The 107,931-nt window shown below is 44.3% G+C and overlaps 2 protein-coding genes, 1 non-coding gene and 1 pseudogene across 3 annotated transcripts; 1 reads left to right on the forward strand and 3 right to left on the reverse strand.

Annotated features, from left to right (window-relative positions):
* The first annotated feature begins 7,892 nt into the window (after positions 1–7,892).
* Positions 7,893–55,176, forward strand: LOC131261469 (cardioacceleratory peptide receptor-like; annotated as a pseudogene).
* On the reverse strand, positions 10,497–14,135 carry LOC131271611 (procathepsin L-like). The gene is made up of 5 exons (XM_058273103.1): positions 13,725–14,135; positions 13,413–13,565; positions 11,786–12,076; positions 11,624–11,716; positions 10,497–10,511 (listed from the first exon to the last, which is right to left on the reverse strand). Exons 1-5 carry the CDS (start codon positions 14,133–14,135, stop codon positions 10,497–10,499), a joined length of 963 nt encoding a protein of 320 aa, XP_058129086.1.
* Positions 55,177–59,110: 3,934 nt separating the features above from the next.
* Positions 59,111–95,020, reverse strand: LOC131271619 (cardioacceleratory peptide receptor-like). Its single transcript, XM_058273116.1, has 8 exons — positions 94,433–95,020; positions 94,216–94,335; positions 65,044–65,179; positions 61,066–61,263; positions 60,864–60,959; positions 60,604–60,768; positions 60,249–60,540; positions 59,111–59,363 (listed from the first exon to the last, which is right to left on the reverse strand). Exons 1-8 carry the CDS (start codon positions 95,018–95,020, stop codon positions 59,111–59,113), a joined length of 1,848 nt encoding a protein of 615 aa, XP_058129099.1.
* Trnan-guu (transfer RNA asparagine (anticodon GUU)) lies at positions 74,648–74,721 on the reverse strand. The gene has a single exon. It is a non-coding gene; the product is annotated as a tRNA-Asn (tRNA).
* Positions 95,021–107,931: the final 12,911 nt, after the last annotated feature.

The following is a 107,931-nucleotide window of genomic DNA, read 5'->3' on the forward strand; positions in this document are numbered from 1 at the left end:
ATTTCGCGTTAGTATCTGCCACTAAGCTGCCTGTTTTCTTCGCCTTTCTAGATCACAAGGCGAGGATCAGATCGGCAGTGGGTTGACTTTTGTTGTCATTTATTTTTTCGACATAAAAAGAGCACAAGGCAGGTGTTGGCAAGGATTTTTGAAGAGTTCTTTTCCTCAATATTGTTTATAACAAAACATTATTGTGTAATAAATTGTAACACATATTCCTTATATTAATATTACGTTATTTAGCAAAACTTTATCAATTGTTGCAACTGACTTTGCCTATGTTGTTTTCCCATTGTCCACGCAAAGAGAGGTAATTTACGATGATCGATAATCTCGTTTGAATGTTTTCGAAGCGTCTCCGTGATCCAGTGATACCTCGTGGTCCGTAAAGTGGTCTTCGCTGTGAGGGCGTAGAGTTACGGATTCACTTTGTACTACTACAAGAAGTAGCTCGATCGGCCAACAGATTTACAGGCGCCTGAAGGTGCGTGAAGCTGCCGAAGATCGCCGATACCGAAATGAGATCACTTCCCCCGGACGTTGCACGCCGTGCCGTGAGGTGTTTCGTTCCGGATACGTAGGACTGGCCGGTTGGTTGTTTGCGCCTGACATAAGTAGAATATATGCAGAACATAAACGATTCAAAGGCACCCACACGCAATCGTGGAGACTGTTTTTGAAACAATCTTTTTTTTTACCTCTTGCGAATCGGATCGAATGGAGTCGAATTCGTCGTGCGGTTTGAGTTGCCTGCGGATCGATCGGAATCGAATGAGATGGACTAATTTTGTAACCCATTTCGAGTGAGAGGTCAAATTTAAAGTAAAATGTTTCCTTTCTCGTTTACTGCTTTACCTTCATGTGGTCAGGCATATTTTTTCGAAGCGAAAGTAGGAAATAATGCAAATGGGTGACATTGAGCTTTATTGAATGAACTCTGCCGTTATCCCTTAAGTATGAAGGGGATTTTAAAAATAGCATGTATGATTATTATTGTTGCAAACAAATCAAGTACGTTCTAAAACATTTTTGACGACTTGTTTAAATTGTCTGTAAAATTTTCAATTTCCATGTAAATGTTTCTAAATTTTCTGGGAACCGTATTTTGCTTGATCGAGAAGAACAGAAAGAACAGAGAAAAACAATGTTGTAGATCTCCGAGAGTCGATCGATTGCTATTAATTCCCTCCACGATCCGCGATGCACCGGTGCGAATGATCCACTCTCGAGGGCACAAATTAATTAACTCTCCTTGCTCGGTGGCCATTTTCTCGTTCGTCATCGGAAAAACTCCAGGGTCTCCAGGGTGCTGTTCGACAGTTGTGTTATGTCAACCCGGTTCGTGTGCGGACCACGCAAGCTGCGTGCACCTTCTTCAAGCAGGACATGACAGCGTGCACGTTTCCATAAATTTTTCGCCTCTTCCTTTCCTGTCCTCCGAAGGCATACTCCATTGCGGTAGTTAGCACCTGCAAATGTATCTTCGAGCGGTACACGGGCTTCAACCTACACTAATAGAAACTAATGCCGCTCAATTTGCTGCATTAAGGGAACAGTTGTTGGGTGCATTTCATACTATGCCCCCTCTCCCTCCCTCATCCCATCCACCTTTCCAGCTCCCTTGTTGATGCTGTGAGCAAACGTCGGCCCTTCTTGAGCACTAGGAAACACCGGCTCCGCACGATCAACTTCCAAATACGTCTCAAACGCGAGCGCACGCACGCACTAACTGGCGTAACGAAGAAGCGTGTCATTTCCCCCACCACCACAGCCCCCTTTACTCTTTCTCCGTTTCCGTGGACGTTCGGGACGAGTTTCCAAATTTGTAGCGCGCTCAGCTGATAATTGCCCGTCGGGGTTCGAGACTCTTGAAGCCGACAGGAATTTAGCACTGATGCGGGCACTCTGGTGGAGGGGGGTTGAGGGAAAACAGCCGGGGAATACTACCCGCTTAAAAAAGGCAAATTAATGAACCCCCATCCAATTGGCGTCCTGCCCGGGAGCCCGTTTGGCGCCCCGTTTTGGGTAAACAATGTCGTGACTATTAATTTGACGCTCAAGTGTTTGTTATGCATATTATGTGCGTTCCGGTCCGATACCTTCGATTTTATTTTTTTTCTACCGTATTTCCTTTCAACCGTACCACACCCAAGTGGGGCGGTTCGAGACGGGGGGTCTCCCGAAGGGAGGCGCGCGAACGAAAATCATAAATCAGCGAGTGGATGACACGTTGTTTTCCGATGCCGGTGGCTTCTTCTTGATACGCGCGCGACCCGTTCGGTTCAGAGGTGTCAAGAAATGCAGCTGATTGGAGCATAACGTCTTGGCCTTGCGGCGGTCACGCTGCATAAAGCATGATTGATAGGCTATATAGCGTCGGTTGATTCTTTCCCCTTCGTGCCTCGAATGTGGAAAAACACTCGAGCGGATTTGTACGCGAGCGTGCAAATGACAAATTTATTCCACATCGATAATTAATGTTAGCTCTATTGAGGCTGGGTTCGATTTAGTGGTTGGGGTTTTCAATTGGATCATTTAAACGCATGTGCGTGTTGGGGAACATGAACGTAAACAACAACATTTAGTATCGCACGTGTTCGTTGGGATTAGGCTTATACTTTGTTAGCATAATCATTAGTAATCTGTTCATTTTAAATAAAGGGAAGCTTAAACGACGTGTAGTTTAATTACAAATATTTTAAATTTAAATTTAATTTTTCCACAATTCAAATAACTACTCACCTTTAGTGCATCTGTTTGCAGTCCACTTTAAAAGACGTTGAACAATGAAGTATTAAAGATCAGATGAACTATTCCGTCCGTCCACGTTGGACTGAGTTGTCTTCCTCGGAAAGTAATTTCATTTGATCTTTTGCTCTGCGTTAAAATCCCTGTTCCCCGCATTTCACAGCGTGAGACAACATCGCTACGGCCGGCTTCGACAAAAAAAAAGGTCCCCAGGTCCGGGTTCTGGCTCTCCAGTTACAGGTTTTACACTAATCAAGTGCCCAGAGCAAGTGCCTCTAATCCGGATTATCTGAAATTTATGTTCCTGTCAGAGCAACCCAGGAGGAGCTTTTTTTCATTCCCTCTTTTGGTTTGCCTCCGTGTTAAGCTTCCGTCCGTTTCGCGGAGTCAAAGTGTCCTCGACGCTATCGGGTGTTTTTTTTCTTCTATCAGAAGACTTGTTTTACCTTCTTCCAGATATTATTTCCGTTCGCACTCTGAGAGTACTGAAAGTGTTTGTACGAATTGTTAGGAGCTTAAAGCAAGGGGGGGAAAGCGTAACACTTGCGCTGGCATCGAATTAAAGAAATAAATATTTCACTCCACAAACGACACCATCTCCAACAGCAGGTGGTAAATCCCGTTTTCAGAGTGGAAAACCAATAGTTGTTGTGATTCTGTTTCGCATAAGCGGCGTTCGAATCTTTTGCCTACACACACGTGGTGTTGTTTATATAAACTTCATCAACAGCAACAACAAGCGTGTCTCATCTGCCGCTTTGGGATGTTCCTTTGGTACTCCAATCGTTCAGATGAAGCACCAATTCACCCTGTTGAAAGAATCCACCCCCTTGCGAGGCATGGGTTACATTGGGAGGGTGCGTTGAAAGAAGCAACAGGTGTGGAACGAAATAATAGGATCGAAAGGCGGAAATAACACTCGGTGCTTCGGAAGCGCCAGAGAATCTCGGCTGACTCGGCGATGTTGCATAGAGATTTACTCTCTCTCGTGTTCGAATTTCTGTGATATTTTTCATCATCGTCACGCAACACGGATCCGAATGTCGCACAGACTGTAGCCGATTGTCACGACGTAAACGAGGAGGTTGAATTCGGCAGAGTTAACCGTTTTAGGACGACGCGGGAGCGGTGTTAAATTGATGACCGGTGGAAATTACTCCACCGGGAAGCGTGTGGGCGAGGGATGAAACAAGTTTTAATTTGAAGACCATATAAGAAAGGTCATATTTTTAGAAACTATTACGAATAAGGCGAGTGAGTCTGTGCGATTGATCCGTGAGTCTATTAGATGCTCGTGATGGCAACGAATCGAATGAGGTCAATACAAATTCAATACTAAACGCTTACAGTAGCAAATAAGATATTGTAAAGTACAATGTTTTGAGAATCTGTTTTGTTTGAATCATTATTTTATTTGGATGTGAAACATTCCCAACAAGTATTAAGTATAGTTTCTTAATAATCTTGAACGGATTTCAAATCCATCGTTTTTTCGAAAACCTAATTCACAATTAACCTTAAACTACTGCTTGTTATTACTAAAATTTCGAACATTATTATTGATTTAAAACTATCTCTGGCATTTAAAAAAATAATAATTAAAAAGAATAATTTCATTAACTGTGGTTTAGAAAACTCCCCAACAATCAACTACATCGTATCTTGTAATGTAAGCTTTACACATTATAAGCTTCAAACAAGATTTTTAAACGCTGCTTAAATTGTTTATGAAAACCAAAACTTCACTTTCATTGTAGCTAACTACGTCGTATCTACAAACTTTACACATTATTCTTTTCAAACATGAATCAACCTCTTCTTTATCTACGTCCCTCCATTTTCTTCTCATCGTGTTGGGAAAACTTTTACCCAAGATAGCAATGGTTGTGAGCCACTCGTAAGTATATTTTTTGTCACCACTGCCGCCCGCACAACACCAAAAGAGTAGTAGAAGCCAGGTCAACGGACCCTGTTTTTAAATCCCGCCAACGTAAACGGAATTCTAACGCTTGAAACGTGGGGAGCCGGTCGCGTCAAAGTGCATCGAAGACGTTGCACCTCGCGAAGTGCATTCAGTGCACGACCTGCTGTAGCAGGTGATGCAACTAACGCCAGATTCAAAACATCCGACGACGTCGAGCGGCTCGCAACAGTTCGCAACTCTCGAGAGCGTGTCGCGTGTTTGGTTTGGAGGAGAAAGCTAACGGTCTAACTCGCGAACTCCTCCGGGAGCGAAACGAGACGCGCGCGTGTGTGTCTCGAGCGGCAATCTCTATCTGATCGTCGGCCGGCCGGCCAGTTTCGTCGGTCTCGCGGCATTCCGGAATCCGCCGGTTCCGCCACAGCACGCGCGCGTCCGTTGCGTCGATTTTCGGTTGCGTATCGCTCGAAACGAAACGCCAGCGCCAACAACGCTCGAGTCAGTTGGAAGCCGCCAGTCGAAGGTGTCGGTTCGCTTGGGCACAAACCGCTTGGGCCAGCGCCAGAGTTATCGTGTGGATGTCGGAGGACCGTCGGAGTCCAAGCATGTCGCGCTCGTCGTAGAACAACGTGTTTCGCGGGTGGCACAGATTTGTCGTAAAGTTGTTTCTTTCGGTCAGTGAAACATAGGCTGGGAGCACTAATTTTTTATTTCTTTGCGAAAATATGCTCAGCTTTGTGGCGGATCATTTTTACGGTCACCCAAAATCCTCCGGTTGGAGGGTTTATCTTTCCCCAAGAGACCATTCCAACGTCGCGACATCCGCCAAAGGATCCCATTCGGGACTCGTGTTACTTTCTGACCAACGACGAAAAACAAAACAAAAAAAAGATGGACAATGTAATTTAATAAGCTGTGCAGAATGCCGTGTGACAAATCAGGAAAAGTACCTCAACTCAAAATGGTGGAGAAAGCAAAAAGAAAAAGAAAAGTGGAGTGTTCCAATGCAAAAGAAAAACTACGCACCGAAACATGAAAACAGTACACCGTGAAAATGTCAACCAACCCGTGGCGTGATTTGTTTTAGTCAAGCTTCGGATAATTTATGTTTTTAAAAAATGATTCTCTTTAAGTTGTCTCGGGCACCTATTTTGGAGTTCAGCTCCGTCCTCGGAAGATTCAAGCGGAAAAACAAATGAATGACAAAAAAGGGGCAGCGGAACGCCAAGTGAAACTCTCGAGAAATGTTACTTAGTGGACAGAAAAACGAAAAAAAGTACAACCCCCAAAAAGACTCCTAATGCGCTAATCCTAATGGTCGAACATTGTGCTCTCTGAGCCGGTCTTTATTTTTCTCCAACTTTTGTTTCCCACTGCCGAGCATCGATGTGTTCGACGGTGGTGGTGTGGTTGGTCGGTGGTTTCTGTTCAATTTTCTCCAATTTTCCACCGACCCATAGTTGATCACTTTTGATTACATCTAGCTGTGTTTTAGGATGTGTTGTTGATGTTTCTGTCATTTTTTCCGATCTGTTTCTTGTTCCCTGTTCGAGTGACGCGTGGGAGTCCGAAAAGGAATCGCTGACGTCCGGATTCGTCTGTTTCGCGATTCGGTCCGCGGTTTCGTGGGAAAATGGTTCGCCCGAGGACCGAAGATGAAAGCGCAAGTGAAATGAAGGCGAACTTTACTTTACTTTATTGGTGCCGCACAGTTTTATTGCATGCTAGTGGCTTTCTTCTTCTGTCCTGGTCTCGCACGGAAAGGTTGAGAGTGAACTGATGTTGGAAGAAGAATTTGGACCGGCTCTCCGTCATTTACGGTGTTTCGTTGCATTACATTGGATATTTGATCCGGACTGTTTCCTTCTCCGCCGTGGGACCGGACAACCGGAGTGTTGCCGATGAGAAAGAATTATTTTTAAAAAGTGAACAACATAAGTTCCGTTTGTTTGTTTCTTTCTCCGAGGCGCCCTGCCACAGTTGGAGGCAGCTTCGTCAGTCGGCTTTTACAGATTGTTTATTTTTATTCCATCCCTCAATCAACACCTTGCGGCGCAGGATGAGAGGGCGGGGGAACGGGGAAAAGTCACATTCTTCGGGGGTCACCCAACATTCCTGTTCGACTGCGCGGCTTCTCTGCCGGATGGTCAAAGTGCAAATACGCCGTTTTCTTACGTGCGAACGAGGGCGACACGTCAGGTTGTGTGTGTGTTTTTTTATTGTTCCCTTTTGACGTGTTCTACATCGGTCAGGAACATTGGGGAAAACTGGGCGAACGCTAACGATAATCGATGATAAATGTGAGATGAGGTGAGCCCTCGCGTGTTTCGAAAGTCCAAACGACATTTTTGTCCGAAGAAAAGTTGAAAAAAAGCAGTAAGTGCTCGAGAAAGGAGTATGAGATTGTCGAATGAAGATGGAAGGTATGAATATTGATATTTTCTGAACCTTTTTACTTTGTGTGGGACTGTGCAAGTCCAAGGAGAATTCTTTTAAGAAAAGGAAAAAAAGGCATGCTGCAAACAGTAAAGCAAGCGTTGATAATGGAGGCGCCCAGTGAAACATAATTTTATTTGACAACCATTGCAGCAAAAAAAAGGGGAAAACGGGTTTTGCATTTTTCATCACCGATTCGCCGATGGTGTCCATTTAATTTACGGCCTTTATAAACGCTTCAACCGAATTTTAAACACATCTTAATTATACCAACACAATCGGGCCAATAACAAATTCATGTCCTGAGCGGGAAAACATCTCCAACGTGCACACATTTTTGTTCCTCCGCTTTATTGTTTTATTCCGCTCGGCCAATCTATTTATAATGTGCTCCATATAGGAGAAAAGGTGCAGTTAATTTGGTGCTTCTTTTCAACGTTTCTCCTTCTTCGACTTCGGGTTCGCTTCCTTCCTTCCTTTGCTCTAAGGTTTTCGTTTGTTTGCAATTCCTATCAGCAACCCGTCAGTGCGGTATACAATGAGGAGAACAGCAGCGCCGAGAATATGATATTTATATTCAAAAGGTCCCCTCAGCCGTGCGTGGAGTGAGTAAACATAGCGAGTGCAGTGCAGATGAGTGCATCTTCAACGCCACGTTGTGGGCGCCTTCGGTCAGTGATTTGCTTTCCCTGTTAGCATTATTTATAAACACATACAAGAGTGGATGCTGGGGGGGGGATGTGAAAAGGAGAACAAGGGTGTGGGAAAGTTCGGATGCTGGACAACGTGAGTAGCAGTTTGCGACGATCTGTGAGCTGTGACTTCCAGAAGTTGCGGCGTAGACTCGGTTTTGTGTGGGAAGAAGGCTGGTAAAAAGGTGAGTTGATAACGACAACGATCGATTGGAAAACAAAATGTGTTCAAACTGAACATTTGATAGTAGATTGTCGCTTCCGACAAGGATGTCCACATGTGCGCCCACTCACGTGTTCAGATTCAAACAATATTGGTCCGAAGTCTTTGACGGATGTTTGCCATAAAGTCGACTGTTTGTTTCGAAACTTTTGTGTGTTTGAGTTTTGCTTCCCTCGCTTCTGGGTAAAACCCTCCTAACGAGTTTCATCATCCTGAGCGACCTTGCGTCGAGGACGATAACGTCCATTTCCAGGAACCTAAGACATCCTCTTACAACGCAAACATCGAAACGGTTTGAAGGTAAACGTAGACTTTTCCTGTTCCGTCTGCCTTTCTGCTGACAATGGAATCGTAGATTCTGTCTTCACTCGAGTGTTGGAATAATAAACGTCCCATTCTTCAAGCCTAAGTTCTTGGTACTGAACATAAAAGCAAGCTTTACGAACAAGGACTGATTGATACATTCAGCATAGACGCTGGTCTTTCATTGATCAACACTCGTTTAAATAGCTTAATAAACGACCTAAGGGAAAACGCTCCCGTAACCTTCTAACAAGGATGCAGAAGGAAAGTTCTTTAAAGGCAGGGGAAAACTTTAACCTGCATCGATCAGATGAATTTCCTTTTACTCTTTCCACAAAATCTCGTTCGAGGGTACTTTGGAGCAAGTTTTAATATCTGTTTCTTGAGCAACGCTGTACTCTTCTCTTGCCGGCGGCAAAACTGCTCAAGGAACGCACGGGAAAGTCGCTGCCGGGCGTGAAATTGAAGTTTTGATCCGTTCTACGTGTACACGCTCTTGCTAACAACCAGTTGATGTTGAAGCACTTTTTGGCACTTTATAGAACTTGATGTCGGAGTGTTAGAAACAAAGCTAGACGATACGCGGGAGTAGATAGAAAATTCGGGAAAGGCTTTAAAAACAATAATGTACATTTAATGTTTGAATTTATTCAAACTGTGAAGTAAATTCCAGTAGACGTGCCTAATGATCGTGGGAAAATTTCTACTGCCTTTAAAATGAGGTAAACATAACGATATAATGATAAGGAAACATTTCCTTTTTATGTTTGCACTAGAATATATTGTGCTTTCCCCTACATAATCAACATTCCAACGTCCTATCGTCACTGGAATGTCGTTGGAAAAACATTGCAAAATAAAAACATCTTGTTTACGATCCATTAGCGGAACAAGCTTTCCATTCTGGTAATTCATTAGCACCCGTAGTGTTTTTCTTTTTGCACTGTTTTGTCCTAAAAATTTCGTAAAAATTCTCTTCATGCCACGTGTTTTTTTCTCGCTTTGATGGTGCGATTGCTTGCTTACATCTACTAACCTCCCAGGGAAATGTTTTCACTCACCGCGTTGACAACGAGTTGGGCTTTATTTCCCTTTTTACATTCCCGTTTGATTGCCTTTCGTATAATAAACCCTGCATCGTCGACATTTCGGGAGATTTGCACTTTTTTCTTTACTTACGAAAAACCTCTTTTCACCGAACCAGGGCTCTAATGTCGCTGATTTTCTGGGCACATTTTATTTAGAGCTTTCTTTGCACCTTCGTTGCTATGCCTCATCATTGATATGCCTACGATCAAGCGGTACGATAAAGGCCGCCTTTTTCCTCCCACCAGTTTGTATGCCATCCTTTGTTGTGGAACCTTTTTTTTCCATTCCAGTTCCGTTCCGTATAACGCAAAGGCGCGCTATATTTTTATTTCATTCACCAGTATGTATTTGTTTGCTTTGCAAAAATATGAATGGATCGGCCCATTGCTGGGAACCTAAACATTTGTTTATCACATCGAGCCCGGGTCACCAAAGCGCGCTTTTCCGGCAATGGCTGTTGATTTCATACTCTATTTACTTTTCATACTCTATTTGCACCCATGATTGGCGGATTACTTGGTCATCAAGGCTTGGAAGCTGCTCAGCATCGGAAGTGGCTAGGATTGGGGTGACACTACGCCGTTCCGATGCTGAGCGGCGTGTAAGAGCATCTGCCACCAAGGATGGGCGGGTTTTCCTTGCTATTAGGCTTCATTGCTAGCAATAAACTATTAATTTGGTTCAAAAGCGAACAGTGGAAAATATAGAGAAAATATTTTCTGCGTTCAGTGGCTTTTCTTGCCGTTGGGAGATTAAAGTGGTTCAGGGATAGGGTAAAATAAAATGATTTTGAAAGGTTAAGAAAAAATGTTTCAAACGCTTTGACATTTTGTTAACTTGTAATCTCCCTTTAAGTTGGCTTGGAAGGATTTATTTGTTGAACAACAAACTTGTTTGTGAAGCTGGGAAGATTATCGACCAAACGAAAGTGAACTCATTAGGCAGAATGGAACCAGGATTTTGTTGACAAGATCCACTGCACCCACGTCACTCCAAACCGAACCACCAGGATCAAATCAAAACCCTAAGCTCATTAGGGCACAAAATTAAACTGATTCCGTTCCCTTCTACACAAACAGAATCTTTATTTCCCCGATGTCTAAAGGTAAAAGGAATGGAAAAAGAACGGATTTAAATCTTTTCCCCCTTCGGTTCTGGCAATGATAGAATTTGCTACTGTTTTCACCCGCTGATAAGGATCAACGTGTGTTGTGATTTACGTCAGCCGCTTCCGGGAAGCTTCTCTCGGGCCAGGAAAGGTTGTCATCCGGCGGTCAGCCGGTTCACCACGGGGTGCACCAATCAGCCAGCCAACACGCGCACCAAACAAGGCCGCTTTTCGTCACAATATTTATAGCCTAGCCACACGAACGGACCTGCTGATAGCAGTGAGTCAGGTGCCCTTTAAATTGCGCGCGACATACGGTCGTCCATCGTTTGTGTGTGTTTATCAAGAGGGGATTTCTGTCTGCGAAAGTGGGTGAAAACATAGGAAATTAATAAATTCATCTAAAATGGCAGGGCGATGCATAAAGAGAGGCCTCTCGTGCAGCTCCGGCGCGTAACCGTTTTCATAACTCTTTCTCGCCCGAAACTGCGCACGAGGAATGTCGAGTTCATAATTTAACCCTCCGACGACGGGTCCCGTCTCTTGTTTCGTCGAACTTTCCTGTCGTTTCTGGTCCATTCCTTTAGCGTTGGAGGGAAGGAGATATATTCAAAATACTTACGAATATCATCAATTACGATAAGCGGCACACACGATGCAATTCGCAGGTCTGCAAAGTCACAGCCATCGGTTAATTTTTTCGTGCTTGTTGGATTTAATTTTTTCTTCCTTACCTTCCTTGTTGACACGCCACAAATTCATCTGTTGTTGCCGATCCTGACTCCTCCACATCGTCGAGTGCAATTAGCACTCGAAAAGTGCAGTAAATAAATGATGCCCATTTATTAGCCACTTGCAGGTTTGATGGATCTTGAAGTCGTGAGGTGAGGTGTAGATGCGGAGGTCCGACACAGGTCCAAATTAGCAGTAATGTGCTAATTTTTTTTCCAGTCCACTCGTCGAGTTGCAACCGGAGACGTCCCACACAATATAGTTTCCGCACAAAAAAATGCCCAATCTTCTGATTCCACCAATGCATTCGAGGCGACTTACCACGCAAGTGTCAAATTTAATGTAATACCTACCGACCTTCAGCTACTTACCGAGGACGTGTACGGATAATCGGACGCTCGCATCACTCCACCGGTTTGCTCCAGGTACTTCAGGGTGTTTCTCAGAGATCCTCCTCCGCAGCCCTAAGAGGGACAAGACGGAGCTGGTTTAGTATCGTAGGAAGGACCTAAGAAGAAGCTGGTGGTACTTACCAAGTTCCCGGTGGCGGTGGAGCAGTCCACCATCTGCTGCTCGCTCACCAGCTCCACCCGCCCGATGTGCTTCATCAGCTGGGCCGACACGGCGTACGCCACGCTGAAGGCGTAGCAGGAACCGCACGACTTCTGGTTTGCCTGCGGCGTCTTGAAGCCCTTCTCTCGCCAATCGAGCGACTCCGGCAGGTCGTTGCTAGAGCTGACGATCTCGTCCGAGATGCTTGGACTCAGCTTACGGTGTGGGTCCATCTTTAGCCGTATCAGTCGCTTCCGGTACTCGCTGTTTTGCTGTGGAGGAGTAGAAGGACTTTAAATCATATTTCCAAATCTATCTGTGTTCTTGCCTTTTAAAAGGACCTACTGTAGTTCAGAAATGAGTGCTACAGTAAAATTAATAGAATTAAATGAATTCGTCTATGCATTTGTTCCAACTGCTAATAGCTCTCCAACAGGCGTAACATCGCGAGCACCATTGCGAAAGTTACTTCCATTCGAATGCAAAGTGTGAAGCCATTACACCGGCGAGAAGTGATACCCAAGCCACGCGATGGGAAAACCCACAGAAACTTAATGAACTGAGGCTCCCGACGAGTGTGAATCAGAACACCTTCATCCTTCCGCAAAATGGTATGCTAACCTACCAAGCTCTAGTCTAGGGTGCATGTGATGGAAGCCCTAAACATTTCCCAGAACACAGAGAATGTGGAATGTGTCTTTTGGCATGCACGGGTAACCATCCCCGTTGCCCTGGTGCGGCAAAACGACCTTTATGTAGATCATTGGAAAAAGCTACCAGTCGTTTCGTGGAACGAAGCTGAATACTGTCGGTTGTTGGGCTGCGAAATGTAGCTGCCAATGGCGTTTGTCCTTACGTGCTATCCAAACGTTTAATAAACTATTTTTCAATATTTGTTTCTTTGTCACTCTTCAAACTAATAACAGGACATAATGTTTAGAAACTCCTAATACTTGCCTTTAACAAATGCAAAACCTCGTTATAACGTAAAATAGAGTAAATCACATTATGGTCTTACTTGTTATCGGCTCATATCATAATCGGCTTAATTGAATTTGTTTGTTTTGCTATCAGCCAAAATCCGCTCTATCCACGGCAGCCGACTGTCTGCTTCCGATAGTCAGTGTTAGAAAGCTGGGTTAGGTGCAGCCGGCGCTTACACAATTTAAATTATCTTCTCCAAATAACCACCAAGCAGCGGGAGATCATTAATATTGATTACCTTTCACGTTTGGTCGCTTTTGTGTACGGATCATGTCGGTAAGCCTGTTGGTTATCCGTTTTTGCCTGCACTCTGCAATGGCAGGATTTTTAGTACCTCCGTCAGCTCTGGAGTTCCGATGGGATAGAGTTCCAATGGTAGCTGTTGAACGAAAGCTTTCCTTTTTTTCCCTACTCGTACGCTCCAGGCACTACCTCAATGTAGTCGGCATCATGAGGCTTAATATTCGCGCGCGTGTGCCACGTGGAGATGTGCGCCCCGAACCGTGCACATAAATTGCCCTGGGTGAATGTTGAAGCCCCACATCAAATCAACCCTTTCCGAAAATTGGGTTCTACGGTAAGCCTCCCGAAGCGAGCGGAATGGAACCCTTCCGATATACTTACCATGTCGGCGAACGCGTTCGGTGCCAGCCGGAATCGGTTCTTGCCCGCCGCAAACTCCTTGTTGTGCTCGTTGATCTCCTCCAGGTTGTCCATGTAGGCGGACCGCCGGCGCTGAGCCCGGTACTGGGCGTAATACTTTTTGCGGTGCGTTTCCTGGATGGGAGCAGAGAGCGGTTTTTGAAGGACTTAAGTGGCTCCCTTTTTAACTTCACAAAATGTTATTTTTGGAGGCAAATTATGTATATTCTCGGAAAATCTGGTCTTGGCAAAAAGCGAAAAGGGCAAGTTCGGTAATGTCTCTCTCGTTCTTACCATGTACGAACGGAAGGAGTCACTTTTCTCGTTAGGAGTTGACGTGGCATTGACGGATGGAACACCCGGTGCTGGAGTTACAGGTGCTTTCTTGCCGACGGCTGCCACCAGCTCCTGAACTTCAGACTCGGCGCCCACGACAGGTTCGAGTTCCTCCGAGAGCGAAATCACTTTCCAGTCTGGGAACGATCTCTTGCCAGCCGATTGAAGGATCGGCGTTTTCGTTCTCGTTAAGTTCATATCCGGATGTGGTAAACCTCGTGCTGGATTGGTTTGCGAAGGCGGAACGGCAGTGGTGCCGTAGTTGTAGTCACCTTTCGGTCGTTGCTTCCGTTGCGCGGTGACGCTTCCAATCAGTGCCAAACTGCCTACGGAAAACCACAAGATTAACCAAACGGTGGCAAGCTTCATGGCGTCTCTATTGAGGACGTTTACGAGCGGCTATTAAACGCGAAACAAGACAAGACTTGGCAAAACGTTGGCGTGTCACTCTTTGGGGCGAGTTAATTATCGACTGACCGGCACGAAGGCGAAGTGCGTCTTCAATTCGAGCGCGCGTGAAGTGCGATCTTTGCAAAAATGAATATTATGTGTTTGGGGAAAATGTTTCCTTTTCTTTTCCATAAACATTCGTATTTGGTGGTCTGTTTTTTTGTCCGATCGATTCTTGAGTGGTGTTTGTCAATGATTTAAATTATTTATTTGTTTTCGTTGACGTCAACATCGACAAGTGGTATTGTCATAAAACCAACCGCAGTTGTTTTTGTTTACTGCACACTCGTTTAATGATTTCATTCGAATTGTTTTTTCTGTGGTCGAGTAAAATATATTTCTAGACAGGTCAAGCGAGACAGTTGAATTTTTACGACAACCGGTCCGTAACGGCCTGCTTTGTCTCTTAACCTACATAGTTCTACTCGTGTTTTTACTTTTTGGTTTTCTTCGGCCGCTTAAGGTTTTTCCAATGGCTTTGCCGTCATGTTCGATGGAAAAGTGTGTTAATCATCAATTTGTCAGGGAAATCAGCTTTCGAACAAAGTAGAGAATTGTTTAACCCCCCAGCTTAACCGGGCAAACGTGATACAAACTGGTCGGTCTGGTAAAATGACGCACTTTGGGGGTTCCTAGAAAATACATTTATCCAAGGTGACAGTTCATGCCATGACGAGGGTTTGAAAAAGAGTTCCGTTCTGGGTTAGAAAAAAATAATACAACATTGAAAAACACGTGTTTCAATCATGAGTGTGCATAGAGAAGGTTCTATAAATAAATTTGAATCTTTTTTCCGGATCTAACCCGAGTCCCTTTTGGATCGCATTTGGAAGTAGAAATGTTTCAACCAGAAACCATGAGTTGGCTCTTCCTAGGAAATAAAAACTAGGAAAGTATGAGATATTATTCATAATGAGAGAATTTTGTAGAATAAAAATGCACCAAACGGTAACATAACAGGCGTGGGAGATGCTTTACGCCCAACAAAACATAAAATTCATCGAGCACCAGCGAAGCATAATTAGACGGCGTCAACGGTGAGTGATGCGTTGGAAGTGGTGCGAGGAAAAATTTTCATCCAATAATAATAACTCTGTTTGACAGTTCCCTTACTTTTTTCCCCTCGTTCATCCTTGTGGTTATTCCCGGATCTGTCCATTCATCTGTCACATAGAGGAAAAAATGCGTGCGGTCACGGGGCGCGTGGGGTTTTCCAAAAAACATTGATGATCTGCAGCTTCCGTGCGTGAAGGTATAAAAGCAAAGCTAAACAAACATAAAAGATGCACAGAGGGTGGAGGGGGAAAAACAACGAAACGATGCTCCCAATAGGATTCCATTCATCTATGTGTGTGCGAGGCGCGCGAGCAAAAATGAAAAACCACCTCCCGGGAAACAATTGGGCGCTGTCGAAACCTCGCGAACGGTTCTGAACGTTTGCGAAAGGAGTAATACGCTCCCAAAAGGGAGCAGAAACGTTATCTAGGTCGATCACGACCTGTGGAGGACGGAAAGGAAAGTGGAATTGGTGCCGAGTTTCCGTGAACCGAAATATGACTGAAGCCTTTTCGAAAACATTAAACATCCTGTTCAGACGAAACCCGTTTGACACGATTCCCTGATGTCGTGGTGCTCCGTGGGCATACTTCATACATTGTTGGGGTGGTTTATGGCCGGGCAAAATGTTCGTTTACTTGATGAACTCGTCAGGTTTCAATCATGCTCCAATTTTGCTCATCGCTTGTACGCGCCAAGCGCTAGAAGAAATAATTTTCACTTTGTCCCTGCACAAGTCCTAACCATTGGGATGTAATATATTTACCCATGGCGCTAGAAAATTAGGGAAAATATTTTGTCGTCAAAAAGCAATCAGTTTGCACATCATAAATATCCATCGATTGCAACACGAGAAGCAATAACGAACGAGCCGAGACGTTGGGCAATATTTTTTCAAATATCCTATTCCACTCACGCCTAGTGTCGGTCGTGAAAAAAAAAATGGGAAGACCGTTTGTGATTTGTGCATCGGTAGCATTATTAAAAGAAGATTTATGAAGTGCTATTTTCACGCTGCGACTATGAAGAGTGTTTCACATTTTATTTACTAAAGGATGAAAAATAGAATCGATGACATTTTTTATGGTTATTATCACAAAATACTTTCTATTTGAATTATTACCGACATAAATTTGTTTTTGATGTACTCCAATAATTGCCTTTATATTTCTATTTGGAAACACCGCAGAAAAGCGTGCCTCGTAAACCAGTTGACAAGAATTTAAATAAAATAAACGCTGTTCCTCGGACCACCACCATTTCTCTGTATGTGTTTGCTCTTTGGTGGGAAAATAAATAATACAATATTTATTTCTTGTGCGATTCCGATCGTTTGCATGCGTGTCGTTGCGGTTTGCACGGTGGTTTCTCACCACCCCATCTGGTTGGGCACGAAATTGCCACCAACGCCAGCCATGGAGGGAGGATAATAAATTCCCTTAATGATCAATCGATCAATCGAAACAAGTGCGCGCGTTCGCATTTCAGCTTTCGGGATTTTCTGCACCCATTTCTGCTCATAGAAAGCTGGCCGGTAGGGAAGGAGAGAGGGGTTGTGCAACCGGGTGGTTGTGCGTTAAAAATTCAATCTTGGTAATTGAAATCACCCGCCACAATTTATTTCGCCTCATCCAATGAATACAAACATGGCCGGCGCAAATGATCGAGCATTTCATTTCAGAGCGACGACAAACAAAACAAACTAAAAAGCAACCACGGTTTATCGAAATGAAGGCCACGAACGGTGGCAAACCGGTGTGCGTGTCGTCACCCCGAAACCGCGGGTGACAAGTTTAAAAGGCATCGTGGTGAGGATAAGTAAACACCGAACAAATTCACTGCACGTCCCGGCGGTCGATCGCTAATTGAGTTTAATTTATGACCACTCGGAGGTACATTTGTACGCAATTTGGGCGCCAGCTGGAATGAGATCAGGCATTTTTTAAAATACCGACCCAACGGCTTTGGGACTCTTGTTCTCGCGAGCGGACGTACTTCCATTTGCATTCGCTTTATGGTGCGTTAACTCTCCGCGGGTTTGTGGGTTATTTATGAAGTCGATATATTTTGGCATGCTTTTCACCGTTTACTAAGAGTTCAAAGAATTTTTCGCAATTTCGCAGCGTGGGTCTTGTCACGTTAATGGAGAAATTATGAACTTTGAATTTTAGAATGGAAACGAAATCAAAAGACAAAACCGGTATTCCACTTCATTATACCACTTAATAGACGGAACCCCCGGCTTCCGGTTTGTAAAGATAAAAGGAATGCGGGACAAATATTTACCTTCTATTTAACGATCAAACATCCTGGGGAAGATCGCTCGATTGGATCAGCAATCGATGAATTGGGTCGTAGATATATTTCATCTCGATGGGAGAACCTGTCAATAGCTGAACGCACATCCATCACGTGTAACGAACAGTTCTGTTTCGAGTTTACAGCTTCCGCTACTTGAAAGCAAAAGTGGAGTGGACTTTGCATTACGTCCGGCACGTTGGCTTACACGCGCGCCCTGTGGAAATGGAAAAGTCCGACGGTCCAAGATGTGTTTCGTTTCCTTTTTTCTATTGGCCTGAAAAGTGTGGAAAGATTATGTCACCAAGCTCGTTTACATCGTACGAGCCACTTCAAATAACCGCAAACACCAACGGGGCTTCCGGTGTGTGGGAAGTTTCCGTAAAGCAAAGTGAGAAGTTGTTGTTCTTTGGGAAGTTTTCTTTCGTCCGCCAAGACGCCCGGATTCGCGGAACTGGGGATCGATCGGGTCGAATGGTAAGGTAAATAAACGTGAAAATTATTCAATGTTGGTGAAATCGCGTCCGTTCGTGGGATGCTGCTTCCGATGAACTTATGTTAACGGTTCAGGTCCGACCGATCCGTTAGCAAGAAACGATACTTATGCTTCACTGAGCCCGAACACCGACTGCCGTTAATTTGGAGAATATTATCAATCTTTTTAGGAGGTACATTAAGCAGAATGGACTAGTCAGCATTCCATTGAAATACTATAGTTTCTTCTAATCAATTAGGAGCTAAGTTTTGTGGGCTTTGTTAGAATTTTTCATAGAATAAATTTCATATTTCTGTGTTAATAAGAAGGAATGATGTCTAGATTGTTTTTTGTTCAATTTTCCCGAACAACTTATTTAATCATCTGCTCATTTCTCTAGAATAGCTTTTCATTAGTTCCAACGCTCCTAAAGTGCAGATATTTACACCGGTATTATAGCGAGAAATTCTATGAATGTTACAAAACTCGAACGAAAAGTTTCTCAAATTTACATGGAATCCAGAGTTCATAAATATGTTTTAATATTCGGTATCTACTTCTCATGATCAAACATACAATTTCTTGCGAAAATTTTTATTTTAATTAGCTAGTTTAAGGTGGCAGTTTCATGAGTGACTGATTTTTGTACCAAATGATATTCTGTGAAATTCGTTATCTCTAAATGTCTAAAATTTGTTTGCCAGGTAATTAAACGGAAGGCACCGGCATTATGGAAAAACATAACGCTTCAGAAAAGAGTGTGACATTTTTCCACTGAACAACTGGTAGAAGAAGAAAGAGCTAGCTTAACATATGAGAGATATAGAGTTATAACTGGTATAACGGGTAGTGTCAGGTGTGACCCGAGTATACGTATGTCATCTACTCTCCGTCAGCACCTGTCACTAGAGATCAGGAAGAACGGTCTCTTCGAACTGAACCGTCTAGGAGAACGGACGAAATATATCGATCGGTCGATCATCGAGTACACGACACATTATTGGCTCAGCCGGTAGGATGTGAGTATAGTGAACAGGTTAAAACAGTGCAAATTAGTGATTCATTTTTTTTGTGATCCTTTGTGTAAGAGTACCCGAAACTCGTTTTTTTATTAAGCGTAGTTTCATCTCCGATCGATCGTCAAAGATCGGGTGATTTGTGGTGCCGCCGTCCTGTAACGTGCTCACATCAATTTTATTTGTCCCATCTTTTGTCTCCTTTGACCCAGTTTTTTTCAAAGAGCATCGAACTTGGCGTTCGAAAGATAGTGCGCACTACAAGATAGACGCGCTATCTAAATACAAAACCGCACTACCAGATAGACGGCTTTTGTGATCTATTGTAGTTTTTTTCTACCTCTTCTGTTTTTTTTTTGCAATTGTATGAGTGACCTGGATAAGCTATTATTTACCAGACGCGAACACGTGAGTGATAGTGAATATAGTGAAAGTGCTGATTCAATAGATTCTGGAAGTTTAGCTCACATTCCAATTGCTAACTTAAACATTGAGCTAGGAGCGATGTCGCTCGAACAATCGCAATCCCAAATGGGAACGACAGAAAATGTGTTAACGCAAGTGATTTCACAGTTAAACATTTTAAATGATAAAATAGAACAAATAACTGCAAAGCAGGAAGCGTATGAAGCCACGGTACAAAGGCCATCGAACTTTGGAAACACGTGTTCATCAAACACGATTGCAGAGCCTGTTTCATTGCCTCTTGTTACTAGTGATGTTTTTCGGATCCCCGATCCAATAAAATCAATACCGCCTTATGATGGAAATCGAAAACAGCTACAGTCTTGGTTAACAGTAGTAGAAAACACTCTGAAAATTTTCAAAGACTTAGTAAGCTCCCAGGTGTACGCTATTTACGTACAATCTATTTTAAATAAAATTTGTGGAAATGCTAAGGACGTGCTGTGTTTAGCTGGTAACCCGATAAATTTTGAAGAAGTAAAAATAGTACTAATAGAAGCTTTTGGTGATCGTCAAGAGCTGGCCACATATAAAGCCCAGCTTTGGTCGAATAAACAAAGTGATGACATGAGTATTTATGCATATTATAAGAAAACAAAAGAATTGATGCTTAACATTAAAACAATTGCTAAGCAGAACAGTGTGTACAGTGAAAGTTGGACAGCCATCTCCAAGTTTATAGAAGACGATGTACTTGCCGCATTCATTGCCGGGCTAAAGCACCCTTATTTCGGTTATGTACAAGCATCTAAGCCTGATAGTATTGAAACTGCTTATGCGTTTCTTTGCAAGTTCACTGCAAATGAAAAAATATCCTCTCAATTGACACAAACAAAATATCAAAAATCCGGTGCAGTTAACAAGACATTTGGTACTAATACAAACGCAAAAACATCTTTTGTGCATACCCAAGGGCCAAGTCAAACATATTCACAGGTCAACCCAGTTCAACAAAACCATTTTAAAACTCATACAGAAAAAATGGAAGTAGATTCCTCCACGAATAGTCGGTTTACAGCCAATAGAAACATTATTAACAATAATGGAATTCCTTCACATAATACTGAAAATTTCGGCGGTGAAGAAGATGAAATTTTGACAAATTTTTGGCAGGTCAAAGAGAAAATAAATTCAAAAATACTTAACTGGCGATTAGAGTCAGAAGATTACGATTACGAAGTGAAGTATAAGCAAGGAAAGACAAACATAGTCGCTGACGCTCTTAGTCAAATACCACCAGAAATTCATGCAAATGAAACAATAACAAAAAACTCTTCGAGTCCTAAGAAACACCTCTTAGATACTACCAACTCCGAAACCTCAAGTTTAGAAACCATTTATTCTGCCGAAAGATCTGGCGATTATAACGGAAAACAAACTGCTATATTTGCAAAAGAAACTGTAATGCAAACCCAACAAGAAACACTATGTAATAACAATTTCACAAAAGAGTGTTATGTTAGTACACTACCAGAAACACATAGCAATAACAATTTCACAAAAGAACGTTATGTTAGTACAACGACAATAGGAGATGATGTGAAACAACCAAACGAACAAAACAACCTTATAATAACAGAACACCCTAGTTGTATCCATAGCTGTGCGATTTGTACATTTTATGCAGAATCAAACGAACAGATTAGAAACACACAATGTGCAATAACGGATATTCTGAATACGAACATGCACAAATACGAATGATCGGATACTAGATTATTACAAAAACAAGCAGTCACGCAATATAACAATACAAATCATCCAACTACAGAATTAGTAAGCAACACCGACTATAGAACACCAGAGATTTTGTTCTTTAAGGCAAACAATAACATGCCAAAGGCAATTAAATCAAATAGACGGATGGGAGAAAATATTGTAAAGCGGGCTTCACCAATATTTAGCGAGTGCCAGAAACTTTTTGGATTACCTGAAATAAGAACAAAATTGCAACCGCGAGCAAAGAAAATTGTGCCAAAGCGCGTAAAAGAAAAACCGTTCGAAAACGGAAAAGGTGTGATAAGACACAAGGCCAAAATCAAAAGACATCGTGCTAGATATTTTTGACCACCTTCTTTTTCATGATATAAGACATCTCGTTTAATTTTTCATTTAATCACTCATTAACTATTACAAATTATGGTATCCATACAAATTTAAAAGTGAACCATCCTATGTAAATAAGATAATTGTGAATGGACCTATAATTTGTTTAGATCAGCTTCATTTAGGGCTAGTATTAAGAAACAAGAACTATTATAACGAATTCTGAAAAAATGTATTACTTCGAACTTCTTCGGACGAGGACGACCGACTTTCACCCCCCGGAGAAGTTATAACTGGTATAACGGGTAGTGTCAGGTGTGACCCGAGTATACGTATGTCATCTACTCTCCGTCAGCACCTGTCACTAGAGATCAGGAAGAACGGTCTCTTCGAACTGAACCGTCTAGGAGAACGGACGAAATATATCGATCGGTCGATCATCGAGTACACGACACATTATTATAGGTTTACCGGAAATTTTTCCCCAGAACGCCAATCAAGAAGCTGTCAGTTTTTATCGCACATAATTTCGTTCGTTCCGGCCTCTAGAGCCCAACCGGAAAACCCGTCCGGAGAGGATGTTCTATGATGTCCAGGCGGAAATTCGCTGCGTTCCACGGTAGCGCACGAAAAGCAATTTGCTTCTTTCCCATCTCCCGCCGCATTTGGAATTGCATTTTCTCACGATGTGATTCAGAAAAATACCGTTATGAGTGAGTGTGATGGAAAATCTGCACACGAAAGTGAGCGCGAAAACTTGTTGCAGATGGGGAAAAAAGTCAATACAGCTCCAAAAACACTCCTCCCAAAAGTTGCGGCCGCAAAGGAGGGAAGGTCGAAGTTGAGGCGCCAGCTGCATTCATCATGGAACGTTGACATTTGAATAGCTGTTAAACGTACACAAACCTACCGCTTGGTGGGGTCGATGCGAGGCGGATTGCAACAAGCGGTCCATCACCACCTCCCCCCCGCCCACACCCACAGCCCAGGGCTGCCCTCGTTTGGAGGCTGAATGGAAAATAAATCACTGTCGACCGACGCGGGTTTCGCTCCGCAAGAGAAGGTGGAATTTGTGTCGCGTTGCTTCCGTCGCGTTTTCCGTTTCCTCCCCCACGCTGGCCGCTGGATCTACCGTGTGCGTTTCCTTTTTTGGGGAGACAGGAGGGGGAGGATGCTCATCGCTCCGATCATCGGACGGAGATTGCCGGAACTGTATGGACAGCTTCATTGACTGCCGGGTGTTGGGGTTTTCCCTCGCCCGTCGTTGCGGTGCAGCAAACGCATCGGTAAATTAAATAAACACGTCGCCGTACATTGTGATGTCATTTGGAGTTTAATTTGTTATCCTTCAACTGCAGAGCGCACCATCATCATTCGCTGAACACGTAGCCGCTTAATTAACACTTCGTTTTGGGGGACCTCGATCCGGATTGTTGTCTACCTTAAGCCCCCTAATGGATTGCAATTGAGAGGTCCGTCTTGTCTTTCGATAAATCATACCGAAAACGGACGGCGATCGGTTTGATTTCTTCATCCCATTGCATTTGCGCTCGGTGGCGAAAGCCGGTACGATGTCATTTCCGACGATATTCCATTTGTCTTGACCCAGTCTGACCATAACCATATTTCACAATCCGCCTCCTCCGCCCGACGAACATCGGGTGCAATATTGCTGGCCACGTATTTTTATTTTCCATGTCATCTATTGGATCGCCACAAACTCCAGCTTCGCAAGGCAGTCAACGTACCAAACTTATTGGGTTTTGTGATTCGATGGCAAATACGGAGTTTTGCAATCTGTGTTCCATCGATCCCCCCCCCCCCGGTCGGAGGCAAACTTGGTCCAATATTTCGTTATGTATTGAATACAATTAAACTAAAAGCACAAACAAATAGTTAAGGAAAAGAAAAACCTTTCTCAATTGATTGGCTCGAATCTCTGTGCTTTTCCTTCGCAATGTGAAATTGAAATATTCGTTTCCTTTTCTATATATTAAGCAACCGCCTTAGCATCCAATTCAACCGCCTTATCCAAGCAGGATAGTTTGTTTGATTTATTCGACTAGAAATGTTTGAATAGTTGTGCAATAGTTGTGAAGGAAGAATTGTCTTTGATTGGATGGAAAGTTCTTCAGCACACTGATAGCTTTGCTGTGCGAACTCTACGGACTGCATAGTGTAAATGGAATAAATCAAGTATTTTTATAACGATTCGTCATCCAGTATCAAAGGTATATTTTGTTGAAATTTCAAGAATTTTCACATTGAAAATACCTATAAAAAGATCTGAGATGTATTAGTATATTGATTCGGTAAGTATATTGATTCATGGCGAAAATGTGTTCGTAGAAAATTGAAGTAATTTTTCCCGATAAACTCCGTCTTTCATAATTATTTTATCTAAGAACAAGGAAGACAATTTTTTGTTAAGACGAAAGCGTAGGTAATGAAAGTTAGTATACCCATCGTTAGAGCGATACTCTGTTGTATGTACAGTTTTAGCAGGCACATAACATCACAGAAATTTCACCCTCGAGCGATCGGTAAACACAAGGCTCTTCGGGAGGCGTTTGATCCTGAGCTACATTTCCCGGTAATCGGGAACACGTTTTCACGCTACCCGAGATCATCTTGGCGAGAGCGAGAGTTTGGACAAAAATCATCGGAATTATTGCGAGTTAAAGACAACAGATTTATACCATGACGTAGTTTCTAGGTAATCACGGGATATTATGTTGGTTTGCTTGCTTTTTACCGTTCACGCGACGTTGTCAAACAATGCACGTGCCGTCAGAGGAAATGAACGGAAAAACAAGGAAACATGTTTCTTCCTAGGGCTTTACTTTTACAAGTTTGGAAAAAATGTGTGAAGGAAAATAGGACGAGGAAAAATCCGCTTCCTATACAAGCCTTTCGTGAATGGCAGCAGGCCATCTTCGTTAATCGTACAACAACAAAGAATAGTACTTAGGAAAAATGTTCACCAACTTCTAGAATAGAAAAAATGAAAGCAGAATAGAAAAATGAAACAAAATGGAGGTCACGTTGCGATGAGTTGGGAAAACGTTTGAATCGCATGAAGAAATATGATTAATGGGAGTCGTTGTAATTGAAGCCATGATCCCGGTACTGGGAAGTAACCGACGTCTGAAAGTCCGATTTCTTCTGGCGATCAAACACACTCCCCTGACCAGCTTCCTTCCCGGGGGATTCCAGAAAACAATGGCCGGCTTTCTGCAGGCGAACTGAAACTAGAGCGACTGCTTTCATCGCGATGCGGTTCGGAGAATCCCTAGAGGTGATGAGGTTCTGGTGATTTCGAGAAATTCTGCCCCATGGGTTTCGTGTGGCGCACACAAGCATGCTGCCAGTGCATGCCGGAAGTGGCGCGGAATTACCTTAATAGGAAAATTGATTGTAAGTATCAATCAATTCTCGTGTTCCACGCCGCGTGCTGACAGCTGCAAGCCCAACTCGTCACGCTTGTCGTGTCGTCGTAGATCGTCCGTTTGGTCTCTTGGTCGTGGTCACGTGTTTTACTGCACTCCGCCAAACCGTGCCACAAAACTGTTGCAGTCCGCGAGCGCGAGGTTTTCTGCCCGAGACGTATGACATATTGCGTATGAATTATTCAATCTCCGAAGCAAATCTGTCACGCGCCCATCGGGTCGGCCCTCGAGGCGCGTCGGCCCCTTACCAGACCGTATAATCTATGTCCGCTGATCAGCATTTTGGGTGTTGAGGTTACAACGCCGACCATGAATTCAACCAAGACGAGACGGGACTGTCCAAAAGGGCCGAGGCCAGTCTGTGGTGTGTCATGATGCGTGGAAAGGGTTGAGAAGGCGTAGAGAAGATACTTTCTTCGCTCGTGTTGTTGTTTCAAGACCTTACTGCCCCGCATTGGGTTATAAGCTTCCATCCGAGGGCAGATGGAACTGCATTAGCATTCCCACACTGTGCATCTCAGATGGGCGTCCGGGGGAAAATGGGGCGGGAAAAAGATGGCGCGCAGGCGACAAATAAAGAAATAGCTGCCCCTACGCTTTGACACGGAGAAAACATGGAAACATCGTTTAAATTGTGCCTCGATTTGGTGCTGAGCGAAGCATCTGGCACTGGTGGTGAGTTATTTGTGCCGCCTGTACTCGCATACAAAGTTACCACCCACCCTTTTCCACTTTTCCACCCCATGCATCCCCGGGCGTGACCGACCTTGAGGTGACCAACAACAAAAGGGTGACGAAGGGATTTTTCTTCTTGCAGTACGTTTTTACTTTTTCTCACACACACGCACACACTGGTCAAATCGATGACCGTGACGACAGCCACAGCTGGTCCGGGCTTGGGAAAGTTCTGCCGAAAGGGCTCGCGGTTCTTTTGTGCTCCTATCGTGATCAATTTATCACGAACAGCGGCCGTGCCGGTCCTTTTTGCCGACAATGGCCACGCAAAGTTTCGGGGTCGGGATTTCAGTACGGAATTGAGGCACTTTCGTTACGATTTTGGTGATTTTCTCTTACTTTGTACTGGTTTGGTTTACTTACGGATCAATCATCTCAACCCCTTCGAGGTGGAGCAATATCCTTTTGCAAGAAAAATATCTTTCTCGTTATGCTCCCATTCAAACGACCCATTCGAAACATCAGTTATATTATTTGCACTTTTAGCAAGTCCCAAGACTGTTATCCTTATACTGTAAGGCTTATACGCTTTGTAAAATTATGAGACTCCTACTTGTATTCAACACTTCATTAATTTTGTTCTCAAACATCATAATTTAAATCGGATCCTCACACATCTTGCTGGATTTTATTTCCTCTCATTTCTCAACGCATTTATTTAGCATTGTTTCACCATAAAATTTGAACTTTATTGTATCGGGTTTTGTTTGCGTTCGAAGCACGTGAGTAACACTGCACTAAGTAGAACAAATTGTCACGTTGACATTTCGTATTGTTTATTTATTCGCTTGTGACATTTCACATGCTGTCCAAGAGGAATGTTAAAAGTGTCTTTTGGTGAATAAAGAATGTAGAAAAGCAATCTTCACGAGGGCATTGCATTGGAATTACCTACCCAAAGGGTTATTGCGGGTAAATTATTTCCTTTATTCGTTACATTCTTGCCAAAAGGCGTGCCAGATGTGTGATGAGGAAAAAAAACCTGTGAGATAAAAAGGCATCTCCAAAAATGCCTTTTCAATGGGAAAAAGTTAAATAACTGGCAACACTTGGCAATTTCCAGTCGGTGGAAGAGATGTGACTGATTTGAACAGCTTTTGTGTCCAGCTGCAGTTTTAATTGATGTTGGTTATTCCTCAAGGCAGCTCCTTCCGTAGATCGGAAGGTATTTGTGGTTTCTCGGCGGTCTTTTTGACTGCAGCAATTTACCAATAAGTAAAAAGCCAGTTCGGAATGTAAAACTAACCGTGACAGGCTTCACCAGATCGCAAACGGCTTCGAGAATTCAGGCAAAGGGATAGTTCAGCGATTCTCAACCTTGCACAAAACGATTGACTAACAAATAAAACAAGTACCGGACGTCTCTAATGCATGAAGAAAATTATATAACTCTGGATTCCATGTTTCGGATTAACCTTTTGTAAAAGAAATATTTTTTCTTGGTTTTGAAATATTATTATTTAGCATTATAACTATAATGTTGAATACACATGAGTACAAAGCCTTAAGATTTTTCAATTATCTAAAACTTGAACAACAACAAACTGAGAATATTTTAAATCATTCTTTATACCATGCAAATAAGATTATCTTGTTAATCAGAAACAGTTAATTCTAATTTTGCTTTGAGTACTACTAATGTTAGTTATTATAGTTTCTTGAAATCAAATAAAAATTCAGCTGCTACGTTTTCCGACCGTGCCTTCAATCTGATTTAGACAAGGTACAGAAAGTTGAGAACCTCTGGATAAGACGGATGCTGGAATGACACAACTTTTCCTACCCTTTTCCTCTCTTTCTCTATAATGTGTGAAAGCTATTCTTCTCCCTCATTCTCTTCCCCACTCTTGGTCATCACCGATAAGTGTCAAGATCGTGAAGGTGACGATAATTGCTTTATTGGCGGAACAAGCCGCCAGTCCGGCTGTGAGGCAAGTCCAACCGGCCTAGGGGAGAGGAAACTGGTTGAGGCCGGCAGGAATGGTTGGAGTTAGTTTGCCGAAAACAGCATAAGATATCGGTTCCGATCGTGGAATTCGGCATTCGCGACTTATTCCGACAGGAATTATGTGCTTGTGTTACGTTTTCGCTTGTTCATGTTCGCGTTCCGCTTTTCCGTTTTCCGCCCCAAGCCAAAGTTTGTCCCAGCCAATGGCCATATGCCATCGTTTCCTCTTCCGCAGCATTCGCTAAGATGCCCCTCACCTACCTTTCCCACCGCACTCATAAACATAACACAACAGTTCACCAAATACGGGTTCGATTCGATTTTGGCCTTTTGCTTCCCCGCATTTCCTGGTGGGTGCCCTTTTTTTATGGTTGATGAATTTGTTTCATTTTTACGATTGCTTTTCCGCCTCCGATCCCGCTTGACTGAAGCGGTCGAGGGGAGGATGCTGGGCGATGTGGCGAGATGTGTGTACCGAAGCCGGAATGCCGTCGTCGAAAGGGCCCGGCATCGTGACACGCCGTTTCTGCGACACGCCGGGAGGACACCGGGGGCATCGTAAATCTTTATTCAGTTAACCCGCCCTCGAAGCCCGGCCCGAAGGCGGCAGAAGGGGGGCAAGAAGCAAGAAATAGCAAGTGGAGAGAAACATTAAATTAATGTACGAATTATGTAAACGGTGTCGATCACCTCCGGCTCGAAACGAAAGAGCATAGTACGATCCAACGCGGTTTCTTCCGGTTTATGTTGTTTGGGGTTTTTTTTTGAGTTGTTTGCATTTTTCCTGGAGCCTTTTTTTATCGCCTCAAACCACCGACACCTCTTGGTGGGTCAAGGGCCAGCGAGGTCAGCAGGCGAAAACCGGCACCCGGCGTCACCATCTCGGGGAAAAGGAGGTGTTTTCCAGCGATCGAAACTTGTCGCGAGCATAAAAGTGGTAGCCCGTTAAAAAGAAAACCCCCACGACAAACAAACAAATGGCATCCAAAAACTCTTCGAAATGCGTTCGATCCTGAGTTCCCACGCTTTATCTCAACTTCTTCCCCGGCGAGCTCCACCCTTTACTTCTGGGAGGGACTTTTCTTCTTTTCCTATATGCCCCACTCGAGGTTTCTACGATGTGTCAAAGTGTTTGCTTAATCCTACCGCCACGATACGGGAACGATTACCTTCCCATTGCCACCGGGTTCGGGCCTGCCCGGTGATTAATCTCGCTGACAGCTGAATGGGGCCCGAGAATGTATTGATTTATGGACGGCGTTAAACAAAATGCCTTCAGGCCGGGGCCCGAGACGACTTCCCCAAGCTGTCCCCGTGACGAGGGATATGGAGGAGTGGATGAAAACTGGATTTGGGAAGATAATATGCATGTCGTTGAGACGGGGGGCGAGTTTATGCTCGCCGTTTGGGGTTGGGATGGGAAATAATCAATCGCACCCATCGATATTTCGACATTAATATCAATTTGTTGCCCGGTGTCGGAACGGGGCGAGGGAAATTCAATTAAAATCGATGTTTAAACTGTCTTTTAATGAAAACTTACGACAAACATTCGAGATGAAAAGAAACAAAATTAATCAATTTCATAATGGGGTCGTAATCAGAAAGAAATTTAATATGGTTATGCTTACCATAAACGTACAAAATGCAGAGGAAGACCGATGGAAAAAGCACTTTACCACTGATGGAGCTTACCAGATTGTTTTGCTTATCAACATTAAATTGGATAGTGAATGAAGAGACTGCAACAATAATGAGACCTTTTTTCAATTAAAATGTACCAAGGAAAAGCTTCCTTGCGACATTTTTCATCGCGATGATCGTTAATATTTGTAAAGCTTTTTATTGAATCATTTGCTGATTACTTTTTCTTTCACTACGTTCAACATCGTGCACCATTTTTCGTTGAGGGAGGTTGTAAAACCATTTTCGATCCATTTTATTAACAACCGCGTAAGAGCGTGCTGCCCGGGCGAGTAATTAAGCACTTACTCTAATGAGCCATAATGCTCGACGTAATTTGTTTATAAAGCCTTCTGTTCCAGACCACCTACCCCCGGCACAAGTACCGTCCACAATTCTCCTCTTCCTGTACCTTTTTCACAATTGCTCCTAGTAGTGACCTTGTTTTTACCGATTAACCACACTCGTCGACGGGGCAGGGTACAACGTTTATGGGCCGTTAAAATTTACAGTCCTCATAAACCGGAAATCTGGATCATCGCTAATCCTGGCGAGGGGCCCGAATTTCCGTGCCACGGTAATTACCACCAACTAAATCCTACCGGCGGTCAACTTCCCAGCTGTGGCGCGCGTATCGGCCATCGTGACGTGGGAGATTGTTTATATTTTTATTTAATTTATTTAATGTTTCACGAGATACGCATCATATTCAGCATTTTCTAGCTCCCGGTTTCATGCTTGTTTTATTTTTTTCTATTACCATTGTTTATACTATCGGTTTCACTCAATCGTGACATACGATCAATCTTTTTCCAGCCATCGAATCGATTGGGCTGTTTACATATTCTCCTCCCCACTTTAATGTTGTCTGCCTCATCGTATGCTTTCTCAAGCGGGGCGTTAGTTTTGGTTTCGGACAATAGTGAAATTAACTTAAAGATTTGCATGAAGATTTGAGAGTGAAAGTGTGCGAGTGAAGCGAAACGGAAGCAAAATGATTGATCACCCCGTTTGGCGGGGATTGATTGTCGGATCAAGCGAATAATTTTCCTGTAGATAACCTTAGCCAAGGTTTATGTTTATGTTTATGATAGAGACGATTGTGGTTCTCTGTGAAAAGAAGGATACAGATTTAGTCGGAAGACTGTGACATGGAGAGTAAGGTTTAGTGGTCAGTTCAAAATGTTTACAATTAATTTATTTTAAATAGAAAATATGAGATTCATGTTAGTTGACTAAAAAGAAAACATGGTTCGTTTTATTCCTTTTATACATAGATCGCCCATTCTCCTTTCATCCACAGAACAACACATCACAACGTCGGGGTTGAGACAAGTTCACGGTGGCAATTTGTGGACACACACACACGCGCTCGGCCACTGATTGCATCTATGTGGTGGATGTGGGAAAAATAGTAATTTTCCTCCCATCGATCTGGTACGCTCGTGGCGTGATCCATTTTCCGGTAGTTCTTTTTTCCAACGCCAAACAGGACACCGACGCGTGTGTGTAAAACGTGCTGTGCAGTGTAGTGAAAGTGCAGTGGCAGAAAATTGCATCGCGGCAGAAAGGACATCGCGATGCAACGATGGCCCCGCCAGCTCGTGCGGCGGCGAACGATGCAAAATGTGCGAACGACGAGACAAAAAGTGCGATTGCCAGCGCAGGCGATGAAGATGATGACGATCCGTTGATTCCGAAGCGTTGAGCGAAACTGCGCGAGCGTTAAATTAAACTGAAGTGTGACCGTCCCAAAGGGGATGATAGTAAAGAGTAAAGAATCAAAGTGGGCAAAGTGAAAAAGGAATAACACATAGGGAGAAAGAGAGAAAAAAGAAGGATAAAAACAAGTGGAAACTAAAAGAACTACAAACCCTACCCAATCTCGATCCGTGGTGCGGATTGCAAATCAAAGCGTGCCATCGCCATGGAGGACAGGCAGGATCCGGAAGGGGACGTTAAGGAAGCGTTGACATCCAGTCACGGGCAGCCCGACTTCCACAGTTCCAGCGACGAGGACATTGGTCTGAAGTGGTTGGCACTCAACGGAAGCGAGCTGGGCGCGGAGTATCAGCAAGTAAGTACGCTGGACAGCACGAATTCGGACGTCGTCGTCCCGCAGTTTGCTGGAAATATCGTGGAAAACTCCAGCAACTCGTTCGAAAACGTTTGAAAACGGAGAACAATTCGATCCGCGTGTGATTGATTGAGTTTCATACGCTCGGTGCGGGTCGAACTGTTTCCGTTTAAACCAGAATAAATATGATTTTAATTCCCATTTCAACCATTTCCGTACCTTCGTAGCACTTGGGCGCCCTCGAGCAAACGGAATTGCTGGCCAACATGTCGAACGGGACGTCCGCTTCGATCGAAGAAATCAACACCTATTACTTCTACGAGGTGAGTGTCCGACGTTCCTTGTTTGTTCCTGCTCCCAAAAGTTCTAGAACTTCGACTGCATTGCAAGGTATGATTAAATTAAAGTCAAATTTTCCTTCGATGCCTTGCGCGGGGAGAAGCAATATGCTTCAGGGGAGACAACCGTTGCCAACAACATATTTCGATCGAAAACAAGTGGAAGCGCAGTGTCGTAAAAATCTCGCGAAAGTTATCGCGAAAACACAGCACGTCCAATACCTGGGTTGGTTTGCATGTGCTTTTGTGTGTGACAGTAATTGGTAGCAGGAAAAGCACCAACCGTGGGGACGTAGGAACGCTTTAGAACCCCTTTACATTACACTTGGCGAAAAACCTGTTGGCCGTTAAACGGGCGGCTGAAATTTATCGCACCAACCGTCTAGACCGGTTGATGTGATTTTTATTGAGCTTTTCCACGCCCCAGCCGTTTCTTTGGGGCCCGACCGAGGGAAAGCGTTTTTGATCAGCATCCGGGCGTGCTTTCACGCGAGCTGCGCCCTCGTTAGTTGCAGCGAAATATTGTCGATTGAAGTCAAGCTCTCAAGAGTATCGGGTAGTGCGTTGCGGGAAAACACTCGGCGGGTTGTAGATTGTGTCGAATGTCAAGAAAAGTTGCCAGAACAGTATGGAGCACCACGTTCGGGTCTTGACAAAGAAACACCTGAGTACCTGCGCTTTATGCTTTATAGCGATCGTTTACTGCGAAGCGTCTAATGAGGGTTGGTAACTGCAATTTTCTAAGTGGTAGCGAAAAAGGGCGATGCAATTAAAGTGAGCTCGCGAAAGATTAATTGCACAAAAGCAATCTTAACAATGTGTGAGCTTCCCTGCGGTAAGAAAACCACAAACAATTAATGTCTAATTCCATTGCCAAAGAACAAGTGGAATTAATATATTTTGAAACTAAATTACAGCTTTGATGACTTGAATTAAGCAACTTGGGAAAGTAGCTGAAGTGAAGAATATTATTTGCAATCAAATGTATTTGTACAGAAATAGTTAAAGTACGGTTTTCTATCTTAAAGAGTGTTTTATGTTATTTCGTTGATGCTTACCGAATTTTTACCTCTACTTCTTACTTCCCTCAGTTTTCTAAAAAGGAATCTCTATTAAAAATGTAATAACTTAATACGCAATGGATTAACAATCCTATTTAGTTAATTTAGAATGTGCAAAATCTAATTTGTTCTTTTAAATTGTTTGCAGCACTTTCGTATCTCGCTAGAACTGCACATAAGTAATATTCAATATCTCTTTACAAATGATTTCTCTTCAAAACATACCCTGGAAAAGACTCTCTCGTCGTTCACATTAAAAAATAAGTTTTAACTGTCCTAAAATTTGAAAACTCGTTCAGAAAATAGCAATAATAAGGTTTATTTCCATGTTCAATACCCTTTCATCACTAATTTAGGAACTTGCCTCATATAAAATGTAACAGTAAACAAATGATGAGACAACACGAACGAAATTATGGAAAAACAATGTTGTTTGCGTTGACAGGTACAATATTACTTGAAAATACAAATTATAGCTGTTCAGAGATCTCAAAACAGAAGTTAGTTTTTAGGTGGATAATTCAAGACATCAACATAAATAGGTTAACAGTAAACATGTAAAAGTAAAAAAGAGTTTTATATTTCCTGGATGAAATCTAACCGTGTATATTGAAATAAAACTCATGTCATCTCAGTAAATAGTAATGTTTCATTAGCTTGCTTTCTCCATTAAGAAGAAACGTTTGGAAGTTTCGGTTTCCATTCCGGCAGCTGTTTTACATTTTCTTTATTTCTGATGATGTTCCCAACGCGTGGGATGGAAAGTGTAATAGAATTCTTCCGTTCTGTTCAGCTCATTACGGTCTTTTCTGTTCATCATTAATGGCTGGATGTTTTCGAGTAACGCAAGAATGGATAACGAGTAGCAGTTAATTTTCCTCGCACAATCCTACCAATGGTTTGACGACGACGATGACGAAGGGATGCATGCAACCATGGCCGTGTTCGAAAACTCTTCAGCGGTGTTAAATTGGCAGCTTGAGAGAAACTTTTACCCCTGTGCAACGTTCTTCCGAGTCCGAGGGCGGAAGCGGAAATGACACGAACATGAGAAAAGGACGTTTTTTCTCGTCGCCATTCCATTGACATTCGTCGCAGGATATTGAATATTTGAGAGGAGCATGTTGGAAAACTTTTCCCTCCTCATCGTTGCAGCTTTCCTCAAACTCAACAAACTCTTCCATATCTTTTTGAAAACAAAAATGCAAAAAGGAGAATAAACCTTGGAAATCAATTCGCCAACATAAAGAAACTGTCGAAAGGCCAAAAGAAAGCGCCAACTGGAGCGCGAAATGAAAATAAAAAGTCGTCAAAACGGGTAGGGTTTGTTGAGGGGCAAGTGCGAGTACCGCTTCCTTTCGTTCCCTTTCTTTGCCTTCGTCCTGGTTTAATGCGAGACACCGTCTGTCGAATTAAAGCGTGGCCGGATCCGGCTTACGAAAGAGTTAGGTGCGTCTGGCGTCGCCTCCGGAAGGGAAGTTAGCACAGCAGTTATCTTATCCGTTTCGATGAGGTCGTGTTTCCTTCTGTCTTTTTTGTTTGTTTTGCTTCTAACATCACAACTGAAAAGGAGCCTAAAATTGAGCTCACGAGTAGCATTGCTAAGAGGTTCTGTTAAAAGAAAAACACCAAGTAAGGAACCGAAAAACCGACGAAGGACAGACAGACTCGTTGGTGAATGAAAACGTTGGCACGTTGGCAGTGTTGAGCAACATTTTTATTCCACATCCGGTTTTTTTCACTTCGCAGTAATCGAATATGGATGAACGGGAAAGGAAATTCGCACGCCGAATACCGGAAGGAAGTTGTGGTGGCCCCAATGATGACGGTTCGTGTCGTGGAAAAATTGGGGTTGGCGAAGTTTTCTTCTTCAAACTTCAACCACCCTTGGCGGTGTGAGAATTGTCCTTCCGGTTCGTGTCCGTGCGTGTGCTTGAACTTATTTCGTTGAGACTTTTGGCTGAGAGCGCTTGCTTCTCCTTTTGTGTGTGTGCTTTGAACCATTCCAAAGAACCATACTGTAAAGGGTGACACGGCCAGTAACGGCGACTAATTTATGAACATCGATTCGATCGCGAAATGGAGAACGCCATCGAATGCAGCCAGCAACGCTGCTAATTTTTCCCCTTTTCATGTCGTTCGGTGTGAAATTGTTTCCTAATTTGTAGCCAACCGTGCGTTCCGTTTGGTGGAAAAGAAAGAAAGCTGCTGTTACTGTGTCTTTTGAGTGGCTTTCGAAAGCGCTTCAAGGATAAAAAATCCATAGTGTTTCACTGGAGCGTTTTCTTAGATTGTAGAAAAGAAAACTAGAACAAAAATTTTCGCCGTCGCCAAAAGCCAAAGATTGTTTCGGTTCGCCGATCGTCAAAAGGGTGCAAATAGTCGATCGCGCCAAAGTGCTAAGAATGGTAATTTGAAATCGTCCGAGCGAAGCGATATGATGCCCGTATCGCAAAGCAAAAGAAAGGAAAAGTCAACGGTCTCATGATGGTCGATTTCGGGGGTTCGGAATCCAGCTCCTCGATATCGTGCAATCGTGCGACACCAGAAACAACCAAGTACTTGAAAAAGCTATCAACTGCTGGCGAACGATGTCACTTTCAGGAGAAGAAAGAACAGGATTCGTAATGCAATCTAATACGGTTGAGGAAACGAATATTTTTGCGTTCTGTCACGGCCTGATGATTTGGGGTCACTTCCTGCTTTACTTGCCTCAATCCGATGAAATCGATCGGACGTGGATGTGAAGTACAATTACCGAAAGCACACGAATCTTCGATTGATGGAGGGGGCGATCGATCACAAATCAATATTTATTCGCCGTGGAATCTATTATTTGATTTTGAACTGCCTTAGTTCTCTAGATTTGTCAAATTTTCCAAAAGAATAAAAATGATCTGTATGAATGAAGAATGACATTGAAGCGATGGGTATGATCGGTGGCCATTTCCACATTAATTGGATTCAAAACAGTCCAACTCCACAATGGAGCTCCATAGTTAGTCTCGCAATAAATCACATGAAATTGATTTACAAACTGAAGCAACCTTGCTAGTCGAATGGTGCAATAGAATGGGAGAAAGTGAATTCATTTTCGTTCCCGACTTAAAGAGGCAGACACACACACCGTGGTCGTGTTGCACCGGCGATAAAGATATAAATTATTTTCTGGGCAAAGTTCCAAACGTTCTCAGCTGGAAACTGTTGGGCGGACTCGAACGTGGTGGTCCAATGACCCAGAGAAAAAGGCACTACGAGACTGTCTATGGCCGGGGCGGTGTTCTGTCCCGTCATTTAAATGTGCATTTGGAGGAGCGGGAGTACATTATTCGTCTGAAACCGTGCAACCCACGCACGCATTGGCTTGGAAGGACACGATAGTGGATGATCGATGTCGATAAAATGGTAGCGATTCCTTTAAGACCGCTTTCTCTTTAAGAAGATACGTCCAACGTATCGTGTTGGTTTTGTGCTGAGTTCGGCGAAAAACAGAACTCTATTTAAAGTGCTGTACTATTGCGCAAAACTTTTGCAATATTGCTACTCCGTTTGTTTTTCCTTCGCTCGCTCTTTTCAATCACGATCACGTATCGCGGTTTGCACATCTTGATTTATGTCCATTTCTTGACCATAAGCAATCGGTTCAAAGCGTCGCAATGTCGTCTGGAAAGTACGCCGGGGAAAAAAAACTCTTCCTCGGCAAACGGGAAATCGAAACGAACCCTCAAGAAGCCATGTGAACCCACACGTTCCGTGCCGAACATGGTTTGAACGTTAAGAGCTTAAAACTATCGCCCGGCGAACGCACGGAATGGTCACTTCCACATGGCGTTTTACGTGGTATAAATCATGAAAATCTTCTAAAAGAAACAAGTTTGAAGGAAGGAAAAAAGAGTAGAAAACACTTCCGATGATACGCGACACACTAGCTGTAAATCATCCACCAACACGTGCACTTAACGGATCTCTGGCAATGTCTGGCCCGAGGGTGTGCGTAAGAAATACTAATTCACGCGTTGCATTCCTCGTAATGCCGGTAGGAGCGACAAGTGTCCAGTCTTGCTGTCTGTCTGCCTTTTTCCTTATCGGTTTGCTTATCTGATGCAGTTGGTATGCCTTCCTACCCCGTTGATTATGTTTGAATCATTGTCTCCAACGGCCGAGACATTTCGGTGAAGCAACAGTTGGATTGCGGTTGCATTCAATCGGGCGACGTCCAACGTCCATTCGGACATAAATGTCGGACAGTGGGAGGAGCAGAGTTTATGTTAATGCTTATGTTAATGCCGCTAATGCTAGCCTATGTAAATTTACATTTCATGCAACCATCGCAGCACTTCTTTTCTCACCGAGCGCAACAGAGAAATGAAAAACCCAGAAAACCTCACTTTGGCCAGTCGCACAACTTAGTATTCCGTCCGTGTTTAATTGACATTAAGAATCGTCGTCGCTTGAAGCGGGTTGCTGGAACCAAATGGTAATTGAATTTGAACACACCAAACGCAACGGAGTCCCGCCAACCCCGAGAGGCCAACGGTTTTAAACGTCGCATAATTAGTATTCGATTCGATTCGATGCAAATTCGGAACGGCACTGGGAGATGTTGCATGTTGTGTCTCGGGGAACTCTACTAAAAACCGGCATCGTCTGCCATTGCACCGGGATGCGGCACGGATCGAACCGAAACGATTCCCAGTAATTGCAGTCTGTAGATAATTGAATTCATTTGCTCGATCGTTGCTTTTCGATTAATCGGCTGTCCGTCGGTGGTTGGTATTTACCCATTTTGCAATGTTTACCAACGGGTTGGGAGAAGAAGACTTCTGGAACCCGAACCAGGTGACCGGAGTTGGGCGTCACGTTCCGTTCTGCAAGCCTTTTACCAAATGGGTTCGTTCCTACGGAGAATAACCATTTGGCGCGATTTCGATAATATTCCAAAAAGTCAGGGACGCTCGTGTTTGTGTCGCTTAATGTGTTGCCAACACGCCAGTCAATGTTGCTGATGGTTGCCATCCTTGTATTTCGTTTTCAGCTGTTCTTGCTTTACTTAATGCTCCTGTCAGGATCATTTTGCGCAGATAAATGGGTACCCGATGCAGGCACTGTTTGTTTGATGGTGGGAAAATTGTGATTTTGTTTTGCTTTTTCCTCCAGGTAATTTCCGTCAGTTGATGGCTTCATTTTGTCCGGCGCAAACCTGCGTGGGGAAAGAAAAATGTGTCACGAAATGACGCGGGACGCGGTGTAAAGTGTTGAACGGAATCGATTGTACCGAACGGTGGCAAAAAAGGACCTAAGGTACCCCATCATTAGCCCGGGCGGGAGTGGAAAGGTCGAAAATTTAATTTTTCTGTCCACATCGCGTTTCGCTTGCAGACGATGATGACGTCCTTGACAGATGTGCCAACGGCCAACCGTCTGTAGTGACTTCATGTCTTCTGGCGCACGTTTTATGGTTCGATCAAAAGCGGGGGATCCATTTCGGAGGATCGATTCGAACGGAACATTTGAGCAAAGGTTGACGAATGGTACGGCATCTGGTCCTGTCTGGACGTTTGCATACTTAAAACTTTGCATGCCACAGATGTTTTAGGTTTTATGGTCCTTCAGATACGTACGTCCTGCAACTTCTGTCTGATTGAAATCCCATTTCTATTGCATAACTACAGGCGCGCCGGCGGTTGTCAAACGGGAATATAATAAATCGGAATGCTCCCTGACGCGCCGATTAACCGAAACATGACACCGATTCGGTGAAACAAATCATTAACAACTTAATATCCCGATAAGACAGTTCAATAACTCCTTTATGGTTGGACAATATTTTACCACCCGCCCCCGGCTCCATCCCGGGCAGCGGAAGATTGATTTCGCCGCTCGATTGTCATATTTTATGGTACGGGAACAATTTATTAGTTTTCCCTACCCCCACGGTCGATGTGGTATCGCTTTCTCTCCGCCGTGGGAGAACCTCCGGGATCACTAAAAATCGCACTCGGAATTGAAATGTGGCGTGCCGCGGTATCATAAATTGGAACCGAAATCTAAATCACAGATCGTGACGCCCAATGTTGTGTTTATTGTGCCACCGAAAATGATGGTAGCTTGTGCCGATGTCCCCAGCGGGGGCTTGCGAAAACATTGCGAAGCATTTGGAAAATTGCTTGGTCGTAAACTTTTATGATGGACTGGCCTACAAAGAGAGATTAATTTTATTTTGTTATTCATTAGCAATCATCAGCGTGCATAATGGCCCTGGAAAAGGTGATTAGATTAGTTTGAATAATTAAATGGATGACCCGAAAGGTTTGCGTGTTAGTATTGTTGAAGTGGTCTAATGGTAGAAAGCAAGTATAGGCCTTAGAAGACCGAATGAATCTAATAATAACACTTGACCGGAATGCATCGAGCAAAAGGGTACAACCGTGTTTTACTCTGTAATTTTCTCCTCTTGCTATCTAATGGAATAACCATCAAGCTCGTCCAGCGTCATCGACGCCTAGATCTAACCCGCTCTTCGGCGATGTGCCCATTTCTTTAACCTAATCGTTCGCTCTATCGCAGAAGAAGATAGCTTAGTCTTAGACGATTGCTGTGTGCATCCCTCGATCGCCGATAAATAATGCTCATAAAACTGCCAGCTTAGAAACGAACCGGCCAACGAACAGAGCCGTGTTGGATCCCGGAGTCGTTCGTGTGTGCGCTTTTTCGCTGTATCGAGAAACAACCGTAGCCCTTTGCAATTAAATCAACCGCCTAACGATGGCCGGGTCTTCAGGCGGCCGGAATTTTTATTCGCAAACGATTCGGCGTCGAACCAGTCGATGGCCAACGCGGATCGATTTCGCGCACTAGTGTTTAAGTATTATTTAGTGGTCGTAAATCGATTTGTTTAGCCGTAAACTCACCACCCTGGGGGCGCAAACAGAAACCCGAGGGAAAATGCCGGCCAGTTTTTGGCCCGGTTGGCACCGCACAGTTTGGTTCGCGCGAAAGCAATGGTAGCGCACGAAAACGAACGCAAATGAAGTGGTTGGTTTTATTCGAAACTCGGTAGGGTCAGTTGGAGGAGATGGTCAGAGGCACGCCAGAGGACTTCGGCAACCCACTTGCCCAACACTTATCTGAAAGGAAACGGTTCGGACACAAAACCGTCTATGAGCGCTCACCGCTCGTCGATTGCGTCAGAGATTGACGATTTATCATCTCGGAGCCGGCGTTAATTAACGCAGAAAACCATAATCATTTCCGTCGATCTTTAACCCGAGCCGTCGACGGTGCGGTGTAAAATGCCCGAACCGGATGGCTTCGAGGCCCACCGAGAGTTGCATTTCGAAGGCTTTACGAGGACTTCTCCGAATGGCCAGCAGAACTTGCTTCCGTTGGCAGCCGTCATAAATATACGATGACAGATGGCGGCAGGCGGCAAGATTAAAGCTAGTAACGTCATAATTATCCACGAGGATTACTGGTTTAGGGCATAAAGCAATTTGGGAGCTTTGAAAGGGGATACTAAGAGTAACTAACCCTTAGTAAGATAGGATCATCTCGTTGAACTTTCTTGATAACTTTCGAACTCCAATTTCTTAGCCTTTTTACAATCGCTTATCGTTCTGAGTAGCTCCTCTGTGCGTTAACGTTTTGCGACAAGCTTTACTTTTGCTGAAACAGATAAAGAACTCCCCTCCCTGCCAGAAGAAGTGGCAAACACATTTGTGTACAACTATCACAGTAACTTCATCGGCGCCGGCTAAAGATCCATCCGTCAGCGCTGGTTCAAAGACCTCGGGAGACAGAATACCGACGCCGTCGCATAATCTAAGCATCCACAACCGCAACCGTTTAACAGAGCATCACCGACTCCCTGAATGTGGTCGATAGAAAATGATAATTATGATCATCATCGTTGCTTATTCTGAGAAGCCGAGAGCCTGAGGAGGGGTTGGTGGAATGTCCAGCGGGGATCTGACCTACTATACACCATCAGTGATCTCACGGAGCGTGGCCATATGTTTGGTGGCCAATGTCTCAACCCATTATTCCGTAAGCACACACTTTTGCTGAGCTTCGCCAAAAACACATACACACACACACGCACCCGCACAACAAGAGCGTACAGTACAGTAACGACCAGTGGAACCAGGAATTATGGACATCGCCAACATCGTCCCGCCGACTCAGCTCCTTTTCCCACCGGTGAATGGCGATAATCGGTCGCGTCGTAACTCGGCACTGGCAATGTGGGCGAGCATGACCTTCGGTGTGGGAAAGTCCGCAAGACCGGGCGGCAAACCGGGGGGGTTGTATGGGATAAAGTTTTGCTTTTCAACTAAAGACGCCAACTGTTACGCGGCTGAAGAGACCGCTGAGGGCCGGTTCACACAGGGAGCTCAACAACTAATTACCGATTTGTTCGACGATGAATGGGTTTCCCTTTCCGGGGAACGGTTATGTCTGCTCTGCAACCCGACATCAATTGAGTTGCCACTCGAAACCCAACCCCGTAATGGAGCAACTTTTCCGAATGTCCAACACTTAGTCTTCGTTGCGTTGCATTTCGTTATGGTTTAATTTGAACGCAACAGCGTGTGTAAAATGTGATTGGAAATGTAAAACATATACCTTCTGGTTGTAGTGGAAGGACTTTCCCGTGGAGAGTTCGTGGAAACTACATGGTCGCGTGCGCGAAAAACCCTTTCCTACCTTCCACAACCACCGAAAGGAATCTCGAGTTCATCTCGCCGGTCGTGGACATTACTTTGTTGCATCCAACAGCACGAGGCAAAAGCCCGAAAGCCCCACGGCGACACGTGCCGTCCATCCTAGGAGCGTGGCCTGTTATCTGCTAAAGTATTCATTTTGCGCTTCAACAAGCACGAAATTAAACGCTGCTCCAACCGCGTTTCCAGGGTCCACCGTCCCTAACACCGTCGGAACGAATTCCAAATCCGATCCGATATGAGCAATGTGTGAGCTTTCTCTTACGGCCATTAGTTTTATCCTTTTAAAGTGCGTCCTGGCTGCGCACGTCCAAGGCTCGCTTCCTACTTCCGATAATTCGTTTAGATAGTGCTTTATTTAGGATGCCATTAAATTAAATGACCTTTTCCGCTTTTATATGTTTCTATCCTTCCTGCCCATCGTTTTCCACGGCGCACTCGCATGCACTACGCTTTTTTTTTAAAAAAAGCTGTTCACTTTCTTGGACAGCTCTTTGTCCACTCGGTTGTACGTTGCCGTACTGATTTTCCACGACGTCTTACTAACATCGAGAAGGAACAATAAAATAGCTAGAGTTTTCTAGTCTTTGCCTCTACTTTGAGTAGAATAGATATTGTTTAAAACGTCTTGCGAGCAGTTTCCTTTCTATCTCCTTCGGTCGAGTACTTTTTCCACGAACCACGAAACTAGATGTTGAACATACATATTTGTATCACTCTCTATCGCACTTACTCGTCGAACTTTTTTTCCATTCCATTTCTATTTTTTTTCATCGAAGAAATTGGATTGCGTTGAAGCGTGCAACAGGTTTTTTCGCCTTTCCTCCCACTTTCCCCAACCCGCCTGTCACTTGCGGATGGTGGTTGTTTCATTATTTATGATAGTTTTTCCCGCCCCATCGTCACCGATGCAATGCAACCGTCGCCAGCAACGTACTTGACATTGGAACGTGCGCGAATTCCACGTGTGTACATGGGTTGTGTCTGTGTGTGCCGGTGGGCCATGCCCGCACGAGACCCGCACGGGGTGCAAGCTGATCGCCACATAATCGCTACATTAAGAGCAACACCCCGTGGATTACAAGTAAATCAAGCTGATTATCGCATAATAACTCAATAAACCCGGCAGCCCCGAGGGCCATGTTTGGGCCACAGCAGCGCGTTTTCCAAATCGAACACACTCCTCGCCATGCCGGACGCGTGCAGTTGCAGTACTGTTGCAATCTCCCCCCCCGAAGGGGAAACCCCAGGGGTTTCGACGGAGAGATCTATGGCCGTTGGTTGGTAAGTTGAAATGACTCAATTATAAGAAAAGCCCAAAGCTCGATTGAATCATCTTTGAACCAAAGTAGGGAGATAACAACATTATAAGATTTATAAATAAAAAAACTAAATAACATTTTAAAAAACACTTAGATAAAAACTTATACAAGAGTAAATATTTGAGTGAGACATAGGAAACTTATCAATGCGTGCTTAGAGCGAAGAACCGTTGATATCGATTTGCTAATGGAAATAACGCTACCATTGCCATTGACCATTGGCCACGTATGGCAAATGGTTCGTAACAAGCCATACTGAAAAGCGTGAGCTCCTCGTGCAGCGTAAGTCAGGCGACGGCAGCACGGAAAAGGCAACGCCAAACCTGTCCTTATCTGATATCTAGTCAATCAATTTGTCATAACGTTGCTGCACACGACGACACTGCACACAACTGGCCACCCTTCTGCCCTGCCGAAGGGGCTCGAGCACGGCTGGTGTGGCAAAAGTCGTGTGCATCATCGATCGGTGTCGTCGTGAAGAAGCGATGGAAAATGCAGACCGGACAACGGGGGGAAGGTATCATGTAGACATCTTTCCCTTTTTGTGTTTTATCGACATGTATGTGCTGAGGAATGAATTCCTTCACCAAGGCCATTTCCACTCCTCTGCGAGGGCTATGGAAAAGCACTCGACGGGCGATGATTGTGCGGTTCGGTTTATTTTCTCACTTCCCACGGAGTCTCGCTTTTCCATCCACAAGGAACATTGCAACAGAAGAAGAGCGGGTTTAAGATATTTCCTCGGAAGCTACTGATAGCCTTCTCCGCGATGCTTCAGACATTGTGCTCGGCTGCAAAGAAAGCCGTGAAGAGGAAAAGTACGGGAAACAGTCGCTTCAGCTAGAAGGATATTGAAGTGGTATAAGAGCATCTACCATTCTTTTATTCGTAGAAAGTTAGGGACGGTATTGGTTCTTAGTATATTTTATTTCATTTTGGGTTGATAGGAGTTTTAAAGATTGTTAAAAACTAAATTTATGTAAGAACATCTTTTGAAGTATATTACAAACAAACAACTCTAGTGTTTGTTATGTTTGTTTTGGAAAGTCCTCCACCGTGACATCGTTGTTCGCTCGAGCGGAAAGTAGTTGGTAATAAAATTTAACGTTTATTATTCAAATACTCTACCATTCCGTTTTCTACGGAAATAGGATAAAAAAGTACCAAAGATGTAAAAAACACGTGGAAACTCCCGAGACAAGATGTAGTTTCTTTCGTTTTCCACAAACAGGAAAAGAGGCCAATGCCTGAACTAATCCAATCAAACGAATAAAGGCTTGACGATCGGGAGGAAGTTTTGTATCGCAACGTCGTTTTCGATGCGTTTGTTTCACGAGCGTGTTGGTTCCGACGCACTTTTAGCCCATCCGAAAGGACCAAGTTCCAATTCGTTTGACCTACATTTCGCTTTTATTTTGTCTAACAGTTTTTATGGGCCAGCGGGTTTTTCTTTTTGTTTTGCTCGTTTTGGTTTTCGTTTGCCATCTTTTTCGTCATCTTCGTGCGTCAGCATCCGTCTATTTGAATTTCGAGAGACGACATTAAATTTATTATTGTATTTACGCAGTTTAGGCTGATGCAAGTCGAACTTCCTTCCGAGGCAGGCTTTTATTTTGCTTTCCCTATCCCTATCTGCCCATCAACCACTCCCTGTTTTTGGGTGTTTGGAAGTGGAGGAGTTGTTGTCATGTGTTGCTGTTTTCTTCCCCTACGTCGTACATCGGTTTCCTTCCCGACTTAGCGGCGTTCCATTTTCCGGGAGTTGACTTCCGGGAAGAGTCTTTTGAGGGTGAGTTTTTGCGAGACGTCATAGGGCTAGGTCTTCCCGCCCCAGCCTAGTTTGTCATCTGGTGCCCATTTCCGGGTGTAGATGCTCTTTTTTTTGCCCTGTCACTTCCCTGTAGGACCTTCATTGCCCAACTTCATGTACGCCTTCTGCACCGGGCAGGAATAGGCAGGACCCGTTCCCGCTCCGGATCCTGATGAATCGTATCAGTACCGGTGACAAATGGGTCGCAGTTAAGGACATCCCGAGTTCCGTACCCCTGTTGATACTCCAGTTTTTTTTTCTTTCACACACACACACAAAATTACTCCGCTTACTGGGAAAGCTCGCTAATGAAGAAGGAAAAAACCAACCCAAAAACGAGACGCATCGGGTGATTGCTGGTGGCGCCGGATGTTATTACCGGATGCGGTTCGCAGGGTGGTGGCGTGGAGGTCTCCCCAAGCTCAATATCGAACCCTATTGGACGCAACAAACCGTAACGTACCCACTCTAGGGCGGACAAGACCCTTCGGCGTTTCGACGAGGAGCTTAAGTTGACGTGAAAAATTAGAGGAAAACGGACGGACACGACCCCCGTTTTCGGAGCACGAGTTGGCAATGAAGTTGAAATAGGCCATTTTGGGGGTGAGTGTAACCGACTCATTTTGACTTTCTTTGAAGGGTAAAAGTACAGTGCTGGTCGTGTGGAAGTGAGCAATCCATTTTCGTTTATATTGATGGAATGGATTTACTTGGGTTCGAAAATTAAAAATGCGTGGTTCCGACTTGAATGATTGGATTATCGTTTCCGTCCTTCGGTCGTTTCTGGTTGCGGGAAATGTAAATATTTCTTTTTCGTCAAAACTTTCGGGTATTATGAAGTAGATTTCCAAAAGGTTGTTTTTTTCAATACCTTTCCTGAATATCCTTTGCTTGTTTTCAATAAATAACAACAGCTTACGGGGTTCTCGGAAAGCTTAAGCTTGTTATTTCCGAATGCCTCTTTTGAACGGCAAACTCGAGGAAAGTCAATAAGAACGGTTCGCCACCAGACCCACCTTTCGGTCCGCACTGTTGGATTGGAATTTCGGGATATTGCCTTACCAGTCAGTCAGGCTGGTATCCAGGTCAGGTCAGGAAAATGATCTTCCACAGAATTCTCTTCCCTTTTTCCCCCAAGGCTCCTCTCGTTGGATTCTCCTTTGTCGAGCCATATACAACGGAAGGGCTATAGTTCATCAAAAGGTTCTTGCCTTCCCGGAGGTGAGGGTGGCAGAATCTTCCAATTTTACTCTCATTACATGCCCAGGATCCAGCATTGGAGTGAACTTTTGGCTTAGGCGTCTACACGAACAGGCACTGCCTTGCTTGGACTGCAAAACGACAGCGAAGCAACAAGCAAACTTCCGGTCTCTGGCTTTTGGGCACTCCCGGGTTCTTCCGAAATTGAGAGTATTCCTGGCCCGCTGCGGAATCTCATCTGGGTCAGCGAGGACAGCGGATGGAGGGATCAAATATTTGTCTTGGCGGTGGTTCGGGAGGAGGGCAGAACGTGAGCTCAATGTTCCTCCAGAGCATCATCATCATGGAGTCTGGAATAGAACGTGGATGCGAGATTGCTTTCACTTACCCTCGCAAAACGGCATCCGAATTTCGGGAAATGCCTATGTTAATGCATGGCGAAAATGACCGGAAGTTGGTAGTTGATGGAATTATCGCTTCCGATTGGAATCGGTTTGATTTATGACCCTGCGATGAAACTGGGTTGAGCGCATAAAAAGTGGAACAAGTGTAAGGAATTGACTTCGTTGGCGCAGCCAAACTCCATTCATTTATTTGCTTATTTATTTTTATCCTTATTGACATATCCATACTGAGGGAATGGAGCGCGAACGAAACAGCCCGTTTTTAGGATGCTATTTTGAGTGCCTGTAATCTTCCGGAAAGCAAAAACATGTTGTCGCTTGATTTTGCTGAACGGAATAAAAGTTGATTGTATACGAGGAGAAAATACAATTACGATTCCCTTTCTTCTCGTTTGACAACGAATATAAGGTTATGTCGCGGGGCCGCTCGTAAATTACCGCAGGCGGAAGGGTAGGCTATCCTGTCCGGAAGTGGTGATTGGATCTAATCGATAACCGATGTACCGGAGAGATTGATGGTAATGGATGGCGTGATTGGTGGTGAAGTGTGTGCTTTTAAAAGGTAAATAAATAAACTCCATCCTCCATCATGTTGCGACTCATGTTGCCAGCTTGTCACCGCATCAATTTGTCCACGGGGGCCAGTACCGCCCGGACATCACCCAACATTGTGGTCTATTAGGGCGTCTAATTGCATCCCTTCTACAGCACGCAGGTGTGTAGCACGCGCACGCGAGCTATGGTTAATATTTTATGGTCAGCAAATCAACCCAGGCAAGGTCCTTCAGACGTCAAATGTCAAAACACTGGATGCGTGCACACGACCACGTAGCGACAAAAATTCGTTTAAAGCGAACTCACCCCAAAACAAGTGCGCGTTGCCCACGGTGACGCCTAACGAGGCCCAACATTCATCGCCGTGGATTACGCAAACCAGTAGTTGTGGTGTAGGGTCCAGTCCCTCTTCGCAGCTCCGCCTGCTTCCCTACAAGTGCACGGAGTGACAGATAAACAACGCTCCGCAGTCGTGTAAATCGTGTCAAACCGACATTTGTAAATTCTGTCGAATCTCCTAATTGGTAGATTGGTTGGTTTTGGGTTGGCTCGAAACGATTGGGACGTTGGAGGTCGCACGTGCCACACAGCCTTGCCCCGCGTTTTCTCTCGCCTCCACAACCGACAGAATGGAAGCTAGTGGTTCGTTTTAAACGCATTATTTCCCCCAGTTATTTGGAGAAGTGGGGAAAGATGCACCGGTATGTTTTCTGATCAATTCTACAATTTTAAAATATATAAACTAGTGAAATAAGTTTATAACTATGTCTTATACATCGCACGGCTCTAAATCTGCAAATAAAGCCAACAATCATTTAAGATCTCTCTGGCAAACAGACCTTCATCGAGTAATTTGTTATTTAACGAATCCTTGCCTTCTGGTCGAGAAAAAAAGTAAACATCTTCCTCCGTAGGATGGTTCATGTGAGCCAGCAAAACACCCAAGCTTTCTATGCTAATTAAATTTATTAGTATCTAAACCACATATACTTCAGGATGTACATATGCTCCATTTACGGATGTACATCTTTCAAATGATTACCTTTAGATAATTTATAGTGAATCATACGGTGCAATGGTATTGGGAACAAATTTAATTAATTTGTCCACTTTAGTTTCAGAAACCATACATACTAAGTATATAAATGTATCATAGCTCTATAATACTACCCATGGTTTAGGCCTTTTTACCTCACAATTTCCTGCCTCAAGTTAGAAGTCAACTTTTGCTATTTTTCATGTAGTTTTGATATTTGCTCCTAAAGCGAAAAACATCAATTTCTTGTAATATATTCTAGAAAAATACTCTAATTAAGTAATCACGGATCAATTTTCTATCCTCTCTTCTACTGTCAAAAATTGATTAAATGGCATTAAAACTCTCAGGTTACGATTAAAACAAAGCGCCATTTTAAATTGTGGGGTTTGGCCCAGATTAGGGGGTAAATAATAAAATAAAATAAAAATATATAACAGGGGGGGCAAATATAAAAGGGTAATACATGTTAAAAAGTCGAATTTATGTTGTTAGCTTTAAGGGTGCATCTTGCCCCATTTCACCTTACTATGCACGTGCTTTATGGCCAGAGCTCGGACCGACAGTTGCAACCGTGGCGGATCGGATCAGCTCTCCGCACAACGCCCCAAACGACGAAAATAAACATGTGCCACAAAACGCTTGGAGTTGGTGGCTGATTCGCTTCGGTTCATGTTTGTCTAACTCGCGTTTGCACCTCAGCGTGTTCGCAACCTTTTCACCGTCCGCCCAGGGTAAATTGTATAATTGTTGCCAATTAATTGATAAACTCTGGGCTCATTAGTGCCCGTTTTGGATGGATTGGAAGGAACCGAGTGCCCGGTTGGGTGGAGCGCGACTCAGCAAGTGGATCAAAAGTGGTCCACCAGTGGTTTGCATCCTTTGGCGGACCGCAGCGGGTGGAATTTCGATTGATCATCATTAATTTGATGCACTTTTGGCCAGCGGCGGCGTCGGCGACGGTGGTCTCACGCACGCCAAGGAAAAGCGATATACTTATCGGTCGGCTAGAAATGGGGAGGTCCAAATGCTGGGGCGAGTGCTCAACCCCGGGCAACCAGCCGGCAACGAGCAGGTATGTTGATTCGATTAATTATTTATGAGAATGCGAAGTCGCCATTTACGGAACTGGGCAGCGACGGTGTCGGCACAGTTGCAGTACAGTTACAGCCACCCATTTGCCCAACTCTGGTCACTCCCGGGTTGGGTCTTCTGCATCATCTCTCGCCGCAAGGCACGCACAAACCGTTTGCCATAACGACCCAGCAGGAGCCGGTAGTCGACGTTCCTTTCCACCCCTCGCGGGGCAACTGGTCCGTGAGCTGGTGATGCTTGGGTGTTGATAAATTCGCGCACTCCGAATGCTGCTTCACCTTCGCCTCACCGGCTTTGATTTGTAATGTATATTTATGCTCGCATAAACCAGTCGACCATAAAGTGTCGAGTGCGGTGACTAATGAAAAGTTGAGCTGTCTTTCGTGTTTGAAATCACTCCGGCCGAGGTGTGAGCCGTTCCGTTTTGGCAGCACGCAACACGCAAAGGTGAGAAAAGTGGACAACATATCGTAAAAACATTGAATTATTAATACAGTTGTGCGGGTAGAGATGTTCACACAATATAAAAGCAAAGTTATTTCAGTATTATCCAATTTGTTTATCCTTACCTTATCGTTTGCTCTTTAAAACAAGGTAATACGAATGGATTATCAACAAGAATAATTAATTATATTATCGATAGAACAAAACATTAGAACATTAGTTTCTCCAATCAACTAAAATTCTATAATATTCATGATTTTATTTTTTTAAGCTGTTGGTAAAAGATTTTCAAACATAATAAATAGAATTAAACCGTAGCAGTCTTCCAAGGAAAGCTAAACATAAAAACATTAAAAGAAAAACATTCAAAACTACCCAAAAAACGTTTCTCTAAAACTGAATTATTGTGTCTGCAAACAGATGCCAACTTCTTTGTTCAATTAATATTCTTTAAACACTATTTAAATATACTTTCTAAAACTGTTTTGCCAGCTTCGTGCGCTGAGATCAATCAAATCAGTATGGCTCATTAAAGCTCACCAGGTTTGATTGTAAATGACTCTTCAATTTTCTGTGCGCGGCAAAGCGATGCTTCACGGAACGATTGTGCCGTCGTGGTGCTAAATGAGATTGACCTTTCGCATTCGCCATTTTAAAAGGCATCACACCGGCCTACCGATGGTTAGCTAAATTTTAGTCCGAGATCTCTAATGAGAAGCGCCTCCCTCTCTCTCGGGGATTATTATAATGATGATTACTTCACCCTTTCCCGAGGGTCCGGGCTAGGAATATCATGCGTATATGTGTATCATGGTATGTATGTGGTATTTGAGTGCATTGGTGGTTTTGTGAGGCAATAATCAACCACGTGTCGGGTGTTTAATGAGGCGTATAATTTCGTTCCATCGAGTTGAGCAGCGTTTATTGCATACACCAAACGATGGTTTCGCGGTTCCCGAACCCGAACAGGAGCCGTATAATCAATCGATTAGAATGCAATTCCCTTCGATTAGTGGAGATTGCAGGCGCTCGCAAACAATTAACGGCGATTGCGAAGGATAGAACAGGATGTGCAGGTTGTGAAGTGCTTCGGAGTGAAATTTAATTACTGCAAAGCTTTTATCGCCAACCCGAACGACACGCCCGGAGAGGGTGTTTGAGCATTAATTGAATCGATTTGATGTACTTCAGCAAATCGATCAACTGTCCATAAATTGCTGCACTCCATTATTGATCTACCTGATGATTGCAGAGGCGTTTTTAAAGACGATTTCAGAATTAAAACGCTCAATAGAAATCCAAAGAGATACCCTTTCCAGTTGCTCTATAAAAAGTACTTTTTTTATATTGTAACCGGTTTTTCTCGCCTCCGTGATTTTCCGAAACAGTTTTCAATCGACCTTCAACAGACTTCGTCGACCATTTCAAGGGTTTTCGTTTTTGTCCCACAAATCTTTCTATTATTTACTCCACTTCAGACAAACTGCCCTTAAGTGCATGCCACCGTCGGATGGATGGAAGACGACCGTTTGTCAGTATGGCCGATACTTGCCACCTTTCAGTCTGCGCTCGTTTCGACCCCTTCCCTTCTCCCCTCTCATCCTACACTTTCGCTACGTGGGTCACATTTGATGTGCTCCGCCGGAATGACGGCGGATTCCAACATTTACACTTAAACACCCAAAAAGTAAAATAGAATCATGGTACGAAAGGAAAAAAAAAAACTCATGTTTCAAGCACGTCAAAATCGTCGAACAGATCGTGCCCCCCCCGCACGTTCTACCGTGGGAAACCTACGAGTTTGGAGAAAGTCTCGATTATCGACTGTCACGAGGGAGTCGGCGACGACGAAATGGGGGCCATTTGGAAGGTTGCTGCCAGCGCCAGAAGTCGTAGTCGTCCGGTATTTTCTCGGCCACCAGCAGCTCCCAGTAGGATCATTAGGTTTCGTTTTCTACCAAGAAAATCGCACCGTCGAAAGCAAGTCCCTCACACACACACACACACACACACACACACACACACATGTGTTTGGAAGGCCAAGACAGTTTTACCGACGTGATCACGTTTGTTCGCATGTTCGACAGGAGCATGCTTTTCATGGTTTTGATGGATGATGTTCGACTGAGTGTGGAATACCTGATGACGAGGGCATTGTACTACCGGTTTGCGTTGGAGAACCACAGAAGAGAATAAACCACAGCGAATATCATTCCTTTATAACCACAAAAATTCCGTCCGTTCTTATCGTTCCGTGTGTTTTTCCTCATTTGTTTTCTTTTCAGACTGAACAATTTGCAGTATTATGGATATTATTTGTAGTGATCGTGCTCGGCAATACGGCCGTACTGGTGACACTGTTTCTCAACAAGAACCGCAAGTCCCGGATGAACTTTTTCATCAAACAGCTTGCCATCGCAGGTAAGTTCGAGGAATGCACTGGGGAATTTGTTAAACCGATGGAAACATGTTAGATCTGAAAAGTTGTTAGAGTCATTGCCAGTGAATTTTGTTTCGAAACCAATTAAATTAATTTCTATAAGGCACCAACAGGTATTTGACCGAGCGTATCAAAATTGTTGGCTTTAATTCTTGAAGCCTCGAAGTCATCAATTATTTTCGTTAGCCGAAAGCAAGATAATGTAAAATGTAATTATAATCATGATTACCAGGCTTTAACAAAGGTAAACGTAGATAAATTTAATCTTCAAAACTAAGTTGTGCCTGTTATCATTTGGTTGTAAACGATTTCTCGAGGACATTTTTGATTACGTATTTCGAAATCAGCGCTGTACTTTGACGTGAGATTCCTTTGAACTTTGTCTCGTATAATGTTAGTGGCAACCCACATCTAAGGAAATATTATTAGCTTAACGCCAGTGGTCCGCTTGTGGGCAGTGTACCTGGAATGCACCGCAAAAGTGGTTTAAATTACCGGATGCTTTCGGAACCAAACCGCAAATAGGGTGGGAAGTTGGGAGGGTGAAAATTGCGACCAAAAACGCCCACTGAATGCCCGCACTTTTGACCGTTTCAGATCTCAGCGTCGGGCTGCTGAGCGTGCTGACGGACATCGTGCAGAAGATAACGATCTCGTGGCTGGCCGGAAACGTCGCCTGCAAACTGATCCGCTTCATCCAGGTGTGGGTGACGTACGCCTCCACCTATGTCCTGGTGGCGCTCAGCATCGACCGCTACGACGCCATCACCCATCCGATGAACTTCTCCGGCTGCTGTAAGTGTCCCGCGAATCGCACCAAATTTAACCGCCCGTTTTGATTAGAGCATCATTTTACCACATTCTTGTCTCGTTCTCTGCTCCCGCGGGGCCGTCAAACCCACGTGCGCGACTGGGCGCCTCCATCGACGGTGCTTTTTGTTCCATTGCTGAACAGGGAAAAGGGCCCGACGGTTGGTGGCGGCCGCGTGGGGCTTCAGCGCTGCTTTCGCGTCTCCGATGCTCTATCTCTACGAGGAACGCGTCATCCAGGGTGAGTGATGAACTAATGCCACCGTGTCCTGGACATGTGTCCCTACTTTTAATTTGTTTTCGCCAACCCCCGCAAACAGACCAACTGCAGTGCTGGATCGAGCTCGGCAGTGCGTTCCGGTGGCAGGTTTACATGTGTCTGGTCGCCGCCTCGCTGTTCGTCATTCCGGCGTTCATCATTTCCGCGTGCTACGTCATCATCATCCGCACCATCTGGAGCAAGGGCTCGATGCTGGGACCGGCGGCCGTCGGCGGCACGGGAGGGGCTGGCGTCAACGGGGGAAAGCGTAAGTACCGGGGCTCGTAGCTGTAGGTGGCATTTTCCTACATCAGAGTAGGGTTAGCGATTAAATTGCAAAAGCGGTCCCGCAAGCCCACGTAAGAACATTGAAAATTGAAATCGACGCTACCCACCATCATATCGGTCGTGTTTCTTTGTTGCTATAAACCTTCATTCAATTTGAGATGCCCCATTGCTATTTTTGTCATAATTTTTACATAAAAATGAATAAAAATTCAGGGATCTCAAGCAGTTCTGTCGCATTTTAAAAATTGTTCAATCTTGGATCGTTTCGCTCGTTGACGTTAATCAAAATCATGTGCTTAATCAAAGGTGGTTAATGCAAAGTAAACAAAATTTCTGATTCATGGAATCTGGGATCTCCGTATTGCCGGCATTTGTTTCCACGCTACAGATCTCTTTTACACTTTCATTCATCAATTTTTCTTCCGAAGAATATTGATCTGATTACGAATAATGTTTTCTTCGAAACGAATCAGATTTGCATGCGTACGTCATTGCCGGGTGACGAAAGTTTTCATTTTCATTTTCATTCATTTTCCCAACTGAAGGGAAGCGTCGGTAGTCTAGGCAATTTTGGAATTAGCATCGACAGACGAGCAGACATGACAAAATAAAAAATAATCTCAGACCTATGCGATTTGATGTTAATTTAATCACATTGATTCGCGAGAACCATGTTTTGGGGAAGAATGAAAAACGACCACGAAATGGCACAAAGTTGCTTATGAAAAGATTATACATTTGATCTTCCACGAACGAAAGGACAGCTTGTTAAATAGATACGACTTATCTAACAAAAAGGTGGTCGTAAAGAAAAAAATTACGTTCATAAAAATACTTGGGGTTATTTTCAAACAGAAGTCCATGTCAAATTGATTAAATTATCAAAAAGATCATTAACCATTATTTGCCATGTGAGCCAGCAATAGAACAAATTTCTTAGAAGGAGGGTTCACTGAGGTTTTTTTCCGTTTTGAATCGCGTGACAATCTTTTTATCTGAATATTAAAAAAGTTGGATATGAAAATTGATCACTTTTCTTTATCCTTCGTTAATAAGATAATTAAATTTTGGCTTTTGATAAAAACAGCAACGAACTTTGAAGTAAAAAAAAAATACAATATAAGTAACAAATCCAAGCTTGTCCCCTCTTTTAAGAGGAGATCAAATGCTGTCTAAAAAGCTTTTGACCTGTCTTCTCATCAGAAGAAACCAATACCAATCGTTTGTTTTTTTATAAACCTCTCAAGTTCTTGCTAAATTTTAGGAAACATTTATTTACAATTTAATCTATATTGTTTTTTTTTTACAGATCGACCGTTGAGAAACGGAGGCTGCGCGGAGCTGGCCAGTAGGAGGGCCAGCTCGCGTGGTATCATTCCCCGTGCCAAGGTGAAGACGGTCAAGATGACGATCGTGATCGTGATCGTGTTCGTGGTGTGCTGGTCACCGTACATCATCTTCGATCTGCTGCAGGTTTTCCAGCAGATTCCGAAGACGCAAACGAACCTGGCGATCGCCACCTTCATCCAGAGTCTGGCCCCGCTCAACTCGGCCGCCAACCCGCTCATCTACTGTCTCTTTTCCACGCACTTTGTGCGCACGCTGAAGTAAGTAACGGCGAGATGCAAGGTCCTTTCCAACCCGCAGGAGCACTCAGTTTAATGCATTGTTTTACCTTCGTCTTTGCAGAAGACTTCCACCATTCCGCTGGCTTCTGTCGTCGCCGCTCTGCTGCCCGAGCGAGGAGGACCGCTCGGAGCGGGCCCGTTGCGGGACGGCCTCGAACGGGACGCGCAATCTGCGCAACCAACACAGCAGCAGCTCGATGCGTACGCTCACCACGTCGCTCACCATCTCCACCCGGCGCTCGACGGCGACGGTTTCGACGCGCGGCACGCCGGGTGGTGCCGGCCGACTGCTGGTGTAGCGAGGGGCGGTGGGTGGTGGGCTGGCGAGCGCCCCACCGCCCGGTGCCACCCAGGTCTATCTCGACACCGAGGGCAAGATATTCCTCGTGCACAAGACCGCCCTCCGAAGTCGGCTTGCGTGAATATAACCAACAAGGGACAAAAGGAAAAATCAAGGAGACGCGCGGGAAAACCAAACCTCCCCAAGGACTTCCATCCCAGCGGTGGGCTAGGATGTTTCCAGCAACGAAAGTTTATCTAGTCAAGAACGGCGCCTGCTTGTACAACGCAAAACGCAACGAACCACCCTGGTTTCTTTTTAGCACCGCAAATGGGAAACGGATTTTCGGCGAAAAATTTCCCGCATCGGATCGCGAACCTTTCGCCACTCATTATCGGTGCCGGAGACGGCGCGTGGGAAGCCCATAGTAAAAGCCAAAGAAAGTCTGAGCGCTAAGAGGATGGAAGGATTTCGTCCTTCGGCGCACCCCCCTAATGGAGGAGTAATGCGGGTTGGCAGCATAATTTGTAATTTGTTCACCCATGCTTATGCAGTCGGGTCGGGTCGTTCATGTTTCCATGCAGCCCCATCAGCAGCAGAAGCAACAACAGTGTTAACCCACGCTCCACCGTAGATCAACAGCTTTGGCGAGTGTTTAGAATCCGCAAACCGTGAGCATAACTCGAACCCTGTAGGCGGCACTAGTTGTTTTATGTAGCTTTGGAGCATCGTTCGTAGAACGTCACAGTCGTTAGCAAATCCCATTCTTTTAAGGCCAGGTCACTGATCGGCCCAGTTTTGGTAAACTTTTATCGAAAAGGAACGGGATCGTTCAGAAACCCAACGCGCACAAAGCAAGAGATTATGCCTGTTAATGGTCTACCACTGCCTTAAGCTCGTTTGTTACCCTCTTCGATATTTATGGTTTTTCCAAACGGCACTCAGTCAATATTAATTATAAAAAAGGTACGGAAATCCTTTGCTTTAGTCACCCCGCTTAAATAATTCAATCCACATCCATTCCGTTCAGTTTGCTCAACCCCACCATCTTGCAAATAAAACCGAACCTTACGTTCAAAAGGCCATGATCCTGCAAATAAAACCAAAAAACCAAACACAAACATGCTTTTTTCGAGGGGTTATGCGAGGATTGCTAATTAGTTGTGCGTGCACAAAGGAAACAAATCCGGTTTTCCACCGAAAAGTCGCTCGTTTCGAGTCAAACATGAGGTCAGAGGTAGAGTCGGTCGCCAGCCGGTATTTATACACGTTTACCCATTTTTAACGCATTCTCCGTTAGACTGATGTTGTTTACTTGCTTTTACTACTCTTGTACAAAAGGAAAAGAAAAAGAAAAATGGGAAGATTTAAATGTGAAAGAAAAAAGGTGTAAATTTGTATGACAAACATTCTGTATACCTGTTGATGATATGTATAAATATACGAATATATATAAAAGCTCTTATGTTTCTATGCTGAAAAATTCATGGAAGGCATTTTAATGAAGGTTCGAGGTTTGTATGGTGAAAAAAGTTTACTTTAAAAAAAAAATTTCAATTTTAGAAACCTTGTTCATCAGAAAACCAGAAACTTGGTTTTATTTCGTACACAGCAGGCTATGTTGAGTTGGACTGTTTACGGTCGACGTCATCAAAACAGACTGAAAAAGATTGCTATCAGAGAAAGGAAATCCGAGCCCATCCATTTTCCTCACCCAGCCGAGGAGGAGGTTCAAGGCTCAGCTTTCGGTGCCATTTCCGGGTTTCGTGAGTCGTTGGGACTTTTCTTCGACAAACTCAATTCCCTAGTTCACTGAACTCTTGCGTGATTCATGTGGTTCACTATATTTGCTTTCTCTTTGAGCGTCAAGGGCCAGATTTAAGTTCGCAAAGGTCGCGCCCTGCATCGAGATCGATTGCGGGCTGGGTTTCCATCGACGTCAGCAGCCTACGTCGAAGCCTACGGAAACCAAATACCTTCGGTTGGCCAGATAATGGGGAAATTATTCGCTTTTCCCCTACCGAGTGCGATTGCGGAAAGCTTTTCCACTTGGTAACCAAATACCACATCACAAGGCGTTCATCCGGCTTCGACCGGGAAGACGAGACTTGTTTCCGGAATTCAACTCTATCAACCGCTTCCCTTGAAGTGACATTCCTTCTTTCGCTAAGAGAGTTTATGAAAGGACGTTTCTTTCCATCACACGTCTTCCACGAATGTTCGGAATGGTTTCTATTTGATTTTATTTCCTATATGTTTCCTCCGCACTCACATTTCCACTCACTATAAGAACCGTGCGCTTTTTGGTTACGGTGGAGAACATTTTAAAGGAATAAATTTTTCCGTACACGCTTGACACAAGTTGTCCACAGGACGAGGAACAGAGGGGACAGACAGACAGACAAGCAAACAGTACGGCGAGAAGGGCGAGAAAGCGCGTCGTTTGAGCTTTCCGAAACATGTCGGATTGCATGTCAGCTTGGACGTGGAATTATCTTTATGGAAAACCGCGTTGGATCTTATTTACATACGCGCGGAAAAGAGCATTTCATGGGCTCGGGTTCTGGGGGGAACCGGAAAGAGTGTTTAAGTGGTTGAGACAAAAAATAGACAACGACAGAGCGGCAAATCCGGACACCTCGTCTTCTTCTCGAAGGGATAGCCCTTGTGTTTTGTCTTTTCTCGGTGCTGTGACCGAACCGTTCCTTCGTTGTGGGCCATCTTTTATTATCGGCTCAGTTTATCTATGCTGGATATACATCTTTGCGGTGTTGCTTTGCTTCACTTCTTCCCTCCTACGTTCACAGATTGCCGAGCGCAAATTTCTCAGCCAAATCCTTTCAACCGATCAACCCGTGGAGAAAATGGCCTACACTAAACGGTCCTGATGAATGCTGCAACATTTACATAGCACACACATACACACTCACACACACACACACACCCTCACACAAAAAATACATACATACACACACAGTATACAGCGCACACATTTACGGTAATGGGCGTGCATAAATCTTATTGGCCCTCGGTCGGTTTCGTAGTTTCGCTGAGGTTAGGCCCTTCTAAAGCCTACAATCCTTGCCGGCCGGCCAAGAACTTGAACACGACAACACGTCTTTTGCAAAGGGCTTTCTTGCCTTTCCCAAGTGTGGCGCGTGCTAGCGCCTCGTCGAGTTCCTAATCTCAGCGACCTCTGTTAAACTCCTCCATTGGTCGGGTCATTCATTGTGAGATTCATCAAACCGGCAACCCAACCGTTAAGCACCGGAGTCACTGACCGCACTCGGACCACGTGGACTTGGTCATTAGTATGAGCTCCTCACGCCCCTTTTGTCTGGCCCGGAAACCTCATTCGGCCCGGGATGTTTCTTTTAATCTGGAGTAATTTTTCTTCAACCCACTTCTAGCCTCTAACAATTAGTGACGCATGAGGCATGGACCAAGCTGTTGGAAGGATTTTTCTTGCCTCGAAAAGTCGGCCGCAAGCCTTGGATTAAGCTCCAGAAATGACACTTTGTCATCCTATCGTTTGACTTTCTTTTAGAAGTTGTCGGAGTCCTTCTTCTTGGTGCGGTTTTCCAGTTTGTTTTTCTTCTGTTCTAATCCACCGGTCGGTAGGTTGCATTTCAACTCTTCCTCTGCTTCCTCCCTCTTCTAGCCTCTAACCGAGTTTGAGAAACATTGTCCTTCAAACCTCGAAACCTCCTACGTTATTTCTTTTTCTCCTGTTTCATACACTAGCCTAAATGACCAACCGACGATTGGCAACTAGCTTTCTTCTAGCCGTCGTATCGCGCGACCGTGATCTAGCTTCGCCTGCTAACAGCTTCTTGTCGCTGTGTTTATGGTTTCACATTTATTCCGCTTTACAGCGTGGCCTCGTCGTGGTTAGTGTCGTCCCACGCAACATTATCTTGTGTTTCAGCGTTCCTCCACAGCGAACCTGGAGTTTACACCTCAGACATGGCGAGTTCCGTCTTTGGCCGCTCGACGATGACGACCCGGGGCGGGCGGAGGCAGGATCGCCGGGAAACGGTCAACGAAGTGGTCAGCGTTCGCATCGAGTCGCTGCTGTTGTGGTTGTGGAAACGGCCGTGTGCCGTCCCGTTGGCCGTCGTTCCGTTGCCGAGCGGAAGGTTGCCGGAATCGTGCGGCCGGCAGCACCATTTCGTCGACCACAACCATCGGAAGGGCGGCAGTCTCCTACAAGCAGAGGAAAGGAAAAGCGATGATGAGAAAAACTTCTACTAATTTTCCCACGAAATGTGTTTGTGTGCGTGGGGTTGCGGAGGACGATGATTCATAAGTTTTAAAGTCAGCAAACGTTGCTTAGCGGCGGAGAAAGAGGGGTTCGCACCAGATGACGTCTGATGATTTCGCAACATGACGCACGCCGGCCCCGAAAAGCCGAGGGCCGGGGCACGTTTCATCTTGTGGCGAAATTATCTGCACCATCAATCGCATTTCCAGCGTCAGCCATCGGCAAATTATTACGCTCGTAAATTGAACACATGTTGGATTCGGACGGTTTTGCAATCCAAACGCAAAGCCCAGGCAGTAATATATCAATTTTCTTCGGTTTTAAATTACTCTTCGAATCCCATTGATTCACGGCGTTTTGGAATTGAAATCCACAATTCAATTCCAGGGATATGCGATCTGTTTTGGCGAAGATTGCTTTTCCATCGCATGGAAAACACAGACGTTAGCATTTTATTTGTAAAAAGTTAATTTGAATTTACACGAATCTAATCTGTTGTTATTGCAACATGGGCGTAATACCGATGATCAAGCTTTTTTATTTGATGTATGTTGTTAGTTTTTCTTGTTGTTGTTTTAGTTGAAAAGCCTAAGGATTTTTCATTTCCTTTTTTATAATTAAAGAGCTAGTCAGTAAGAATCTTCATAGCAACATCCATCTGTTTCGTTTGCAAGTGTAAAGTATGATTTACAATGTTCCAACAATTTGTTCAGTCTATATTTCACCTCAAGCCATTCTACAACAACTCTACATGGTTTTGTTTGAGCTTGTTAAGATAATTGTTTAACAGAAGCATTTTATGGCATGGGTTTCACCTATTCACTTACTTGATCATGCGACAAACTTGCGTCGAGAAGAGACAGTAGATGAGCGGGTTGGCGGCCGAGTTGAGCGGGGCCAGACTTTGGATAAAGGTGGCAATGGCCACGTTGGTTTGCGTTGGCGGAATCTTGCCGAACACCTGCAGCAAATCGAAGATGATGTACGGTGACCAGCACACCACGAACACGATCACGATCACGATCGTCATCTTGACCGTCTTCACCTTGGCGCGAGGAATGATGCCACGCGAACTGGCCCTCCTACTGGCCAGGTCCGCCATCCCATTGTGTGTTCGATCTGAAAAAGAAAGGACGAACATTAATGGCCTAGGAAAATGTGGTAAATATTGCCGAATCTTACCGATTGGGCCGAGAATGGTGCCTTTGGCCCAAATTGTCCGAACGATGATGGCGTAACAGGCGGAAATGATGAGCGCAGGGACGACGAAGAGTGATCCCGACACCCAGCACATGTAAAGCTGCCACCGCCACGCCTCTACCAGGTCGATCCAGCATTGCATTTTTCCTGCAAAACGAATGCAACCGGAAGTGAGTTTGATGTTCTTCCTCCGTTCTACCTTCGATCTTCGACTCGCGTGCGAGCAGATGCGGTACACTAACCCTGTATTAGTCGCTCCTCGTAAAAGTATGTTATCGGTAGGGAGAAAAGGATACTGAAACTCCAAGCGGCTGCCACCAGCCTCCGAGCGCGGCTCCCTGAAGCAAAAGCAAACGACAAACCATTGATCAACCGATCGGCTCACAGGGGAAGGGAGGGAGATAGTAAGGAGCACCGGGCGAGGCGGAGGTCATGTATACTTACAGCAGCCGGAGAAGTTCATCGGATGGGTGATGGCATCGTACCGATCGATGCTAAGCGCCACCAGGACGTACGTGGAGGCGTAGGTGACGCACGCCTGCACGAATCGGATCGCTTTGCAGGCGGCATTTCCGGCACGCCAAACCACCGTGATGCGCCATATGATGTCCGTCAGGACGCTCAGCAAACCTACACACAGATCTGTAAAAAATATAAAAGAGATTGTAATAAAAGTAAATGCTCACAAATACAACGTGTTAAATACATGATATGCAAAATTCTAAAGAAAATATACGGCACAATTTATAGATTTCACTCAATTTCATTGAAATATACGAGAATTCAATAATACTTTAGCAAATAAGAAAAAATATAAACAAACCACAATTCAAAAGCAAAACAATTAATTATTACGACATCAATAAATTAATATAATCATATAGATTGCTTTGTAGAGCTCTCAAAAGTAAAACAAAAAATAAATTTATTTAATTATTTATTGCAGCATGGTAGCAACATTTTTAATTAATTTCACTTCGATTTAACTCAAACACGATAGAATATAATGAAATAAAATTAGATATGTCAGAAAACTACTGAAAAAACGAAATACAACAACAAAATAATTAATGAAGACAAGAATCATAAATCAATACCATCGCAAGCCTGTTGCGTAAAACACCATTCAATGATGGCATGGTAAATTTAGTTTACTAGTCTTGGTTTGAGGTTCAGAAAGCATTTATAAGTTAACCGAAGTTGAACTCGTTTAAACCGGCCACTGGATCCTTGATGGTGTTAAATTATAATATCACAAACGAAACAGTCTCAACATTATGACCCTAGCTGTAAGTAACAACTTACTTCTGTCGTATTTAAGTATCACCATCCAAATAGCACCACTCTTTAGAACAAATCAACCAAAGACACTTTCTACCCACACGGGAAACCACCTGCTTTCCCTTCAGTTATTACCTCATCCCTCAGCCCTCGGTCAGAAACAAATGCAATCACTGCCGAATTACTCGCCCGCTCCCCCCTTCGGCCACCCCGTACGCTCTCCGGTATAAATTCTGCCTCGTTTACTCAGCGTGTAAATCGCGATAAATAGTAACGGAGTGCTCGCATAAATCTACTCGTAATTTATGTGCCACTAGATCTACCGAACCCGACCAGTGCCGGTGGTCGACGAGCGAACGTTTCGCTTTCCCGCCATAGTTCCCGGCTAAAGTGAGAAGAAGTCTGGACTCGGAGGACTCCCGCTCTCCACCCCCATCTGGAGCCGCCGTTCCTTTTCGCGTGTTCGAGTTATGAGAGGTGGTTAAGATATGACGACCCACCGTTGGCATCGCCTCCGGAGAAAAACGGAACGGTAGTATGTTATTTTTATGAGCCGAAGTAATGGGGACGTGTAATTGAATGAAGTTGTTCTCCGATCTCGTTGCCCAGTGTGCGTGAAGCGTAAATAATTTTCCGAGCTAGTTTCTGTTTGTTTTTCTTGCTTGTTGCGGAGTAGATGAATTAAAAATGGAACTCTTCTTTGGATTGCATGGAGTTGGATTGAATTTGGAAAACGAGTTTTGCAAAAAAGTTCACCATTTGAATGTAGATTTTTGTGACTTCTAAACGAACCCAGGTTCAGAAATAAAATATTCTATTGAACATTACCTTTGCCTCGATTCACTTGCAGACATTTTGTCATTAGTTAGATTGGAACACGATGTAAACCTTGTATGAAACGAACGAACAACTTCTGCAAAACAATTCCATTCGAACTTCTCCGCCGCATTTTCCACTTGCTTTTAGCTAATGATAATTGCATTCCACGATTTCCACCAGCATAAGCGCAAATTCATCAAATGAAGCGTAAATATTTTACGGCTCGCGAGTTGGGAGAACCGTCCTGCTTTTTTGCGCACTGCATCCACCGGTTTGCTTTCCCTGTTCCCAACTCGGACCGTACTTTCCATTAGCACGAGATTATCTTTAATTGTGTCGATCCCCGGGTTTTCTTATTGTCGCGTAAAATATGGAACAGTGTGGCCTCGTAAGCACGAAGCGAACTTTTCCTACGCTCCGAATGTCACCGACCGAAGGAAAACAACAGAAAACAAATGGTGGAAAATGGAAAATCGATTCCGGTTCGTCCCTGATCTTCCGTACGGCCCCGAACGGAGAGGAAAGGGGAGCAAGATTTTGGGTCAACCAAACGGAGCGTGCAGTCCGAGGACAACAAATTGTGCATCTTCATGATCCACCCGCTATGTTTGCCTCCTCCTTCCATCCCCCTTCCCCCCCAATTCAGGTCTTTTCTGTTTCGTCCACCGCCGGTTCACAAGCGCACAATGTTTTCAATGAAAAACATGATCCACCCCAGCATAAGACATGAGTGCGCCCGAAGCAAACATAAGGCTATAAAATGAGACAACCACGGGTCAAACAAACAATACGGCGTGCGTTCCGGAAGCTTGGAAAATAACTGAGAAGGAAGAAAACTATATAAAAGGAAAGAGAGAGGGAGGGGGGGAAAGAAAAGTGTCATCGGAACAAACAAACGCTTCAAACGAGAGCATAATTTATATTCATCGCCGGTTCGTGTTTACGGGATTGATGATTGTGCTGTTGTTATCTTTACGACATTCAAAGACGCAGTCGTGTCTCCTTTTCTTGCGCTTCCTAGTCCAATCCTCAGTAGGAAGAAATCAACCCCAAAAGACAGTTTGCGGTGGCAGGAGTGAAAAAAAAGGTATAAAATGAAAAGCACAAGATGATTCAACTTGTAGAATGACGAAAGTTTGACCCCATTTCCTGCACTCCGAAAGTGTGCGAGTGGGTGAAAGAAGGAGTGACTGGGGGAGAAAACCACACCCCTCCCAAGTGACCATTCAAGTCCGAAAGGGAGGGACGATCCACCCTGCTTTGGTGGTTTCCCGTCAAATCACCCGCAACGTCGCATAAAAGCGTCGTTTAAAGTAGATATGCTCGAATGGTTCGAAGGAAATTTCGGCTGGCGTCGCGTTTTTACTCCCTTTATTTTCCCTTCCGAAAGGTTGCCAGCACACATCACATCAGTGGAAAAGAAAAATGTCTGGCGTACGCCCTTTATGATCAAACTTTCCGCAGCCAAGCGCCAAAATGACGAACGAATCAGCGCAAGCGAAATAAATTCCGTCATGCGGATTGCTTCAGGAGAGCTACGAGCGATTCGAACTTTTTGTTGCATTCTTACAAGATTTGCAGGAAGTCGCCATTCGTTGCTCAAACAAAATTCAGGAAATTGGTTCCGAAATCATTTTGCCTGAGAATCCGTTCCTTCGTTCAACAGAGCTAGAAAGAGCAAACAATAAACCGGATTATTACTCTCGACCGTAAGGATTATCCAGTTGGGGCGTGAATATTCTCAAACCCTAGAACAAACCTGTCCCGCAACCCAAATCCTCCAGAGCCTCCCCGAAGAAGCTTGACAGTGACTAGCGAACATCGTTAATCGCTCGGGACCGGTTTTATAGCAATAATGATTTCAATTTTCGGAACGACTCAGACGTTCTTTTCATTACTGAGGAACTGGCCAGGTTTAAGCCAACGAGGATTTTCCAATCTTCCATTCTCAGCAACGTAAGTTGGTTGCCCGAACAGCAGAGTTCGCCGTATTTTGAGAGCCCTGGAACGATCTTCAATATTTAATAAAATGCGCGAAACAGGTGAAGTGTAATCATTTTTCAAGTGTACAGAAAATCAATTTCGAACCAGCACGCATCCTGTTGCAACGCCATTAAATGCCCTGCCATCAGAGCTTATTTTGTTGCTATTATTAATTTCCCATTAACGAAGGGAACGTATATCGCCGGCATCAGAGTATAATTAATATTCTGCTTTATACAGTTCTTAATATGATCCATCAAAAGATACAAAAACGCACAATATGTGAGCATATCAACTGGAAAAGCCATTTTTGACACCCAGTCCATCACGGCGTCTTACCGGCTATGGCGAGCTGCTTTATGAAGAAATTCATTCGTGACTTGCGGGTCCGATTCAGCATCAACGTCACTAGCACGGCCGAGTTTCCCAGGACGATCACGGTGAAAAGCACCCACATCACCGCGAACTGTTCAGTCTGGAAAGAGAGGAAATGGAAATAAAGGCATAAGAATGAAGACAAGGCAATTACATTACCAGACTTTGCTGATACTGAAAAACCAATCAAAAACATTGGTATGCGAGTACCTCTTGGCTATTACTTTACAACAGTGATTGACTGCCACCATTGGGGCATGATTCAATTTTAATTGCACTTTCTACACCTTCTTTGTAAACTATTTAAATAATTTTGTTAAAGTCAACACAACGGTAGACTGTCCTTGAAAGCTTTAAAACTCTACCTAGCAACTACTCTAGTCCTTAACCTGCTTCTCCACTCAAAAGTGTCACAGAATTCTAGTTTGCGGAGCAGATGCGGCGACAATGCGGAAGGGATCAATATTCATGCGCTCCAAACTGGTCAACACACTTTGCCGGATTAGTTCTGGATCATTTCACCAAAGGTACGAAATGGCGAAAGGCGCTCTGAGTAAACTTTCACTTGTCGCATCATTTTGACGCACTTCATTTAACGTTAGTTTGGCTTGTTTCTTCCGTTTTGCTGTTGCGTCCAGTCGGTATGCGGATGAAAACGGCTAAAAAGGACTCCTAACGAGGTCTTAACGGGGACAACTTTTCTCTCGGCCCTTCTCGGTGGGTTTAAAAAAAAACCAGGCGGGGCAAAGTCGAGCTCTCCGACATCCGGGTTAAATCTTGAGCAAGCGAAACTTTACTGTGAGACGGCAAATATTGTCCTACCAGCAACTCGTAGCTTCTTCACCCCCTCTGGAAGAGTTTAATCAGTGTAATTGAAAGTGATGTAATTTAAGTTCCGGCCTGGTAAGAGGCTGCCATCCGGACACCGGCTGCCCGTCCCACAAAGGAGTTTGAGCGTCCCGGGCTTGGCCAGGCGTGAAAGTTTTGCTTTCGGAGAATTTATGAAAATGCCATCCCGTTGGGTGGCTTTAAAGAAATTGAAAATACTTTACTGTACGGTGGTGCAGCACGCGTCTGGTGAATCCCGGTCGTTTCTGCTAATTAGGTAGTCTAGCGCTAACTTAACTTGTGAGGATAATAATAAATTGGTACGCTTTCGATCTCTGCCCGAAGGGTGGGAGGATGAGCTCGTGTTTCTTACACCAGACAGGGTTGGCCATTTTGATGGATAATTGGCGTGAGTTGACCAAAGAGTTAAAACTGCTTTAATAATTATGTTTACCAAGTATTGAACTTTAAGTGCCAGAAAGGGTTTTTTAAACACAAAACAAGCCATTGCACCAAACAGGAACTGTTATCTTATTTTATGTTATAACTCTGTAACGGTTTGATGTGAAAAATCTGACTTTTTTCATATCATTTTTATTATTGGATATTTTCAAAATTACTTGTTCTATTTTTAAATTAGCTGAAACTTCAAATATGTCATGAAGCAATTCTCCTCAAGGTCGACACGCGTGAGCACCATCAAAGCACACTTTTTAATGTTAATAATTAAAGGTTTACGCTAGAGTGAGGCAATTGATACTTTTTATTTTTAATACCCACCACTATCCATACCTGGTGATTCATACGAATGAATCTCATCGACAATCAATGTTAGTACGACAATGAACCACAGAGCATTAGCTATTTGCCAACTAAAACTGTGCCATACATCTTTCTCAGAACAATTCGAAAGGTCATCATGAGTCTATACAAGCGTTCATACACCAACGAAGAATAGTTTAACTATGAAGCCCTTCACACGACTTATTTATTTTATTCTGTTTGAAAACAATGTACGCAACGATAGCGTAAAATAAAAAGTACAAAAAACTAAGACATTCAATAAAATCGCCTTGAGACGATAACACAATCTTCTAGTACAATCACCATCAGTGAATACTATTTAAAAGCTCTTGACATACTGGATTATTCATTTGAAGTCGTTGGAGGCCTTCGTTAAGTTGTGCGAGTTCAACTTCTACATGCTTTTATAGCTCATCGTTCGCGCTCTGGATCGTATACTACTCGGCGAATCACGAAGAGCAGGGCTCCAGAAGAGTCGAGATTACTGATGGCGCAGGTCGTACTTCTTTTTACTCTAGTCATTTTTGGAGCGAAGCGGATCGTTGGTGAACAGTTTGGTGCGTATAGTTAAACACTCTTCATTTTGAGGATATTCCATAGTCCGCTGGTGTAATGTGTCACATTCTCAATCTGCAGAAGACCCATCGTCTTTCCGGCTTGCACAAGAAGGTGACTATTGCGTGCTTGCTACAGGCGAGACTGGTGTGTGCCGGAGGTCTGAATTGTGTGACTGGCGTCAGCCCAGAGTTTACCATCGATGGAAAAACATTGTTTACTGTAGGACCCATGCGACAGAACACATCGTATGCTGTCCCCCTGCAAGCTTATTTGGCGCGGAGTTTGCGACTAAAGCCTGCAGGAGTGTTCCAAGTATATTACCCAGAGTCATACCTGCCTGTTCGGGATGTCAGAAAACTGAACTACCATTCATTGCGGCGCTCGGGGGAATACAAAAATTTCCGAGTCGATTTGAGCCGAATCCTTTCACTTGGTTTTGCGGTAGTAGTCTGATTACGCCCAGCTATCTATTAACAGCAGCACACTGTTTTTTCGACATAAAACCGCCTATGGTCGCAAGAATGGGAACATCTAATCTACTTGCAAGAAAGGAAGAAAATGACTGGATTCAGGATCGCAATGTGATGGTGAGGTTTGGCAAGTGAAGATGTAGAAGGTTTCGATAAGGTTGTCAATCTTTTAATTTTATAATTGGGCTCTCTTGCAGTCAGTCAGCATGCATCCTAGGTTTCGCTCGGTATCGAAGGAAAACGACATCGCACTTGTGTTGGTGGATTATCCCTTCATATACAGCGATAAAGTGACAAGCGTTTGCCTTTCCACTAGCCAAGAGGACGTGGCTGGACAACTGTACGCTGCGGGCTGGGGCATGACGGAGATAAGAAACAAATCACCGGATCAATTGCTCGGTACACGTCTCACCACTAAGTCTATCGATGAGTGCAAGAAGATGTACGAGAACATTGAAAGAGTGAACCCGTTCTTCAAGAAAACAATAGTATATGACACGCAATTCTGTGCCCTCGGAGAGCCGATTGGAGAGGGATCTTTTAGTGACCTCTGCCGAGGTGACTCGGGTGGGCCGGTTTACCGTAAGGTCGCCACTTCCGAAGGACCAAAGTACCGCCAGATCGGTATCATTTCGCATGGCATCAACTGTGGAGGAGATGTGCCTGGCGTGTACGTTCGAGTTACGCCCTTCTTGGATTGGATAGCGTCGGTGGTCGGGACTCTGGAAGACTGATCGGGTAGACACACATTTGGCCTTTCTTACCATGTCTGCTCAATTTTTTCTGTTTACTTGTTTTATAAATACAGCTTTATTCGAAAACAAAAACATCCAACCCAATTCGCTTTGCGCCAGCACATTACAAATGATACACCTAAAAGCACACCAAGTGCCAACTTTTAGCGCTAGATAGTCACAAGGATCCTCACAATAACGCATGCTCTTTGCTTATTGCAAACATCCTACTCTCCAACCTTGACACCTCTGCTTGTGCGTACTTACATGGCTGCAAGCCCTACATACCTTCAATGCCGTGAGTGATCTGTTCGACCACAATTTGTCCATCGCCAGTTTTCGTTACCGCCTCTTGCCTCCTACATCGTGACTGTTCTTCACTTCCTTCCTCCTTACGATATCCTTCCTTTATTCCTACCACATGAGTAATAAAATTCAGGAGTACGAAAAGTGAATATAAAACACATAAATATGAAGAGATACTAGCACAAATAGACAGCACAACCGACACCAAGGATCTATGGATCCAGATCGGAAACCTAGAGAGTAAAGGCACATCAGTGTACTCCGATAACGAAATGGGACGATGCTCAGGCGACCGCATACGCCGGTACAGTGGTGGTTTTTGTGAGTAGGTCAGCCGCTACGACCCCGGCGGTGCAATGGAGTGATTTAATCATTGACCCAACCAACGGCCAAAACAATCGAAACAAAAAAACAAAAAAACAAACAAAATTAACCCACCAAAAAACCCGAAAACCAAGCTTAAAACTCAAAAACCAAAGATCAAAGAAAAAAATCCAAAACCCAAAACCCTAACCAAAATTCCCTAAATCCAAATCAACCAAGCGCTACATAAATAAAAGACGATAACACAATCTTCTAGTGCAATCATCATGAGTGAATACTATTTAAAAGCAGCTATCGACGCACTGGATTATTCATTTGAAGTCGTAGGAGGGCTTTGTTAAGTTGTGCGAGTTCAAATTCTCCATGTTTCTTTAGCTCATCGATCGCGCTCAGGATCGTTTACTATTCGAGGAATTACGATAAGGAGGGCTTCAGACGGGCCGGAAACTGATGGCGAAGGTCATACTTCTTTTCTCTCTAGTCATTTTTGGAGCGAAGCGGATCGTTGGTGAACAGCTTGGTACGTATAGTGAAACATTCTTCATTTTGAGGATACTACATATTTCGCTGTTGTAATGTGTCACATTCGCAATCTGCAGAAGAACTATCGTCTTTCCGGCATGCACAAGGCGAAGAAGGTGACTATTGCGTGCTTCGTACGGGTGAGACTGGTGTTTGCCGGAGATCTGAATCGTGTGACTGGCGTCAGCCCAGAGTCCACCATCGTCGAGGGAAAAACATTACTCACTGTAGGTCCCATGCGACAGAGCATATCGTATGCTGTCCCCCTGCAAACTTATCTAGTGCGGAATTTGCGACTAAAGCATGCAGGAGTATTCGAAGAATGATTCCAGAGGTAGAATTTCATTGCGCGGGTTGTGGAGCAAGTGACCTACCATTCATCGCGGCGCTCGGGAGACGATACGAAAATGCTTTCACTTGGTTTTGCGGTAGCAGTCTGATCACGCCCAGGTATCTACTAACAGCAGCACACTGTCTTATCAACATAAAAACACCAGTGATCGCAAGGATGGGAACATCTAATCTACTTGAAAACAAGGAAGAAAATTACTGGATTCAGGATCGCAATGTGATGGTGAGGTTTGGCAAGCGATAATATAGGAGGTTTCAATAAGGTTATCGTTCTTTTAACTTTTCTAATTGGACTCTCTTGCAGTCATTCATCCGGCATCCTAGGTTTCGCAGGATCTCGAAGGAAAACGACATCGCACTTGTTATAGTGGATCATCCCTTCATATTCAGCGAAACAGTGGCAAGCGTTTGTCTATCCACCAGCCAAGAGGACATGGACGTGACTAAAGAACTGTACGCGGCGGGCTGGGGCATGACGGGGAGCAGACACGAATCACCGGCTCAATTGCTCGGTACACGTCTCACCACTGTGCCGATCGATAAATGCAAGAAGAAGTACGAGCTCATTGGAAAAGCGAACCCGATTTTAAAAAAGACAATATATGACACGCAATACTGTGCCATCGGAGAGCAGATTGCAGAGAGATTTTTCAGTGACCTCTGCCCAGGTGACTCAGGTGGGCCGCTTATCAGCGCGGTCTCCTCTCGAAGAGGACGAATAATATATCTTAAGTACTACCAGCTCGGTATCATTTCGCATGGCATCAACTGTGGAGGAGATTTGCCTGGCGTGTATGTTCGAGTTGGGTCCTACTTGGATTGGATAGCGTCGGTGGTAGGGACTCTGGAAGACTGATTGGGTAGACAAACATTAGGCATTTGTTACCAAGTCTGTTCACTTTTCTTTTATATGGTCACCTTTTTGTATATTGCAAATAAAAATCAGCTTTCATCGAAAACAAAAAAACAAATCCTGTCCAATTCGCTTTGCGCCAACAAATTTCAAATATAGAGAGATAATAAAATGGTGAATTATGCCAATCTTACATCTAAAAAAATCCTAGGTTTCGGCCCATGAGCGCCGGGGCTCACTACCTCGACGGCGTGGGTTCGAATCCCAACTGAGACCGGACCCTCCCCTGTACGAGAGGACTGACTATCCACGTACAACAGGGAAACAAGTCTCGTAAGCCCTTAACGGGCAGGCATGACCAAGAGGTCGTTACGCCAAAAAGAAGAAGAAGAAGAAGACATCTAAAAAAACACTTAAATTTCCAAATGAAGTAAAAACGCTTTGAGTCTCTGGGTCATTCGTCTGTTTGTCTATAAGAAAAAGAAAAACATTACTGTTGGTTGTATGCATCGATCATAGGAAAGGACAGTAAAGTAATAGTTAAGTACCCCGGACCAGAACCGGCGTTTAGACACAGCGGGACGATAACCAACCCAACGCCACCGCAATCACCGAAAACCAAACAAACTTTCAGAATGGCATTCCCAACATCCGCCATTACACGCTTGGGGAATATTCGAGCGGTAGTGGCGGCGGAGTCGTCTAACGATCTACTCTCCTTGCAACGTTTCGCTGATTATTTTTCAACTAGGTGTACCGTCATTGCCCTTGTTCTGTGCGTTCCAAAATTATCTCGTTTAGTCGTTGAGTTGCCGCTTCCGGGCGCGTCTGTCGTTAAACAACTTGGAATGGACTTGATAACCGGCTGTCTTTTGCGCCACATCTCGACTAGGTGTTTGAGCGTGCAATTTGAATTTTGATCCTGATAACCCGTATGGCTTCCGCGATTCGGGATCCCTTGGGCCTGCAGGCGCTGTACTGCTGCTGAGTGCGTCCCGTCTTGGACTATGGATGTGTCATCTGATCTCCCGCTGGTGTCATCATATGATCATCAGTAAAAAAAACATGACACCTAGACACGATCAAGTCTCCTATAAAATACAAAATAAACCTAAACGAAATAACAATAGAAAAAATGGTGGAGGAAGGAAAACTCTAAAAACCATTCAAAACAATAACAATAATAGCAATCCCCAAACTCAACAGGTGGTCTTTCCAAGATACCAACAATTACCAACCAATAGCGCTACTCCCTATCATAAGAAACATTATGAACACCGCAGTGCTACGCAAACTAATGAACAACTCGTTGCCAACAGAATCATCTCTGACTCCTCTATTGGTTTTCGAAAAAAATGACGACCAATGACTACATAAACGTTCTAGTTTATGACTCTAGAGTTAATATTAACAATAAAAACAAGAATAACGCACACCGAATCACAGGTCACATATGCACAGAGCTCTCAAACGCATAAAACAATCCCAAAACGAACCAACAAATTAAAAATATAGAACAGAACAATTTATCGCCAGACAATACCCAATGGATAGCAGGTTTCCTAACAAACAGGATAGTCCAGATAACGAGCGAAGAAACCAAAACGAACTAATCAATTAAAAATAACAAAACTAAAGCTTTGCCCTCAGAGTTCATTGAATTGCATTTCCAAACCCTAGTTTACGAAAAAGAGGCAGCTATTACGACTTTTCCGGCCGCAGTTATGACTGCGACGGCACGGATTCCCATAATCATGGCACAGCTTGCTTTGTGCTGAGGCAAAACCTGTAAATAAAATCGCCTTCAGTCGATAACACAATCATCTAGTGCAATCATCACGAGTGAATACTGTTTAAAAGTAGCTGTTGACGCACTGGATTATTCATTTGAACAGTTGATGTTGGAGGGCTACGTTAAGTTGTGAGAGTTCAAATTCTCCATGCTTCTCTAGCTCATCGATCGCGCTCAGGATCGTATATTACTGGAGGAATTACGATAAGGAGTGCTTCAGATGAGCCGGGATTACTGATGGCGAAGGTCATACTTCTTTTTACTCTAGTCATTTACGGAGCGAAGGGGATTGTTGGTGAACAGTTTGGTGCGCATAGTGAAACACGCTTCATTTTGAGGATATTCCATAGTCCGCTGGTGTAATGTGTCACATTCTCAATCGACAGAAAAACCATCGTCTTTCCGGCTTCCACAGGGTGAAGAAGGAGACTATTGCGTGCTTGGTACAGGCGAGACTGGTGTTTGCCGGAGGTCTGAATTGTGTGACTGGCGTCAGCCCAGAGTTTACCATCGATGGAAAAACGTTACTCACTGTAGGTCCAATGCGACTGAGCATATTGTATGCTGTCCCCCTGCTAGCTTATCTGGCGCGGAGTTTGCGACTAAAGCATGCAGGAGCGTTCCAAGTTCAAAGTTTATCGAAAAAAAGGTGTGTTGGGGTTGTCAAAAAACTGAACTACCATTCATTGCGGCACTTGGGAGGAAACTCAACATTCAGAGACGACATAAACATCCATCCATTTGGTTTTGTGGTAGCAGTCTGATAACGCCCAGCTATCTACTAACAGCAGCACACTGTTTTATCAACATACATACGAAAGTGATTGCAAGAATGGGAACATCTAATCTACTTGAACGTAAGAGAGAAAATCACTGGATTCAGGATCGCGATGTGATGGTGAGGTTTGGCAAGCGGTGATATCGCAGATTTTAAAAAGGCTATCGTTCTTTTAACTTTTCTAATTGGGCTCTCTTGCAGTCATTCATCCGGCATCCTAGGTATCGCAGGATCTCGAAGGAAAACGACATCGCACTTGTGTTGGTGGATCGTCCCTTTATATACAGCGATAAAGTGACAAGCGTTTGCCTTTCTACCAGCCAAGAGGATATGGACGTGACTGAAGAACTGTACGCGGCGGGCTGGGGCATGACGGAGATAAGAAAGGAATCACTGGATCAATTGCTCGGGTCAAGTCTCACCACTGTGCCGATCGATCAGTGCAAGGAGAAGTACGAGCTCATTGGAGAATCGAACCCGGTTTTAAAAAAGACAATATATGAAACGCAATACTGTGCCATCGGAAAGCGTATTTCACAGAGATCTTTCAGTGACCTATGCCCAGGTGATTCAGGTGGGCCGCTTTACATCGAGGTTGGCACTTCCGAAGGACTGAAGTACCGCCAGGTCGGTATCATTTCGCATGGCATCAACTGCGGAGGAGATTTGCCTGGCGTGTACGTTCGAGTTGCGTCCTACTTGGATTGGATAGCGTCGGTGGTCGAGCCTCTGGAAGACTGATTGTATAGACGAACATTTGACCTTGGTACCAAGCCTGCTCACTTTTCATTCATCCGTTTACTTTTTTTGAAAATTGCACAGAAAATACAGATTACATAGAAGACAAACAAAATCCTACCCAATTCGCTTTGCGCCAACAAATTACAAATATGGTTAAGGAGAAAATTTTTTTTGCCAATGTCACACTTAAAGGAACACTTAAATTTGTATATGAACTAGGAACGCTTTGATTCTTTGTGTCATTCGTCTGTTTGTAGATAAAAAAAACCTTGTGTAAAATCCATTTACGTACTGTGCACTCGAATCTGCTTTCAATTTTATTATCTAAATCTATATCTTCTCAGATAAAAATAAAAAAATATATGTATACATAAAATACATTTCAGAAGCAATCTAATAAAAAGTATGACATAAATGCTCTTTGTCGTTTTCTATGGATCAATCTAATAAAAAGTATGACATAAATGCTTTTTGTCGTTTTCTATGGATCGAACAAAAAAGTTTCGCCGCCCCCGGGTGGACTCGAACCACCAACCTTTCGGTTAACAGCCGAACGCGCTAACCGATTGCGCCACGAAGGCGATGGATGCCAGTGCAGTAACAGTAAAATATAAGCTACGGCTGCGCACACATCGTCTGACACTATCGAATGGCTATAAATAGAACATGACGGACACGACGAACATAAAAACCGGTTTCTTTTGACAAATTTACGGAATATCGAGCAAACTAACAAAATTCGAATGGACATTTAAACTAGAAAAATTAAACCAAATAAAAGCGCGAACAGTTTTTAATCAATGTTGGGTACTTGCTAAATAATAACTAGTTCGTCTGGTATGCCTGTGCGTTGGTGTCGAACGCATAAAAAAATGCACGTGAGGTGCTGTTATAATCATCGGTTCAGTAAACATCAATCACATTTGCCCTTCGCTGATGTAAATTCGAGCAAAAATGCAGTGGAATCGGCCCCAGTTTGCATCAATATTTACAGGACTGATGTGGATGTGGATACCACGACAAAAGCGAAGAGCAGCTTCTTCGTTTGATTGATGTGTCAGTTTACGGTTCATTTCGAACCCAGTGCACTCCTAATGGATTATGTCAGAATAACTAATGGCGCTTCACCATTCCCCACCTGAGTCTACTTTCCAGTATTTGAACAAAATTAATTGATCGGTAAAACAACCAGAAAACGTAATTAAGGTTAGAGTGCAGGGAAATACATGTACCTTGAATCGAGAAATGTTTATTTCCTAACCACCTCAGCAATGCGTTATTAGACTTCCAGTTGTATATTCTAAAATGCTGTGGAATGAAAAATACAGCATGCAGGCTGAACCAAATGAAATCGGTCGCAACTTCTACATGTTCATGTTCTTTGCAAAACGACCCTCGACGAAATAAGCTACTCTCGATCTTTAACAGGTGAAAACCATTACCATTCACCGGGAACATTTCCAGGACAGACCCCCCACCCAAACAAAAATGGCATGAAGATCTGCATCCAGGTTCACTGACGGTCCCCCGGGGGGACATGGACTAGCGATGACCGTTTTCAAGGAACAGCTCAGCTTCCACTTCCCTCAACTGCGTAGGTACGCATTCGAGAAGCGAAGGCAAGCCTTTGACCGTTATGGGTGCCAGTGAAGCGATGGTGGCGATGGTGCGCGAAATTCCCCAGCTATTCAAGTATGCAGTTTCCAGTGAGCCGAAGGAGATAGGGCGGCACGGAGGAACCGCAGACGGAAAGTAGATACCACCGTGCGGAAATTATTCACAATTAATTAAATTGCAATATCTCGAGGCTCGAATGTCGCTTCGCTGTCGAGGGAAGGTAATTAGATGGTCAACATTTCAAAGAGGGTTGCACCACACACCACACGAAATGCCTATCCGCGCCAGGGTTCCGAAAGAGGTTGGTGGTTTACACAAGCACAGGCAGCAATCCGTGGTTGGCGTGCAGCGTTACCTCAAAAACCGCAACCCTCTCATCTTGCCGGGGTGAAGTCAGGCGGAATGCAAGAAGACTGCAGTTGGTGCCCTGCTTGTGTCCCATTGATGGACGTCTTCGCACGACACGGCCCAACCTGAAGCAAAAACTGGACTATGTCGCTCGGTGGTGCTCTATATATGTCTCAATTTTTAAGAAGTTACTCCGCCGACTCCTACCACAAGAGTTCCCTAGGGTCCTTGGGTGGTTCTTGGTTCCTTTAGTGTTGGCCTTCGGGAAAGCAGGGAGACATCAATCCAAAAAAGGGAATTGATCAACTCCAGGCAACAACAGGCAAGATCCCGCTCGCTACAAACTATGAACGAGGATTATGTATCGTCCAGCCTGGGTTGGCCCTCTAGTTCCTCGATATCACTAGGTCCCGATCACGACGGTCCCCCAGTTGGTAACGGTGGTGCAAAACTTGATCGCCAACGGGGTGTGTTCCTGTACCGTGTGTGTGCCCATAAATTGCACCAAAGTCCGAGCGGGAAGTTGTACGTTTTCGTCCACCAACGACGCTGGTCGAATCTTCCGAAAGACTATGTGGAGGAGAACGTCTTTTGCCTTTTGTCTCGTTCTCGTAAACCACCTTACAGACAAGCCCGACTATAGTGTTGGCTATCTGATTTAACAGCCTGTATAAATCGCCTACCGGTAAAGCGCACACCGTAGTGCGTAGTCCGCGGAGTTACTCAGTGAATATAGTCCTTAGCGGAGCTCGCTCGGAACATCATTACGACCCGCTCGTTTGCCGTAGGTTCAGCCCAAAAAGGAATAACGAATGCTGATTGAGATATAATTTGTATGCTACGATCCCCACGATCAGGCCCCCGTCCCTCTTGAGTGGGTTTCCGGAAGCTGACAGCCCAACACCAAACAGTGGTCTCCGTGGTTCTTTTATTCGTTTTGTTCCTTTCCCTCCAACAAAATGACCCACACGACAATCAACAAACGGTATGAAGTTGTAGATCACCATCAAGGCTAGACCCAAACGCGGTGATTTATTGTGGCGAATCGTTGTCGGTCCGTACTCCTAGCTTCAGGTCTCCTGGGAAACGCCAACGACGCTCGAGTTCTTTTGAGTACTGTTACAGGGCAACGCTCCGAAGCGTCGCTACCTGGTCGCACTATCTAAGTGTTCCATCTGTCAGCGATCTTCTAGTTGCTTTATGTGACAGGGAGCGTGTTTGTTTAAATTTACGATCGGTGGTTTGCGATTCTTGTAGTTAATACAGATACCGAGGTGAATCTATTGTGCATGATCGTCTGTGTTGGATATTAAGCAGGAGGATTTTAAAGAACTAAAGTAGATGTACCCCGGCAATTATTAATTTAACTCAACTCGCAAAATGCCATTAAACAGTAGACGAAAATCCGGTTCCTAAATACTCATTATGAAGCGCTTAGCAACCATCGTTTTAATGAACTTCTAGCTGAAGTAACAATGTGGTACCAATTAAAACCGCCGTCGATGGAGTTATCAACCGAGGAACAGCAGAACGACAGAAAATGCGGAAAGCTTAGCGCTACGTGAAACTATTCATTCCGAGCGAAACCCCCGCGACCTAAACCACAATTTCCCAGTAATCGTAGATAAAACTATCGGAATCGGAATTCATCTGGACGGAGCACCCCGATTGTCGGCCCGGCGATGATCGCTCGCAATTAACAGGTCGCTCGCCCGGCGCAACAGCCACGCGACCAAACGCATCAAACGCACGATGGCGTGCGCAATTAGACTCTTGTCAAACTAGTCGGATAAGTAATTGGCACACGGCTGCAAATCACGAAACGGTCCCCGTCACGCAAGGCAGTTTACTGCGGGGTTGTTTTTTCGAATACTTTGTATTTAATATCGTTCAGTTGTGTTTCCATAGCGATACACCACCATTAAGGGCTTCATAGTATCTACTTTCCACGGACTAGAATGCCGCCCAACACAACTTTCGTACCGTCCCAAGCCGGAGGATACTGTGGATTTGTTTTGTGCCTCGGCAAAAAATTTGATCCCGTGGCAATCCTTACGGTTGTAGTGGTTATGAAAACCCACAACTAAAACCCGCGAGTTTAATGTGGCGTAAAAGCAACACGACTTCCACGTGATCGTCGCTGAAAGGAAGCACGGTTTGGTTTGTAAAGAGTACTTCTAGCTTTCCAGGCTGCAAAGAGCTCGCCACAACCGCACTGGCAACGTGATTCTGTAGGGAAAATTCGAGTACTCGAGGAAGACTTTTCCGTGCGACCGTTTTGTGTAGGCTATCGGATTGTGGATTTTGTTGTTGTTGGTTGGGTTGTTAACGGGCTAGTCCGTTCCTCAAATCGGTTTTCAACACGCGCAGACATTTCAATTGCCCACTTTGCGGACAACTTTCGGGTGGCTATAGAAGGTTGGCACGTGCAATTGGAAAAACTAGCTCTGCAAAAACGTTACTGGGAAAGCGATTCTTCAAACGAATTCAATACATCACATGCTTCAATATATCACATTTATGCTTTCAAGCGCCAATTAAAGTTGGCTACGGTTAAAACTTTACAATTGTAAGCTAAAGATTTTGAGAACCTGATTTTTAAAATGGTACAAGTTATTCTTATCGAAATGTTTCATAATTTAAACGCTACTACTCCTTTACTATCGATTCGTTTTCACTAGTTTTTTCGATAGCTTCTTTAAAAGCATTTTTCGAATCCTCTAATTAATTCCAAAAAAAATTCTAACGAGTAAGTAAATAATTGACCACATTTTCCCTCTCAAGCCAACACGGTTCATGCTGCTCGGAAACGTTACATTCAAAAGCGAAACGTACTCGCCAACGGTTATGCAACTGCAGTGCGGCCGATATCAACGTGTACATTGTGGCATTTATGAACGATGCAGCATTCCGTGTTTCGCAGAAGGATTCATTAGGAGATGTTTGTAACAAGTCCCATTCCACATTGAGTCTATTTCGTACAGAATGGAGCAGGTAGAATTGCCAACAATAGATCGCATTTTTTTTATTTAATAAGCTCTCATTATTTTTTATTTTGTTGAAAAGGCTCAGACCAAATTGTCTAAACGTTCCGTTTTCATAAAAATTTATATTTGCAATGTTTAACAATCCATTACCCCTATATTACATGTTAATGCGAGTTGATTGAAAGGGCAATTTTATTTCAGTTATTCAAAATCTTATGAAAAAAAAAGTTGGTTTCGATCTGTGAAATCAATATGTGGGTGATAACAATACCCAATCATGCTTGATTGATTACACAACATGCTTTCCTCGTAATCTTTACAAATTTCAATTAAATACATACTACGCATTCTTTACATTTCCATCAATAAAAATTAGTATGAATTGTGCCCTATCAATTATATCGGAAATGTTATCGGAAAAAAGTACGCCCTGCGGCATAAAGTGTGTGCAAAATATGTCTTGTTAAAGAAATCGTGTTGTTAAATATTGAACGAACAAATCAAACAGGTTCCATTAAAGTCAGCAAAATTCTCGATAACTGCACCTTGAGACGATCTTCTTCGCTAATTCTCCAATGGTTAGAGCACCCGATTACCGTAGATTGATTGAAAATCCGGCCTTCGGTTGCTGCATTCAGGCTGCATGGCCAGTTCAGACAGCAGCGGCTCATTCATTAAACATTAGCACACGGGCCGACGACATCTGGGCGTTATCTTGATTTATCCCATTAGGCCCCAGTGTATGTGTGTACAACTAAGGACAGGAATTTTGTAACTCCTCACCTTACAGCGCCCGGGAAGTGTCAGCCCGCCGTTCGAAATGTCGTTTGCAATATTCATGAAACATTTCAAGCCCCTGAACCGTTCCCAGCGATACCGGGAAAACTTCTCACTTGGCTCGCGAGCGACTCCGCGGACACAATGGTCACATTAAGCTATGCTCGCTCGGCAGAATACATAATTCCGCTGGAACGCGACGTCCAATCAGAGGCTCCGAGGATGGGTCGTGTGCTGATTGAATGTCCGGCCGAAACCGGAATCATCTTGTTCCGAGAGCCCCTTTAAGATTGCCTGGCGTTGCTGCACGTCTTAGGCCGGGCATGTGGAAACATCTGTTCCTCATCAACATGACGACGGTGAGGAAAAATGCGGCAACCGAAGGCACGAAGCTTGAGACCCCTCCGCTGCGGAGCATTCCCTCGTGTCCCTTGTGAGACGTTGGTGAGGTTCTGGGCACACAATTAATGCATTGCCACGGGTGCCTCTGATTATGTCAATAATTAGCTTTTCCCACAGAATTTTTCACACCCCGGCGACTCTCGCCTAAACACAACTCGACAGGGCGCCAAGTTTTCCAGAAACCGGAGCACACATTTTCCCGGACCGGGAATTGCCTACGATGCCTTTACGCGAAGCTTTCAACCAAAGGCTACACACGGAGTCCCAGCGTGGACCGTTTCGGAGAACCATTTGCTCGCTGTTGATGTTGATGTACCTCAAATAATCATCTTGATGAGGCGCCCCTTTGATGGCATCTGGCGCCAGCGAGCGTAAATCCCCAAGCGATAAATGGGCTATCGCTTTGCAAACAGCGCTTTTACAAGCCGATTTTTCCGGAATACCCTCGTTTGGGAAACATAAAGAAAATAAAATTCCACAAGAAAACGGTAAACAGCTTCGCGGAAATAACCACGAAAAAAGCACTCGCTGATTTGCTCGAAGAGGAATTCCAGGGTGGGAAAATGCGATCACAAAAAACCAACAAATTAGATCGCTTTTCATTTTTGTACTTTATACGCACTTCCCGGAAGGGATACAATTACTCTATAAAGCTTTCCAATAATTATTGGAAGCAGTACCTTCAATTCGTGCGTAATTTGCATGATGAAATTTCAAGTATGAAAATTATGAGATTTTTACAAAGTAATTTTTCATAGACCATATAAACCCTCAAATAACCAGCGAGAAAATACCTACTCTTCCCTATTGTTCAAGATAAATTTTTCATTTCTACAAACCGATGCCTAAGAAGGAAAAACTGCTTCCGAACGTTACAACAAAATGTAGCTGGCCAATCGAGTGCATAACTCCAGGACATCCCTTCATTCCTACCCAACTCCAGCGCAAACCTAGTCGGTTTGAGGCTCGTCGAGAATAAATAATTAACACGTATCAATGTATCAAATGCAGCGCGAACCGGAATCAATCCCGATCCCGATCTGGCGATCACTAAACTACGACGATGTCTCCAAAAGGGATAAAAGAAAGAAACAAACACAAAGCCGGTTTGCAATTACCGAGCAAAATCGTCCGACCGGGCAAATCGAAAAATGATGCCAACCATCATGTCGAAGTGCAGCAAACGGAAAGGGATGAGGTAGTGGGGAAGGGATGTCCTAACACCCAGACGCAATCCAGATTCTTACGAACACTCCAAAGCCTACAAGCTTCTTCTTCAACTGTCCAAAGGCAGCCGTCATCTTTCGAAGCGCATCGGAAAAACCACCGTTTCGCGGACCGAGGCGTCGAGAAGCTGGCAGTTTTATTTTACGTCGGTTTTGCTACCGCCGGAATTTAATGCACCCCAGGATTGAGCCGGTCTAGTAGCCCCCGGGAGGTGATTGAAGTTGCTTATGTTTTTGTGCTGAAGTACTGAAGTACATTGGCCCTCCAGTGCAGCGTTCGAAGAAAAACGCCTCGGGTGAAACCAGACCATCTCGTTCGATCGCTTACGGGATCTCTGGCAGCACTGGCCAGTTCCGCGGTTCGAAAGTAATGAAGTGTTCAACAGATTAGTTAATTAGTTTCCGCTCGCGGGTCCAACCGGAGAGACGGTAGCGCTGGGTGGCTCTAAATTCTTCACGATAATGATCACAAATCAATAAACTTCAAAGTCCGAACGAAGGCGGACGCGAGTAGACGCTCAGTTTCCCATTCCATTCCATTCCACGGGATGTGTCTGTTTTCCCTTTATTTTTTTTTTTTTGAGACGTCGAAAGAGAAATGATTGGACGAGCCTTCTGTCATTCCTGCCCACGGCAAGACTCGCGGGTTCGCTGCGTCGTTCGTGCATTCGGTTTCCCGGCCTTAATTGCAGCGGGATAATTGAACGAGTTTTTGCTGAGTTTGATGAATTCCTGCGACTCCGGCCGCCACTCACGGGAAGAGCCTCGGAGCTTCCTACATGCCACGGGAGATGCCACTGGCGCACTCAAGTTTACAAGAAAAAAAAAGTGAATACCATCGACAAAAAATGTTGCACAAACACACACATGCATACAAAGACCAAACATAAATGCAGCTAACTACCAACCCGCATACCGGCGAGAAATGCATCTTCGCGAAATGCACACCTCAGAATTAATAAGACCCCGGAGAGTCAAAGGAGTAAGCGAAAAGAAAAGAAGGCATTGTAAATCTCGCAAGTAAAAAAATAACAATCTCGAACATGAAAGTGAAGAAGGTGAAAGAAAGCAGAATGTAAGAAAAAATCGAATCGATGGATGGGAATACCTGGTACTTCAAGTGACGAACGCAGGGGTATCAAATGAGTTCAGAAGCTGATTTTGCCCGTGTGCGTGTTAATTGCTTCGCGTGCGGAGGAAATAATTCACGATCCAGAACCCAACAAAGTAAGTGTCGAGGAAAATGTTATCGAAGTATGCCATTTCTACCGCAATTGACCTTTGGACTTCGAAAACAAAAGAATGTGCTGTTTTAATTTTCATGCTCGACCCACAATATATTGGCAAATTCATAAAAAAGCATGCTGTAGAGGAGATCATAACAAAAAGAGCTTATTCGAATGTTCGATGATCCTTATCTTAATGTGTGTTATGCAAAATGGGTGATAACGCTTGTTTTCTATCTAAACATTTAACCTTTTTTTTTTGCTGGTCTCTGTTTTTATTTACGTTGCATTGACCTTTTTGGCACAATTAACATAATGTACGTACCCAACTTTCTTCTCCCTGGTCGACACTTCAAATAAAATAAATCAAACGCTGTCCTTAAAACCAGATTGCAGCAAAAAAGAAACAACTCGCTTCGACAGCTGACAGGAGACAAATTTGAACAACCGCCGAACACCCGGATGTTTGCCATGCCAGAAAACTAGAAACAAGTTCACTCCCACACTAGAGCAGCATCAAGGCGACTGGCTCTCAGGATGGAAACAAATCGACGTAGGCGTAGTGTGAGCCCTGGGAAAAAGCTTCCTTTCCGAAAGCTCGCAACCCCTCAACACGTGCTCTGTTTGCCGATTAAACATGAAAATGGCTACAGAAAAGAAGAGAAAGAACAAGTGCGTAAACTGGGTACAAAAAATGTGTGGGAAAAGTGTCATAAGCGCTTCTTTGCCAAACCAAACAGCTATAGAGCAGACGAGTGCAGCCCACACGAAACCCACAGAAGACCGCGCGGGCTGCTCCATGTCTCATGGTTTGTAAGCATAAGCAAACAAGCTTTATCTGTCCATATCGTTTCATCTATCGGCGTCGTATATTTATCTCCTCCCCCCGGGGGCCATCTTATTGAAGGTTGTTTCTTTCAGTAGCCTCAAGTGAAGAACGCAGAACACTCTCGATGTTAACACCTTTATTCGCAAAGACAGACTGATGTCTAAACCGACTGACAGACAACTCTAGACTAACATTCAAGTGTCAAAGTGACACTCCACGATGCAGGGGTTGCCCACTCTAATACCCCCACTCAACCACTGCACTTTGCCAAACCTATGGCTAAACAGTTTCGCCGAAACTCAGAAGTCGGCAACCCTTTCGTCAACATGTCCGCCTGTTGCTCTGCTGTAGGGATGTATTCGAGGACAATCCGTTTGTCTCTAACCAAGTCCTTCAGAAAGAACAGCTTCACGTCAACATGTTTTAGCCTTCCAAGACCCTTGGAGTCTTCCACGATGCTAATTGTTGACTGATTGTCCTCGAAGTACGTCACTGGATAATCCACCTTGCACCCAAGGTCACAAAGTAATCGCGACATCCAAACACCATGGCAAACCGCAACACACAAAGCCGCCAGTTCAGCTTCCGTCGAAGATAGCGCCACACTTTGTTGCTTCCGGGTGATCCATGCCACAGTCGATCCAAACGTTTTGAAAACGCTTCCGCTTACCGAGCGTCTATCGTTGGGGTCACCAGCCCAATCCGCATCCGAGTACACCTCCAGCGCTCTTCCTTTACCTCTACGGTAAACAAGGCCCACATCTAGAGAACCTTGTATGTAGCGAAGGATTCTCTTCAGATGTGTCCAATGCTCCTCCGTTGGACAGCTCTGATACTGGCTGAAAAAGTTCACTGCTGCTGCCAGATCAGGTCTTGTTGTTTGAGCTGCGTACATCAAACAACCCACCAATTCGCGATATGGTTGCACCGTACGGTTTTCCTCTGTGCCTCTCAACAGCTTCAGCCGATTCTCGATTGGTGTCGAACAAGGTTTGCACGTCTCCATTTTGAATCGTCGCAAGACATCCTGGAGATAATTTCGCTGGTGAATCTGCATCACGCCTTGTTCCATGTCGTAGCTGATATTCATTCCGAGGAAACACTTAATTTCGCCTATGTCTTTCATCTCAAATTCGTTCGAAAGGCATTCTTTCACACGCTCTACAGCCTCCAACGTCGATCCTACGATGACAAGATCATCTACGTACAGCACGATAATAGCTTTATCATTCTTTGTTGATCGTGTATACAGGCACTGATCAGTTAGGCTTCGCTGAAAACCCAGACGATCATGAATGAAGCTATCAAACCGATCGTTCCATGCCTTTGACGCCTGCTTCAGGCCATACAGAGACTTCCGCAAACGGCACACAAGATTTCCATCGCTCTGGAATCCTTCAGGCTGCGTCATTAAAATCTCCTCCGTTATCGTGCCATTCAAAAATGCGGTTCGCACATCCATTTGATGCACGATCATTTTCTTTTCATTCGCGTATGCTAAGACCGTTCTGAGAGTGTCCAATCTAGCAACTGGAGAATATGTCTCGTTATAGTCAACACCATAGCGCTGACTAAATCCTCTAGCCACCAAGCGGGCTTTATAACGGCAAGGCTGACCGTCCATGCCACGCTTCACTGCAAACACCCACTTACAGGTAATAGGTGTTCTACCCTCCGGTAGCTTTACCAACTCCCAGGTCTTGTTTCGGGATAAAGATTGCATTTCTTCGTCTACCGCAACCTTCCATTCACTCCAATCATCACGCTGACGAGCTTCACCCAGTGAGGTTGGAAGATTTTCGACATAACTCGTGGCATTTAACGCAAACGCTGCATATTCCATTGCGTAATCCTTGTGCCACTCAGGAGGTTTACGCTGTCGCTTCGACGTTTCAACATCAGCAATCGCTTCAATTCCCACATCGGAACTCAAGCTAGGAGCGGTTTCATACTCACTAGTTTCTTCCACGTTTTCGTTCGTTGAATACCATGGAACGTTGAGTATTCCTCCTGTCGCTGAAGGTTCCGCGCTCGGGGTAGAAATTTTGGCTTCGTTTTCATGGCAGGATTCCAGAAATTTTGCAGTTCTACTAATTTTTATACGGCATGTTTTCAGATCCACGAACCGATAAGCTTTTCGCCCTTCCTCGTAGCCAACGAACACCAACTTCTCGGATTTCATATCCAACGCCCGACGCTTCTCTTGTGGCACATGCACGTATGCCTGACTTCCGAAAATTTTTAAGTGGAAGTATGTTGGTTTCTTACCCGTCCATTTCTCGTACGGTGTGAGGTCGACCGCCGATGACGGGCAGCGGTTTTGTAGGTAATTCGCCGTATTAATTGCTTCGCCCCAGAACTTTTTCTCCAAACCAGAGTCAGCTAGCATGCATCGCATCATTTCTTTGAGATAACGGTTTTTGCGTTCAGCCACTCCGTTTTGTTGTGGCGAATAGGAAGCTGACATTTGTTGCATGATACCGTGCTGTTTTAAGAATTGTTCCACTTCCCCACTACAATACTCGCCGCCACCATCCGATCTAATACACTTGGGGTACTGTCCGAACTGATTTTTCACGAGTTCGCAGTATTCTCGGATCTTTTCTTGTGTTTCAGCTTTATGTTTCAGCAAATATATAACCGAGTAACGGCTGAAGTCATCGACTAAAATCATGTAGTACCGATTTCCTCTTGGTGTCGACACTTCCATCGGTCCTCCTAAGTCACTATGCACAAGATCCCCCACTTTATCGGATTTACTTTTTGAAACTTTCGGAAAAGGGTCTCTACTCATTTTTCCTAGGCAGCACGGCCCACACAAAGAATTCACACTACAGTTTCGAATCTTTAGCCCGTGGCCAAGATTTTCGCGCACTATTTGATATATGGCTGTTGGGTCGCGGTGTCCAAGACGACGATGCCATATGTGTTCGCACGATTCATTTTTCAGTTCTTTTGTCACCAGCACTTTTTCATGGCATAGTTTTAGGTAATAAAGGCCACCTTTTCTTTGGCCTTCTAGTATTACTTTTCCGTTTTTAACCACTTTACACTTTTTATTGTTGAACAACACTTCGTACCCTAAATCAGTAATTTTGCTCACTGATAGGAGGTTTCCCGCGAGTGTTGGTACCAGGTTCACGTTGGCCAGCGTAACATTTTTCCGGGAGCCACTTTCGTCCACTGATATGAATCGACTACGACCAGATCCGCACGCCTCTGTGCATTTTCCATCAGCGAGCTGTACAACCGAGTGATTCGATTTATCCAAATCTTCCAGAATCGACTCGTTGTATGTCATGTGCGACGTAGCTCCTGAATCAAAGATCCACATCCCAGCCTTTTCGGCTTGTGTAGTCATCAGGCACACGTTTCCATCACTGCCCTGTACCACAGCCATTCCGACACTGTTCCTCTTTTGGTCTGAGGCGAATTTGCGGCAGTCTCGTTTAAAATGGCCTCCTTTCTTACAATAGTGGCACAACCTCTTTTTGTCACGTCCACTCATTGCACTTTTAACAATCATAACCTTTTCTTCTTTATCATGTACACGGCGCCGTCCCTCGTCTAACAGTTTTCCTTTCACAAATTGAACGGTTAGATCTGCGTCTGGTCTGCTCTCTAGGGCAACTATGAGGTTATCATAGGTTTTTGGCAAACTCGATAGAATGAGCGCCACGAAAGATGGATCCGAGATCTCCTCACCAAGCGCCAGTAAGCGTAGCCGCAATGTCTCTATGTTCTGTAGGTGCTCCGCCATGTTGCCGTCTTCTGGCATGCGAGCAGCAAACATTTGCCGCATGATGTGTATCTTGGAGGATAATGAGGATCTCTCATGATACCCCTGCAAGGCATCCCACATCTCTTTAGATGTTTTGTGTTGCATGACATGGATTAGTTGTGAGTCTTCGAGCGACAGTCCAATAAGAGCCTGCGCTTTTTCATCCCGCGTTACCCAGAGCGCCAACTCCTTAGCCTCCTCAGGTTTCGGTGCAGTGACCACATCGAGTAGCTTCTCCTTCGTAAGAAGGAGGCGCATCTTAAATTTCCAGATGCCATAGTTTTCGTTGTTTAGTTTATCTATTTGCACTTTTTCAGCCATTGTTTGATTTTACTAAACACTTTCTGCACTTTACGAAACACTTTTTAACACACTCGGGCTGGGCCCATAACCTATTGAAGGTTGTTTCTTTCAGTAGCCTCAAGTGAAGAACGCAGAACACTCTCGATGTTAACACCTTTATTCGCAAAGACAGACTGATGTCTAAACCGACTGACAGACAACTCTAGACTAACATTCAAGTGTCAAAGTGACACTCCACGATGCAGGGGTTGCCCACTCTAATACATCTGACGGAAGGATCCTTCTTTGCTCTCTTTCTGTCCGAACAAATTATCGCCCCACTGTGGCATAAAGGGAGGTTGCTTTGACTCGTGCTCCGTCTCCAACACCTCGTAAAACCCGGTTTCCCTACGGTGCGGCAAAGGCAGCCAGTAAGGGAGCAGAAATTCAAATCAAGATAAATGTTAAAATAATCGCCAACAAGCATGAAATTGATGAGACGCACCGAGTACCGCTTCACCGTGGGGTTGGAGCAGCTCCACCCAAGTCACATACGATTAGTGTACCTTTCGATGGGTTATGCTAATTCCCTGCAGCATTACATCTGCTCCGGTTATGCTGCTGCAGCTACTCTTGCCTCTTCCAACATTTCTCAATGGCCATTTAACATACCGCGCTCGACTCAACAGTGAGAAAAGCAAAAAAATCCACAAGAGATAAAACTTCTGAATCAATAAAATCGCCGACACGAGAATTTGATGGCCACAACCTGAACCGGTGGGAAGGTTGAGGAACGCGCACGGGGGACGCCACTGGTAGCCAATTCGAGAATCCAAGAAATACGAACCGACAGCTTTACAGTTCTGTCGACGGGAGGCGGCGACCCTCGTATTCCTCTGGTCACATTCTCTCCCCCGCCCCCTTGCGTAAGGTGATAGAAAATCGCTTCCTTCGCGAGACAGATCTGCTTACATATGTCACGAACACGCCGCCGCCGGTGGCAAAGTGACTCCCCGGCCGGTTTTGAACATTACATATCGCGGTGGGTGGTAGGCAAAATTCAATCAAGTATTTTGCGCTAGCAGACGCGCAAAATATGTTTTTCTCGTCTGGTAAGCCGCCTCGAAAAAGGGAACCGTGGAGGAATGGAAAACAAATTCCTTGCGAGTGTTTGACACCAAGCTATTCAGGACACCGCAATAATGGCATACTTAGTTGGTAAAATAAAACTATAAACAGAAACTTCTCCTTCCAGTAATAACTTAGTACATGAAGTTCAAAGATATCTAGGATTTGACGTTTCTCCGATTGCCACCATCACGCTTTATTGGATGTTTTGCTTTTCAATTTATTCTAATCAAATTCGATCAGGAGTTCTGCCACATTGTATTCAGTTTCATAATTCACTTACACTTCAATTTATTTCGTACGCTATCAAGTAAGTAGATCCTTCACGTTAAAGCACTTCTTGATACTGTTTGCCACCACGAGAGGAGGAACCAGATGCCCATACACGCGTATGTTTCTGCCAGAAGTACGATAAAATCTTCCTTTTTTTCTCCATGCCTCTCAAACAGTAAAGCCGCCCTCAAGATGGATGGAGACTATAAAGTGGTCCGTTCCCTGCAGCGGTAAGTACGATAACCGGTATTTCTGGATCATGTTGGATTATGTTGTTAAAATTCTCCACTATGCACACAATCCATTAGCGGCGTAACGCCTTTTGCCGAGAGATGCATCGCGCCTGCACGAACCCCGTTTAATTATTTCCTTATCACGCCATCTCGATGTCGGTAACGAATGAAGTAACGAGCCGGCCCTAGTGGCAGGGGAATGCGTTTTCTTTTATCCGCCGATGCCGAGAAGTTGGTGGAAAATTCAATAAAAAATATTAATCGATACATCCGTGCTGTGCCCGCAGTGATATTCATCTGGCAGAGAGAAACACCACACCTGGTAACCTGGTCTTTGCGGAGGCCGAATGGAAGCCGATTAGGAGCGTATTGTAGGATTTACTTGCTGGTAATCGTTTGCTGGTGGTGGAAGAGCCAAAGAACCTTCCCTGATCCGATACCGAACCTGATCGAGGCACGTAATTCATTCAATACCTTTATACCAACCGGACCATCCGGAGGAAAACAGAATCACTCGACTGAGATTAGTTTCATCCGACAAGAACGCAAGTAAAATATTGAATATTGAAGAAAATTGAATCTTTTTCTTCGTAAGGATCTTCTTACGTGATATTGCGACAATTTTTCGAAGCCGGTTGGAATAAATTACTAGAAAAAGGACTAACTTACTATACTTTACATTTTGAGTAGTTTTTGTGTACAGAAAAGTTAGTTGTTTCTGAGTTGCAAAATCATGATTGAGCATGGAGTTTTTAAAGCTCCTTCCGTGAGAATCTTGATGCTGTCGCAAAACTTAAATTGATGCGGCGTACATAACAAACTTATCTGCAAACTTCTGCCAACACCTCCATCACTAAATTCTCCTTTATAACTCGAACTGAAGCGTACGAATTATTATTCACATTTTTCGTCTTCGGCGCCCATACACACATGAGAAAATGTGGCCACCAAAACGGTCCCTCGGCTTACGTAACGCACAAGGCCGGTAAAGACACACCACTCGGAAGTGCATGCAAATTGCTTCATTTGCTTTCCGAAAACGATCCATCCACGGGCGGGCGGTCGGTAGAACCCTTTGAAACACGAAGCAGGCACGGAAACGGCAGCGGAAGTGTTTATGGCCAGAAGAAGCCGAGCAGGAATCGGTTGATTTGATGTGCCCATGCCCCCTCCACGCACTCTGTCTATCTTGCAGCTGAAGTGTGTTGCTGGGTGACAATTTAATCCATTCTTGGCCGAGCCCAAACATTCCGGCGCCGGTCGGCGTGGTCTTCTTCTGCAACACCCGGTCTTCTACCTGGCCGCAACTATCAATACTCGATGAATTTCAATGAAGTTTCACCGGTGGACATAGCATGGCACTGAACCGAACCGACCCGTTCGTTCTACCGGAAACCACACTCATGTATGCTGGTTCGCAACGATGTTTTTGCCAAACGACAAAACGCAGAACTTCCTACTTGTGGCTCTGGAGTGGAAGAATTATTAGCATTCGAGATAAAAATAAATCGGCAACAATGCATTTCTGTTAACCAGGTTGAATTATTTGAGTAACAAATAAAATTGTTGAACAAAATTGTTGTTTTGAGATTTTGAAAGATGAAAACTAGAGGTGAAAAAATCAGTTTAATTTAATTGATAAATTTAAATTTCTGATTCGTTGAATCGTATGCTTGCTTAGATGTTCAACAGTATTTAGACATTCAACAAAGGGTAGGGATCTGAACCTCCAGGGATAAATGAATCAATTTGAATAGACCTCGGATATAATAATCATGTAAATCAATCCCGCCGAATGATTCTAAAGGCACAACGGCAATGAAAACTCGACGGAAATACTTACTTAGATTTCCTCATCATATATTAGATATCTTCATACCTTAGATTAGATCATTTTGCAACACAATTCAATGTCACAATTTGTACCAGATTTTTCCTTGTGGAATGTTGTTCCATTTATGAAGCCATTTTGCTGGGCCATTTCAAACCTTTTATCCTTTTTTTTTTATCTTTTCCACGTTGCGTAATTCATTCGCCATCACAACCATCTATGCGGAGACCGATTGACAGGCAGGTGTGTAAAAGAAAGAGACCGAAAACTATTATCCCGGTGAGGCGTACCAGCACCATCACGGCCATCCTCAGACAGTGATTGGAAGGAACAGGGTCGTACTTTATTGTTACGGCGATAAGCTGGCAGAAAAAAATTACCTTATGGCGTGGAAAATCCCATCCCCGTGGCGTACAGCAGACGATCGTGTCACGTGCTGGAAATCACGACATAACCTTATTCATCCTTTCGGTCGAACACTTTTGCAGCGGCAAAAGGCCCGGGGTTCGGAGGGGTTTGATATGTAAAACAGCGGGTGGTTAATTGTTTCCCGCTTCCGCTCGTTCGTTCCGCTAATGGAGCGTTTAGATCCCGCACATCCACGGACTGCCTGCCGTTGACTGGAAATCGGATTTTTTTCACACGCTTCTTCTAACATAATTCAGACTTTTTTTTATTTTTGGAAAACGGTTCAGTTCGTGGAAATTCACGTACTCTTGTTAAACTGTCGAAAAGCGCAGTGCACACCTGTTCGTGAAAATCTCGGGTCACATTGTCAACCATCCGACGGAAACCGTTAAATCGCAAGTGCTGCTCCGTTCGACGCGTGATAACGGAACGATGAACGATCGGCAAGTAAGGGGCGTCAAATTCCTTCCGTGATACACAAACACCACGCACCACTGCAGAGTGTTAATGGCAGCGGAGTATGGCGACTTCCGGTAACCTCCACAACAGGGTTTCCTCCCCGAAATGGCGGTGATAAGCAATTTTAATTGCCTTCAAGCTGTTGCTTTTCGGCTGCCCGCCATCGTCTTCGACTTCCCACCCACGATTCCAAAACTAGGTTAAGTGACTTTTTTACGACCTTGGCCGGTTTCCTTCCGGGAAACTTTCCTTACACCCCCTCCCCTGGAACCGGGGGTTCGAGAAATCAGGAAAAGTTATGGGTTGCCATAAATTTGTCCCACACCCTTCGGGAGCTTGGATGGGAAAACGAATCACGCATGGCGTTTGTGGTTGGAAACCGATTGCCACACGCTTCCCTTTTTGATAACTAATCGGTTTTTGCAGGTCCGCCCGCTTGCGGTCCGTGTGAAGTGGGGAAGCGCTTTTTCGGTTGCCGGATGTTTAGCTGAATTGTTTCATTTTCGCTGGCGCCAACCGTCTGACCTCTTCAGGGGAACAACGGGGTTGACATGGTTAGAGCGGTAAAGTATCCTGCTTCTCACTGGCGTCACGGTTTATTGCAGCGTGCGGCTGCCACATTGTCGTCGTCATAAACCAAAACCCCTGCCTGACGCATGACCAGACCACATAACTGATGTCATTAAAAAGAATTTGAAAAGTTCCCCACTGTCGAAAACATTGTCAACCTTGTCGAACTGCCAGAACTGAGTGAAGAATTTTAGAACAAACGTCCAAATTAATTTAATTATTTTTAATTGAAACTCTGTAAAATGAAGCAATCGTGGTGCTCTAAAGTCTGAACTTTCAGCAAACAATTCTTATTCAACCTTCAATAGGGCAGAATTTGTACAATACACCTTATCAACATTCAATCATAAGCATCGGACCCGATAATCCAACAGGCAACAGCTTAGGATCTTTTTACAAATCTCGATGCATTGCTAGAATCGTCGGATGTTTCCAGTATGCCAAGAATCTTTTTACGCTCACACGTTCCGAAACGGATTGAGTCCCCAACCTCCCACCTAAAATACGTCATGGCATCATCTAGCTGTTGAGCTACTGGTTGCGGAATATTTTGCTGCCAGCAACATTCCGGCTTCCACTGAAGTATGGACGCAACCGAACACGCTGCTCCCGGATCACGGATTCACCGACATCGCTGATGTTGGTTTCCCGTTCGCCTTCACTCGCTCGCGCCAAACTCCGAACACAATCTCTATAAATTATTCCGTCTAGACAAAATCAATTCAGCGCAGGGACGCTTCAGGACGCGCTAGGACGCCGCCGTTCGTTCCCCGTAACACACATACCCACGGAAGACAGATCGGACGATAATGCCGATAATGCGATAGTGCTCCAGAATTCGAGACGTACACAAGCTGCAGCCGGCCGCAAACGGGTGGGTTTGAGTGGAGATAAGCATCGGAGCCGATGATCTGCAACGCTTCTGGTGGTATTCTGGGTGAATGAAAAACTGCGCCAACAACTGGAGGTGTGACGAGTTCACGGTGTTCGGAAAAGCTACGCACGGTTAGGAATTTCAACCATTTCTTTTGTCGCAGCAATCATAATTGGAATGCACCAATCGAAGCAGCAACGGGGCGAGTGCGACGAAAGTTTCATCCGATCAACTTCACGTCAAATTGTTGCGGCAACGGAAGTTCAAATACTTCAACAACCAACCACTCGGGCTCGCATTACAGTTCAGCGTTGTGGTTAATCTCTTGGCAGAGATTCATCCTACCGCATCAAAGTTTAAGCTCCACAATCCGGACAAGTATGCCCACTCACTTCAATTCCAGCTGCATCCATCCACTTCACGTTCTCGGGCACTTGAAATGCGCAACCAGTGACTTGAGTGCTCTCCAGCTCAATCCGCCAATATCTACCAGAGAGAGCGTACAATAAACCAGATCATATTGCAGTGATTACCGAGGAGCGGAGAAAAAAATGTTTACGCAAAGATAAGAAGCATCTCGATGACTTCATAAAAGCTGCTACGCGTTTCACAACCATTACCAGCTGGTGATTGGTTCCTCCGATTGCACGCTAAACCTCATGTCCTTCAAACAAACAAAAAAAGTCATTGGTATATACTTTTATTGTCCCGGTGGAGATTTTGAAGGAACCATCGGCGAAGAAACCAGAAAAATTCATTCGCGTTAGTACTTCTCCCGAAAAAAAAAATCACCCAAACTGAAGGTGCCAAGCGGTGAAACTTACCTCATAAAAGTAAAAGGAATTTATCTCCTCGCCCCGCGTTCCGTTGTCGTCGGCGGCGCCGTTCGCGGCCGCAATGATGGACGCTCCGGAGCCGCTGGTTGCGGGCGGCGCTAAAAGGACCTGTAAAATTTTACGATCCCCTTTCAGTTCCTGCTTCTTTTCTTCTTGTTATTTATTGTTGTGGTGATGCAAACATGGCCACCTTGTTTACACCTACCTGCGATAAGGCCGGCGTAATGTTCATGCCGATGGCATCGTTCACCGCGACGAACGAACCAACGGAACTTACCAGTCCAGGCTGGACGGTGGTGAGTGGCGAGGGAGATCCCGTGGCGGCAGCGGCGACGGCGACAGGAACGTGCCTCGAAACTCCGAACGTGTCCCCCTCCTGCTCCCGGAAACGCATGCTCGATGTAAAGGCGCTGCCACCGAGCTCCACCGACGCAGAGGGCGGTAGGATCCCAGCTCCGGAATCGTTACCTAAGCCGAAGCGAATATCTAACTTCGAGCCACAGTTGGGTGGCCGGAATCGAAGGTCACCGGGGCGTCGATCTAAATCTGGCCCAAAGCCTCGGCCCTCATCGGACGCGTTGCTGATGGTGCCCGCTGCGGGAAGTGAGCCCCCGTGGGGCATCGGTATCGGGTCACAGTGGAAGCCATGGCTCCCCGGGAAGTTCTCTACGGCGAATCGATATGGTGTCGCTGGTTCGCGCGGCTGCACGCTCCCGAATGCTGGTCCGGCCGGATCGGCATGGTACTGCACGGCAAGGTGACGCAGGTAGGCCCAGGTGAGAATCGGCAGCATGGTTCCTTGCGCGTCTTCCCACCGGTCGGCATTTCCCGGGCGGACCTTTCCACGACCGCTACGGTTGGATTTCAGTCAGTGCCTGAAAGCAGATATATGTGGAGACTACGTTAGGCATAATCATTTAGAATACACTTCAGAAGTTGACTCTAAGATGAAACCTGGTGGTCTGTTTTCGCAAGGACTCTTTTCGATATAAAAAGAAAAATTCCTATTTCATTCATAAGATATCCTAAGCCAATTGTGTCCAAAATACACCAACTCAACCATCTGTGCACAATACAATTTTCCTAAACTGAACTGAATGTTCCTAATCTGGCAAAATCTCAATTCCGGCAAGTTCACTTACAAGCATCCTTTCTTCCTCTCGAACTCGTCTGCAAGCTGTTTTATTTTGTTTCGTGTTTATCTAAGCCCCTTTCCCCCAGTTCCCTGCCGAATACGAAGGACTAAAAGTTGTTCAGCGATTTATTTCAACTCACTACGCCGTGTAATCTAACCCAAATAATCACTTTCCAAATACCATCTCCCGGATGCGTTTGCCAAAAGCGATGCTTACCAAAAAAAAGAACAACAAAAGTATGAAAGATTTCCCATTCCGTTGTCCGTATTTCATTCGAGCGCCCTTTTTGGGGCCATGGTATGACATAATTCGACCAGCATCCCGCACTGCGTGTGTACACATTTATTTGCTGAGTTATTTATGAGATTTGGCTGCAAATACAGGTTTGGGTGCGAGGAGTTCCGCTACGCTCGGATGACGTTTTTTCCCTTGTGGCGGAGGGGCGGACATGGACGGCGGACGGTGGAAGTTATTTTTCGCTGATGGTCCCGAAATTGTTGACTCGATTGCAATTTCGTGCCATAGCGAATAGTTTAACGATTTACCTTTCACCTACTGAGGAGATGCAACGGGAGGCGAAAAAAATCAGATATCCTCGATTGAGAGTTGCGAAGTAATCCCAAGCCGAAGATATTACTGAAGACTAGCAAAAATATGCGAAATTCGCAGAATACGGTTTACCACAAGTAAGCAATCGTGGTGTCAGCTCTGCCACCTCGCCGGTTCTGATTCGCAATCAACTTATGATCCATGAAGTGTGAACGCGATGTCTGTCGACCCGCTTTGCCATCGACGATCGGCAGCGTGCAGAATTCTCTGCACGGCAGGGTTTGTCCCGATTCGTCACAAATCGTTGGTTCAGAACGGTGCGAACTCGCTACTCCATGTGCATCGAAGTCAGTGAGCTATTTTAATTACACCGTCCCCACGTTGGGCACTACGTATTGAACACTTTTATGCACCTACGTTCGACATCGTGCAATCCACTGCACAGTAATAGGCAATATGGGTGCATCGAGATAGAACATCAGACCACGCGCCATAGGGAAGTAATTTTCAAAATCCTCTTGAAAGCCCGCTTTCGGATAGTGACATCGATTGAATGGCATGGAACTTCTTTATTTCTTTTCAATTTAAAGGCACCATTGATCTAGTGATTAGAATGTGAACAGAAAGTCAACTGTCCAGCGACTATAAATCGTTTTTTACAACAAGCTCCATCCTCGAGATTACATCCTGGAATTTACATAAACTTAGACGCATGTTTTTTGATAGAATAACAAATGAATCATTGGTGCAACTTTTACAGTTATTGGTTAATTGGTTAACTATTGCGTTGTTCTGCATTTTCTTATTTTAAAGGCTCCTCAAGAAAGCAATCCATGCGATGTTGCTATTTTGTTATGTTTTCCAAACTGTTTTTTATTTTGCGTTGAAATATCTGAAAAACATTGTTTTATTTTAGAGTGCTTGAGTTTAATTGAAACGATTTAAGAGAAATATACCATTTATTTGGTTTCAACCAAGTTAATAAACCTTAAGTCCTGTGCCATCATTCAATGAAGAACGTTGCTATCATTTATTTTGGGCTTTACCGAAGGAAGAAAATGAAACTTCTGCTGGGAAGTTTTTGGTTTGTTGTGTTCTGATTTCTGAATCCCGCACTAGAGGGCAAGAAAAGCCTCATTCTTTGGTAGAACAATTTAGCCAAGCAATCAAAACGTTTGTCGCTACATTACCTCGACACATTAACTACCCAACACTTGCGCCGACCGGTGTCGTACTTTACTCCCCCGATGGAGATTTTCCTCGATTGTACATTTTTTCCACCTTCGCGTGAAAACAGCGTCGAGAATTTAATTGCAAACATTTCTTTTTCCAGCACATTCCGGCTAGCAAACGTTTGTACAAATGAGCCTCCCACATACCCACCCTGCTGGCGCACAGTCAAGGTACCAGGCCGTGGACAGAATCGCCGGATCGGGGGCACAAAAAACAACGCAACCACACGCGCCCTTCGCTATTTTACGCCACGAGGCCACTTGAAGCGGAATGACAACGCACCGCAGTGCGAAGAGGAATTTGCGAATGAGAAATACTCACCCGGCCGGCTACTTGCTAAATTGCATACCATTGCCACAGGATGGCTCCAGTCGTCGTTCTACTCCAGTTCCTTCCTTTGCATCGCGGCGTGAGGCCGAGTTTTCTTTAAGTCCGTTTAAGATTTCTCTACCCAGCGAAATCGTCAGCGCGACGAGTGGAAAACAAATTGCCGACGATCAGCGCCGGTGTCCTCGGATGTGCGGTTTGGAGCAAAAGGAGGTGGGCAGACAAGAAAATGGACAACGATGGTTGTTCTCAACGGTCATGTTTTCCATTGGCGAAACAATAAACGGGCGCGCAACGAGCGAACACGATCCGCGACCGAGATCACCATCTGTCAAATCCGATCGCGAGCTCAAAAACGAACCGTCCCTCGGGAGGAGGTTGTATATTTTCACTTTCGTTGTTGGAGAAAAATAATGTTTCAGAAAACCATGTCCACGAACCACGTACCTCTTGCACGTTTCCGAGATGGGCAAAATATCGCACAATCCGTAATTCCATGTGTCGGCAATTAATTGCCAAACGGTCAGCTGATGACGAGTTGTTGCTTGATGGTTGACAGATGAACGACAACACGCGGCGGAGTCACGTCGCGATCCCCCGCGAGATGGATTCACACGCACGCAGTTAACCCATAAGCATCGCCATCGCCGACAGACGAGCTAAAGATTTACATTTTTCCATTACATTTCAATTACAGTCCGCCTTGTTTCGTTGCATTCCGTAACGGTTACTCGTAGTACGCGCTCGGAAAGGGAAATGCACGCATTCCAAACCGGCGCCTGAGCCGGGAGGGGTGGGGGTGGACGCTTTTTCCCCTTTGAAGATTTGCTAATTGAATAATTAAATTGGCCGCACCGTACTGCGCCTCGTTCGCAGTGGTTGGCAGTTGTTGGAAATTCGCGTGCATGCGAAACGTTAGAGGATGTGTTTGAGATGCAAGAGGGGAATGCAGTCGGTCAGAATGTCGGTCAACTAATATTGCAACCGAAGCATCGCGCCAGTCGCATCCGATAGGGTTGTTAAGGACGTCATGGTTGTAGCGCAAATTTTGTCGAATGATTCGGTGTAAATTTCGTCTGCTTCATCGAAGCGACGATTTGCTGGACGGTTTAGAACATCGTTCCGAAAACTTGTTGAAACCCGATATTTTCAGGCAGACGTCTTCATAACCTTTGAAACAAGCGATCGTGAACAAACCATATTTTCTAGTTTTGAAGGTTGAATCTCTCACCGAAAGGTTTGTTATCATAAAACAAATTTGTTTCTTGCACACTTTGTTCGTCTATCAATATTGCATTCAATAGTTTCCATTGAAACTTTCATATATAAACTTTCAAAATATAGATCGTTCTGTTTCCTATCACAGAGAAACCTATATCTCCGATCTAATAGTTTTTGTTTTGAACTATCCGCAATCAAAACACACCAAAACCATTGCTCCATGTAAACAATTCTAAAAACTCAGAAAATGATCATCCTGTTGGAAATAATACGTCCCAAAATGTAAAAGGTTTCGAATAATTAAGTTTGGCATCACTGCCAGATCTACTGTCATCGTGCGAAGCTGTCAGTTGATTCATTCGCCTGCTATCCATCATACAGACAAGAACTAATAAAGTGTTTAAGAAAAGAAAACATCTATTTTACAAAAGGTTATGGGCCCAGTGAACCCACCAACGTGCGATCAGTTTTACTGGTGAAAGCTAAAGTTTTTATTTTTTCCGTTTTGTCAGTGAAGTGTAAAGATGGCTAAAGATATTACATTCGACAAATTGAATGGACGAACGAACTATGCGTCCTGGGAAAAGAAAATGCTTTCTTTCCTGAGAACCCGTGATCTGTACAAGTGCGTGTTGCCCGCTCCGAATACTGAAAAGGATGAAGAAAAGCTATCGCGTGCTGTTGGATGGTTATTCCTTGCCTGTGAAGACCATGTTGCGCATCATTTCGGGAAAGACGATAGCCCATTGCAAATTTGGGAATCATTGCGGAAAACATTTGCCGAGACCGGCATTGGTTTGCACCTTCAAGCAGTGATGACGATCTCACACACGTATAGATCGGACTGTGAATCGAATGATGATTATGTTGGAAAGATGATGGAAGCATGGCGACGCTGTAGTGAGGTTGGCATTAAATTCGAGGACAAAATAGTAGCCTTATTTATGCTAGGGAACCTAGGACCGGAATATGAGTCGTTCCGACAAAGTATTGTTGGTAGTGGCCAGCCGTTGACGGTTGATCGTGTTAAGTCTGGGCTGTTAGAACTGACGCCAGTACAGAGTAAAGGTACAGAAGTGGCGTACTATAGTGTGCCAAGACAAAACAAGTTTCCAGGAAATAACGACTCAAGTAAAAGGCGCGACTACAGTGACATAAAGTGTTTCGGTTGCGGTCAGAAGGGGCACTTCAAAAACAAATGCCCTAAAGACAGCGGCAACAGTGCAAAATGGCGTTCAGGCGGCAGGATTGCAAATCCAAAGAAGAAAGAACATGATGAAGCAAACGTTGCAGCTGCCTTTTCAGTCGTTTTCGGGGAACGAAACAATGATTGGTTTTTAGACAGTGGAGCGTCAAGGCACATGACTCCGAAACGAGAAATACTGAACAATTTTCGGAAAATCGACAGCCCAGGAATAACTGTTGCAGATAACCGCAAGTTGAAAGTCGAAGGTTGTGGTGACGTTGAGCTTTCCGTGAAGGGGAAGAAACTTTTGCTAAGAGACGTTTTGTATGCACCCGAATTGAAAGCGAATTTGATGTCGCTTGATATTATATCGCGTACGGGTCACAAAATAGTTGTCGAAAAGGGTGTTTGCAAGGTTTTGAACCGTGATGAACAGTTGATCATCGAAGCAAGTTCGACAAATGGAACATTTAGAATAGATGCGAATCATGTATTGTGTATGTTGGCTGATAAAAATGCGCTGGTTGATTGGCATCGCAAAATGGGACACTTAAGTTACGACGGTCTCAAAAAGATCGAGAAAGCTGATGATAACGTGAAATTTTCCGACACAAAAGAAACGATCGCGAATTGTGAAACATGTGCGAAGGGGAAGCAAGCTAGAAAAGGCTTTTCGAGGAATCAGAAGGTGACAATCAAGACGAAAAGAATCCTTGAGTTAGTGCATACAGATCTGTGTGGTCCCATGAGTTCGTCATTAGGTGGTTCAAAATATTTTGCGGTTTTTGTGGATGATTTCTCTCGAAAGGTTTTTGTTTCGTTTTTAACCGAGAAATCAGCGTTAGCCCCTGCATTACGAGACTTTATTGTCAGAATGGAAAATCAGACTGGAGCAAAAGTAAAGCGTCTTCGATCGGACAACGGGGGGGAGTTCGTGAATGCGGAAATGGTTAAACTATGTAAACAGTTTGGAATCGTACACGAAACGACAGTGCCATATACTCCTCAGCAAAATGGTATATCCGAAAGAATGAATCGGACGATCATCGAACGAGCACGATGCCTGCTTGTTGACTCCGGGGTTGATCGGAAGCTTTGGGCCGAGGCAGTAAATCATGCAGCTCATATCATTAACCGATCGATCAATAGATCTTTGGGCGATCGTTGTCCTGAAGAGATTTGGAGTGGCAGAAAGCCAGACCTGTCCAAATTGCGAACATTTGGGGAACCTGCAATGGTCCATGTCCCCAAGATAAAACGTACTAAGTGGGATCCAGTATCCGTCAAAATGTTGTTTGTTGGATACATGCTCACAGAGAAAAACTTCAGGTTTTATAACCAGACGGATGGAAAAATATATGTGAGTAGAGACGCTAGTTTCTTTGAAAGTGTACCCAAAAAACAATTCTATGTTGATACGACCAATGATTGTGAACAGCTAATAGCTTCAGTTGGGGTTCCGGACGTATCAGAGGTAAAGAAAGCGGAAACACCGAAGTCATCGTCGGATGATGAGGAGCCAAGTTTCGAAGACGCGATAACGACTCCTGAAAGTGAGCCAAGGCGGTCACAACGTATACGTCGTCCAGTATTACGAGAGGATTTTATTTCCTATTTCACACGTGATTGTGAACCGGAAGATCCCGAAGACCGAGAAAGTGCATTGAAGGCACATGATGCAATATTTTGGGATAATGCCATGAAAGAAGAATTAAATTCCTTCAAATCCAATGAATCTTGGACATTGATTAACCTTCCACAAGGGCGTAAGGCATTAAAAACCAAGTGGGTCTTCAAACGCAAGCGTGCGGAAGATGGAACGATCGTGCGGCATAAGGCTAGGCTTGTGGCCAAGGGTTGCAGTCAGCAACAAGGAATTGACTACAACGAAACGTACGCTCCAGTCGTGCGTTATGAATCGATTCGTATATTGATAGCCTTAGCAGCGCAGAAAAATATGGGTATTGATCAGATGGATGCTGTATCGGCTTATCTTCAAGGCACTATAGACGAAGAAATTTACATCCAGCAACCCGACGGTTATGATGATGGTTCCGGAAAGGTGTTTAAGCTGAAGAAGGCTATGTACGGGTTGAAGCAGAGTGGACGATGTTGGAACACATGCTTAGACAAAACCCTACAATCTTTCGGGCTGAAGAAATCAGCAGAGGATCCGTGCGTATATTACAATCAAGACAGCAGTCTCGTCATCGCTATCTACGTAGACGATATCCTAATTTTTTGGAAAAACGCTAACATTCGAGATGAGTTGAAGTCTAGTTTGACGAAAGCCTATCAAATGAAAGACATGGGAAAGGCGAAAACATGCATAGGAATGACGATCGAATATGAGAAAGATTTTATACGCATCAACCAAAAGCGATACGCGGAGGAGGTATTATCACGTTTTGGAATGCTGAACGCAAATGCAGTAAAATCACCGTGCGACATAAGTCAAAAACTCACCGCCAGATCGGATACAGAACCTCAGCAAGATATACCTTATCGCGAAGCTGTTGGCGCGCTATTGTTTTTAGTGCAGGGTACTAGACCCGATCTAGCATTTGCAGTCAGCAATGTTAGCCGATTCAACGATAAACACGATGAAACACACTGGGCAGCAGTGAAGAGGATTCTCCGCTATTTGAAAGGGACGACCGATTACAGTATTGGATACCGACGTGGATCGGAGGATACTGTAAATGGATACGCAGATGCAGACTGGGCAAACGAACAGGATGAGCGTCGGTCTTTCTCCGGTTATGTATTCAAGTTGGCCGAAGGTGCGGTTGCTTGGTCGTGCAAGCGTCAACAATGTGTTGCCGTGTCGAGTACAGAAGCTGAGTATGTGGCGATTGGGCATGCGGCTAAGGAAGCGGTATGGTTGTTACGCTTTATAAAGCAGTTCCGCGATATATCAACCATTCAGCTACACTGCGATAATCAAAGTGCGTTAATTATGACAGAAAAGGAAGCATTTAGGCCAAGAACAAAGCATATCGATGTAAACTTCCATTTTGTGCGGGATCTTGTGAAGCAAGGGTTAATTACAATGAAATATGTTCCATCAAATGACAATCTCGCTGATTGTCTCACGAAAGGTTTAAGCGGGCCAAGATTGGCATTAATCATTGTAGGTTTAGGGATGTATACTTCTTGAACTTAATCCAATTTTTTGATTTTACGTTTTGGTCCGAGTTGGGGTGTTGGAAATAATACGTCCCAAAATGTAAAAGGTTTCGAATAATTAAGTTTGGCATCACTGCCAGATCTACTGTCATCGTGCGAAGCTGTCAGTTGATTCATTCGCCTGCTATCCATCATACAGACAAGAACTAATAAAGTGTTTAAGAAAAGAAAACATCTATTTTACAAAACATCCATCGGAAACAGCATCCCATCGGTTGATCATAGGTACTGTAGTGAGGAAGTGCGTTTCGTATTTGATTCATGTTCCACAAACAACTACATCAGCCACTCGGCTACGCGAAATAGGTGCGGAAATACTATTTCCACTGCAGCTTCCAACATCATCATTCGCCGGTCGGTTTCGGTTCGATTTTGCCTTTCGATACATCCCACAGTTCTTGCGCGGAGTCGAGAATGGTAAGCGAAGGAGCACGGGACGGATATTGCAAATACGTAAACAACAGCAGAGTGCTCCGGATGACGGAATCACTGTTGGCAACTGAAAGCCGCTCACTGGATCGAGGGAGAATGAATGGGGAGTACTTTCGGAAGTGAAATAGCAATTTTCCCGCGGAACTACCAGATCGGACCAGCGACGAGGAGACGGATCTCTCTTGCCGAAGGGGAAATGAAAGTTGATCTTCAAAACGATTGAGTTTGGAAATGTGTTTTGCTTGAGCGTTGTGTCTCCAAGTGGAAATGAACGTCGCGTGCTCCGTCACGTTTAACGGTTGAATTTTCGAATGCCGTAAGTGCGACCATAGTGGAAGAAACTAAAGGTAAATAAACTATGATGGGTAATCATTTACGTCAAAAGACAGACGGATAGTGGACTAATGGGCGGAATGAAAATAAACACAGTGCCAAAGTCAACTCAAGCCGGCTAGTGTTGGAAAAGTAATTTTAAACATGCTCTATTGGGTTAACATTAGGGGATGCTGAAAAACCTTCACCAATCAGTAATTAAAATAAATTGTCTATCATGTAATGACGTTCACGATCTTATTTGTTGTTGATTGTTTAAATAAACTCTGTTAACGAAGGAAAAACAAAAACAGTTATTCGACAATCAAATGAAGCGTCATAAAATGTTCGCAAAAAAAGTCAACAAAATGGCCATGTCACTTTTAGTAAAAAAAAACCTAGCACCAACTTGTCAAACTGTCTCCTGGTAGCTTCTGGTCGTGAGAATCCGTTTTTATACGTCGGATATTGATTCACTGGAAAGTGTAAAAATAGCTACACTTTATAGCCTGCTAAAGCTGTGGTTTAAACATTCCCGGCCACTACGGGCCAGGTACACGAAAAACACTTCAGCATCAACTCCCATCGAACCGACGTGCCAATACCGTCCACCGGAACCATTACTCATCGGACAATGGTTGTCACGGGGTGGTGATTGTTTTTGCACCCGCCAACCAATTTGGCCCTCCGGCTAGCCAGCTTTTTCCCACCCACGAAAATCATCGCAGTGACGCATTCGACGCCATTTTGCAGTTTGTTGCCCCTGAATCCGGCGAGAAATGGCTGCAATTTGTCACTTCAAAAAGCTGCCCAAAACAAAGCTCCAGCGTTTGTCAGCGTCTCGCCGTCTCGATAGCTCCAATCAGGCATTTTGTTTTGATTGTTTTTCCCGGTCTCGCATTCAGTCTATCTTTGGATAGGTTTTGTTTTTTCCTATTCAAAATTTGCTTCATTTAGTTTTAGCTTATCAAATCAATTACGGTAGCAGCCATGTTACGCAAAAAAAAGACGCTATACAAAGTAAACACATCATCAAACAGTTTGGAAAAACGATTTTCAACGCAGTCGCACAAAACGGGTGGGGAGGGAATGGTCACTCCACGTTCGTTACACTCGATGGAAAGGTATCACGCAGTGACAAGTCAAAAATTAAATTACTCTCTATAGAACTCGTAATTATAATTTAACCGACAGCTATTTCCACGAAATACGAAGAAAACTACGTATCGAAGTCTAACTGCATGTATGTGCTAGTTTTTCGTTACTTTTATGTAAAGGTCATATTTTAACTACTTTAAGAACTTTATATTGGAAATAAATTTTACACAAACAATTAAGTTTTGTCACCGCACACAGCTTTTCCTTGCAATGGTGTTATTGAATCATTCCCTTCAATGAGGTTGACGCCACCCCGACCAGACGTGCAAAAAAGTAATTGAATTGAAAGACGAATTTTCCTCTGCGCACGAAAAACCACGTTAACATGCAAACCATTCTGGGCATTTATTCTTTTCGTACCACACAGTTAAATGCTCCGCTTTTCGCATTTTAATGTTCCAACACCATCGTGCTAATTGTGTGATCTTTCCCTTTTCCTTTCTCTTGCATCCACTGCTGCGGTCTTTATTTGATTCTGTAGCTTCTACTTCCCCCACGCAGCTACTACTCCCCGGGTTTACGCGGGGCGACGTATTGTATAAATACAAATGTCAGCGAGTGCAAATTGCAGCTAATTGATTAATGTCCCGTAAGCACCCGGAGCGAGCGGGGTGCCACGAAAGACCACCGGGGCGGAAGATCGAGTGCATTCGAATGAAGGGAAACACATTTCTGCTGATTTTCCGACTTTTGCAACAGCGATTTTTCTTTCATCACAACGCAGGTCGTGTGTGTGTGTGTGTGTGTGTGTGTGTGTCTGTGTGTGTGTGTGTGTGTGGGAGGAAAAACAGAACACAAAAGAAAACGAGAACTTCAAGCGACCAAATGCAGTCATATGATTAAACCTAGATTAGTTATTGTAAATTATTGACAGTACTTAAGTGTCATTGGAATCAAATTTAAACAATTTGATACGAGAAGTTGCTTTTAAAATGCTTGAACATAATTTACTATTTTTAAAGACATTGCTTCGCTGGTTGTGCCACACGAAAAACGACTCTTTTCACTTCCAGTTGTCAACAAGTACAAGAGTATCATTATGTGCCCCGGGATATCCCAATTTAAGGGATATTTAACTGTTGAGCACCAATTACACCAACCCACATTCGATCCAATCCGATTGGGTTCGTTAAAAGTTTACCTCCCACAGCTTACATTAACGTCTTTCGCAAGTATCAGCACACTCTCTATTCGTCTATTGGCCTATATTGCCCCTGCGTTCTCGTGTACATCGAACCGACACTAACTACAGATTCGATTAAGTACTTTTCCGGCAGCAACGACCACGTAAAGCACTTCATCGAGGGAAAACTCGTACTCGGTGTTTGAAACGATCCGAGAATGTTTTCTCGGGAAATTCACATTCGTGCGAGCGGTGGGTGTACGTTTCGGAAAACTTCCGACGGGATGAACGAAACGAAGACGAGACGTGGCGACGATGTTGAGGGTCATCGAAGGACAGCATTTCCAAGCTCGGTTGGGCAGTTGCGAGATCCACATTCCACAGTTGACCGGACCGGCCGAACCTTATCCCTCTAGCCTGGCCAGGTCTTGGGACGATCCTTAATATTGGACGGCAATGGGAAAAGGTCCACCAATATGAACGCACTGAAGGCGAAGCAAAAAGTAAAGTGCAGTACGACAGGGGTGGGGGAAGGTCTGAAATGTGCAGAAAATTGAAACAGGAAATGGGTTATCGGAAACATTCACCATGCTTCGTAGCGTATCCACATCCTTTCCTTCATCCCGTGACCTTCATGTTGGAGTGCTTTTTCTCTTCTTCTCTGGTAATATGACGCAAACTCGTAAGCTCCATCAATTTTCAATCATATCCAAAACGCTGGAAATCACTTCAACTGGAAGAATGGCCTGATGGACACGATCCACCCAACCTCTTGGCAGCAGTCGACTTCTGCTGTTCATTTTTTGTTATTTATGTTAAGGGTGGCTATCGAAATCGCTTTTCTGAAATTCTGGTCTACTGTTACAACTAAACAATGTTAAGGAAATAGGAATATTATACTAAGAAAAAGGAGAAAAAGGAATAGAATTGAATCGTGGTAAACTGTTTGATACCAATTTGAAACATATGTGATGATTTCATCTTTAGGTTTGGAACATTACATTTGTTTCCCGAGAAAAACATGCCACCATTCTTAGCCTGAATGTATAATGCTTTCGTCAAAGAAACTCTCATATATGAAAAAAATAAAAAATCCACAATGTTCATGGCCACGCCGTTATTGTTTTTTCCGGAGGTCCGGCTTTGGTGGAAAAGGCTATCCCGAAAAATCCAACGGTACGGTCGTAACGATCGTCACATCCGTTTGCGGGTCGGAGGCTGGTTAGTGTATGATAAATGACGACCGTTGCTGGTGAAATCCGAAAGATAAACCAGAACCAGCAAATGGACGAGCACAAGAACGTCTCACAAACACTCACCGGTCCGACCGGGAAAGCGCTACGACTTGGTAACCAGGGGATCGATGTCGGTGAAAATTGAAGCACGGCGTCACGGGCCTCGCTTCCGGAATGGCATTTCGTCCCGGCCCCGGATCAATTGAGCCGGAAAAATGCTGGTCATTTCGAAATGACGAGGATATGATGTGTCCTTTTTTTGGGCTTTGTTTGGTGGTTTCTTTCTGCTGGAACCGGTATGTGCTTGTTTGACTGGAAACGGTAACCTTAGGAGTTTGACTCCACGGAGAAAGGGGAAAGAAACCACATATGTGTGTACATGTGTTCGAAGGTATGTTCTATCCTATCTCTTCACCGTGTAGGAATGATAAACTGCTGAATAAATGACAGAACCTGCAAATAAAAGGGATCGCAAGCAGTCTCCAAGTTCCTTTGAACGGAAGCACGTCTGGTAGAGGATTTCACAAGAGTACAATTTTCGATGCAACAAACTTTGGTTTGCAGCAAATTCGAACTAACTGGTGGCTCAAAATTGAAAACGAT

The sequence above is a fragment of the Anopheles coustani genome, chromosome 3 (assembly GCF_943734705.1).
Source record: "Anopheles coustani chromosome 3, idAnoCousDA_361_x.2, whole genome shotgun sequence".
In the NCBI taxonomy this organism is placed as follows: domain Eukaryota; kingdom Metazoa; phylum Arthropoda; class Insecta; order Diptera; family Culicidae; genus Anopheles; species Anopheles coustani.

What these genes read in the sequence shown, in the direction of transcription:
- LOC131271611 (XM_058273103.1), bottom strand. Translation starts at nt 14,135, where the DNA reads ATGAAGCTTGCCACCGTTTGGTTAATCTTGTGGTTTTCCGTAGGCAGT. An exon ending in ACTCCTTCCGTTCGTACATG is followed by an intron (nt 13,566 to 13,724) that starts GTAAGAACGAGA and finishes GCTCCCATCCAG; the next exon opens with GAAACGCACCGCAAAAAGTA. An exon ending in CGAACGCGTTCGCCGACATG is followed by an intron (nt 12,077 to 13,412) that starts GTAAGTATATCG and finishes ACTCCTCCACAG; the next exon opens with CAAAACAGCGAGTACCGGAA.
- LOC131271619 (XM_058273116.1), bottom strand. Translation starts at nt 95,020, where the DNA reads ATGCTGCCGATTCTCACCTGGGCCTACCTGCGTCACCTTGCCGTGCAG. An exon ending in ATTCCTTTTACTTTTATGAG is followed by an intron (nt 65,180 to 94,215) that starts GTAAGTTTCACC and finishes CTCTCTTTCCAG; the next exon opens with ACTGAACAGTTCGCGGTGAT. An exon ending in CAAGTTTGTCGCATGATCAA is followed by an intron (nt 59,364 to 60,248) that starts GTAAGTGAATAG and finishes CTCTGCTTGTAG; the next exon opens with GAGACTGCCGCCCTTCCGAT.